The 144,179-nt window shown below is 41.1% G+C and overlaps 3 protein-coding genes across 9 annotated transcripts in view; 2 read left to right on the top strand and 1 right to left on the bottom strand.

The window, feature by feature from the left end:
* The window catches only part of ZDHHC17 (zinc finger DHHC-type palmitoyltransferase 17), a 63,155-nt gene extending 57,322 nt beyond the window's left edge, over window positions 1–5,833 (bottom strand). Inside the window, exon 1 of the mRNA XM_042890139.1 lies at window positions 5,745–5,833. Within this exon, the coding sequence (XP_042746073.1) occupies window positions 5,745–5,807 (63 nt within the window). The 5' untranslated portion in view covers window positions 5,808–5,833. The remainder of the gene's footprint in view (window positions 1–5,744) is intronic.
* A 47,782-nt stretch (window positions 5,834–53,615) lies between these two features.
* On the top strand, window positions 53,616–134,658 carry OSBPL8 (oxysterol binding protein like 8). 7 transcript variants are annotated; one of them, XM_042889853.1, is made up of 24 exons: window positions 53,616–53,698; window positions 81,722–81,825; window positions 86,204–86,240; window positions 89,875–90,009; window positions 106,639–106,709; window positions 110,184–110,264; window positions 111,148–111,249; window positions 112,418–112,621; window positions 117,117–117,201; window positions 118,195–118,366; window positions 120,264–120,498; window positions 121,663–121,847; window positions 122,648–122,729; window positions 123,291–123,389; window positions 123,877–123,973; window positions 124,326–124,424; window positions 125,693–125,790; window positions 127,090–127,179; window positions 127,690–127,826; window positions 128,094–128,279; window positions 129,541–129,628; window positions 130,031–130,133; window positions 130,547–130,652; window positions 130,916–134,658. In XM_042889853.1, the coding sequence occupies exons 2-24, from the start codon at window positions 81,784–81,786 to the stop codon at window positions 131,049–131,051; spliced, it is 2,670 nt and encodes an 889-aa protein (XP_042745787.1). In that variant the 5' UTR covers window positions 53,616–53,698; window positions 81,722–81,783; the 3' UTR covers window positions 131,052–134,658. The 7 variants fall into 7 exon arrangements, with proteins under 7 accessions (XP_042745787.1, XP_042745785.1, XP_042745786.1 ...); XM_042889851.1 differs by having other exon boundaries at window positions 89,872–90,009; XM_042889852.1 differs by lacking the exon at window positions 53,616–53,698 and adding an exon at window positions 74,292–74,347 and having other exon boundaries at window positions 89,872–90,009.
* A 138-nt stretch (window positions 134,659–134,796) lies between these two features.
* BBS10 (Bardet-Biedl syndrome 10) lies at window positions 134,797–137,579 on the top strand. Its single transcript, XM_042890138.1, has 2 exons — window positions 134,797–134,972; window positions 135,045–137,579. The coding sequence occupies exons 1-2, from the start codon at window positions 134,797–134,799 to the stop codon at window positions 136,906–136,908; spliced, it is 2,040 nt and encodes a 679-aa protein (XP_042746072.1). The 3' UTR covers window positions 136,909–137,579.
* Window positions 137,580–144,179: the final 6,600 nt, after the last annotated feature.

Genomic DNA, 144,179 nt, shown 5'->3' with positions numbered 1-144,179 from the left:
GATGCTTTACAGCTGCACCCGGCCCCATGCAAATGCCAGGAAAGTGCTCTGCTCTCAAACCCACTGCTGCTCCAGAGTCCACTACCACACTGTTCTAAGAACAGCACTATGAAAACTGTTAAAGGAGGAGGAAAAAACACTCAGATCTTAGCAAGACACTCCGGAGATTCAGTATGACTGCAGACCATAACTGCAATTCGGGATCTGATAATCATCCAAGTATTAACTACATACAGACAGATCTGTGTTTGGACAGATATAACTCAAGACCAAGTGATCTGAAATAAATTTAATTCATTCTAAAGGCAGGTTGAAGTATTTAACAGAATAATTAAATTTAGGGGCAATTTGCCCAGCTATACAGGAATAACTGTTACTGTAAAACTGTGTTTATTTTCTTCTTCACAGTAGCAGCAGTATCCTGGTTATAAAAAGAATTTTTTCCTTGAAGAAAACCTTTCAATGGCTGTGTTAGAAGGTCAGATTAGATTTTCAGTCCCCTCAGGCCTCACAGCCTATGAGCCAACTGTGATACATTAAATAAGACAAGATTACTTTCAATATTAAGCATGCTAACTTGCCTGAGACTTCATGGTTCCATTTTCTTTCCAAAAATAACACAATAAATAATAACTGGTCTGAATAAGATCACAAATAGATGTTGAGCTCCCAGAGAGTCCCTGACTAAATTAAGGAATAATTTCCACTCATTTACAGGACAAGCAAGAACAACGTGCACCCCAGCACAGCCTCAATGACATTAACCAAATCTCACTGCAAATAGACTCAGACTGTGAAAATCATCTATTTCCTAAGATGGGAAAAAGGAGAGCCAAAGTTAGCTGCAGTAGGTTTACCCACCTCCTTGCTTCTGACTTCCTACGTTGTTACGTACCACAGGGACAGAAACAAAAAAACAAAAACTAAACTAAACATAATATACTTCCAACTGGGATAATATCTATCAGAACACACAACTCTCACAATTTTCTTTCAACTTCGCAGGAAGATTTGCCTCTGACTTCAGTTTAAACAACAAATCTAAATTCACAGTCAACACTTTCCCAGTGCCAAAGGAATTTGGTAATACTTGACAGCTTCCACTTCTCTCACAGACATCCAGCACAAACAGAGCTGCAGAGCACCTGACATAGCAGTAACAAAGCAGAGCTTCCTCTCCATCAGCTGAAAACAGGTACAGCCCTGGACAGCTGAAATACCTTTGGCAGTTCAGGCAGTATCAGCTCGCACACTAAGAATATTTTGCAAACAAAGAGAAGGAATGGTAAAAACAAAAGCCAGTTCCTAAATATTCCCTCAGAGTTCCTTTATTTCAAGCCTACCATTACCTACTACAGAACCAATCAGGGTTCCAAGAACCATCAGAAGTTCCAAGGAATTTAAGGTCAGAAGGACTACTACAATTGTTCAGTACAAACAGCACAACCATTCCCATACTACAGCTACAGGCACAGCTGGAAGCTGAGCGGCTTGCTACTGTTACTGCCATATGTAAGGTGAACACTGAAAGGTGGAGGCAAACCAGCAGGGCCTGCTCCGACCATGTATGTGCTGTCCAGGGTGCTCTGCACATACATCCCATCTCTTAAAGAAGAGCTCTCACAGCCCAGGACAGCTGATGGCCTCTGCACCCCATCAGCACCACGCTGAAGGATGCATGGGTATGAAAGCAGTGACATGTCACTCAGAGAACCAGAGCCAGCCTATTGTGGTACAGCTCCTTTATAGCCACAGATCTGAAACACCAGTTATTCGTGTACCAAATTCAAAGACTGCATCTAGTCTCCAGAAAGACATGCAAACTTGATCTGAAAGCATCAAGAGATGGATAAGCCACCGTTTCCTTTCTTTCTTTGTCACTCACCCTCACTGTTTACTTCTTGTGCCTTTCAGTTTGATCCCATCTGTTTTCACTTTCCAGCCACTTGATCTTATTAAGTATACACTAAACACTGCATCTCACTAAGCGTGCTGCACAGGAGTCACTTCTCACTATTTCTAATAGCATGCACAGTTTTTCCAACACTTCCACCGTAACACAATATTAAAACCAAATCTTCAGTGCAGCACTTCATTGTATTATTACACACTTAGCCAAAAAACACCTTGTTCCTAATCAGTAAACCACCTTTAAAACTAACCACAGAACACACTGCACTGCTTGTTCATATCTACATCCACCTGGTTACAGCACCACCTGACAGCCCCGTGCCCACACCCCTCACCTTCAATGTGATTTAGAACACGGCTGCACAAAGATGGGCTTTGCTTGAACATGGGTTCTAGATGGGTCTGTGTCATTGTTTTGTCCCTCACTGCCTAAGTTGCATTAGTGATAATTTTGTAATTCCTCCCAAATTATTCATAAAAATGTCCTAAGTCTAGTAGATTTGCTCCCATAAGACTTTCAGGAACAGTTCCCTCTATTCAACCACTTCTGAGAAGCTACAGTTAGCCAGCCAACTCCATACATTTATTATTGCTATAGGATCGTGTAATGCTCATACAATGCAAAGTGGATATTAATTATCGTACTTTGTGAAAAAAAATGATGTTTAGATGCTTTACTGCATTATTAGTTTTATAACTATGTTAGCAGAAGAGTAGAATCTAGCAGGGTCTGTGATAATAGGACAAGAGGAACTGGGCAATTTTAGGTTGGATGTAAGGAAAAAGTCTTTTACAGTGAGGGTGGTAGGGCACTGGAACAGGTTGCCCAGAGAGGTGGCGGAAGCCCCATCCCTGGGGACACTCAAGGTCAGACTGGATGGGGCTCTGAGCAACCTGACCTAGCTGTAGGGATCCCTCTTCATTGCAAGGGAGTAGGATTAGACAGCCTTTAAAGGTCTCTTCCACCTAAAACAATTCCATGATTCTACACTGCAACACTGATCTGAACTTTGATTATTAAAAAAAAAAAAAAAAAAAAAAAAAAAAGAATGTCCCTTAAAACAAGTTTTCCTAATAAAAACCAGGCTGCCTTTCTAGTGAAGGAGGGAGACTCACAATGATAGTGTATAATCAACAAAAATGCAATGGTGTGGTTAGGCTGGTATCTTGAGATCACATAGCTAGAAACACCATCACGGTGGAAAGGGATAATCGAAAATAAATGAAAATGCTCACTGTGCCCTGGGCTCCCAAGAAAATTCCAAAGGGAGCGACCTCCAGGAAGGGATCCTTCCTCTGTGGCAGTCAGCCCTTAAATGGGGTCTAGGAGAGGGGCAGCCAGGCTCCACTCCTTCCAGTCACACAGCTGTATTGCCTTCACCTGCGCTCGGCAGCTGACTCAGTGCTCACCTCAGGTGATCAATCAGAGGTTCAGGCCATGATTCAACAGCTCCTATACACAGCCAACAAGATACCCTCCCCATTCCAACGCCCACATCACCTCCCCTAAAAGAACACCACATCCACGTAAAAACCGATCCCATCACCAAGTCCCACTTTCAGGGCGGTTTTTACCCCTTTTTAACAAAAAATTATTGGAGTCACTTTCTGCTGTTCCTTTCACAAATAAATACATCTTTCAGCACTTGAGTATATAAGTAATTTGTATTTCTAAGACCATCTTTCCTACATCATTCACAGACAGTGCTCAAAAACACCTCACAGGAAAATGCAAAACTATTTGCATAAAAACACTTTCCTCTTCAGAAAAGCCCCTTAAACTTAGAAAGTAGTACAAATTAAGCAAAACAAACAAATGAAAAAAAGAACAACAAAAAAGGGAAATTTAAAAGCACAAAAAGATATCTGAAAATGATGCATGACGCTGAGATTAACACTAGCATGAAATATGAGAATGTGGGAAAGGTTATGACAAGTCCTATAAAAAGCATCGTTTTCTGTGTATACAAACGTAAGAACAGATTATGTGCTCCAACGTCACCACTTACATAAGGATATGGTGCTATTTCCTTAAAAAGTGGAAGTCATTGAGTACAAAGGCATCTGAACTTCAGAAGAAAAAACACAGATGGCACTACATTGTTCACTGAACAGGTCTGCAAAACTACAGCCCTGTGATGATACAGAATCCTGAAGTTTCTAATAAAATAAAACAGAAACACACTTTAAACAGCCATCACCACCAACATTGAAAGCATCCTCCTCTTTGAGAGTTAATCTGCATAAAGGAATTTTAAGGCTAAGGGAACACCCACTGAAATCTATGTAAACACTCCCCTTCAGTGCTGTCAGATAGTCAGTCAGATATGCAGTCAGTATAGTCATATGCTCAGCATTTCCAGCCAGATCCATCTATAAAAACCTCTAGACTAGTGGTATTTATTGCATATTAACAAATCGGGGCTGGTGCTGTGGTATACAATATGTTAGATTAACTTCCTTCCTCATCTATCATAAACATATTCCTTCAGTGTATAAATATCACATTCTACCAGATCACCTCACACAGAATTTTCCATCAGTTTACATTAAGATACTTCTTCACTCTGCAGCCCTTACTCAAAGTTAATTTACTGAATACTAATTTTCAATCTTAAAAACAATGAGGCTTTCTAACACACTATGTGTTTGTTACTCCATTTTATAGCTTTCATCCTCCCCTCTAAGCTTTCAACAAGTTCAGAACATCTTCCAAATAAAGACATCGGTTTGGATGGTTACTGTCAACTTCTCTCACTTCTGAAAAACACGAAAAGAGAGTATTTCTCCTGCTACTCTACAGAAACACATAGCACCAGTCTTTGCACATCACTTAAAATAAATTTTAAGAAACCATCAAGCCACGTTAGGAGTGCATGAATCAATCTTCAAATAGACTGCTGCATTTCAAAGTCTTAAGTATGCACAGTTTGGAGAGGCAGAGAAGAGTGGGTAGAATATACAACCATATACAGATGCCTATGGAGCCCCTTCAGTCATCAAGGAAACTAGAAGTGCCTTTAAGATGTTGTTTACAAAAAAAAGAGTGCCATCTGTTTAGCAGAAAGTGGAGGCAAGCATATGCACTCCTCTTTTTTGTGGGCTGAAAAATTAGGCTGAGGATGGTAGGGACTATCGGGTAAGAAGCTCACATATAAGGCTTTAGAAACCGTTCAAAACACCCTTTGAAACAATCACAGCAGTCCTCAAGAAAGCACAGGTGACGCTGACAAAGGCGGGTGGCACAAAGGAGAAGAAAAACACGACACGAAACGACCTCTGCGCGTTACCTGTCAGCACTCCTCCCACCGCCCGGCCGACACACCGAGCACGGAACGCGGCCGGCTCCTATATAAACTCACGCACCAGCGGCTGGATGGGAGCAGAGCGGCGCGCAGGCAGAACCACGGAGCCAGAGGAAGCACCCGTTCCGCCCCCGGAGCGTTTCCCTCGGGCCGGCGGGGCCGGGCGGGCTGCGCGGGGCGGCGCCGCCGAGGAGAGGCGGCTCGGTCGCAGCGGGCCGGGGGCGGCCGGGCCTCGCCCCCCTCCTCGGCCCGGTTCCGCACAGGACCCGCCGCGCGCCTCGCTCTCCACCACACGCACAGGGACATCCGCGCCCTCCTCCACCCGGCCCGCCCCATCCCGCCCCGCCGCGCACACCCGGGCCGGGAACGGGGAGCGGGGAGCGGGGGGCGGCGGCGCACCTCGCGCACCTCGCGCACCTCTCGCGCCCCGCTCGGCCCGCCCGCCTCGCCTACCCGCGGCCCCGAGCGCCGCTCCCTCTGCGCCCCGAGCCCGCACCTCGCCGCCGCGTCCGGCGGGCCCGGCCTCACCTCGGGATGCAGGATGGGGACGCAGCCCGCTTCTTTCTCATACTCGTCCAGCGGCGCCGCCATCTTGGTGCGAGCCGCCTGCCCGCTGCATGCCGGGTACTGCGCGCGCGCGGCCCCTCGCGCCCCCGGCGGCGGCTGAGGGAAGGAGGCGGGGCCGCGCGAAGGCGGGATGCGCTGCGCTGCGCCGCGCTGCGGAGGCGTGCGGGGCCGGAGCGCGGCCTGAGCCCGCAGGCCTCGGCTGAGCCCTGTGGGCTTCTGCTCGGCGTCAGGCGTCGGGGCCAGCCTGTGGCGTTTTCTTTATGTGTTTAGTTTTGGGGTTTTTTTTTTTTCATATTTTGAAATAAATATTCTTCTGCTGTTTTAATGGCCATAGTGTGAGTGTGTGGTGCTCATGACAGCCATTCCCTGTGGTGCTTCTCACATCTCACTCCCACCAGGCCCCTGCTTTGCCACACAGCCTGCCCGGACGTGGCAGTGCTCGCTGCCTGCTCTGCCACTCTCTGTAGCAGCTTGGCCACATGTGCAAGTGACCACCGGGCACCAAAAGCTCCTCCAACGCAATCCTTAAAATCAGTCAGTGACCAAACAGGCTCAAAGCAGCCACTCCGTGGACCAAACCTGCCAGCAGGTTCAAAGCCTGCTTGGCAGTGAAGAACTCCAGTGTGCTGTCCCTTAGGCTGCCTGATTTAAGGCTTGTCCCAGTGGCTGCCAGCACACACCGACAGCCGGCTGCCCTTCATGCCTGAGGGGAGGCAAACGTCCTCATGCCGGTGCTTTTGAAAGGAATATTTACTGTAATTTAGGTTTGGGGAGAAATTTCAACTTAATTAAGTTCATTCTAGTTTGTAATGAAAGCAAAACGAGGACTCCTCTGTGGTTTATGTTAATTTGTTTCCAAACAAAGTAATGCTTGTCTGCTTCTCTTTGGAGGTTACGTTCATGGCTAGAAGTAGCCAAGAGAGCATAGGAAGAAATCAAGAGTGATTTCTAAGGTTACTGAAAACTCCTCACCTTTCTAAGAAAGTCTCCAAAGGATTCTTTCTGATTGCTGGTACTGAGATGAACTGATGGTTTCTTACATCCTGTCACATACATTATCCAGATGGACAAGCTGTCTGCTGCAGATTTGGAGGCCACGTTAGATCTTGCTAGGCAATAGGTTTTGTTTTATTTGCATTCTCTGTTCTTACTACCTGTGTAGTATGTGTACTGCCAATGCTGGAAGCTCTTTATTTAAAAATTATCTGCCTTTATACATTATGTTTTATAAAAAATGTTTTTCCAGTTACAGAATGTTAATGTTATTGCTGGTTTGCTGCTTTATGTTGTCATATCTATGGTGCTCTCACTTGCCTTCCTGAGAAAGGGACTTTATATAATACATTTTGTTATATCATAATACATTAAGCTTGTACGCCTAAAAACTCACAATGATATGTTCTTCATTACTCTCCTGTCTCATATAAAATCTGACAGAGAATCACTAATAAAATTTGACTACGGCGTTATTAAAATGTTAAGATGTAAATATCCTTTTGCTGTATAAATAAAGGTAAATTTGCAATTGTCAAGAAGAAGAATGACATGAGATTTAGAAACCAGAACTATGAAACGAGCATGAAAGCATAGTCTTTAAAGCTTGAGGTACTGAAGTGCTGAAATAGCAGAACACAACGCACAATATACAGAAGAGGATTTTTTTTAACTGTGTATATTATTAAATGTATGAGAGTTAGATATGATTTGCAATCTGATTTGTGTAAAGAAAAGGGTTTTCAACCTTCTGCAAACCTCAGAAACAGAAATCCTGTAAATCACTACTGTTCTTATGCATAATAAAGGAAAGGATCATAAAGCAACCAAAAATCTTGATAGCATTTTTACTATAAATGTCGTATTTCTCCAGAAGTCTAAAGAAGCTGTGCTTCACTCCATGGCACATTCAATTTCTGCTCTGAACTGGATTAAATGCAAGCCCTGACGTTTCCTTATTTATACTCCGTTCTTCACAGATCCACACTTTTTGTAACTGATTCTGCTCTCAAGGACATCTGCACAGAGAATGTTTGCCATTACAGTTAAAGCTCTATCTGTGTATATAGTTCATGTGCGGCCCATTATATCCTTCTTCAGAACTGAATCTCTCTTTTATTCCCAGTCATTTCCTACTCTGTAATACAGTTGCTCAGAAACACGGTTCCTTACTGTCTTATGTTGTCACTGCAGATACACTTAACAACTATGTAGAGTAACTGAGCAGCAGGTACAAACCTAATGACCTGCTTTGGTAACAAACTTGCACCTCCTTTGCACAAATGTAGAGGGCTAGAAGGTTATTGCAGAGCAATACAAGATTCTCAGATTAAAAATGTCTTGTAAATGCCAGGAATTACTGTTGACCAATAGCAGAAAATGCTATTCTGGTTGGTTTCATAGAATGACCAATTGCTGATATGTGAAATGTTTCCCATATTGACCAAAGATTTTATCCAATGCTACTTTCTAGAAGGAGGGACAAGTCTATAATATTGACCAAACATGGTGTGCACTGAAAAATGCTTCTAGATTTCAGTGTATTTGCAAAATAAGCATCCAGATACAGTTCCTGTCACTATAGATGATTGTACAGGTATTTTATAGTGTATCTTCTGCTAAACTTTGAAACATGAAATAAAACGCATATGTCTTAGTAGTATTTTTGTATGACTAAAATGACTAAAAGTGCAATTGAACAGTGTTTATATTTGTAGTTAAATACCACAGCTCAAGGCAAATGTTTGCACTCTTGGCAGGCAAAAACTTGTAGTGAAAATATTGGAAATGTATTACTGCAAAAATAAGTACTAAGTCAAGAATACCCTTCCTAACTCCACAAGAATGAATATCTTTAAAAGAACTGCATTTGTCCTTCACTTTTCACCTGTAATTTTCACCAATCCTACTCTAATTAAAACACCATGGATTGGATTTACCACCATACTGAGGCCTCTCTGAAATGTCCCTTTCCTCAGTCATCCAAAAAAATAGTTTCACTGACAATGGCTAAAATATCTGCGTAAGACTTATTGCATTCCTGTTCTCTGGGTATGTTTGCAGAGCAGCTGTGATCAGAATGAGTAATGTAATTAACACAGGAAAAATGAAATATTGCCAGAGTGACATCCTCAGCACTGCAGTGACCCTATGTTTTACATCTTTGTTATTAGCTCTCTGCAGTGCGTTTTCTAATCTTGTTAGTTTGTGTGCTCTGTGTTTTCTCAACTGATAATTGCATCCACCCATCTAAATGTGGATGAACACGTGAAACATGACATTCTGCTCGGGTTTCTCCAAGTCTGTGTTTACTCAGTGTTCACTTCCAGGTGGAAAGCACCCAGTTCTCAAGCAGTGCTGACCAGCTTGGGTCACCAACAGCCCATGAGTACAGCCACTCCCAGGTGCCTTCCTTTTTTCAGATGTTCAGGGCTCTAGTTCTCTGAAATCTCTGTGAAGGTACTTCTACAGGGCAAGCTACTGCAGCACACTATCACAGAATCATAGTATCATAGACTAGCTCAGGTTGGAAGGGACCTTGAAGACCATCAGGCTCCAACTCTCATGCGTGGGCAGGATGCTGGATCTTCACAGGAGAGGTGCTCCAGCCCTCCCACCCCCTGGACCTGCTCCAATGGCTCCACATCCATCTTGTTCTGAGTGCCCCAGGCCTGGAAGCAGGGGTCTCGTGAGGGCAGCGTAAAGGGAGACAATCCCCTCCCCCTGTTGCCACCTCTCTTTTGGTGCAGCCCAATGGTGGCCTTTTGTGCTGCAAGCATACACTGTTGGTTCATGTCCAGCTTTTTGTCCGCCAGAACCCCCAAATTCTTCTCAGCGGATCTGCTCTCATGCTTTAGATGTTATAGAACACTCATCCCAAGACAGAATCCTGGCAGACACCACTCATTGCTGGCCTCCACCTGGACACAGGGCCACTGACAACAACTCTCTGGTTCCAACCATCCAACCAATTCTTTACCCACCTTTATCCAGCACTACCATGTTACTGAGTGTTTAGGTACACGCTGGACTCAAAATCACACCATTCTTTAAAGACTGTATGGCTTTTCCTTCTCTGTGAGGATCAACATGTTTTCCTTTTTTTAGCATCTGTCTCTCTCCCTTGGCTATGACAAAACCTACATACTTACTTTCATGAATGTCTCCCATCTCAGTTTTTGCTACTGAAAAGCCAGCCTAGCACGAACAGTGAAACTTGCTTCAGTAATTTCATTTTGAATCCCATGCTGTAGGCCTTTCACATTTTTTAGAAACTCTAAAGTCACTAGATCTTACTTCAGTGTAACAGGAGATAAATGCAGGGAAATTTCAGATGAAATTAGTGAGCCCCTTTCAATAAAAGAGAGAGCAACAAAAAACTCCATTCATCTCTTCTCAGTGACCTCTTTCCGACCAATGTGGATGAAACTGGAGAAACTACTACATCTGGTATGACCATTTTTCTTTTTGAGGAGAAATGTCTTTAGTGATCAGTAGAAGCCATTTACATATGAATGTCACAGACAGGATCATGCTGGTATTACTGAATTTCCTTTCACACCTTCCTGAAGTTAAGATGGGCTGCGATATCATGAAATGCACAGTGTAATAAGTCAGAAAAAATATTTAAACTGACAACAAACAGTTCTTCCCCTGTACTGGGCAGGGAGTTATATCTGAATTCAAATTAGAACCAGTCACTGTAAGAACAATCCAAGTGAAATCCACAGTTGGTGGGAAAATTAAGATACTTTTTTAAGCCTCCTTCTGCCCAAACAGCTCCATGGAATTTGCCTTCAGAATTATAACCCAGATGAGGATGCTCTCAAAGCAAGAACATTAGGGGGGATATTAAGTATCCAGAACTCACTCACATCAGAAATCAAAGAGTTGGTGAGGATGACTGGGGACAGTAGCAACTCAGCTGTGTGACTGCAATGTGCCACCGTCCGTCAGTCAAAGTTCTGAGTGTGAGAGATCAGTGAGTGTTGTGCTTTGCCTTACTGCCATGCACTGTCAGGCTCCTCTTCTCTGCACGGCCAGCAAAGAGAAATAGTCACAGTGGCTGCACTAGGCACTTGTGGCAGACTGTTCGTTTCTGCAGATCACGTCAGAGAGCTTGACAGTTCTCTTACACCTGCTTTCTAGTGATGGGTTTCTGAATTTCAGTGCTGTTTGTTTTGATTTACAATGGTGCGAAGAGAGGAAAGTCAGACACAGTGTCTATACTACCTTCAGTAGCTCTCATACACTACCACGTTTCATACAGGGCAGTTTTAGATACCACGCAGTGATCCTCCCAGAACAGAGGGAAAATGGTAGAAAAATCTCAGCTTAACTATTATCTGATGTCAGTGCTCTTTTAACCACTGGAAATGTAATGGTAAATGGTAATTTGTGACATGGACAATGGTACTAACGGAGATGGCTGCTTTCTTTTCCACAGCCCCTGTGCAAATCTGCTGGAGGCAAACTTCTTTTGATGGGAAAGCAAGCCATGATTTGGCTATTGCTCTGCAGGTAACAGGTATTCTGCAAGACTGTAGGTTTGAAACAGGGAAAGTCTGCCCAAGGAAGTCTGCTTTTCTCCCGTGGAAACACTTGAGGAGAATGCAGTCTTAAAAGAAGCTGGAAATCGCATTTCAATGTTAAAGGATGTTACATGTTTCATTTGAAGGGAGCCTTTGCTGGTAGTGCTCCACATGCTGACAAATTCACCAGTGATTCATAGTGATTTAGAAGTATAGAAAAATGGGTAGCTTCATCTTATTTAGCATTCTTATGCGACTTTTTTCCCCTCTAAGACAGTGTTCATATCTTTCCCACTCATCTTAATTTGATCTTGATATCATATCATATTCATGGATGGCTTTGCTGCTATCAGAGCATAATCTATTTTTTCTTTATTCACTGTAGCCAAACTTACTGTTACTTAATGTTCTCACTGCTTAGACTGCCTAATTCTTAAATATGTCTGAAAGGAACACTAAAATATATTTTTTTAATGTACTTATTAGTCTGCTCTGAGCTTTACCCTGCAGCTCTTTTATTAACACATCCAGGAACACGCTGCAGATATCAGTTTGTTCTGCTAATGTCTGCCTGTGCTCATTCTCTGGGGCAAACCTACACCAGCCCTGTGCAACAGCTGATACTGGATTATGTTTAATATTTGTAAGGCAAGATGAACACATTTGGGGCTGAAGGCTGACTTACTCTTCACAAACATCCACGGCTGTTTTTCATTGTCCATTTCTTATCCCAGATCTCTTTTTGCACTTGTTAGGCATGCTGGGCACAATAATAAGACAATTTTATAAGTAGCATGATCATGGAATACTTTCTGTAATACACGTAATCAGGAACTGCAGTCATGAGCATCATGACAGTCATCTAGATAGACATCTGAAGACCATTGTGAGAGGCAGCATATTGCCAGAGATGAACCTGCTCATTGATTGAGCGTGGAAGGTTGTTTGCATTCATGTAAAAGAAAAAAAGGAATAGCATCAGGAACAAAATATAAAAGATCAATACTTTCATCGAAGTATTAGGAAAATGAAAAATTAAAACCAGAAACCTCCTGCTATTCCTATTGTCTATTTGCTTTTCGTGGGAGATACTTTATTTCTCTGTGTTTTAAATTCTGTTGGCTGTTTGAAGTATTTAAATCATGCCACGAAGGTATTTTAGATTTATTATATCACTAGAATTAAGAACAGTAAATAAGAAGCCAACACCACTCATGAAAAGCTTCAAAATTGTGATGGAAAGTGTTGCATGAGTTACCATCTTATTTAGATTTGTGATGAATAAATATTTATTAATGTCATTAATTGTTACAAGCAGGCAAGTACTCTGTTCAGGTTGCTGATGTGATCTAGGCTATGCTTCAGTCGGAAAGAGGGGTAGAACCCGTGGCTGTACTTGACTAAGCAAGGATATGCAGGGAGCAGCAATCTCCACTGTCTCCTTGATATAGCAGGGAGAAGAATGGACAAGGTTTTAGGGTTGAATTTCCTGTATTATATTCTTATAATATCTGCCAGACTACTGAAGCTACCAAATGAAGAATAAATCCCCACAGTTAGGCTTTAAAATAAAATGCAGAGCAACTACTGGATGAAAACGGCCAATCTGAACTCCAAACTCAATCTTTCATGTGCACGATTACCAAAAGAGTGGTGAGGTGCTGGCACAGGCTGCCCACAGAGGCTGTGGATGCCCCATCCCTGGAGGTGTTCAAGGTCAGGTTGGATGGAGCCCTGGGCAACCTGGTCTAGCACTAGATGTGGAGGTTGGTGGCCCTGCGTGTGGCAGGTGTTTGGAGCTTGATAATCCTTGAGGTCCATTCCAACCCAAGCCGTTCTATGATTTTATGATTCTATGATTGATATTCAGTATGGTATTCAGTGGTATATTATATTAGTATATTAAACTATATTACTATATTAAACTATTGCATGAAATTTCATTCTTAAAAATAAAAAATGCAGACTACTGAGTTGTACATTTAGACAGCATGCTTGGGACTCACTAGAGACACGTATAGGCAGTGTATAGCCAGTATAATCAAGCTTAGAAGCTGTAAGAAATGAACTGTTTTTAGAATAAATGCGAGAGAATGAAGCTGTCATACAAAGACTGAAGTGCTGTTGCACAGCTCTCTAATCTGCTGTACAAATATTGGGATTAGGAGAGGATGAAACCTACAGATGCACTATTCCAAGGCTGCCTTTCTGAAAGTACAGATGAAAATAAAAAATCATACGTGGTCAGAAACATTACAGAACGTTGGGAATGCAGATAATTCCAAAAAGGTGGGTGATTTAATCCTCTTCCCCATTTTTTTCTGAAAAAAAAAGGTCTCTAGTTGCTAAGATATTTTAAATGAAATGAGTGTGTTATTTCCTTTATATGCTGAGGTAACACAGACAAAATAGCATAGATGGCTCCTATGATGCATTAACACAGATTTCCCTTGAATTGCTGCAAAGTCCCTGTTCTCAAAAGTGCCAAAATGTCTCTTGAAAGAGAGAATTCCCAGCACTCTAACTGCACAGCTTGATGTTAATGGGAAGTGCAGTGCTCAGGAACTAGCAGGATCAAGACCTTGGTCACTTTGGACTTAATTTACTGCTGACTTTTTTATCAGCGTATAAAAAAAAGACATTTAATACAGCAGAACTAAAAGGTTTGGCAGGCAGAATGGTGTTTAATACATGGGTGTATAGCTGGGCTTTAAAACTGTTACAAATGGTCACATGTTATACAGCAACAGAAACTTAAGCAATTTATTGTAGTGTAGCCTGCCACTGCTAATTCATAAGCCTTTTAGTTTAGGTTTCAGCATTTGCTAGAAGCACATACATGCTTCCAGCATGCTTGGGAAAAAATGACAGAACACTTCTATCAGGAATGCTGCACTGTAACACTGAATTTTAATAGGGAAGGAGGGGGCTAACAGTAAAAATAATCAATTTCAGTTATAGAGCTGCAGATCAGCATTTGTAGGTGAGCCCATTCCATGCTGCATGAATGTGAGCTCCCCTGTATAACACTAATGGTTTCAGAGAGAAATGCAGCATTGTTCTCTAATGATGAAAAGAGAAACAAAGCAGACCACAGCACCATGTGCTCAATTTCTTAGAAATGTCTTCCTTTTCCTGACTGCTCATGTCTGGTGTTCTTAGTTTTCAACTAAGTAATGCTTTTTAGCACCACGCTTCAGAGCTTCTGCGTGCTGAGGCAAAGGAGCAGAGCTCCTTTCTGGGCAGGGCCGTGGGGAGCCCTGCTGTGGCCTTGTGGCTGACATATGGGCCTGGGGATTGCCCCTGGTACTTTGCAGGCGCAGGCTGCGTAGCATCCTAAGGCTTTGGGGTGAGCAGAATCAGTGCACACAACATGTGCATCCAGCCCCCTCCCAGCTGGGGATGGTAACATGCAGCACAGGCTGCCTGTGGTCAGAGATGTGTGCTAGAGCCAAGCTCTGAAGATTTTTACTATACTGGTTTTACACAACTGCTGTAGATAGAGACAACAAATCAAAACAGGTCTTTGATATAAAGGAGAAAATGAAGAGACTTCACAGACAGAAATCCAGAGTTGCCTCACACAATAATGACCAGGAGTCACCTGTACTGTATAAGCATAGTGCTGTTTAATTGGAATGTCACTCAGTGCTCATAGCTTGCCCTTTGCAAATGTTAATTTCCTGTTCTAAACTGTGGGTAAATCCACACAGAAGGCCAAGCAGAAGTGGAAAATACACTGAAAGGACCCAGCTGCTTCTGCTTTATTCTGGAAAGGTAGCAGTGCTGGGAGAAGCACAACACACCTGTAGTCATCTAAAGCTAAAGGTTGCCTCTCTGTGGGTTTTGTGCTTGTAAGAAATTTTTGTGGACATTATCTTTGATCTAGCCTAGAATTCGCTTTCCAAGGCATCTGAATTGCTTGGATATCTGAGATCCATTTTAAAAATTGTCTCGGCTCCTAAATAATACAGAATCTTTGGAAGTACTATATTTATACAAAAGGATGCTGGCTTGAATTCATGTGCATTTATTTAGTAGTGGTATTTCAAGTGCTTGTCAAATGCATGGGGAAGAAAGCATTCAGAATGGCTGAATCAACAAATAAATAAATAGATTCAGACTGTGAGAATTCTGTAGATCTCAGAATAATTTTTGCCAAAATAAGAGAAGTCGTCGTAGTGATTAGCATTTAGTGAAAATACTAGCTCTATCCTCTTATGTGCACGAGTCTGCCGAATTCAGGAACCACTGGTATTACACTGAGCAGGTCTGTTTTCAGCCTTGCAGCTGAACTGCTCATTCTTTTCCCAAAACTCCTTCTTCTTTGAGACCAAAGCACACCAGCAGCCTGTAATTTCAGTGAGCTGGTCACCCAAAGCTGCCAGCTGGCAAGATATCTCCCATAATACTGAGACCAATGAGTCTAGACTTATTCCTTCAATTGCTGCCTTGTAATTCATTAATGCGTGTATACCTTAAAATATCTGAGAATGTCCACTACACGCACAGAATGTCATATGCAATATTCCTGAGAACTCATGCATTTCTTTACACTGCTACTTCACTATGGAGTAAAGAAAATTTCTCCTACCACTTTTTGGCATCCTGATTTTCAAGGCCAGAAGAAAAGTAGGAAGCAAAGCCTGGAACTGAAGATTAATTAGAAAGCTAATAAACATACGTAACGGCCATATTTGTAAGGCTGAGAAATTGTTTGTATGTTTCTTCGCACCTAAGTGCAAAGCAGATGAAGTTTTTCAGGATACGAAGAGCATGAATTAATAGAGATAGGGGCAGAAAGAACAAAGTATGAAGATATGCAAAACTCTTTGCCATCCTGTAGCTTGTTATTCTGTAGTAAAGAGACCGTGTAAGAGATGAGCTTGGCCTCTGTGATGCATCACAACAGCAGAAAAATGAGAGGAGCATTCCATTATCTGTCATGAGTTAACAAGACAAAGGTCAGCAGGAACATGAAATGAATTTTTATGAGAATACTGGACATTTAAAACCACTCTATCTCTTGCCTGGATTATCTCTCTGGTTGTTCTTTCTGTATTTATGTTTTTGATTTCTAGTGGGAAAAATTAAGAAGAAACAGTAAGCCTCTGCTGTCCTGACATAAAATCTACAATAAAATTCAGCCTCTGGAAGAAAAGCTTAGAATCCATCAGGGGAAAAAAATACATCCCCTTGGTAATTGCTTAGCAGAGGCAGAACACTGAGGACGCTCTAAGGATATGAGGCATGAGATTATAGATCTAATAAAAACGTCTGTATAGTAGAAAGTAATTGAGATGTTTTAGAATACATTCAGCAACCATGAACTGACACAATAGGATGAAAATCTATCAGTCTGCTTGAAAGAATGGAACCAGCAACCTTCCAGTGTTCCCTTCAAGGACAATAGGGGGAGGGTATTTTTTCTGTTATACCTTGGAGGAGTTTCCAGTTTTTAAAGCACAACAATGCTGGAGCGAGTTCTGTCAAACATGAATAATTGAATTTGAGTGGAAATGCAGAGACTCTCAAAACACAATGGAAGACTTTCGAAGGCATTCAGAGGGAAATATACGGGCTAGGTTTACTACTCCTGATCTCATTTGTATTGCTAAGCTTGGCCTGTTTCCAATGAAAAGCAGCGAACTTACACTGGTGCAAAATTTCAGCAAAAATAGCTGTGAATCAGGTTCAGTATTTGCAGGGATCATTTCTTAAGAGAAAGGAGCAGTGAGTATTGTTGGTACCTTTGCAAGCACTGAAATAGAGAGTATGAGTTCACTAATAGCAATAGGATTATTGAAAATTTCCATCACTCCGTACACTGTGAACAGCCTTTTCTCCCATCTTCCTCTGTATTTGTTATCACTCTGTATTTATGCTTACTGCATTAGACACTAAGGAACTTCAACACTTTGTCTACAAGGACATAGTACAGATTTCTGAAGTCTACTGGCTTCCCAAACCGTTTGTTCTTTCAAGAGTTCATTCGTGGAGTGAAGCCAGGTCCTGCCCTTTGCTCAGAGCCTTGTCTTAAGTTGGCAGCAACCTTGATGTAGAGGTAGAGATGTAGAAATAGGAACAGAGTAAGCCAAGGTTCAAAATGAAGGAGTAGGATTGGGAACACGTGAAAAAAAAACAACTGAAAAAGAGCTCTGAGTAGAAAGGAAAGAGCATGAGTCAGTAAAGATTTAGGGAACAGAGAGAGAATGGCAGGCAGGGGGACAATTTACCGCCCAAAGCAGGCAGTAAAGATAAAGAAAGGAGGTTATTAAAGAAGCAAAAGGTAGGTGAAGGGAAAAAAAGGGGCATTTCTTACTCACTATCCCTTGAAAAATGTTTAATGTTAACAAGTGTTGGTTAATTGTAAAGTTGCTGTTATTTAATCTAATTTTTGAGTTGAGCTCTATCTTCTCACACACAATGCATACAGCTTATAGGCTGGGGCAAGGGAGCAAGGAAGCAACAGGGTCTCATTCTTTCATTGACTAAGCAGTATTTGAGCTTTTCTGACTTAGGAATGTCAAAAATGGCATTGAGGTTTTGGTCTGTTTCTAGGGTTCACAAATCCCAGGCTCTCAAAAAATAGAAAAGAATTGCCTTTCTTCCCCAGAGCTGCAGAAATAATGTTTCCAAAAACAGTGCAGGCAGAATTAGAAAATCAAGCAACAGATCCTCCTTTTTACCCACTCTTGATGCTATCAAAACTGAAGACTGTGTGCACAGTGTGTGGTTTGTACCATCTCCTGAGAAGTGAGTGATTAAGAAGAGCTTTATGCTCCACGTGTGAGCCTTTCAGAAGAAGGCCTCATGCAGACAGTTCCTTTTATGCGTCTATGTCTGCATTTTTTACTCTCCCACGCTAGGAGAACAAAACATATTTTCTTCAAATTCTATTTACTCCTGTGGGGTAGATTTATTTCACATGAATAATGTCAGGTAGGTGGTCTAAAGGTACATGAGATGCAGAAAATATTCTGCTCCAGCCAGAAAAAGGCCCGAAAGTTTTCCTAATTTGAAAAGTCATTGATTATTGATTTGGGATCAGTAGGAATGGAAGCCAATGCTTCATGTCACAAGAAGGCTAGTCATCTATCCCGTCCCTCCAAAGATGTATAGCAGTTTGTTTTCTAGGCCAAGTGCTTCATGAGATTTTGAAAATAAAAATCACATTACTTTTGTTAACATCCTCTCTGCTCACATTGATTCACTTCAATTCTGACCAGTTTTTAATGGCTACTGCCTATATATAATTAGGTTGTCTCATAAGCAGATAGAAGAAGATATATCCACATAAGAGAAAACTAAAGAGTAGCAGAGAGACAGGAGAATAAGACTGAAAAGGGTGACAAATCATCTGTCTGAGCTGACCTGGTGTGAGACAGAGTGTAGGGCTGGAGGGAAGAGGGAAGCTCCAGGGTCCCTGAATGCAGCTCGTCGCAGTTATGCTGTGATGGTGTTGACATTTGGCTCAGGTGGATCCTCTGAGTGTCTGCTGCTCCACCTGTATCACGTACCACAGAGTAGTCTCTGATAGCATGTAGAAACTGCAACACCATTAGTACAGCAGGCAGAAAGCCTCAACAATTCACTATTGCTCAGAAAGTGAACAGAAGACATGCACAGCACTGCCATTAGCTGAAATATCCCCGGAGAATTTCGAGCAGATGGACTCCGCATCATGCCCCAAAGGAAAGGAAAAGCTGTTCAGTCTCTGCCAATCTGACACCAAGGAAAAGATTAATCTTTACATTAACCCCAAATCTGTCAATTTGCTTAGCCCGAGGAATATGAACAAGATATGGCAACTGGCAACCTGAGAAGTCTGTCAGATTGTTGCCCTGACCTAGCTCTAATTGTGGCCAATCTATGACGTGTCTAAGAAAGCAGATCCACAGACTTTTCTCTCTGCCCATACCTGGCATCACAACTGCCTAATATGCCTAATAGAGGATATTAGCAATACGGAGCTCAAATTCTGTGACATATACAAGATAAAGTTTTTCTTTGTTTGCCTCCTTCTCTCCTGTTCAAGATCTGATGTGTGAGCTGCAGCGCTCTCATAAGGCTAGCAGGGGAGTGGAAGATTTGTGCTTTGGCCCCAAAATCTTGTCCTGGTGAAATGATCGATGATGCAGTGACTGCTGCACCAACACTACACCTGAGACAGTCTGTGTCCCTTTCCCCATCACCTAATTGGTCATTTGGGAGCAGGAAAGCTTCCTAACAGAGTTCTCTCGAGACTAAATTGTGGCAACACTTACCCAGGAGTCTTCTAATTCAGATATCGAAATCTACCTTGCACACCAATCCCAGCCAACCCAAGCAACCCAATAAAATAAAACCAGCCCATACTTCTTTTATGTACAGTCACAGCCTTTGGTTCTCAACATGCAAAACTGAAACCATAAACCCAACATCTGTCTTCACCTTAGGCCATCATTCCCCACCCATCACACCTGTCCAAGTAACATATTCCAGTGCTCGCCCTTTAATCCAGTCTGAAAACTGTCCAGCTTAAGGCTGCTCCCCTCTCTTACTGGCAACATCGTCCCTCCAGCTCCAAAGGCAAACACGCTCTTGATACATAACTTCTAAGAGTAGTGAAAAAAGCCAGAGTCCTTTCCAGATCTCCAGATTTGAAAATATGAAAGTTTGAGAATCAGACAGACCAGCCTGACACCAGCCTACATTTTTCTTCCCTAAATTGTGGTATCCAAACAAGGACAAGAAAGATGAGTTGTTGGTTACAAGTACAGATGAATAGAAAGAGAATCAGCATGCAATCACTTTTCTGACTGAAGTAAAAAGCCAACTCTCTTCAATGGAGCCAAGATTTCACTTGTATGGAATAGCTCAAGCAAGTCTATGTTAGATTCAAGCTATGATAACAGCCCAAGGTGAAGTATCACTTCAGTAATTGAGACACAGACAAGGATGATGCTGTACTAGAGTTTGGTTTTATTATAAGAACTTGAGAAATCCATTTTTTTATCACAAAAATATCAAAGAATGCCAAGATGTGATGTAATTTCATGTCACTCTTTACCATCACCATCCTATTTCCAAGCAGCTTGCTTGCCATTAAACACATTTATGTGGTTTCTCTAGATTTATTTTCTTCAGCAAATTCACTGCTCAAATTTACTGGGCACACCAAGCAAAGCAATAGGGGAGCTGGGCTCCCAACGGGGAGCAGTTAATAATGCTAGCAGACAATTAATGTCAGTTCTGCATCTGGTGAGTCCCGTAGCCCTACTTGGAGGTAGCCCATTTCTACCAGTTCTGTATTTTAAGGAGATATGTATTTTCACTTAAAGGAAGAGGACCAAGAGGAAATTGATAGGGTAGATGAAGAAACCAGTGTTACACTTCCTGAAGGACTTCTGTTATCTGCTTTCCCAGGCAATGACCTTTTCTACTCAGCACAGAAATAGATCTCCATTGGAACGCCTGCTAGATGCACTGCCCTGTCACTGAACGGAGAAGAAAATCTCAGAAATTAACAAGCATAAGAGTGGAGCTGGAAAGGAAAGGAGGAAGTTGTAGCCTGAAAGTGAAACTCTTTATTTTAATACACTCTGGAGAAGTAGAATAAGTGCTTCCTAATTAACTTGTATTTCAGTTGTCATATTTATGGCTGTCACTGCACAAGTAGACCAATATATGAAGCATTTTACTAAAGGGTCTCCAGAGAAAATCATCCAAACCTGCCAGCAACCATGTTTCAGATGTTTAACCTCTCCAGCCTTAATGGTTCAGTTAATGTTCTCTCTCCATGCATGCAGATTACATCATCCTACTGAGCAAAATGCATGCTTGACTTAGGTAAATACCTTCCCTATTTAATATACAATGTTTTCTATTTGTGGTCATGGTTTATTTGGTTTGCTCATAAAAGTTACCAAGTTAAATAAAGGTATGGTAACAGAAATGCTTAATGTAGCTGTTGAGTAGGGAAATTAGATGCAGCCAGCCACAGTGCTCCTGACCAGAAGACAACTGCATACCGAGGAGCTGGTGGTCCATGTAAGAGTTTGTCTGAACAGGCAGAGGCGTGTGCCACACTGCACTCATCTCTTGGCTGCAGGACAAGCTGAAGACAAATGACTTTACCAGAGGAGCCTGCAGACAGTTCCTCCACTGTACCCACAATTACACCACCTGCATGTCCTTCCCTTTATCTAAAACTGCAGCAACACGTTCCGATGTTTTGATGACAATATAGAAATGATGAATAGGGTTGTTTTCTTGTAAGAATATCATGTAACTGGACTGACTGGCTGAAAACGGCGTAACTCCATCCGTGGTTGGGGTCTTTATGGCAGATCAGAGTCCTGTTTGATGCTGCACAGTTTGGAGCTCCCAGCATCTGAAGGGACATGTGGTTAGCTATACTACCTTCTCTTTCTTTATATTGTTAACTCTAATAGGGAGACTTTCTTATTGGATTCATAACAAACTATCATCTTCTGGTGCAAAACAGCAACTAAGAAAGTAATAGCCATGTCTCTGTTCTTAACTATGTACAGGACTGTTGTCCTTGTGCCTGCACTTTTCCTATCAAAGGATAAATAATCAGACTGGGAGAGTTATATCTTGCTTGAAGTGCCTCTCCATCAGCAGGAAGACCATATACTGGAAGCACCACCCAGTACGACTTCCACACTGAATTTTTGGTAGGTTTTGGTTGCCTTATTTCCCCCAGTTTAGCAGTATTAAGACACAGTACAACCCTAGCAATCTCCCTCCTTCTCTCCCTCTCAGGTGTATTATTGTTTGCAATGACAATTTTTTGGATCACAGACCTCCATCATCTTGCTGCCCTCCTTGCCAAAAAGCATGGTGCTTTGCTAATGGCTCCTCCATTCTCCATGGATATTCTTGGTTGCACAAGAGCCTTTTGAGCACTGACAGGATGCTCTGTTTTACTCTGAGAGTGAACATTTTTCAGTCTGTTTCTCCTCTCATTCTCTACTAAACTGGAATATACAGACATTAGATATTTGTATCTGGCCCTAATTAGCAAGTACCACCCATCAGAGTCACTAAACATAACCTTGTTTCCAAAACCCTGTGGAGGGTTTCTGTATCACTCCATGTAAGCTCTGTGTTTTCCTTCCAGATTATTCCTGCATTTTCTCCTGTGGTGGAGCATCATCTCTTTTAGCGCTTGCTTTCAGCCAGAGATCCCCTTAGGGAGTCCCTCAGATGCTCCTTCAGAAGTCTCTTGGTGCTGAGCAGCCCAGTGGTGCATGTGTGCTGCTGTGGACTCAGATCCAGCTGCATAGAGCACATCCTGAGTTCTCACTGGCTAATTAGCTCTGCTGAGAAACCAGGTACATTAAATCTCAGCAAACAGCACCATACTGCGGATAAGTGCTTCTAACACCTAAGCATAGTGCATTTTTTCCCTAGGCAATAAAAGTTCCTACCCTTTGCTTGCACAGATTTTGGTGCAGTTTGAGCAACTACTTGTGAAAGCATGTTCTGAATATTGTCTCTGTGCTAATTATTCCCAAACCCACCGGTACGCATTGGACCTCTCCTCCAAACTGAAATGTTGCTTTTTGGGGGGGGTGGGGGAGGTTGATTTGTTTTGTTCTGTTTTAAGTTGTTGTTGTTGTTTTGTTTTTTACTATCTCCTCATGAAGTACCTGTAGCAAGAATGTGATCAAAGTAGCCTATGCATTTTCTCTCTCTCTTGCTGGTTGCCATTATGAACATCCCAAGTGATCTGACAAGAAAACTAAAAGATACCACTAGCTTTGTTTTTCCACTGCGTTAGCTCAAGAAAAGGGGAAAAGAAAATACTTACAAAGCGTTACTAAGCAATAATGGGAGCTCAGGTGCATGCAGTGCACCTCAGTGACCAGAAGGGGTGGAGTGAGGATCCACCCCATCCCAGGCCTTGTTTAAGAGTTGGCAGAGGAGGTGAGGTTATCTTGTTACAGATCCCTGTGTAGCTGAAGCATTTTCAGGCTAAGAAGAGGTTTTTCTTTGTTTCTGTGTCCACTGTTGTATTTAAGCATGTTGTCACTTGCTGTAGCTTAGAACTTTGCTGCTTTGCTGTTATTGCTGCACTGGCCATTATAGTGTTATAGTCAACAAAGAAGGCGTTAAAGATCTGAAATGTAAATAATAATAATAATAATAATCAAAACAAAACAGCACTTCTAAGCTGGGGAGAAATTAATGGAATCAAAATGAGCAAACTTCTTGGAACCCACATGTAATTAATATACCATTATTTGTACATGGTAAATGATGACATTTCATTGCAAGAACTGGGAAACATCCAAACTGCTTATTGCAAGCTGTAGTGGCTGCGTACAAACAAGAGATGAAAGATTTCTGCTTGTCATTCTGAAAACATACCATGAATCATCCTCAAGTAAGCCCCATGCTGACTAAAGCAAAAAGGGGAATGTAACCTGAATCTCCAGCAAAGAACATGAAAAATGTGCTTAGAACTTCTACCTCTGGCTTTGGCTTACTGCTTATACTGGTTTTAAGGACCTCAGATTAAGGATTGCTTCCTTGGAACAAGAGAAACCAGGGGTGCATGAAGATTTATTTTTGCTGAAAGGATGGGAAATATCATTTATTTCATAAACTGAAATAAGCCATGGAAATGTTGAGTAAACTTTAGACCTCAGTATCTAAAATGAAATGTGACTGCGTGCAGTTTGAGAAATGACCTGACAAAGTTTAATCACATGGGTGGCTCTGATAAAATTGGATGAGTGAGGTGGATCTGTGCTGTGCATGCACAGAGAAAGCAGAGGGCAGCCCCCATCCATAGCAAAGCTAGCAGTCTCTTACAATGATACCAAAGCACCTTTGTTAACAACTTTAACAACTAATTTACTTTTTTTCTTGTATTTTAATAAAAATGGACTTAGTGGAAATTGGGAAAAAAATAATAGAGGAGCACTATTCCAATAAAGTCATTATCTCAAATCTCAGAGTAACTCTTTTTGTTATAACTCAGAAGCAATCATCTAGTCATGTTATTATGTTAAATACTATTATGTTAAATGTCATTAACCATGGTACAAAATTGTATTTACTAATGAAGAACAATTCTATAAACAATGCAGATATTGCTCTTCAATACTGTGTACTTAATTGGGGTCTTGGTTTGAGAAGTTCTCCAGCCGATAGTGAAATAGGTCCAGCGTTACCCTAGGCGGAACTCCACTGCATTTTAACTCCTGTTAAAATGCCAAGGATTTCTTCAGAATCTCATCTGCTGCTTTATTTGTTGTATTAGATAGACTGGAACACAAGCACAAGCCTTGGTAATGGAGAAAACTAGAAGAGCCAGCACCACCTTACAGAGGATCTGCATACGGGGGTGAAATTAAACGATCTATTCTGATGCTGTATTTAGACAACTCTATAAGTGGGCCTAGATAAAATTCATCTGTTATTGAGAGAAATATTTGCAAGAAACCAAGGATACTTCCAACAAATAAGGGAATAAAAACATTGTTCTTTAATTTATCTGTAATTAAAATCAGTGTGCACGTTGAAGGGGATCCAGCAGTGAGGGACTTTCTGACAGGATGGAAAAATGGAAGTACATCTCAAGTCACAAGGGACCTCTGGAGGTCACTTGGTGCAATTGCTGGCTCAGGGAAGAGAGTAAGAGCAGGCTGTTTAGGGTACTATCAGGTCTTGGATATTTAGTCACAGAATCACAGGATGGAAGGGATCTCAAGGATCACGAATCTCCAATCCCCCCCCTACAGGCAGGGCCAACAACCTCCACATTTCATACCAGCCCACTCTGCCCAGGGCCCCATCCAATCTGGCCTTGAACACCTCCAGGGATGGGGCATCCACAGCCTCTCTGGGCAGCTGTTCCAGCACCTCACAACTCTCATAGTGAAGAACTTCCCCCTGACATCCAACCTAAATCTTCCCTCCTTCAACTTAAAACCATTTCCTCTTGTCCTGCTGTTATCTACCCTTTCAAAGAGTTGATTCCCCTCCTGGACATCTCCAAGGACAAAAGCCCATAACATTCAGAGAATCTGTTCCAGCGCCTGAGTACCCTCAGCCTCAGAGTGCAGCACTGTTGAGCCCAAAGCCTTGGGTGAATCCAAGGCTAAGTCCAAACCTTCTGTTGATTGCAGCCTTTCCGTGTTACTGTGATAGCATGAAGAACTTTGAGTGTTGCCTTACACTGTTCTCCCAGTTAGTTTTTGTTATTTGTATGGTGTTCGTCATTCTCAAGACTCCAACCTATGTCTTTTGCCTCAATACATATGGACAAGGAAAAGCTTAACTAAATGAACCAAACTCCTAATTGGTCATTTCTGCTAAGGATGGGAGTGTGTGGGCACTCATTTCCACTGAGGCATCACCGAAATCTTAGTAATTATCACATCCTTACAGCTGTGGGATCCTTTCCTTCTGGTATACATTTCACCAGGAGCAGAGGGGCAGCAGATCTGCATCAAGCTGTCTGGAGACACCGCTTCTGTGTCTGCAGCAAATCTGATGACTCCAAAACTGCTGTTCTGCAGCTGGTGAGTGTTGATAATCGCACTTAGCAGCCTTTCTCCCGCTGGGCCTAGATCCTGGCAAGATGATTCACTGACCCTGGGCATTAATTTACCCCTGGCAAAGGACCTGAATGTGGTCCCCTCTGCTCTCCGTTGGTTATCCCTTGCTGCTGAGCACTGTGGCCTTACAGCTGACACCAGCCTCCCCACCCCTTACAGCCTCCTGCTGACAAAACAGCCTGCCTTCTGACTGCTATCTGGAGAATGGCATTGGTGCAAACGCCACACTCTTCCCTGTGCATTAAGAACTCCACTCATCCCTCAGGACAGCCTGCACCCAGCACACACTTACCTGTCTCTGTCTCCACCTCAGAGGTTGGCAGCAGCCTGAAGCATGGATCCTATGCAGAGCCTGGTCCCCAGGCTTGTACTGCCTGGCCACAAGTCCATACTCCCTGGAGCAGTACAGGCACTCACTCACTGTGATGGGTAATGCCAACAGCCACTCTCACCTTTTCCTTACAGGATGCACTTCTTGGCTTTTATTCACCTCAGAAATTCTCCCATCGGTGTAATTCTACAGGTTACTGATGAAATGAAGCTGTATAATTCACCCCCTCTCCCCCCCACTTTGCAGTTCTCACACTGTGAGATGTAAAAAGCATTCTGCAGGTCATTTCACTGTTGATCTCTTGTTCCATTCCTTGGGGGATCATTGCAAAAATGTCCATCCCTTGTTCTCATCTCCCTTGGTCCAGATTTGTTCAAGAAATCACTAGTTGGGTTTGTCAGGCTCTCTGAGGCTTTCATGCATATTTTCTCAGAGAAGTCCAGGAGACAAGCACTGCTGAAGGAGGCAAGGCCACAGGTTTAAGCTTAGCATAGATATCTTCTGAACGTGAAAGTTTCCACACTCAGAGGAAGGAAGTGTTGCCATGTCCTGGGACTGCCTGTCAAGCGTACGCAGTGCTTCCTAGCCCCATGTGCCACCTCTCTTGCTCCTTATAGAAAGGAAGGAAAGAGAACAAGGGCTCACAGCAACTACAAAACAGGTCCAGCTCACCAAAACCCTTCCTGACACAAAGCCCCCACTGCTCCTCCCCCACCTCCATTCTTCACACCACTGCTCCTGCAGGAGGGTGTCTCTGCTCTATCTGCTGCTCCTCGGCACAAGGGAGCATCTGGTCACCATCATCTGATGAGTCACATGTTCCAGAAAATTAGAGCAACCTTTCTTGCACAGATCTAACAGCCAAAGGCATGGAGGGTGCAGCTGAAATGTGACACAGAGACATTCTCCAGTGAACAGAAGTGCCTTTTGGCACCATGCTTACAGCTGGCTTTTAGTTGTCTGAGTTATCAGACTGTGTTTAACAGCAACAGTGGTATTTGTAGTAGTCAGGCGGTTTCTGTAGCTGCTGCTGTAGAAGTTTGCGCTCGATACTGCTTGAATGAATACCAAGTTTAAATTCAACCCAAATTCAACTACAGCCGTGGGTGAAGACCTAAAGCCATCATTGCTGAAAACACAGTCTGCCATGTCTTTAGAAATATTCCAGCCGGAAACTCAGGAGTCACCTTAGGCAGTGTAATTTCAAAGTGCCAGAATGGCTGAGATTGGCAGAGTCTCTGTGTCCATCTGCTCCAACCCCTGCCCAGCAGGGACTCCCAGAGCAGGGTGCCCAGACCCATGTCCATGTGACATCTGAAGATCTCCAGGGAGGAGTCATTGCAGCCTCTCTGGGCAGCTTTTGCCAGTGCCCCAGTCCCTTGATCTTGGTGGCCTTCCACTGGTCTCTCTCCAGTATGTTCATGTCTCTCTTGTACTGGGGCCCAGACCTACACACAGTACACCATTTCTCTGCAAGGTTACCTAACATTTTTCTCCAATCTGTCTTCTTTTCCTCCTTGTTTAGCATTAATTCAACTCCTCCAATACTATTTACCTTTATCACAGCTTTACTCCTAGTGTAAAGGTGTGACAATGGGGTTCTTAACAGATACGATGGATGGGGACCTCAACAACCTGATTTAGTACTTGATCTACTGTCTGTCCACCCTGCCTGTGGCAGGGGAGCTGGAAGTTGATCCTTGCGGTCCCTCCAAGCCATTCCATGATTCTATGATTTGGAATTTTATTTAAGGTTAATATGGTTAGTTTTTTGAACCATTCTCCCCAGGATTTCTACCATTCTGCCAAAATGCTTACTCATAACAAAAGCCAAGATGAACCACAAATAACCCAAAGTAATTTATTAATCAGTGATTAAAAGCTTAGATGGCATAAGGCTAAATTGCCAAAAGTAGTATTTTGTACCCTTCCAGAAAGTCATGGTAACGCAAAAGTGAACATTTCAGAAAACCAAGAAATCAAAAATGAAGTGTCAAATCCTAAATTCAGTAACTCATCCAGATACCTACTTTAAGGTATCCTACATAAGAGGAGAATATGCAATCCATTAAAAATACAGAGGCCCCAGTTCTCTATGTGGTCACACCAATAAATTATAAAAGCTCCTGGCAGCATTCTGCTGCCATAAAACCAGCACAGCTTTGGTAGGCTTGAGAAATGTCTCTCATTAGCTGCATGTTTTCAACTAAGTTTGCCATTTGGCTCTTCTTTATACATCTCTGCTAGTTAAATACCGCTGTGCTTTACTCTGTTGAGCACACACATCAGCTCATTCCACCTGTTGAGCCACGCGTTGGCCCAGCAGAGGCCCAGGCAGCAGTGGCAGCAACCTGAGTGCCAGACTTCACTCAGAGGTATGGACTGCCATAGGAGATGCTGCCAAGCTCACACTATCTCTGCGTAATTACAGCTTTTAGTGCAGTGGGGTGTGATTAGCTCAAGCTGTAACTCATTTAGTGCACTGTAATTACAGTGCACTCAGCTTCATAGTCAGTTTTGACCTAGAAAGGATGCATTTCTGGGGTTATTTTTAACAAACTGTCAGCAGTGCTCATAGGTACTGCCAAGCCTCACAACAAAAACATTTGAATTTCGACAGGCACTTGACAGTCTTGTTAGCGGATGCCAACGTCAAATGTGTTTGGACATCCCTGAGTACTGGGAAGTACCCTTGTTGCTCTCATTTGTGTGCCTTTACCTGTCATTTCAAGACTGTGTCTTCTATCAGAAAGAGATTCCCAGTGAAACAAACCCAAGTACTCTGTTGAACACTCACTGCAAAGGGTTCGACTTTAAAAAATTGTGTATAAAAAAGTGATTTTGTTTAACTCCAGCATTGAAGTCGCTTGCCAATTTTTGATCAGAGTTGTCAAAAAGATGAACACGCAGTAAGTGCTGGAGTATGGAAAACAGAGCCATTATGGGAGCTGCACTTGGGAAAAGTCTCATCTCGTGGTGGGATGCAATTACTGCAATGAGAGCAACTGGTGCCTTCAAAAAACACAGCTTCCACCAAAAAAAAACATGTTACTTTCCTAGTATAGGTATGTATAAAAGAAATGGCAGTAAAGCCACCCTCAAAGGACTGTCCTCTTTTGTTTATTTATTTTATTGCATTTTTAATATTATTATTTATTACATATTTCAATGAATGTTACTGCACAAACATTACCAATGTGTAGGACAGCTGCCAGTTTACCACATTTACGCTGTAGTGGTTTGGTGATGCAGAACCCCACGTGCCAGTCACACGGAAGGATCTCTCCTTTATTTTTCTATGCTAAAAAGAGTCTTCTGGACAATCTCTCTCCTCTGTGTTGCTTTCACCAGGTATTTCTGGGCATGCGAGTGGTGCTAGAATTCTTCTGCAGGACCAGAACTGCTTTCCACCTGCTAGGAAGGAGGAATTGGTTACTTTACCTGGAGAAAAAAAAAAAAAAATCAGCTGGTATTTCTTTGATCAGTAGGAAATGAACATTCTATATTCAGACTAGTATGGAGAATTGGTCATTGCTTTTAAATCACACGTAACTGAAAACAGTGACCTGAAATACCATGAAAGCCTGGTGCACTTTCTCTTGTTGCTTTGTATGTCTTTGGGCTGCAGGCAGGGATGCAGATGGACCGACATGGATGGGGCTGAGTTTGTCTGCAGCAGAATGTGTAACAGATACGCCATGCTTCTGTTTCAGAAGACAAATACTGCATCTCTGCTGACATAAAAAATCTCCTCTCCATGAAAGAAGCGGTGCTGAAAATCTACTTTACTGGAGGTGACCTTACGGTAACTGGATGTTCTCGGCTGGTTGGGAAATGGGAGAGCTCAGATGCACGCCCACTTTTCTTGCAGAGTGATGCAAGGATAAGCAGCTTGCCCTGGAGGCAGCAAGCAAATCTTTCTGATCAGTAAGCAAACCATGCTCAGTTGTGTGCCCTCTAAGAGCACAGTCCAGAAGAGTGCAGAAACCTCTCTGCAGCACGGCAGAGGTGTCCAGCATGTTAGCAGAGCACTGCCTGCACCAGGCCATGTCTGCCTTAACCCAGGGTTGCAAAGCCAAGCTGCTGTGCTTTCCTGCACAAACAAGTCAAAAGAGCGCTGTCAGGCAGCCTGCCAGGCAACCTGAAATGTGAGCCAATGACCTCCAGAGCGCCTCTTCAAGCTATGTGTGCTTGTGCACGCTGAGCTGCCTCTCCAGCTAACCAACAGCATCAGTGCTGCTAACTGCAGTGGGAAACCAGTGTGAGCATGCTGCAGTGACACAGTGATAGATGGAGGCTATGGGAGAAGTACTCACCAGCCATCCACCAGCATAAACAGTGGCTACTGTCTGTACATCATTATGGCACTATTACATGTTCCAAAGAGTAGGAAAAGCTTCTAATCAAAGCTTGTCCTACTCTAGCCCAGCATCTGCTGTTTGAGACATCTCTCGAAGAAGAGGCCAAGTAAGTCTCCTGCAGTTCAATGTACGCATCATCATAAGCTCAAGTGTGCCTCTGTTTGTCATGCTGGGAAATGCTGTGAGCAGTCAGAACAAAGAAAAATTAGGCTTTGGAATCCTTATCACAGGATGGACTTGATTCAAAGTAAAAATAGATTAATTCCTCCTCTCTGTTGTTCCCTTTATTCTTCCATTGTCACTGCTCTATGCTACTACTTCACAAATTCAGTTTCTAAAGCCAGGACAGAAAACTGATTACAGCACTGTGAAACACTGCACATGGCTGATTTTATTGCTAGAGGTCCCAAGCTCCCACTAAAATGAATGAATAACTAAACAGAGAGAGTGTGGTTCTTCCCAAGAAGAGAATAGAACAAGGCTAGGTATTAAAACACCAGTGTGTGTTAATTCAGACAGTGTCACCCACTAGATGCCATTTCAATGACTTTCCATTGACTTTCAATGATGGATACTCTTAAGTATTTGTAGTATGAGCTGTATTCGGTACAAGGTGGTACACTGAAGTCAGCAGAAGTTTTGCTGGAGTGAAGTGGTCAGCTTCTCAAATATCTGCAGCACCTCTAGAAATGTGGTTTCTGCAGTTTCTGGGCCTTACGCAGATGCACTGAGGTCTCTCTTTTGAACAGGCTGCCCTGAGTAAATAACTCTTCTCTAGAAGCGTTCAGAAATCTGTGTGCTAGGACACTGACAGCAAAATAAAAACAGAAAAGACAATAAAAAGATTCTCTCAATTTTCTTATTAGAGCTGAACCAGCAAGCATGCAGCAAAGATGAAGAAACCCAAGGCAGGGAACCAGAAAACAAGAGAAAACATGAATCTGTTTGCATGAAAAGAGGACTTGATTAGAATGGTACAAAGACAGGAACTCACTTCCTACCACATCTTTCTCGTCTTTTCTCTATTTCCAGAGAAAAGGAGAATTTTCATCTATGTTGTGCTCCTCTTAATGAGTAAGAGGAGGGTACCCAAAAGTCAGGTTAGGTGCCTGTGAGAAAAGGGAACCTGTCCTGGCATTAGGAGAGAGCTGGGATTTCAGGAACACTCCCTGCAGTGTGTAAACTTGTGGTTCTCTTTTCTTCAGCCCATCTTCTTAGCACACAGCCTTCTTATTCCATTTCTGAATTTCCAGCTCCTCATTCTGAGGGCACATGTTCCTTACTTCAGGTATGGATTTGAAGATCTGCCTCTGAGTTTTGTGGATCCAAGGTCTTTGAAGTAAGAAGACATACATAAAAATGACAGACTACTTACTTAGGAGACTATCAGGAGCCGTATTAAAAGCAACTTTCATCCTCTTTGGCCATCCTGCCATACATAACACTGCACAAAGGCCCTCATAACGTGTAACTGATGAAAGCAACTCTTCCCCACGTGAGAATAGTGGATCATCTCAGACCACTGCAGACTGACTACTGTATTTCCTGCAATCCTTTTTCTTTGAGTGATAAGAATTTTCCCCTAATAAGGGAGGTTAGTGCCTAGTGCATCTGCACTCATGCAAATTGCCTTCTCTTTGTCACCTTTCTGGAATACATTCTAGCTACTCGCTCAGTTTCCACTGACTTGAGTAATGAGCAGTCTTATTCAGCATCTTGTCTGCTCTCTGCCTTGAGTTTTGCTTTTTAATGAGCTGAGAGGGTCAGATGATTAGCATGAAACTGCTCCAGTTGCTGCTGTGACTATCCATACCTTCTAACAACAGCACTTCACTGGTGCCAATTACAGATGTTCTCCTAATTTTCTCTTACTTGCCACAGATACAGACAGTATCCCACTACCTGCTGACTTCACAGAAAGCTCCTGTGCATATCTCTCTCCCCAGCAGTTCTGACCCAATCATGCATTCTTCCCCAGAAAGAGTCCAACACCTCCATCTTATGAGCTAATCACTCCCCAACTTCCTTCACCACATAATGAAGTCATCCTTGCTCCCTGTCACATGCAGGACTCAACCCAGGCACTTGCTTCCCTTGCTCTGCTCTGGAGAAGGGCAGGCACACATGGCGTGGATGCTGCCCTCTGTCTGCAGAGAAGGAAGCCTTTAGCCCTGGACTCAAAAAGTTGACACAACAAAGAGAGAATGGGAAATGAGAACCTCCTCCACACCCCCCAGATAAAGACTTAATTTCAAATATGAGGCAACAAAAAGACTAAAAAGCACAGGCCTTTGTTAGACTACAATTTGAAGTGTCTTCTAGCTTGACTTTCCTTTTTTAAGTCTTTCATCGTCTATCTACAGAAACACCCCCAAATTCAGAAGGGGTTAGAAGATAATTTGTAGACCACATTAAGTCATCCATTGATTTTCTGTACTTATACTATAATCTTCTGGGCATATTGGTTTTAGTCTTGTATCTGCACTTGAGCACATGATACCCTTCCTTACTCACGTCAGAGGTGTAACTGAGCTATCCATCAGTGTCACATTTGCTTATAGATCTGGCTATCACTCAGCCAAACGTGCTCCAAGGAGGCATCCTTTTGGCAGTTACAGCTTTTCTTTACTGACTGTGCCTTGGCAAAAACTTGCTGCTAATTTAGCAATAACTGTTCCTTTCAGGCATATGTGTCTCTAGTTTATCTTTCCACCGTATCGCATCTTTCTTAATCCTTGAAACCTATGTAGGCATATAACTGAATATGCACTTGTAGATTTGTTAACGTTCTCTCTTTAGAGAGTAGAATAACCACTGCATCCAGAAGATGCTGATGATTTAAGCTGGTTTCTGTGGTAGATGGAATATGGTAGATGCTTTGGGTGGATGCATAATGTTTAGTGACAAGTAAATTGTATGGTCATAACACAACCCAAACAAGCAAAAAACAAAATAAACCAAAACAAAACAAAAAACAAATTGAGATATTGATTAAGGTGTAGGTGGCTGGATGGGAGAGAACTGGCAATATTAAACAAACACAACTTCCTCTGACAGAGTAACGTAGTCTTCAGTTTCCAGACAAGGAGAAAACGTTAGTAGAAGATGGTGCTGCCAGACCTTAACAAATCTAGGTCTACTGTTTGTTTAAGCCTGGAGAGGTCACTCAGCGATCTGCCAAGAGCACCACGTTGCTCTTTATTAAATTGAAATGTACACAAATTCTTGTCCTGTCTGTACTGAACATCCAGAGATTAACATCAGATCGCAGCCTCATAGTTGTTACTGTAAAGCCTTTCCTCCAGAATTCAGAGAGCCTCAGAGTTACTCATGGGTGAGACCTGAGTGTATTCCTCTGGCAGGAGGAATGAAGGAAAAGTGAAGTGCAGAAGCAGCAGTGAGCAGGAGCACTGTGAGCTTCTGCTTTCACTGAAAGGTGTGGTGGATCTGCAGGTCCATTTGCTGTTTCTCACAGAGGCCTTTTAGCAGCAGCAAACAAAACAGCAGCTGCAGGAAAAGGTGCCATGCTCTGATATACTTTCACAACAGGAACACTGCTGCTCTTGAAACCCCACTTTTGATCTTGGGCTGTATTGCTCCATCCCTATTCTCTGCTGTACAGGACAATGTTGGATTCCCTATGTCCAAAAGCACAAATAGCTGAGCCTGCCACAAGGAAAAAAGACTGAGCAGAAGGCAATCTCACATATAAGTTAACCACAAAAACAGTACTGTTTTGGCAAGTCAGTAGCAGAACCTCATTTTTCTTCCACATATTCCACACAGGCACAATTAGCTCAGATGCCCACTGTGAAGAAAATATGTATTTGAGAATGCTGGGGCTCTATTCAGCTTGACTTTGTCTCCGGTTGAACCAGTGGGCTAGCAGCAAGGATGAATCTTCTTGTGGTCTCACACAGGGAACAACAGAGTGCCAAATCAGGTTGTTACATGCTAAAGTCCATTTTCACTTCTCTCTTTGTTCTTACCTTTTCATTCCCCACTTCCCCCTCCATCTGAGCAGTTAATTTTGTTTAGCCCTTCCGCAAAGAGCTCTACACAGAAAGAGTAATGAAACTACCAGTAGCCTGTTAATTAAACTCCCTTCCTTTGTTCACTGTGCCTGGAGCACTCTGAAGTAAAGGGAGAAATCTGGTGATTTTATTGATGACTGAACATTACCGGTTCCTCTACACTGTTAACACTATAAAAGAAATCACAGGCATAACTGTCCTACAACAACAATTAATGTGGGAAGCTGGAGGGCAAATTCTTCTAGAAAGAACAGTTGTACAAGAGAAGATACTTATGTAGTACACTCATGTAGGTGTGTAGGAGTTTGCTGTTTCTGGCTGTACAGCAGGTCCGTTAAGGGCTCATGAGAACACTTGTCATCTTTGTGTTTATTTTTACTAGCCCTGACTGGTCTTATATTTTAAATTACTTTCTTATTCCCTGTTCCCTGCTCTGCCTCTCAGTATCCGGATGCCTTGAGCAACATCTTTACAGCTCTAATTTCTTGTTATTCTGACTTCTGTTTCTCGTATCCCCTACTCTTTAATTTCCATTACTGTTCCATTAAAATTATTAGGAATTTTGCTTCCTTCCCTTTTTAAAAGTTTTAAAAGCTTTTTGGTCTTTCACTGTTACATAATTACAGTTACTTTTCCTTAGGAAAATGTGTTTTCTAGCGTTCCAGTCTCTTCTGAAAGCACCTGAAAGAGCCGAATTCGTTATCTTTTTCCATCATCTGAATGTGTTGGCCTTCTTCCCATAGCTCCAGTCTTCATTCTCAGTGCTGCCCTTTTTCACTCCTCTCTGCCATCTCCTCATAACTCCTGGCTGTTCTCCAGTTCTTGTCCTGCTTCTGTGATTGCTCCAGGAGAAGGAACACAGGTAATCCCTGTGGGATTGCTCGGCCCTTGTTGCTCTCAGCCCTGGTGTCAAGTACCACAGAGCCTTCATCAATCACAAGCAGCTGCTGCAGGGCTCTTAGTCTCTGTGCTGCAGCTTGGGCAACATATGTGCTTGCCGCAGATCGCATTTCCTGCGAGCATGGGTACCAAGCTCTGACAAGTCTTTATGGAGCACATATTAGCTGAGCTATCACAGAGATTTATAACCTTTTCAAAATGGGCTGTTGTCAGGAGACATGAAAATGGCACATTTTTGACATGAGGTCATCCTCCTGCCAAATATCAACTTCCATCTCTAAAGCAGGAAGGCACCAGAGAACTTTTTATTTTTAGTACGAACCAAAACACATTTTCCATTATTCTTGTTCTCAGAAATGCGCCTCGCTGATTTCTAAAGTACTGTTGAAATTGTTTACATATTCGTGCTGCTTTGACAACAGAGGTATATAACTGGCTACTTGACCTCCCCAGATCTTTAGGCAGCATAAAACTTGTCTCTGTGCTCCAATCTGGCCTCACTATGTGCTCTGCCAGCATTGCAGGTCCCTGGCTATCTTATACTAGTTTCTTGAGGCTTTGTCAACCCAACTAATGAAAGCTGCTACAAGCTGCTTGAGGACATGGAAACCGTGCTCAGGGAGATGGAAGTGACCGCTTTGGAGCTCTCAGTATGTTCAGTGCTTGCTGCACATTGCTGTAGATGGTATCTGTCACGTTTTGTGGTCACCAGGCTACACCAGGGTCAACGTCCCCAGTGATACCAGCAGTATCCAAGTTCTTCTTTCACTGAGGCCTAAAAAGGCAGAGAGACTCCAGTGAGGAAGTATCCCTGTGCACAACGGTAAGCTGTTCCAGTGAATATAAGCAGGCATGATGGAGACAAGGCCCAGGAGACAGCAGGCCTCAGCAGGACCTCTCTGAGAACCTCATCCTGCACACAGCAGGCACTCGTAGGACACACGCAAAAGGCACAGATGAAGACCATGTCTGAGTCCACCTTCCCAACAGGATGCTCTCCAGGCCTGCAGCACCTCCTTGCTATCTTCACCCTCAGCCTGTCTCTCACAGCATTGTGGGGACTGCTACTGCAGAGAGGCAGAAGAACAGCAGGTCCAGAGCAGCACTGGTACCAGCACTCAGCAAGGCTGCCAAGATGGGACAGAGCTTCTGTCTGCCTGGTGGGGGTGGCATGGAAGCCTCCAGGCCTCGCTGTTGTTGGTTGCTGCTATTCTAATTTCAGGGAGGTAGAGAACAAGCTAACCAGGGTGTTAGTGCTTGCCATGGGAGGCTCCTGAGATCACAGTGAAGGACTGGGTTATTTCTCCAAGCGACATGAAATCAAATGGTGGTGGCAGCAGTCACAGCTATGTCACCACAGCGCTAATTTCATCACACAGTTTCAATTCTGCTCTGTTATGTAAGGAACATTTTTGGTTCCTGAAACAGGGCAGAGGTATCTCCACCTCCATTTATCCCTCTTTTCTTTCTACCAGTAGACTTTATCATCTTCTCACTCAATTTATCTCCTTTTCAGAAACACACTCCCTGATGCCTTCCCATCTTCTCATCGCAGTCGCATAAAATCTCATTATTAGGATGTAATTGGTTGGTGGTTTAGTAATGTACCTCAATACCTAGGGAAAATAAAAGTGAGCACTCAAGTCATTCTTTCTGTGCATGGCTGAACCTCTGATTGATCACCTGAGGCAAGCCATGAGTCAGCCAGAGGAGCACAGCTGAAGGCAATTCACTGTGCTGCCGGAAGCGGTGGAGCCAGGCTGCCCCCCTCCTAGACCTATTTAAGAGCTGGCTACCAGTGGGGAGGGATCTTGTCTGGAGATCACCTCTAATGGTGTTTTGTGGTGAGCTCAGCATAAGGGGAAGCCTTCAGTTTGTTCTCTTTTGTTATCATAGTCTGCTTTGCCTAACTCTCTTGTTTATATTGTGATTGTAACTTCTTGATATCCATTGATTATACAATGGCCAACAACTTTTCTATGAAACTTGGATCTGTGAATCCAGCTGTGGCAGAGAAGACCTGAGAGGAATGGCAGCTTCCTCCAGCACCCCACCACATGTCTGGCATAGGTCTTGGGAGGTGAAGCACTGAGGGAAGGAGTGCCTGGATGGAAACTATGCATCCATGGCTAAGAGAAATCAATTCAGTACATCAGGCCAGAGCAAAGGTCACAGAATCAATAAATACTATTTATTTTTAGAGATATTCTTCCCAAGTCACTTCCTCTGATAGCTCTGGGAGCTCCTTCCTTCTCCCTGCCTCCAGCTGTATCCCCAGGCACAAGAAGACACACCTCCAGTTCCTCATTCCCCCTCTTCTTGTAGAGAGCATGGTTGTGCTCACAGCTGTTGGGCCCAGCAGCAGAGGGGTCAGTGAGTTATCTCAGCAGTGGGTTATGCCCAGAGGACACAGCAAATCCACTTTCACCCTTCCTCCTCCTGGTGAGGAGCAGTAGATTGGTTTTTATTTGTTGGGTTAGCTGCTCTGGCCAGACAGGAGATCCAAGCGGAGCCTATGCTCTTCCCTTTGCAGAGATGGAGGCAATTGCATTAACAGCTCTGGGCATGCATTAGGTCACAGCAGTGTCCTTCAGATCATACATGAGCTTCACACTTCCCAGCGCAGTCAGTATATGGCTTCAGTCATAGACCAGCTCTGCATCTAACCCTATCTGCAGGGCTCTGAAGATGTTATCTCCTGCTGTCTGCCAGCTCCCATCAACACCAGCACACAACAGAAGGATCCAAATGTTGCTCTTGCTGTTGGGAAAAGCAGCAAAATCTTCTGGGGCACATAATTGCTGCTGTAGGTGCAAAGGCAACAGATGGAAAATAGGTTTAGAAGCTCTGAGGATGTCTGTGATGCTCGAGGGATTGCAGATAGCTGCAAATGTTTACAGTAAAGGCAGCTGGAAAATTACTCAGGGCCTCTTTACCTTCCTAGAGCTGACAGAGTGACTTGGCCACCTCCTATACATTACCCTTGGCAGATGGTTGAATATCTATCCACTCAGAAGTTGTTAATATAGGGAAGAGTATAGCAAACCCTAATTTGCAAATTTTAAGCATGAACAAAAGATAGAGAGTAAAGCTCACCCAGAAACAAAAGAGCATGAGCAACCTCCACATCCATAGAGATGAATTAGTTCTTCCTTACCCTCACCACATACGGCTCAGTAGAAAAATGAGAAAAATGAGGGAGCCAACTTTCAGTGAGTTGATCTCTGCTCCACTGACCTTGGTTTTGAAAAGAATGCATGTGCTCATGCAGAAACCGCACTGCCTTGTTCAGTCCTCTCTGACTGCCTTCTTGAAAAGTGGGAAAACGTTCTTGAATTTCCATCTATTTTAAATTCTGCTTGCATTGAGAGAGCACAGACAGAAGCTTTGCCTTTCATTGAAGTTTCAGCAAAGCTCAGACTCAAAAGCTGAAATTGCCTTCTATCAGGCACATTTTCTTATCTGATATCCCTAAACTGCATGTTAAAGCTGGGTGGGAAGACGCTGTCTATGAGCTTTCGCTTATATTCTGGAAAAGATAAGACATGTAGCTTAAACCTCAGCTGCACAGACTAGTTCTAGCAGACATGCCAAGTACGCTGCACATTTCTTCCAGCAGCTTAATTTTATTATCCTAATTCCCCTAGAATTGCAGGAATCTACAAGTCAAAAAAGGCCGGAGATAGCTTTTCAGAAATAAGGATTTGGGTGATTTTTCTTGCTGTTGCCTGACTGTAGCTGAGAAAATCCTACCATCTGCTGGAGAAAAGAAAATCTGCTCCAGTTTCCATAACTAATTTCATCTTCCTGAGTCTCATGTGCCCTTGTCTCATTTTTGCTTTGGTTCTCCTTTTCTTTGTTTCATTATCATATGTGCACAGCAATTCGGTTGTGTCATTCTGTGTCAGTGTCTCAGTTATTCACTCTACACTTTAACTCCTGCTGCTGTTTCACAGTGAGGCAGACAGCCTCATCTCATTCGTACTAACTAGAAGTTTTGTGTGGGGAGAAAAAGCTGACTTCATCATTTTTTTTATTCTTGAAATATAAGGTGACTTGATCCAGTGTGTTTCTGACAAGCAGGCTTTTTGTGCTGGCTGGAACAGGTGATGGTCGTGCTAAGCCAGGCCTGCCAGCCTGGTGCCTCAACATAGTTCATATGATGAGAAGAAAGAGCACATAATGGCAATCCCACCTTAGGACATCAGATTTCATAAACTGATTATAAAAAGCAGAAGGCCAGCATATTAACCTGGTTTAGTGCACAGTGGTCACATCCTACATTAGACATAGGGCATGATTCTCACATGCAAGTATACACCCATGCCTCCAAGCTTGTATGTGCATCATGGCTCCTGACAGGGCTTTGATGGATGCACTGGTAGGAGCCAAATCAACGATTCTGACCCTCCCTTCTCCAGGAGTATCATCCTCACTTCTGCACCAAGACCAACAGCAAGGGCACAACAGGGGTGGGGTGGGGCTGCTGGAGTCTAACTGAGATGTGCAGTATTGCAGACATTTAGTACAGCTCCATCTGGTTTTTATGCATGTAAACCTCCTTGGTGTTTCCCCTTACATAGAGCTAACTTTGGCCTTTGTGCTACAGTAACAAACCCATCACTGACATTCCAGAGAGAAGCTTTCCTCTGTTCCCCCTCAGTTTCACTACTCAGTGAGATAATATGTAATATAACATAGAATCACAGAATCAAGGAATCATAGAACTGTAGAATGGTTTGGGTTGGAAGTGACCGTTAAGATCATCTAGTTCAACCCCCTGCTTACAGGCAGGGACCCCTCCCTCTAGACCAGGTTGCTCACAGCCCCATCCAGCCTTGAATGCTTCCAGGGAGGGGCACCCACAGCCTCACTGGGCAACCTGTTCCAGTGTCTCACCACCCTCACAGTAAATAATTTCTTCCTAACATCTAGTCTAAATCTACCCCATTCCAGTTCAAAATATATATAATCCTGAAGTCTGACACGTATCTATTCAGACTCACAGTTTTCAAATGCTATTTATAATCAATACACTGTATAAAAGCCCAACTCTTCCAGAATTCTGTAAGTCACAGGTTTAAAAACCAAACCAAAACATTATTTATTCTACCGTGTGTAAGTAAAGAAAACAAAAGAAAAGTGACCTGTATTTTGAATACTGTTATTCTGCTTTCAGTATAGGCTGCAACACCATCAAAAGAAACAGAATGATGTAAAGCCCAACAAGTAGCTGTCTGCATAATGAAACAGTAAAACAAAAAGCCAGGAAGGTAGCAAAAATATCTTTGATCTTATATATTATTTACCTCTTTGAGTACATAAAATAGGAGGCTTTGCTCTGAATTCTGCGCATTTTATAACTGCAAAGGGACTAACAACCCCAAATCCTTATTACAAAAAGGTGAAAATCATCATCAGCTTGTTCCTTCCTGGACAGGCAGGGAAATATCAAGGACAAGATCAGCTCTACAGTGTATCCAAAGGCTGCATAATTTGACAGATTGCTGAGTTCACAGGGTATTTTCTAAATAAAGGAAGTAGGAGCTGCCAGAAAGTGAGGCCTGTGAGAGGTTTTATATGAGGCCGTAGCCTGCAGCAGTGTTTGTGGGGCACACCTGATACATGGTAGCAGCCACCCAGCAGTTACCGCAGACTTCAGACTGACTGAAATGTATTGGGCATGAGGCAGAACCTTCTTGCTACCAGTTTGTTCCTGCTGCTGTAGATTATAATTTTTTTGCTTCATACATCCAATAAGGATTATAATGCTGGAATCCTGCGATGCTTAACGTTCTAGTGGAAATGGGCTTTTCTGATGTGAAGCCATACACAGGGATGAAAAAAGTGCTAGTAAAATATTTGTTTGCACCAGAATTAGTCCCTCAGTATGCGCAAGGTAGGCTAAACAAGAGCATCACACATTTTCTCAGAGACTGTCAGAAAGCATCAATGCGGTAAATAATTTAAATGGCATATGCCTAGTTATGAGATGCTGTTGTATACGCAGGAGGGTGTGAGAGAGATGCAGGAAAAACAAAACAAAAAAGCCTGCAAGAATTATAACACATAATTCCCATGATGTTTGAGAATAGAAAATTCACACTTGAATCTTGCCTGCTGAAACACCCCTATTAATTCAGCTAAATTGGGATGTAAAATGTAAAATGATTAATCCAGTGTAACACTCCTCTACAGACACCCACATTATTTAATCAGTTGTCCTTTATCAATTATTTTCTGATTTTTTTTTTTTTTTTTTCCAAAGAAACAACTGAAGGATTTCTGCATAATGGCCTGCACTGATCTTCTCAAACTGCATCTAAAAATGTCATCAAATTCTGTGCATGGTTAAGATTTAAAATATCTTACTTGAATGTAAGTGATCAGAATAGGAAAAATACTTCTGATGAGTGCACCTGTATCAGTTCCATCTTTCTGGAAACGAGTTAGAGAAAAATGGATTTTGTTGCCAGTGCTCACATACCTCTGAGTGAAACAACTGTAAGCACACTGATGTTTCACTGCTAATACAAGACTTGCCATGTAGAAGTGAGAGAGGGAATGGGCTGCATTCATTTCAAAAATCATGGAATCACAGAATATCCCAAGTTGGAAGAGACTCACAAGGATCACCAAGTCCAGCTCCCAGCTGCACACAGGACCCAAAATTCTACATCTGAGAGTGCTGTCCAAATGTTCCTTGAACTCCTGCAGGCCCGGGGCTGAGATCTCTTCAGAGAGCAATGTGGTGAGCTGTGAGAATGTATCTCCCATGGCCACTTTGTCCAAAAGGTACAAAGAAGCCAGAAAGCTTAATGCAAGATGAGAAGCAAGAAAAAGCCACAAAGAAACCTGTGTTGGGCTAAGCACATGTGATGTGCTTCACCTCAGCCTGGGTTAAACCTGTCTGCACACTGAGTGAGGGCGCAGCAAACTGCTGACAAGGAACAAGTTCTTATGGCACTTCTTCAGTGAGAAAAACTCTACCATCAGAACACAGGTCTCTGAAGGACCAGGAGTTTAAAAAACAAACAAACAAACAGATTTTTAATGAATAACAGTGATCTGATCTCAGAAAACAACTGTGAGAGGCCAGAGCAACTCGATCTTGTCCTTCATGGAGAGATTTTTTCTTGCCATGGGTCACTCCATCAAACAAAGGAGACCAGACTGATGTGACAGCTGGCAAGCCAAGGGCCATATAGATGTATTCCTCTTCCCCTGCCCTCACCATGTTGCTCCTTGACATACCTGGAATCACACTTATGCACACAGGGCCAAACACTGCAAACACTTGTGTCAGAACACACGTGCATGGCAGGACATGGCCTCTACACAGTGTAATTTCAGATCAGACTTGTGTCTGACGCAGCAAAGAGGACATACCTGCTCAGGTATAAACTAGCAGTGAGCAACAGCAAGTAAACTTTCAAGGGTCAAAACAAGGATATCTTAATAAGCTGCATATTGTAGTAGTGGCATTCTGGCACTGGAAACCTTCATTCAGCTTCCAAATCGAGTTCAAAAGATTAATGTCATTAAAAAACGTGTAAAGCTTTTTAATTAGGAAATACACCCATAAGCAGAAATGAGAATTCTCACCCGAGAACATGCTCACCACTTCCCTGCGGTCACCACTGTCCACAGCACTGTGCTTGGCTGTGCTCCATCAAGAAATGTCTTCCTCTCACTCGCAAGCTCTTTTCCTTTCCGGTTAACTCTCACTTTTTTTCCTGTAGCCTTTTCTCTCTCAGACTGCATCAGCCTGTGTTGCTCTCTTTCTGCAGCTGAGCCTGTTTGAGTGCTTCCTTCGCCTGATGTCTTGCAAAGCCCACAGCCAATCTGTATTTATTATAGTCATTATTATAGAAATCTAAAGCAGAGCCTTGAATGCTTGACAAACAGCATGAAAATACCTACTTATTGCCAGCAACTAAGAAGCTGCAAATGCTTTTCTTTCTTTTCTTTCTTTTTTTTTTTTCTTTTTTTTTTTTTTTTTTTTTCTTTTTTTTTTTTTTTCTTTTTTTCTGACAGGACGTTATTTATAGTAAGCAGGAAACTGGGGACTGTAAGTGACTCTGGGCCAAGCAGAACGATGGTGAAATCTGTCAGGATTTCTGTGCTTGCCATCATTCTCTCTCACTGTGAAGTGCAGAAAAATAGGGAGTGAGGATTTCTTGTCTGATACTCCAGGCTCTCAAATAGCCTGTTCTCTACCTTGACAGGAGTTTAAAATAAAACAGGCATTTCTTTCTGCAAGAGAATCATCAGCAAAATGCTGACGCGTGTGTTTTCCTGAAGGTTGAGTTCAGTGCCTCGTGCTATTTGGCAAAAACCATTGCAGCTTGGGATGAGCTTCTCTGCTACCTCCTAATGAGTTATAATGCCCAAGACGCAGAAAGAAACAGCAGACAGATGGAACTAGTGATTTATGCATAGTCAGGAACAGAAGATAAGTGAGAGTGTTTATTGGAGCCATCTGCAAGCTTTATGCGCTGATCTTACAGTCTATTCATTATATCTTGACTTCACACCAGCAAGAGGATTCTTAATACACAAGTGGCAGTGAGCAGAAATGTAATAAGGTCAGTAGTAATGAAGATTTTAAGTTCCCTGAGAAGCGTAGCACACCTCAGTTTTCTGCTGAAAGAGGAAAGTCCTGCAGAAGATGCCCCAGTGTATGACTCAGACATGCTTAGTGGGGCACTGTTTTCCTATGCTTCTGAAGGCAGGGCATTTTGGCAGCCAGTGACCAGCCTCAGACAGTGCCAGGGCTCCCTCGTCAGTGGAAGGGAGATGTCCTTGGCTTTGGGATCAACAAGAAGGATGTCTCTGGGACCGTGTGGCACCAAGGAGGATGAAGGGTGACTACAGAGGAGGGCAGAGAGCAGCCACCACACTTAGACCCCTGCCTACCATCTAGGATGACTGAGTGTAACATGAAGAACAACAAGAGGCTGTACGGGGCAGGGAGTGGTGAGCAAAGGAAAGATGTTTCCCAAAGTGTTTGTAATGACTTTTTTTCTCCCTGTACCCAAATCACTGAGCAGAAGTTAGTGTTAAAATCCCCTGAGTGGAGTGCTGTACCTGCAATGAAACCCAAATAAGAATCTTCAAACCTAACTCCCTCACCTGCTCCCTGCAGTTCCTGGAAGTTCAAAGTTGCTCTGTGCCCTGCCTTCAGTTAATCCCAGCAATGGATTAACCGAGATTCACAAGAGTGGTCCCTTTCCATCACAGAATCATAGAACTGCTCAGGTTGGAAAAGATCTTAAAGATTATCCATCCATTCCACTTGTGCAGTCCTACCCTTCTCTGACCCTCTGTCAGACAGGCTTTCTCTTCTCCTTGCATTTGCTTTCAGGTCTCCTTTCTGCAGATTTTGTCTTGTGCCTATTCGTATGCCTCCCTCTGCTGTTGCTTTTCATTTTGTGCTTCACAGCCATATCATTTGTATGAAGTATTGCAGAGCTGCCAGAGCAGAGCACATTCTCTCAGCAAAGGAGCATGGAAAGTGCTGGGGAAGGGGTGGTCTTTTTTTATTCCACTCACAGTTACATTTCAGTGAATGCACGGGTTGCTGGAAATAATCAGCTAGACTCAGAATCAGCGTTTTTTAGTGATGAATTTCATTATTCAATTGAGCTATTTGCTAAGTTAAAGCCTTCATGAAAAATATCAGACCATGAAATTCTGGTTTTCAGCATTTTCTGAAGGCAGTAAGCTAGAATTTGGATGCACTTGCAACTCACTTGTTCAATTTCTGTGATACTGGAGGATACAGAGAGGAATCAGGTTAGAAACACACACTGGAGAATATGTAATGAAGTGTCCCGCTGCAGAGGAAGAAGGTCTTTTTAGCACTTGTTGAAATGAATGTTTTGGACACTTTTACTGAACATGGTCAAGTTTGTTCAAAACTTGAACTGTAGGAATAGTATGCCTATGTTGTGTGCAATTTCACAGTTCCACCTACCCAGCAGATATTCCCAGTCTTCCTTTGCATTCTTTCCATTGATTTTCCTCTGCAACTGTTATTATTAGAAATTGGCTTCTGTTATAATAGCAAAAGATCATAATGCAACGAAATATGTAAGTAGATTTCAGCCTTCTTCCATCCTAGTTTCACAGAGCTAAATAAATCTGGTAGATTTCTGTATGGCTTTCTGTTTCTGGTTGGGCTTTGTTCAGGAGAAACTATTAAACACTCTGAACTGTTATAAAAGCTTAATAATGTTTATTCATTTGCATTAGGGTCATGTAATTCTCTCTCTAATTTTATATTAAGCATTTGTGAGATCATTGTACCACATAAGAGAACTGAAAAAGAAAAGTATTACTCTCTAATCCCAACCAGAGTAAAAATAACTAGATTCTAGCTTTCACGTTTTTGAAAAGAAGAACTACGCGTTTAGGCAAATCGGGTACCAAAAGCTCCTCCTGATTAATGTAGGGATTAACAATAACAGCTAGAAAAAGTCATTTTGGAACCAGAAATGAGGCATAAAACACCCATCATATTCCTGAATGCCTGATTTCCAGATACAGCCTGTTTATCTTCAGTCAAGTATGTACTGCAATATTCCTGAAGTAGGAGTATCTTTTAGAGAGGAACAGAATATTTTGCCCTGTCCAAAAGTCCGTTCCTGGACCACTTGAGCATCTAGAACATTTACAAGCTTCACTAGAGTTTTTTATGCTACTTGAAACTTCCAGAAGTGTTTTCTGATGATTTTTTTTTCTTTTTCTTTTTTTTAATTACAGTTCTTGGAAAGACTCTTTGTTTGAGATGAACAATCACTTCAGTTCTACTCCTGTCTATTCCTGGACTCTGCCTTGTTCAAAAGTGTCTTTCACAGCGACACCTGCCCAGTGGAAAACTGATTTAATATCAATTTGAGTTGTTATTTTCCATAATTTAAATGTAATGATGGAGGAAAATTAAAGCCAGAATAACTGATATTGCCAGAGAATTTACAGATTTGCTTCAAAAGAAAATATGCAGTCAATGGCATTGTCACGTCTCCTTTCCTTGATCCCACAGGAACTACTAATATTTTTTCTAGGTTTAGAGGTAGTATTATATCTATCCCTTCCTTAGGAAGCTTTATTCAGACTGTATTTTCATACTTTCTAAGGTATTACTAAATTTAAGATCTTCACATTGCTTTCCCATTCAGAATGTTCCTTGCACAGAGGAAATTAATTAGATGTGATTTGTTCTGATGTATTAATGTCAGCTATTGCTCATTACTCTATTGCCTTTTGGTGCTCACAAGTAGATAATTTATTCTTCCCTATCTCTAGAAACAGAAAGGGCACAAAACGTAATTCCTTTGGTCAATTCTTCTCACACTCCTTTCAAAAATGGGAACTGTGCCTTCCATTTTCCAAGCCTCCAGAATTTCCTTTATCCTTGATGATGCAATAAATACTCGCTCCAGCAATGCTGTTATAGCTCTGCACACACTGCTGTCGATAGGAAGGCTGGTTTATTCTCTCCCTCACAAAAATCTTTATAGGGAAGATATGCCACAACTTTCGGATGTTTGGGATGATTTGAGTTACTGTTACTTTATGTTCTTCTGAAAAAAAAAAGGGATCAAGTCTTCTGGAATGTGCTTCATTGTCAAGGTTCATGACAACTGTAACATATACAATGACTACAAGGAAATGACAGTTCAGATATTCAGATATTTTGTGAGATGGAAATCCAGCTAAATTCATAGATTACAGGGTTTCATCAGAGAGGAATGACAAGAAGTTTCCAGTAGCTGGGCCAGTGATGAGCTTCACACATTGTATTTCATTTGTTTATAACTATAAAATACATGCCAAAATGGAGGGTATAACTCTCAGCTTACCAGAGTCAGCCTGTCAAGGTCCAGATGTGAAACACTGGCCTTTAATATACAAGAAAGTAATAAAAGTATAGTTAACAATGAAAAGTAGTATTGTATAACATGGAAAGGACCTAGAAACGGATGGGATCATTGGCTTCGGCGTAGATTTCTATATATCAGGCTTTCTTAAGATAGAAATAAAGTGTCAGATAATGGAGGAGCTGTGTGGTATAAGAACTAAAAAAGAGAAACATTGCTTGACTTGCTTTTCCCTCATTAGAAAATGTTTCTGACAGCCTGGAAACCACATAATCACAACACACATTTGCAGAGGTGGATGGAGTCTTTATTCAATTGCCCTGCTAAATAACAATCTCAACAAGACTGTGAGAGAGAATAGAATCATAGAATGGATCATCACAGATACCGGTGTTTTGCTCTGGATTAATGAATACTTGACTGTGAAAAAAAAATCAAATGTGACAGTAGGCCTTTTTTTGACCAAATCCCCCAAGCACTGACTAGATAACTACCCTGAACGGCTGAGATACTCTCAGTTCAGAGAATATGTTTTTAGTAATGATGTGCTAGAGGCCAAGCATTTACAAGACAAGTGAACTTAGCTATCTACCAAGAAGATGAAGGAGCTGAGATGTGCCAGCAATCCATAAGATTAGGATGAGGCCTGGAAATAGAATATGCTTTGAGGATTATGTATTAAGGAAATAAGGATAAAGACATAAATAGTACACACATTATGGGTGTGAATTCAATTAGCAATCAAAGTTTAGGAGGGAGCCTTGTAGCAAGATAGAAGGTTTCGTATGCAATATGCTAAGGATCAATTGAAGTTGCCACATCACCTAAAGCATCAATCTCAGCAATCAGTCACAAAGGGATTGTATTTGTAGCTGTCATGAGGTAGCTGAATGACATTGCTTATTGCCAACAAGTTTAAAAGCAAGGAGGACCTTGACTCACTCCAAGTTACAAGCACTCCATTCTGTCCTGAACAGGCCACAGATGGTATTCCATCCAGTATAATAGACAGCTGGTGGAAAAACAGGGGAAAGGAGACAACCCAGGAAAAAAAAAATCACAAAAGAACACCAAAAACCTTGGTAAAAACCCTGTTATTGAGAGAAAAGCAGATACTGCCTACTGACTCAGTGACAGACCAGAAAATTCCCACAGATCTGGAGGTCTCTCACTTTCCCTACAAGCAGATAATCTCCTTTTGGAAGACAGATTCTTGACTTTGAGTATGTCTTCTCAATATCCTGCACAAACTTTTACACTGAAGAAGAAAACAAAAGGGAGAAGTTCTTGATAAAAAGGCACACTTATTAAAATGTGTGCACATCTTTCTTCTTTCCTGCAAAACTGGCATGAGATGGAGGAATTATGTGAATGCAACTCCTGTAACCCTACTGATCTGTGTAGGAATTGCTGCTACATACCACTGACAAAACATGCAAGTATGCAGTGAGTACTGGATTTACATTCCTCCCAATCTAACATTCCAAAGATTTAGACTCAGGATGTGGTGAGTAAGTGAGGGTCTATGTGATAAGCTTGGAAAGAACAAATATTACGACTTCTTGCCAGGAGTAACCACCTGAGATGGATGGAACACGTGGATGACAGGGATACCCTGTGCAGAAGATTAAGACTGCAGAGCCACCCAGGTCTGGTTCTGACTCCCAGCTTTATTGCCTGGGAGGATTATATTAATCATGTAGCTACTTTTAGGCAGAGGAAGAATTCCACCTACGTACAACTGACAATGATATGTGATGGTGCAGAACAAGCCCTATACTCTCCAACTGCAAAGTTCTGAACTGGATTTATTAATCACTTCATTAACAACTGCGTACCTTTGGCCAGAACAGGTCAGTAGAGCCAACAGCCAAATACAGCTGTACTGTAATTGGTAATTGCATTGGTTCTTTTCACCTTCTCCCTCTTTCTTCTTCTCTTCTCCAAGAATGTCCTCAATATGGAGTTTCCAAAACAAACAGTTTCAAACCTGGGGAGCAGCTAGCCTGACAGTGCCACTTCGGTCTGATGCATCTGATGTTTGCAGAGAGCCTTGTAGAAGACTTGGGAAGGTCATTACTGGAAAGAATTATTTCAAACTCAGGAAAGAGCTGACTTTCTGCATGAAAAGTACCTTTACATCTTGCATCCTTTAACATTTTTTTTCACAGTAACAGACATTAACACAAAGGGTTTTGAGGAGGCATGCAAATTACATAGGAGGTAAAATGTGCTTTAGGTCTCCTTGCTGACAAAAACTTCTCAGCAGGATTACTGTATTTGAATCCTACTCATACAGATAAATATAATCTTATCAAGCTCAGCTCAGTGTGCGTGAGAAATGAGAGGTTCTCAACACAGAAGTTGGAAGCTAAAAAGATAACAGCACTCAGAAAGAAAATGGAAGCCACAGAGATGTGTGGAGAGAAGGAGCTCTCCCAAGATAGCAGAGGAGCTGATACAGCAGATGTTTAAAGAGGACTTGTCAGACAAGAGCATACTGAAAACTGAAAAAAAAAAGAAAAAAAAAAGATAAAGCAGACCAGGATTAAGAATACTTGAACACTGGGGATGCAAAAGAATAAAAATAAATATTCTGCTACTTGACAAAGTGCCTGAATTGAATTTAAAAAAAAATAATGCTATAACATCATGTCCTAAATAACTAAATATAACACAGAAGAGCAGGACTGACATATTTCACAGAGACAAGCTTAGATCAAAAGGAAGGAAGAACATATGCAATGGCATTACGGAGTGCCAATGCCTGTGACAGAATGAGCAGTTCTAGAAGCTTACAAAAGGAAAAAGTGATCCAACAGTGGAAAAATAGAAAAACGGACTGTCATATTGTGAATAAGTGGGGAAATTTATTTAGTAATCTAAATAATTTTAAAATTTCAAAGTATTTATTCAGAAATGCCCAAGTATTACCAAACAGTGTGATGAAAATGATACTATTAATGCTGTCTTCCATCACAGTCTTCCCGGAAACATACAAAAACTCTTTCAAATTTTTAATTCAAATGCTGATGATGCCACAATGCTTTTAAGTTCTCCAAAAGAGCACAAAGGGAAACGCGGTGAGTGGGGCGAGAAGTGTTGAGAGGCAGCAGAACTGAGCTCTACGAGCGATGCCGAGGCTCTCCCCTAGAGGGCAACGGAGGCTGTCTGAGAGTCCTCGTAACCCGGAGGCTAAAAACGTTTTCGGTGAACGTCAAGTTACAAGTCTTTTGCTATTCTGCCCCCGTCCAACCCCAGCTGCTTTTTAGTTATAGCCAAGCTTTTTTGTACTTATAATCAGTTATATCAACCTTCGCTGTAAAAACCTTTTCAAGCTGAGAAAAACACATCTATTCTCTTTGAAAGTGTTGGGAAGGTGGAATTTCTAGAAGAGCAAGGAAGAAATAGCTTCCCTGAAAACAGAAAACCATTCTTTCCTTCATATCAATGGTTCTTAATGCAAGATTTTTAGTTCATTTGTCAGTGGGATTTTTTTCCTTCTAATTTTGAAGATGTCCACCCCTGTGGATGTGTCAGGAAGCTGTCGTGTGTTCCTGAGAAAGCGAAAAGAAGTCAGGGTGCCACAAGCTCCCTTGTTAAGACTGCAAAAATCTTGCTTTACTTCAAACTCCACTGCTGCTTTTAGACTTCCTCTGTTTTACTTTACCAGTGAAGCCCCATGCGGTACGTGTTACCACTAGATGATATGATGACCCTTAAAAGGATTACAATGAATTATCCTCTGGTGACTCTGCGAGTATGCTATCGGAGAATAATGCAAATTTCCTTAGCTTCTTTTCTTTACAAAACCTGTTTGTGCTCCTGTGCCATCTACCATTCCTAATCATAGCCCAACCACAAAACAAAGCACTCTGCCCTCCTACTGTTCCCCTTACACTGTAAAGTACTTTATCTTATTTTCTGAGCAACAGCAGAAGATACACAAACCTAGGAAGGAGCTATGTGGTGGCAGCATTGTCCTAAGCTTCCACCCTCAGGTGGGGGCTGCTCCTGCCCCCAGATTTTATTCTATGAAACTGAGCCCTGGCTGGCAAAGCTCCTACCCTGCCAACTGTGTTATCCCCTTGGGCACCCAACTCACATTTTCTTGGGGAGCAACCTACTTGTACTGTTCTCTGACTATTTCAAACACTAGGCCCACCCTTAAATTCTCTGTATCCTTGCAATTTCAAAGGAAAACATGCCCTAATCAAAGCCTGGTATCAAAGATGGAACAGAGCTTGTCCAATTTTACACAGCAGTTTCCATCTCTTCTTTCCTCTGCCTCCAGCTAAGAGGGTTGGTAGCTGTGGCCTTCCTACAGGAAAATTGGTTCTTTTTTTTCCTACTGCCATTCGTGATTCCCAGGGACATGCAATGCGGGCAAATGCTTTCACCACTCAACATATCAGTGGTGCCAGTCATGTATTTCTTCCACTTGAAGCCCTAATGACTGAGATACAAACTCCTATTATCCATCAGCATTCTAGGTCCTCAAACATGAATATACAATAGTGCACAGTCATTATCCCCTTGCTATAAGAGGCCAATTACCACAATTTCTGTGATGTAACCTAGGTTTGCACAACCTAATGAAACCTATGTCAGCATTTATTCAGTTCAGTTGACATCATGTGATCAGAGAACTGGGCTTCTCCATAAAAGATTGCTGTTTTGGCATGCTGGCAGCCTCCCCTCCTATTGCAGACTGAAATACAAGAACTGTAATGCTAAGAAAGCACTCTAGGAGATGAGTAAGAGGAGTTTACTGGTGACCTCCAGGAGAGGCAAAGAGTGCGGCATGGATTCAGCTGGTATGCACAGACCAGTTCCTAGCTGCCCGAGTGCCTGGTGTCATATTCCTCACACATCCGACACCGTGACCTGCCCATGGTTGTCCTGTGGGACTTCAGGCGCCCTGTTTCCTTTCTGCAGCTCTCTTAACATGACTGGGCAATCACGATGATTCTGAAAGCAGCATTATAAGAACTGCCCTCTGCCACAAGGCCAGAGGTGATTGAGTCACAAATTGCACACAACCGCCTCCCGCTGCCAGAGTCAGCCCGTTAGCTAGGCCACAGCCTTGTGAGTTAAAGCTGAACGGAGAGAGCCTGTGTATGTACCTCCCATCAGTGAGAATTATCCCATCCTGGTGCCTCCTTCAGCAAAAAGTGGTGTTGAATCATAGAAAGCTTTGTGCAGAAAAACTCCAACTTATTTCTGAGAATGAAAACAATTGCTTGCTGCGTTCTTCAGCATTCTGTACCTAACAGCGGAGGGGAAAAGCAGTGTTCTGCAGCTGGAGATCCATGCGTGTATTTCTACAGACCTACGTGAAAGAAAAAGAAATGCTGCTGAAAGAATACTCAGCCTTTAATTAACTCTGCCTATTTGAGGAACAGAACAAAAAGACTGTGAGTGGAACATTGGCCGGAGATAATGGACTCCCAGTGACACTGACATAATGAGATAACACTGAAAAACAGATGGAGCTGAAGTTGTACTTTCAGGGTTGGAAGCATTCATCCTTTGGCAATTGCTGTGCCACTAGTTAGCTGGGCAGCACTGGAGGCACCAAATGTCTTCTGTCTGTACTGACAGCAATTTCTCTTGACATAAGTGGAAAGAGGATGCTCAGCATTTCCAAAGTTACTCAGCAGTTCGCAGCTGCTCCCAGTTATAGCAATTGGCAGGCGATGAAAACCCAAGGTACAAATTTGTTTTATTTTAAATATGGCAACATGTGCTGTGGGTTTATATTACCAACACATACACGGCTAAAACTGCTATGAGAACACACTGAACTCAGTTCCATACAAACATGAAGAGCTCCTTCGCTGTGGGGGTGACGGAGCACAGGAGCAGGCTACCCAAAGAGGCTGTTAAGTTTCCTTCTGTGGAGATACTAAGGCCTCGCCTAGACGCCTATCGGTGCGACTGCGGGGAGCGCACTTCAGCAAGGGTAGGACTCGATGATCTCCCGCTCCCCGTTACCAGCCATTCCCCCCGTGTCCCCATGGCGCGGGCAGCTCCCAACGCCTACCGTCGCCCCCCCACCCCAGCGACCAACGGCACTCGCACGACAGGCCGGCGCGCGCGTGCGCTCGGGCTATGGCGGCGGCGGCGGATGAGCGGATCAACCGGCGACCGGGCGCGTGCGCGCGGCGGGCGGGGCTGCAGCTGAACGAGAGGGGCGGGGCGGCGCGGGGGCGGTGAGGGGTCCCGGTGCCGCTCCCGCTCCGGCCGCACTGGTTGGGCCGAGCCGCGTCTCCCGCCCGGACCCGGCCGTGGGGACAGGTGAGCCGGCGCCCCGCCGGGGTCGCAGGGCGGAGGGGTCGTCTGCGTGGCCCCGCGGTGCCTCCCGCTTGGCCGGGGGTGGCGGCTGCCGGGCTGCGGGGCGGGCCGGCCGTTGGGGCGGTGCGGGGGTCCCGCGGGGGTCGGCCGCGCCGGGAGTGCCGCCTGCTGGGCGGGCGGAACCGCAGCCCCGCGGTGTGCGGTCTGCGTGGGTCTCTGCGCCCGGCGGGCCGCTGGCAGCTCGGCGGTGACCGACACCCGGCGACAACCAACTCCTGACGCGGGCTGTGCCGCTCTCGGAGCGCGGTCCGAGCGAAGCGAGCTCTCGGGGCGGAGGGCGGGAGGCCTCTGCTCGCATCTGGAAGTTTTCCTAACTTCAGTCATTTAAACTGAAGTACAGAAAATATAGATCTGTTTGGTCGCCGTTACGCAGTTGAGTCGCTGCTGGTGCTTGTTCGATATTAACCTAACGTTCAGAATTTTGGGGACACAGCCGCGGGTATTGAATTGAAGCTCTCAGCCAACGTCAGTGTAAGAGAACTGGGCACAGTGCAGCTCCCATCACGTCTGCCCTACAGTGAGTCCGGCGCTGCTGCAGCGCTGCTCTGAGTGCAGGAGGAGAATGGCTCGGTGCGGCTGACACCTGGTACCTTCCAAAGGCACTGAAGCAATTCTGCGTGCTGCTCCACTTCAGAGTTCCCTGACAGCTACTGTGAGAGTGTTTGCTTCTTTGGTCTCATAGTGGTTTTGCGTTGCTACTCCTGAGCTTTGAAGCAGTTTGTTTCCTGAGCAAACAGCTTTCTAGAGCTCCTTTCTGAGCTCTGACTTAACGCAGTCTGTTTCAAAACTGAAGCACTGATCTGCTCACTTGTGGGTGCTGGCTTAATTTTTGTCTTGTTGGGGAGTTGCTTAGGTGCTGTAAGTAGAGTGAGTTGCTGAGACAGATATAACTTAGAATACAACGAGCAATGTATGTTTTTCTTTTCCTTGGTCAAATGTGGTTAAAGGACAGGGCTCTATTTAAACATGCTTTCATGTCAAATTACTGTAAAATGAACTTCTCAGAAAATAACCGTGCAGCTCTCGTGTCCACACACAGCAGTGAACTTCTGGGGGTACTTCATGTTCTGTGCTTGAATTGTCATCAATGTTTGTTTAAACTTGTTAACTTTTACTATGGAAGGAAGAATTTCCCGAGGCTGCAGGGAAAACTGTTGGGCTTGTGTGCTTCTTACTGGGAACTGAACCAGGGTGAAAGGCAGGCTGATTTACTAATGGTTTTTCTTTAGATCTTACCGTATTGCTTCAGGGTTTTACAGCTGGGGGAGCTGAAGTGCTAGAATTAGTAGAAAATGGAAGTTTAGGATTGCTGTGCTTTGGGGACGATAAATATTCTGTTGAACTGGTCAAGAAGGGCCAGGGAATTACACGTACTGCATTCCACTTTTTTTTGTCTGTTGTCATGCTTTCAAGGAAATGCTCATGCAGCCACCCAGTACAAGAACCTGTGCATGCTTGTGCCCTATGGATTTGTGCTCCAGCTGCCTCTCCCTCTGGTAGATCTTTGTGTGGAGCGCTTTGCCAGCATTTAATCAACCGTGCTGCTGATTTGGCTCTCCTCTGTTCCCTGGTGGCTGTTCCACCACCTGCCTCCCTATTGCATTTCACACAACTGTTCTCTGACACCTCTTGGGTAATTTTCAGTGGGGGTTTCTCCCTTATCCCCCATGTGTATCCCCCATGTGCTACAAAATCTCTGTCATGTTAGGCTATCCTCCAAGCAATTTCTCATGTTTGTCTCTTGGGCTTTTGTTTTGGAACAGAAAATAAATTTGATACAGAAAACACATGACATCATATAGATAACTATTCCAAATGAGCCAACTGGCTTTTCTTTTTGAGCCTATATCAAGCCCTGAGGTACTCAGATTTCTGATTAAAAGCAGAACAACTTCTAATGCACAGCGGACAAGATATTAATAAAAGAGAACAGAAGAAGTCCATCAGTGAAGAAACAGAGCTGTTTTCTAGGAATCAAAGTAGTTAAGACTAGGCGGTAAGTTACCTAAAAGTGGGGATTTTTCTGATGTAGCATTCAATGTAATGAAGGCAGTGCAGAGGGTATGGTTGTGTTCCCAAAATGGTACAGTGTAAATCTTGGTCAGATCTTGCTACCATGGCAGGTGTGCTTCTAAGGAGATGGGAAGCAGCTGAAAGCTTTTTGAGATGGGTCCTTATGCAGCCCCTGCTGTTGCATGAAACCAAGCAGTGCAGCTCTTCAACTACGGAGATTCAGTGAATTGGTGAGGAAGTAAGAAGTCCTGCTGCTAAATGTCAAATGGTGCTGTACTGAGTGACACATTGTTTCCTCCCCACTCCCCTTTCTTATTCTGTGCTCATACTGATATTGAGACTGCCTTTCTAGTTAACTTCTATTACAAGGCATGTAGCAATAGTAGTAGTAATAGTTAACAACACATAATTGATAATTATATGTTTCAGCAGTCTGTCTTTGAGAGATGCACAGTCTTAGGGGTCAGAAAGATTTTTCCTGAAGGCTTTGTTTCCTTTTAGAGGGCTGCTTCTGGATTTTGCTTGAGTGATTTATTTTGCTGTTATGCTGTGGATAAAGTTGATAACCTCTCTGTTTACTGCCAGTAGTTTGCTTCCTTCCCTCTGCTGCTACAGCTCTTCCACTAATGCAGAGTGAAGGGCTTACAGCTGGAGCCGCTTGAATGGCCTCTTGCTTTCCTTTAAAAGGTATGAGCAGATATTGAGGCTAGTGTGGCTTTTGCAAGTTTTTCAGATGTCAGAAGGTCTAATTGTAACCAGAGAGTATATTTAAAAAAAAAAGTTATTTCCTCTGAAAAAAATAGTATTCGCTTTCACGATCTTTGGAATTAAATGGAAAATACGTTGTTACTTTGTGCACTTCCTTTGAGCCCAGACTTAAACAATCTGCATCATTTTGGAGATGTTTTTTATAAATCAATTTCTGATCAAGGAAATGGTTTCTCTACCTAAAAGGTTGATCAATTTGAACTCAGTAGAAGCTGCTGCTTGTGGCTTTATCTGCAGAAAACACTTGGCCAATAGCAAGTTGCATACTTTTCCAGTAGTTTGTCTCAGTTAATTCACTTTTTTGTCATTTTGTACTGTAGACTTGAAGGAGCTTGGTGTTTCGAGGACTGACCTTCACCTCTAAGAGGAAGGTATAAATGCAGCACTGAACATTATAAACTGAGGGATGTTTAGGAAACAGTTCTTGTAATAAGGTGCTGTTTAACAGCAGATATGTTAGTATGAAGTGTTCTGTTCAGAGTAGCTGGTTCTGGATTGTACACAGTTTGAATTCTGCACAGTATTTTGGTATGTTTGTTATAAAACAATGTTTTATTCCATCTGGACTCTGCAACAGGAAAATCTGTTGCAGATGTAACGTATATGGTAGCATAAAAAAAACCTCTTGAGAGCAACTAGAAGTGTCTGACAGATGGTAAGAGGCATTTGAAAAGTGAGATTTTCATTTTGAGGAAGTAACGTGGACTTCTGATACAAGATGAAGAAATAAGCCTCATTTTCTTCACGCTGTTAGCAGTAGATGCGAGTTTGAGCTTAGTTTGCCTTTTCCCTCAATGTGCAGTGTTGATAGTCCAGTGAAACCGTTACATCTGTGTCTTTGCAAGCTCCTGAGTTTGCAGTGACTTTGACACAGAACTGAAGTGTGCGTATCTGACCTTCCTCCTTTTTTTTTTTTTTTTAATTCAACCATTTCCCTGCACCGTATCTCATTTCATGTTCTCATAGCATCTAGGCTTGAATAAATTCGTGCACTATCTGTATGTTCGTGTATTTTCCAGTGCTGTAATCCTGTCAGCCAGCATTTGTATTGAAGTAATGCAGAAGATGTTGATATAGCTGTTCAGTTGAGGCAAGGGAAAGCAGCTTGTTTCTTTTTGTTATCTTTACCTTGCCTGCAAGCAGAAGCTGTGCTATTCTGAAGACCAGCTGATTGGTTTTTTGTTTTTTTTTTAAAGGCTTGGAATTCACAGGGCGGCATGTTACTCCTAATTTAAACACATCATTTATTTTTTTAAATGAAAGTATTGTTACACAACTTAAGGAAGTGTGTTTGTTGAAGGAACTGTGCATCAGAAGATAAGTTGGTTTTGGTGCTCGTTGGTTTGAAGCTGATAGCAAGCTGGTGCCCAGTATACTGAAGAGGATACTTGACTGGGGTTGGTCTTTGTCTTTCCTTAGGAATAGCTGCAGTAAGCTCTGTAACGTTTTCCCCTCTTCCCCCCACAAAGGTAACAGTACTTATAGATGATTTACTTGACTCCTCAAATGACAAATGGCAGAACCGTCATTCCAACACTGGGATTTTCCAAAGTACAGGAGGCTTTTTTATGAATACCTGTGGAGTGCCTCATCTCAGCAGCTGGCTTAATTTCCTCAGAAAATGTTCTTTACATATGTGTTTATAGATGATTTGGAGAGCTAAGGCAAACAACGTGTTACTTAAAATAGATATATTAAGTAACATGGGCATCATTCTTAATATGAGATTTGGGCCGTGAATGCTGGTTCAGTTGCTATCTAATTTGTGAATTACTGACGGTTCTTGGCAGCATCCTGTAGGAGAAATACGATTCATTTTAAGAGACATGGACACTTTTTGACAGGTACACACCAGGTTCCTTCGCATGAGATTTTCTGTAGAATTTTTTTTTCTAATTACTGTTTCAACATGTAGTAATAAGGATAGTTCTGCAGGCCACGTGAGCACTCTCCTAGGCAAAGCACAGGCAGCGTTTGTTCAGGCAGTGCACTGAGGGTTCTTTCTTGCTCTTTTTGGTTAACGTGCTCAGATTGTACGTTCTTGCAGTCTTTGCAAGTTTACAGAAGTATGTGATGATGCCATAAATGTGTGATTAGATACTCGTCAAGTGGTGCTGAATTAAGAAACATACGTTTACTTCAGAGCTTAGCTTCCCTCTTCCAGCGGTGAAGTAATGAGGAAGATCACTCAGTATGGGGATTCAGTGATAGAAGACATTTGCAGTGCTAAATAGCAATTTTTTTTCCCTTATTGCTGCGTGTTAAGCTGACCAATGGAAGTAGCTGCTTGCAGGTCACAAGCAGCAATTAGAGAGCTCTGCATGGTGCACGTCTGCAGGGACATCAGTGCTGTAGGACTGGTCTCCTTAGCTGAGCCAGGGCACTGACACATCACACTGCTGCAGCCCTAGGGGCTGTTGTGTGGCAGGTAGCCGGGCAGGAGGCCTGCTCTGTGTGAGGTGGGGCGTGCGCAGAGAGCAGAGCAATGCGGCTCTTCTTTCAGTGTGGCCTGCAAACCTTTACCCTTTGTAAAGCAAACACTGTTCTTGAGCATGGCAAGCATAGCTAGGATATTGTGTGGACATGGAAACATTTGGGCTAGATAAACTACAGGTCTTTGTTTTGTAGCTGTGGGGGTCAAAACTGCACTGCTGTGTTGTACCAGGGGAATGGGTTTACCATTGTTTGTTGTTGAAGGACTGCTCAGAGTGCGTGCGGCCTAAAGGCAAATATTTAATGTGGCCTGGAAGATCACCAGTCTTCCTCCTCACATGACATTACCTTTGTCCGATAAGAGCTGCACTGTAAGGCCTTCAATGTAAGTTCCTTTTTGCATTGTTAAGAGCTCTTGTGATGTTTCTCTCTGTATTTTTCCAGTGGGAAGCCATCATAAGAGTTAGTTTATCTGTTGCCTGCTGAGAGCTGAGATGGTTTAGATAAATGTTTGGAGTGGTGTAAGCAACTACTGAGAATGGGTACTAATAATATAGAGAAAATGCTAGTCATTTAACTTTTACTTTCCACTCATTCCCACTCTCAAATGTATCATGGAATAAAGGCAACTCCCATTTACTTACTGGGTTCACTTTGTGCTTTGGTCCTTTTTAGAGAGTGTAGCAATGTGCTTCCAGGCTTGTAGAAGGGACTCTCAGCAAAGGAGGATGGCAGTGCTGTCTGCTTCCTATCCACATTGTTGTCTACACTCTGTCCACTGGAAGGATGCAGCACTTATGCACAGGCTTTGCTCAGCACCCCTTGACCTGCTTTGCAAATGGTTGCTGAGAAAATGGTATCTCTGGTCCTGCAGATTGATGGGCAGGGGCAGCTCTGTTGTGTTGCAGTCCTGCCCAACAGAAGGGAGCCAATGGAGCCAGCTGGGCATGCTGGAAATGGACTTCTTCTCCCCTAAGAATTGTCTGTGTGCAGTTTCACTTTTTTTTGGAAGAAGTCACTTGCTCTGTGCTCTAAATTTTAAATCTTACTTTCACATGATGAAGTTCTTACAGAGCCACAGGACTTCTGTGCAAATAATGGCTGTGCCAGCATTGCTTCCACTCTGCCACGCACTTGCCCAGGGTTGTAAGGTCTGAAGAAGCTGTGCAAGATGTTGGGTGGAGATGTCAACTGCATGATATTTGCTGTTACTGTATGAACTTCTTAGAAAACAGCATGATGGTCATTATTGTGAGCAGTGGAGACAACTTTTGGAGATTTCGCAGAAAACTTCAGATTCAACTCTGTTATCTTTTTCCCAAGCATTCTGTATTTTGGCCAGGTGTACTGCATGTAACATGTGATCCAAATACAGGTTATATTCTGAATGCATTTCCAGTGCTGTTTTTTTACTGCTTGTGCATGTTCTTGTGCATGTTATACATTAGATGTAAAATCTGTCTTCTGAAGTGCTTAGAAAAAAGGGAAGGCTGTGACAAGGGAGAAGAAATTAGCTTGTGAGAGCACTCGTATACCTGTGTTGGTGTATTTACCAGTTTGTGAGTGCTGCTGCTTTGATGATTTTGGCATAATGCTCTTTGTCTTCAGTGCCAACTTTGCTGCTGTTGGAATTTGGTTACTCAATACTGACATGTTTTAGAAATCGTGTCACTATTGTTCTTTTTTCCCGACCCCACAGTATGCTTTATAAAATTGCCATGTGTTAATTAAAGAATCTCATAATAGTGAATGAACTAAAAATACAAATGCAAATAATTTCAGTGTAGTTTATTATCTAAAATGAATCCAATTAGTCATGGACATTCTTACAGATTCTAGTATCTCATCTACTCAGTTTTGTCAACTACACTTGATTACAGCCTGTGTAATTAAGACAACAGCAAAAAAAACCCCTCAAACCAACTAAAAAGACCACTCATGACAGAAAGCTGAGAACAGTGACTCACTGGAAGGCTGTGCTGCCATTCAGGAGACCTGGACAGGCTGGAGAGGAAGTTGGCCGAGGTTCAACAAAGGCAAAATGTGGAGTCCCACACCTGGGGAAAAGCAATTGCATGCATCAGTACGGATTAGGGGCTGAGCTGCTGGAAAAGAGCTTTGCAGAGAAGGAGCTGGGCGTCCTAGTGGACAACAGGTTGGCTGTGAGCCAGCACTGTGTGCCCTTGGAGCTAAGAAGAACAGTGGTATCGTGGGGTACGTTAAAAAGAGCATGATCTGTAGGTTAAGGGAAGTTATCTTCCCTTCTGCTCTGCCCTGGTGAGGCCACATCTGGAGTGCTGTGCCCAGTTGCCCAGTTCAAGAAAGACAGGGAACTGCTGGAGAGAGTCCAGTGGAGGGCATCAGAAATGATGAGGAGCCAGGAGTGTCTCCCTTATGAGGAGAGACTGAGGGAGGTGAGGGCTGTTCAACCTGCATAATAGAAGACTGGGGGTGGGGGTGAAGGGGGGTTATCAACAATTGCAAATACCCAGAGTGAGCAAGGCCAGGCTCTTTTCAGTGATGCTCAGCAACAGGAAAGGAGACAACAGGTGCTAATATCCTGGAACACAGAAGTTCCATCACAGCTTGAGAAAAATCTTTACTGTGAGCACTGAGCAAGCTGGCCAGAGAGGTTATGGTGCCGTCTTCTCTGGAGATGCTCAAAGCCTGCCTGGACATCTTGCTGTCTAACCTACTGTAGGGAGCCTGCCATTGCAGGGGGTTGGACTAGATGATCTCTAGAGATCCCTTCCAACCCCACAGTTCTGTGATTCTGTGGGGAAAAACAAGCCCCACCCAAGCAAATAAAACATAATTAAGTCCATTTTTGCAGTCTGGCCAAAACAGTTGTTGTAATTCGTTTTGTATAGGTTCCTTGATGAAAACAAAGTATCAGGAAGTCTTTCCAGTCAAGATGAATAAAATTTGTGAAGTATGAAGCCTTTGTCATCTTTTTAAATAAAAAATTAAAAAACCCCTTTGTATTAGGTTAGTATTAGCGCAGAACACAAGCAGATGACTGTGAACTTTATACTGTGGAGGCCTGTAGGGGTTACTGGTTTCAGTATATGGCATATGTAACTGTAGCAAAACTGGTGTAGCACAGTCCGCACTAAATAGTGCACAGAGACATCCAGGTGCTACCTCAGAAGAAAGGGTTTGTGCTTTATGTACTGCCTTACAATGGGATGGGCTGCTACCAGCCATCTTTTGCTGTGAGAAGGCTCGTGGCTTGTACAAAGAGTAGAGGTGCTTTGCCTCAGTTTTTCAAAAGATGAGGAAAAATAGATTAGCTTATAAGTGCCTTGTATTAGGAAAGGTAGGAATGCCATCTATACTTCCACATAAAACGTTTTTCAGAATCTGTTAGTTGAGCTGTTTGGGGATAGAAGACTAATGCCATTGTGGGCCTGCTTTTCTACAAACCTTAAAAGCTACGGTTCTACTCTTTGAGAGGTTATTGGGCACTGAAGATTTGTTATTATTGTAATACCATCTGGAAGACTTAAGAATACGTATGTACTTGGAAGACACTTGATTTTTTTAAATTAAGGTGTAGTCCAAGTGTAAATGAAGAATACAATTCCCAGAGATGTTATGTTTGTATGTGGAGTGTGGTAAGTAAGGGAAGTTTTATCTTTTCCTAGTATACTGGCCTAAAAAATACGGGAGTAGTCCCAAGATGAAATACTAGTGTGATGAAAACGTCAAGAACTGAAAAAAAAGGGACACAGCTGTTACTCCTTTTAGCATATAATTGTCACTAATCTTTGAGCACTTATTGTTTGGTTCAAGTCTAGGTGAAACAAAACTTGTGCATGAACTAAAGCAGAGTTAAAATAAAGCTTAAACCAAAAAAAGACCTTCTGAAGACTCAAATAAAGCTAGTAGGATTGGGAAGAAAAATTGCAAAGGAGAAGTTCTGTGGGTGCTGGTCAGGAACAGGCACGGACTGGGTGAGAATTCGGTATTTCTAACAGACTGATCTCTTTTCAGCTGACACTGACATAGTGGAGCACTGTTTATTGGCTGCCCTGCTAAAATCAGGGGCAAATACAGTGGTAATTTGACTTTGGCCAGTATGCCAGGGATTGTTACATGTGCTGTACAGCCAACATGCCGTTATTCTGAGTGTAGTAGACCAGGTTCTTTCCAAATTTTGAAAATAAGAATCACTAAGGTTGGAAAAGACCTTCAAGATCATCCGGTCCAACCATCCACCTATCACCAGTAGTACTCACTATACCATGTCCCTCAACACAAAAACGTGTTACATCTTGTTATTGTGGGTTGTATGATTGAGTAACAGCATGCATCATCAGAAGTTAATACAGAAGACCTTTGGGAAAGAGGGGGGTCTGTGTGTTAGAAGTCATACATGTCATGTGTGAGGTGTGCAAGAAGAAATTTCAGGATCAGTGCTGGTGTTCAGATTTATGTGTCTTCCAGTTCTCTAGATACCAGTCTCTAAGACGTGCTGTTTGCTTATGGTGAGAAATTACAGTGCTCTGTCCTCCTTTGTGGCACGTTACCTTTTTTGTCTTTTCTGTTTGGAGCTGTTATGAAAGGTGAGCGACAGAGGTGGGGGCAGGTGGAGGATAGAGCTGTAAAAGCCATACCTGAGGCAGTGTGTTTGTCAAGGCAGTGTGACTGCCCTCCTGACCATGCTGCTGGTGGCTGATATGTTTAATACTTGAGGTGGATCTAGCATATGTGTCACAAATGGAGGAATGCCATTTGTCAGTGCAGAGTTGCACTTGATACAGTGGCTGCATGCACACCTGGTGGACAGTTCTCTGCCTGAGTTGAGATGGCTGTTTTGCTTCTACTCTCCTGCTGCCTGAGCAGGATGCTGCGTGTCTTCTGCATGTTAGTTTGAGTTAGGAAAGGACATCTGGGATGGCTGCCCCTGTGGTGTATGTCCTGTCTACTTTCTCCTGTAGTTCCATCTAAACTGCCTGCTCTGATTTCCTTGATTACTTCTCATCTTTCTTCGGCCTTGGTCTCCTGCACAGATTGTGGTTAAATGGCTGCAGGGAGATTTCTGTCTTATTTCTTCCACCTCTGGGCACCATATGACTAACCGTGGCCTTAGCTATTTTCAGAAGGATATAGCTTTAGAAGAGGGAATAGTCATAACCTTGTATTCCCTCTGGACAGCTCAGACACTGTGGAGGGCTACTGGTTTGAGGTGAGGGTAGATTCAGTTGTGTTTTTGTTTTTTTTAAGGTGGTATGCTTGCAGGTGACATAGAGACAGTGGTATGTGCTATGTGCCTGTCAAACAGACAGTGCCTGTGAAGCATCTGCCTAACTGCAAGGACTTGCTACACCTGTAGAACATAGTCTGCATGTAGGGGTGCATCTATTTTCATGTGTAAGGGAGCAGTACTGGTAATATATCAGAAACAGATTCCTTTCTGTGAAATGACTGTCATCTGTTCAGAGCTGTTGCCTTCAAATAAGCACAACAGAACAGTAGGGGTAGGCTACACCTGAAGTCCTTCATATTCTTTGCAGCTTCCTTTGGAAAAATGAGGCTTTTGTGTGGGTAAGCAGAGCAAATTTATATAACCTCTCTGATGCAAATTGAAGACTTTGCAGATAACTCTTTGCTTTGATTCGTGTCTCTTTAAAAGTCTAAATTGAGTTTGCACAATATGCACGAAGTTGCAATTCTAAGCCAGTAATTCTGGATTCAAAATTTATGCTGCAGTGTTACTAGATTGACCATTTTGATCTGTTGGATCACAGTAGACTCACGTAGCATTACATTTCTCCTGTACAGGAATTACAATTTTTGTAATGTTTCTTTTGTGATCAAATGAATATCTCGTCAGGAATAAAAATGCAGTCTTTGTGCTTGTGGAGAGAAGCCAATATCACATGAAGCATGCTTTGTAAGTTTAATTAAAGGCTCCAAGTATACCTTCCTATGAGGATGTGCTGCTTGGCATTTGTCAAGATAGTACTGTGATTCAAGATTGGATTTATATGGAACTGCCCTGACTGTGCTGCTGTGACAAGAGTGGATAAATCTCAGTGCAAACAGCTACCTTACAATGCCTGTAGTAGAAACTCTTCAGGGGAATAAATGAGCTTCAGGCATATGATCTTTAAAAGAAAAGTGCAGGTTCTATTTATTTGAATAACTCACAGAGATACTTGTAAGAGCTTTAGCCTGATCTTTGAAATCAGCAACCAAAAATAATGTTTTTCTTTAGAAAAGATTCTCCTATCATTAAAAAGAGGAGCCTCACTGAGGTAAAGGAGCTCCACATAGCAAGCTTATGCTTGCCAAGCAAGGTTAAAACAAAAAACAAAAACCAGAATGAAAAGCAGTAAGCTGCCCTATGAAATTAGAGAAAAACTGATGGAAATAAATCTGAGTGCATGGACACACCTGTCATCAACTCCAACTGGTTCTCAGCTTGGAACAGGTACACATGCTTTTACTTTATGTAAAGAAGGAAGTGTAAGGCAGTGAGGCTAGTGGTGCGTGGGGGTGGTTGGTTTGTTCTTCGTTTGTAGAGGATCTCTCATTTGGGCACTGCCAGCCTTTCAGCTCACAGGTTACAAATTGTGTTGCTTTACATGTAAGAAGCATGTTTTTGATGAATTCTAGTTTAGTACTTTTTTTCAGGTTTTGGCATATCTTTTTAACTCTGTTTGTTAATTATTCTATATAATAAGTTATGGAATCTTCCTTTCTCTTTGTATGTGCACAGAATTCTTTAGATCTCTGAAATTCATACCATCTTGGCAATTTTCATGCTGTGAATACTTAATAAGTATATTGCAAGTTCTTCAGCAGAACTTGCAACAGTGATTTGTCCATCAGGTTACTGAAGATCCATCTCAAAAATTAAACTTCTCAATGGCTTATTCTGCTTTTTGAAAAAGACCAGTGACTTATCAGCAACATGATTGCAGGCTATTGCTGAGTAGGAATGGGAGCCTTAGGGTTCTTGAAACTTTGAGTCTTTCAATTTTGCTTTTAGTTATAAACTTCAGGAAGGCTTTGCTGCATCTTGGGTTAATAGTATAAAGGGTAACTCAATTGTTATTCTTGAGAACTATGGATTGCAGTCTGAGTTTTATTTTTTTTTACTTTTAAATCTGAATGTGGAATGTTGTCTGGCAGCTGACCTTTTGCAGAAACAGCATGTACAAAAGCATTGGTGCTGGTAGTCACGGCAGAGGAAAAGGAAGCTCGAGTGACAGAGAACTGATGTTACTGCCAATGTACTCCCAGTGTCCAGAAGTGATAGCTGAAACATCTGAGACATTGCACGAAATCCCAACTGTTATTCATTGTAAACATTTTTGAGGGTTTCAAAAGTAATGCTTATAATTCCAGCACTAACAGTCAACGTAATTTTATGAGATTAAAAAAAGAAACAAAAAAGTTAGATTCTTGTGGGTGAATGAAATGTAAACTGTTGCCTTAGAGGATATTTCTGTCTTAAATTCAGACTTGAGATACTTAGGTTGTCTCTCCAAGGATGAGTAGCGTCTGTTGTGATTCATAATATTTAAAGATGTTGGGGGATGTGTTGTAGAAGCAACCTCTTCCCTCATAACGTGAATTTCTGAATATAGTTCAGAGTCTTCATTGAGGTGACTGTTGAATTTCTCTCTTTATCTGTGAAGTCTTGGAGGGAGGGAAGGAAGTGTGACTTGTTTCTTTGTTTGCTTGTTTTTTCTTGTTATGTTGGGTTTTTGATTTGATTTTTGGACTGAACTGCTCTTTGCTTCCAGTGACAGTTTACTTTTTAAGGAGCTGGAGAGTTCATTGCAAAACATCCCAGAGTTTGCTGGGAAGGCCACTGCTTTCTGGGAAGTATGTGCCAGGATTCCAAGCACACTGGAGACCTAGAGGATTTAGATCATCATAATCTCTTTTTGGCTTTGGCCAGCTGAAGTTAGATGTCTGAGGATGCTCAGATCACGTACACAGGAACAGTCTGTGGGTCTTGTATGCAGAAGCTGCACCTTCTTTCACTCCAGGGTCAAACATTTTGAAGGATGTTACCTCAGCTGCAGTAACTTAAATTTCTATGATGGATCAGCACTGAGGTGCAGGTCCTTCCTTCCTCAAGGGACAAGGAACTAAGGTTTTGCTTTTCAAATTGATACATCTTGTATACTTATTATGGACAGTAAGTTCTGCAAGTGCTTAGATTGAATTTTCTTGCAACAACCTTGCAGTATATCCTTTATATTGCACTATTTAACTGAAGGTAAAGAGGTGAGTTGCATAAAATGCTGCTATCTGCAGCACAGCTATGTGCATTAGATATCAAGGATAACTTGGCAGCATTGAGGACTGCTTAGATACACACACAGATCAGGGGAAACAATATTCTGATGGTAGAACAGAGTAGTAACTTTTAAATGGTGATAAGCAGCTCAGGTTCATTGCAGAATTAGAAATCACCTTACCTACTTTTCCTTCTGTCAAGAGAGTTATGTCTCTACCTACTGTTTTAACTGCAAAAACAACAACAACCATGAATTTAATTAGTACCAGAGTGAATAACAGTGATGATTAATGAGAAGGAATAGATGTAATGTTCAACTATAAAGATACACAGATTTTACCTCTCTGATTGTAATGTGGCAGCTTCTATACAGAATAGCATGGAAAAAGTTGTGATGTTACTAAATGAGCAGAATCTCATGCCTGGTTTAAAATCTTATAATGTGAATTTTGAGCTCAGGTCACGAAGGGTGGAAAGCAGGAAATGATAGCAATTTGTTTTTTAAGCAAAGCTACAGAGTGCTTTTCTCCACCTGTGACAGTGTTTGTATTTTGACATGCAAAATAATATTTGGTCAGGTCTGTAGACTCTGAAATGCTTGTGTAAGCATATGGGCAGCAGTCTGTTATAAGCTTTTGTTTGCTTCAGTGCTTAGGGATATGACTATAATCTTTGATTCCCTTCATTATTTGGGGATGTGGTAATAGAATAACATACAGGTTGCTCCAACTTTGACAAAACTAAGGGACTGGAAAAAAAGCCTTAAGCTACAGCTGCAGATGCACAAGCATCTGAATTTCATGGCAAGACAACATGTTTGGTTTATGTTGTTAGAGGAAATATGACATCCACTGTAAAGATCCTAAAGATATTTTTGTCTCGATGAGATCTAAAAAATCCTACCGTTATTTAATAGAATATTTTAAAACTTCAGAACCATTTGTAATCAGCTTAGAGCACTGTCTAAACTGGAGTGCTGCCACATTCAGAAATATTCTTGAAAATGAATGACTGCGTGTGGTTTGGGATGTTTCTGTTATCTTAAAGCTAGATGGATTACAGAAGTAATCTCCAAGGAGACTCCACCATTCTGAAATGTTTTTTAATATATTTCTAAGAAGCTCTCAATATGTAGGCAGCTTTTAGCTGGCTGTGAGGTCTGCCTGAAGCCTTACCTTGCAGTTGAGCAGTGTAGCCCAACATTTTCTATGTTTTTCATTCAGGAAAGAGCATCAGAAAAATGAAAATTTCAGATCCATTTGTCTGCCATGCTGTTCTGCTCATTTAAAACTGTCAGCCCTAGAAAGGCCGTTTCAGCAACATAAATCTTAAGTATCTTTCCTTTTCCTTTTGATCTAGAGGGCAGAATGAGTAAGGGCACCCTACTGGGGAGAATGAAGTTAAAGGCTAAATGAAATGCAGAGCATGCTGTGTGAGCTGAGAATGAGCCCTTGGCCCTTATTGATACAGCTGATGTCTGTCGTTACAGATAAGCACAAAAAGACAGCATCAAACCTTGTGACTCACTGAACTCTTTCCTTTGTTTCTTTGCCTATATATTTTTTTTGTTAAACCTTCAGTTTTGTTAAGATGGGAGATCTGTATCCCTGCATGAATCTTAAATGTTTCAGGGTTCTAAAGGAGATCTGAAGAGTTGTTCAATTATTTAAAAGCATGATGTAGTTAAGACTTTTGCTTAAATAACCAACAAATCCTTGATGCTGAGGAGACAATTGTACTTTTCATATTTTTATTGAATGCATTATGCCATTTTCTAGTCCCAAAGTGTATAGACTACTTAGCATTTTAATTGGTTTTCAAGATGAATTCAGCTTCAGTGTTCAAGGCCAGAGACAGGGTTATGAAGGTTAATTACACTTATCAGCGTTTGCAAACAGTCAGTCTCATTATTTACGACGTATTGGCACAGAACTCATGGTGTGGGGGATGGTAAATGGCTTTTATTACTGAATACTCGAGTGTTTGTGTTGGTTAGGTGGTTTGGGTGGGTAAACATCTTGGTTATTTTACAGTCGGTGCTTTTAAACAGCAATTTCCAAACAGCCATTCACTTACAGTCTGGAATTTAGGAATTTAATAGCATTCCTGGAGTTACCAGATTGTAATTCCACATTGCATGTGGGTAGCAGATAATCTGGACATGAGAAATAAAAGCTTAATCTGTGAACATCAGAGAATTTGTGAAAGCTATTGTGGGAAAGCAGAACATGACATTGCATTAAGAGCTACTGATTTATCTTGGTTTATTTTTTTTCCCCAAGTTGTGATCAGTAGGAGGAGAGGGCAGTTCATCTCTTTCTGAGTTCTGCTGAGGGCTGCAAAATGGAGGAAGGAAATACTTTCTCATAGGAAAAGTTACACATGCCAAGGTGGTTTTGAGAATGAAGGGCTGTGTATGCTTGCTACTTTCATTAAAATGAATATTACAGGTACTTTTCCATGACTACTTGGGGGGAAAAAGAGAGCATGTTCATTATGAAACATCTTAGAGAGATCAGAGTACTGTGTATCTGCTGAACTCAACAGGTTTGTATTTCTGACCACTGATTTTGAATACTCAGTCTGGGCTCTCAGTAAATGAGTGAGAATGCAGGGTGCTACAATTTTCTGGTTGTCCCTTTTAGCGCAGCTCATGACTGGAAACGTGTGGTTCCAGATATATAGCTACCTCTGCAGGCAATCTAAACTGATACATTCAGTTTTCCTTCTTCTGACTTCTCAGTGCTGTGTTTGAAAATAAATGTCAGACATTGTATACGCCCAAAGAAATGGAAGCTCAGCTCTGCCTAATTCAGGCCACATGTTTCTTGTTGAGTTATGTTTCTGACACCTTAGCTGTTGCTACCTAGATTAATTTGCATCATGAAGAAAGGAAATTAGTGTTTTATTCTTCTCCTAGGTGCTAGACTTCAAAATACATGTGGAGTGCCCTTTGCGGGAATGTGAAGTGCAATGTGACACTTCCAGGTGCAGTTAACTGCTGTGGCACAGATACAGGTATCAAATTGCTTTAAGCTAATATTATCTTGGTAGTTAAGCAAATGTTATCTCAGTAGTGGGTGCAATTTTCTATATAAAACTAAACAATGACATGCTATTAGAAACTGATTAAGAACTGATGAAAACAGATCTGACTGGAGTCCACAGTCATTGCAGCCTTTTGTCTGGGTGTTGGTGTTTGCCTTCAGTCTGTCCCTGGCCTCCTAAACAGAAAGGTATCTTTCCAAAACCCACCCCACGCTGTTCTTATTTTACTTATCTAGCTAACTAATTAATGATCAATCCATTTTATGGCAGAACAAATTCCTACTATGTGAGTAGACTAGATGGAAGGGAAGAAGGATGTTCCTTGTCCATTCAAGATTCCTTGGGCCTTGAATTGAAGAAATGATTCCTTTTCTTTATTTGTTTTATTCTCTGGTGCATCTCAAAGAACTTCCAAGGAAGTCTCAAGGCTTCGTTTTCCCGACTGTGCAGTGCAAAGCAACCTTGCAACCATACTCAGGTTGTAAAGGCTCAGAACCCTGTTATCCCAACCATACTTTCTTTTCTGCTTGAATGTATTTAATATCTTCTGCATAAGCCCCTAAGGGAGAACATCAAGTGTGTTCTGATAATGCTGTGAAGTTGTTGCTACTTGTTGCTATTTTACTTCTGTGCTCGAGGATTGGCTTTGAGCTCTGAAAGACTCTGACAGTTCTATCTTCACCATTGGCAAAAGCTGTTTTTATATACTTATTTGTTGTAAACAATATGAGCAGTTGCCTCACTTGCATTAAAAAGGAATTCACCTCTCCTGTGAAGAAAGGTTGAGGGAACTGGGCTTGTTTAGCTTGCAGAAGAGAAGGCTCCAGGGAGACCTCATTGTGGCCTTCCAGTATTTGAAAGGAGCATATAAGCAAGAGAAGCAACGGCTGTTTATGAGGATGGATAGTGATAGGACAAGGGGGAATGGTCTTAAGCTGAGACGGGGGAGGTTTAGGTTAGATATTAGGAGGAAGTTTTCACACAGAGGGTGGTGACGCACTGGAACAGGTTGCCCAAGGAGGTTTGTGGATGCCCCATCCCTGGAGGCATTCAAGGCCAGGCTGGATGTGGCTCTGGGCAGCCTGGTCTGCTGGTTGGTGACCCTGAATGTAGCTTGGGGTTGAAACTGGGTGATCATTGTGGTCCTTTTCAACCCAGGCCATTCTGTGATGTTTCTATGACGATGATGAGAAATATCAAGATGATTTCTGAGGAGGACTGTAAATTGCAGGTACATTGTCACTTGATTATGCTTGTATCTCTTCCATTACTGCTTTCATGGAAGATTCAGTACTTCTCATCACCTAAAGAAATTCTATGGGGAACAGGCAATTTAGTGGATAGAAGTGAATAGGGAAACAGGAGGTCTGTCCAAGAAGCAAGAGCTGGGCAACTTGACAAGGTCTGGAATGCCACAGTGTGGTAAGCAGCTGCATCACTTATTTTGTATATACTATAATTGTTGTTAGCATTAGTTGCTTGCTCTTCCATTTTTGTCTTGTTGATCTGTCTTTATCCCAGCCCATGAGTTTTGCCTTTTTCTGACTCTATCCCCCATCCCACAGTGAACAGCAGTGTGGTGTGGAGATGCCTGCTGGCTTAAACCACAAAGCCAGCTTATATTGTTTAAGTGCCGTTAGTTGATGTTGTCCCTAAAGGATGCATGACATTCATGAAGCGCTTCTATATGAAAGTTGCTCAGTTGCTTCAGAAAGACAAACTTGAATTTTTGGCACTAAAAGCATTAGCTCTGCTAAACCTATGCATAGGCTATTTGAAATATTTGTTCATGACTTAAAAAATAGTAATAAAGAGAAACCCCACTACAGAAAATAAAACTGAAGAACTCTATGACAGATCCCAAACCGCAAGCAGGTAGAATTGCACTGACACATAAAGACCCAGAAGTTAGGTGCATCAACTTATTTTAATTAAGCAAAGAAAAAAAACTTGGCATAAACAATGGAAATCTAAATTAGACTTTCTAAATCTTTTTAATAAACCATGATGTGTAAGCAAGATGCTATCAGATGTGCAGCGAGATGCTATTGAACTGCTGCTACTTTAAGTTACAATTTCTAGGGTTTTTCCTTTTGCCATGCACTTCTCTGACCTTTTGCTCTTAAATTCTATTGTAGGAACTACCTTCTAGCACTGGCTTAAAAAAACCCAAAGGAAGGCCATCTCTTATGTCACTGACTCTATTTTAATATCAAGAAGAGACACTGCTGCTAAGATATGGAAAACTAAATTGTACCAGAGAACATGAGGTTCCCGTTTGAAATAATCACCATGTTTAATACTGCAGATCATCCATCTCATGAAAACCTCCTTCACACAATGTAACTGTATTGCAGCTATGCACAGCTCAGCTGAGATGTGTGTTGAGGCTAAAAGCATGAAAGAGGATTCACATCTTTCACTGATTTTCTCTCATGTGTGTCTCATTTTAGATCTGAAATTAGGATCGTAGCTGATGTTAATGGAATCCCTTGGAAGTTTATGGTTCTTAAAGCAACATCCAGAGACGTGGTTAAACTAAGTCCTTAGGTGTAGAAAGGTAATTCTGTACTGGTAGGTTGGGTAGCTCTGGGTAAGGAAAGATGGATGGTCTGTTTTATTCTCTTTATATTAAAGCTATTCCTTAACAGTGCTTACTAATAAGGGGAACAAAACAAAACAAAACAAAAAAAAAAAAAAGAAAAAGCGTTACCACTGTTGGACTTTTGGAAGCCTGTAGTCCAGTGGTATTTCTAAATGAATGCAGTGAAATGGCAGCACACTCCAAGTTACAGTCATCGTACTCTTGTTGCGCGTGTGTCAGTGAGTCAGCTAACGTCATTTTGAGAGTATTTTCACTACATAGAATCACCCACCCACCCCTTCACCTCCTTTTTGTAAAGCTTAGTTCCCTTTTAACAGGGACAGAAATCTGTTAGAAAAAGCGTTACAATGGATTTGTCATCCTTTTCTGTTCTGGGAAGTGGCAAAATACACAGTGCAGAGGAAAGATGAAAACTTTACACTGACTCAGTTTTGGAGGAATATTATTCATTTTATGAATTTCATTTTCTACTTTTTGCTGTAATGTGCATTAGGATGATTCTTCTCCCTTAACTTTCTTGTTAGTCAACAATTACTGTTTATATTGCTTTGAACTTGAGAAGCCTTGTTGCGTTTGGATCAAATTGAATTTAATAGCATACAGATAAAGAACAAAGAAATAGTTTATGCTCTAAGGAGCCTACAGTCAAACACTGACAACTATTAATTAAGAGATGTAGTAAGAAAAGTAAAGATTGTTATCTTTTTCTGTTAGTTACTCTAGTTACTGGGAAGGACCTCGTGTACAACTGAACATATGATACTGTAATTCATTTCTAGTTGATTCCTTCTACATTTATGCTCTTTGGAAAGGATGTGTGTATGTTCATTTTTTTTTTGGTTACTTTTTAAGTTGAGTATGTTTGGCATATTCAGAGTTTTGGCCTTTGCAGCAGGGTGATACTCCTGGCTGTGGTATTAATCTGAATTTGCTTTAATTGCACATTGTCCATTGTCAAGAGTGTACTGAGACAGATTTGATTGGCTTTGTTTTCTTTTGAGGAGAACTGCTGACCTGTATTTGAGTTATCTGAAACTCCTGCAAAGATGCATGAGAGGCTGTGGGTGAGAAAAGGGGATGATTCTCCTTTGGTAGAGGATTGTGTAACAACTTGGATGCAGACTTGGAAAGATGCTCTTGTCCATACTCCAGCAGTACAGATTTTTTTAAAACATAAATGTTATTGCAGTGTAAATAATACATGTTCTAATGTCTGAGATAGTTGCTTGGTGTTTGCATTAAAACCGTAAATTAACTCTTAGAAAGCAAAATAAGTTGTACAACTGTCTGACTAGTTATGCTTTCTGAAATTTTTACAACTGGAATCCTGCTTGTGTTTGCTTGAGTCAGGTCAGAGAGAAGTGACACTGGAATTCAGCTGTGATAGCTTTTGTTATGGTCCTGATGATAAGTATTTGTCCAAGCAAAATCACTTCCACTTCAGAAGGACTGAAACTTCAGTGTAAGTTGTCGTGTTTTACTTCATTTCTGCTAGGTAAACAGCCCTCACCTTGTCATTGTTCATTATGCAATTGGCAATTCTCTGTTCTGCAATGTGATTCCTTGCAATTAATTGCATGTAAGAATAGTTTTCTTTGAAGCTTTATTCCTTATGAAGTCGATGATACTGTTGACTTTCACATGACCCGTAAAATAGTTCTGTATCTATGATTGTATTGTAACTGAGATGCTTAGAGGGTTTCATCACTGAAAATGGTATTCTGCTTCTTTTGAAGTATTAAAATAGACTTACAGCATCCTCTCGTTGAGTCTTTTTCAAGTCTTATACTTAGTATGATAAAAGTAGTTTTCATAGGTTTGGAATAGTAGGTACCTGTCTTTTTAATTTTTGGCTCTGTACCTGACAGTTATGTCTGTCAAGGGAAAACAAAAAACAAAAAACAAAAATCCTTTTAGGAGAAACAAGGTTGGATTTTGTTTTGGAAAGTTCCATGCAAAGGAAACTCAGGTCTGTCTCAGTTTATCAGTATGGAGACTGATTCCACTTTGGCATCAGAAACGGAAGGAAATATTCAGTCCCCTATCCATCTTGTCAATGGAAACATCTCTGCTGACTTACCTTTCTTTTTCATTTCAGAAAAACCTTTCACAAAAACACTACTTCTTATTTTCCAGTGGCTTGACTCCTTTCGTTTCCTCATTGGTTTCCAGCCAGTGTTGGATGGGTCTATAGCTGTAAGCACAGCCCACGTCTTCACGAAGCAATGTGGCAGAGGCTGAAGCTCTGTGCTGCTGCCATGCTGGATGTACAAGCAGACAGGCATGTAAAAAGTCACTTGCCCTAGCCCTGCTGAAGTTATCTGCCTGTGTCTTTAAAGCAGTTTGTCATGATGTGGCTGGCTGGGCTGCGAGTATGTCCTGTGTATGCAGGCCACTCTTGAAGCAGCCACCAGAGCAGCCCAGTGTGGAGGGGGAGTTAGCTTGGAGACTTGTTCCACTGTGACCACAGGGGTTGTCCTGCTGCAGCCTCATGCAGGTGTCAAAATGAGAGATATGAAGACATAGAAAGTACCAGTCAGCATCAGCACAGTGCAGGATGTACTACTGGGAGTGTCTTGGCTTCTAAGGCAAGCCTCTAAGGAGATGAGCATAAGTTGGGTAGCTAACGTGTGTGTGGCACTAGGAGTAACTTTACAGTTGGGAATGAGAATTTCTAAGACTGTTAGAAGAAAGGCAGGATTCCCTAAAATTAAAATGATTGAACTTGTCACTCTCCTAAAACATTTTCTAACTTGTCATCTTTGGGCAGGAGAGATGCAAGGCCAATGTGCCCCAGGGTGGGGTTCTGAAAGGTAAACAGCTTGAAAGGTGTCTAACCGTTTTGTCAGAGTGCATCTTTTTTTCTTCAAAGGCTATCCTTGAGCAACATAATCTCTTCTAAACAATGATAGTAGTGATAGAACTGTGTCTGCTGTAAGGTCGGTGTGGTGTCCACTTGGTTATTTTGCTGGTTGGTATTGCAGCATCTTGGCATAAAAAATAAAGTAGTAGATTTGCCTGTGAAAGGTATGATTCAGCCTTCTTTCCCTACATCATCACAACAGAGCAGGACAGATCCTTTGGATATTTTATGAAGCTTCATAGATGGTCTCTGTTTCAGTTTTAGTAAATGCAAAGTACTAATAATATTGCCTCTCATGTTCAAAAACTAGATTTAGCCCTCGATAAAACTGCCTTGTGGAGGCAGTGGGACTAACGCTCTGATAACTGGGCATGCGTATGCAAAGAAATAGCCATTTTTACTACCGAGACCAACAATAACTTTGAATCTTGGGAGCAGTCATGCAAAATGTGCATCATGAAAACTGGGACAGGCTGGGGAGCTTTGAATAGCTGACATAATATCTGAGAGGATGTTAGCATTGTTTTACCAAAACAAGTTTGCCTGTGGGATGCCTGTTTAAGGTCGTAATTCATTAAAGTTGCAATGGCTGTTCAGAAGCTTGGTATCCTTTTCTTGGCATTCATTGCCATCTACCACTAACAAAGTATAGCTGAATTATCAGAACTGTGCATCTACTTTCCAAGTTTTTGCTAGATGAGAATTTTTTCAAGTCTTTCTTAACTGTTTCACCCTTCCTGTTTTCTTCCTTCTGAAAACAGCAATAGAGAAACAGAGGAAAGAGCTTTCTTTGCACATGAGTTGTTTATTCAGGAAATGAGAAGGCAGGTGATGAAATTGACAGTGGAAGGAAGCATTTCAAAAGAGTGTATTTGTTGACTTAAAACTTTACACGGCCACAATATATGTGGGAGAGCACATTTGTTGAATTTGGTGTTTAAACTTTATTTAAAGTTGTGGTTCACAGGTAACCATGCAGTTACTCATGTACAACTTCCCCTAGATTATCTCTAGTTTTGTCAAGCATTTGTACTTGACCTGGCTTTACAGTAAGAGACATGGAACTGCAAGGTTAAGTAATCTCTCAGATTTCTCTTTTACAGAATCGCAGAGTAAAACCTCTCTCTAGTTCTTACAAATTCTTGTTAGCATGCATAATGTGTTTACTTTGGTAGCTGAAGAAAATGTGATTTATTTTTTTTTAACAAGGTCTTCTACTCACTTTTGACCTTTCTGGACAGCTGCCATTTTTACTCAGCTTCAGTTTCTGCTTTCTCGGAACTGCTCTCAACAAACATGCGGTCCTTGGCATGTGGTGACATTGTGTTACGTGCAAGAAGCTGGCCTGATCTTAATAGTGCACGCTCAGTGTGCACTCATGAACTGAAAGAGCTGCTGTGTGGCCTTATGCTGCTTCCAGGGTGCTGTATTTCTTCTGCTGCACTGAATTCGGACATTCAGATGTATATCTTCTTCAGAGTTCAGTGTTCCTGCGTGTCTCCCACTGCATGGACAAGAGTGGAAATGCCTTCTCCCTGTCAGATGGCTGCTGAAAGATACTTGAATTATTTTTAAGAAACTTATCATTATTTTTTTTAAGCACCTATACTGTTCTCAAGGGTACTGTTTTAAGCTTTCATACAGGCTTTGCTGAACTGAACCCACTGATAACCACAGCTGAGAACTGCTTATGTGGGGCTACCTGGTGATCCTGGTGGACACCAAATTTACTGTGAAGGAGCAGTGTGCCCTTGTTGCAAAGGAGGACAGTGATGCTCTGGGCTGCAATAGAGCGCTGGTCAAGAGAGGTGATTATTCTCTACCACTCAGCACTGAGGCCATACTTGAAGTGCTGTGTCCAATTCTGGGCTCCCCGGTACAAAAGAGGCATAGACATACTGGAGATCAGCAAAGCTCCTCAGAGGAGGAAAAAGCTGGGAGAGCTGGAACTGTTCATCCAGAAAAAGACCTCTTGGTGATCCTGAAGGCAGGATTCAAAGAGAATGGAGCCAGGCTTTTTCCAGGGTGCCCAGTGTCAGAACAAGAGCCAGTGGGCACAAACTGGAGCACAGGAGGTTCCCTCTGAGCACCAAGAAGCAGAGCACTGGCAGAAGCTGCTCAGAGAAGCTGTGGAGTCTCCTCCTTGCAGATCTTTAGAATCCACATGGACATGGTTCTGGACACCCTGCTCTGAGTGTCCCTGCTGAGCAGAGGTTGGAGCAGATGGACTCAGGGACACTGCCAACCTAAATGATTCAGTGATTCCCCATGGAGTGTTTCTTAGGTGCTGTTGTGACTGCAAAAAGGACTTAGGTCAGTTCTTACCCTTCCTGATGCCAATGCAAACAGCTAGGTTTCATTTTTTCCAGTGTGCCTGTCTGTGTTTGTTGCCACAGTGATCTTTGAAGTCAAGTAATTACACCCGTGTCATCATAACAAAATTTAGAATATACTGTTAGCTGATAACCATCTTGAGCGTTAGAAGTGCAGTAACTTATTCTAGACCTTAAAGAAAGAAGGCAGGTGTCCAACAGATTAGCAGGTCTGTTTTGAGGTCAGAGCCCTGGAGAATACTTCCCCCTTGGGCAGGCCAGAGCAGTGCTGGGTATCCATTTCAGCAAGCACTCTCTGGGGCCCATTAGCGGGTCACAGTCGGGGCTGTGCACTTGTCTACGAGGTACTGTGTTGCAGTGTAAACCCTGATACTACAGCAGATGAGGAAGCAGCACAGTGCAAATGGGATATCTAATGACTGCAGGTGACAGTACTTAAGGACAAAGCTAAAACCTACCTAAATATGGTCTGCAAAGATTCAAATAACTTGGTCCATTGATGAAACAGCAATGGAAATGAAGTAAAGGTGTTAGCGTGACAGGTTGTTGGTTGTGTGCTAAGTTGGATCTCTCTTTTTACTTGAAATGTTTACTTGAAATGTATGCTTCTGAGCTAATCACCCTAGATTATTTTCACAGTTGGAGAGAAATAGCTTGTTTTATAGCATAATTTGTCCAACTGTTACAGCTGCTTTAAAATGAGCAATGCCTTTCTAAATGCCTGTTTGAATCTGTTGTTTATAAAAGAAACAGGATTAGCTGGGCTATCATAATATATTTATCTTGAAACAGTTTCAGTTTGTGAGCTCTTCTGAATGTTTAATCTCTTAAGAGGTGTGATTATAGAATGAGAACATCTGTAAATTAAAAAACCCAAGCCAACCAACTGGGCAGAGAGATTGTCAGTGTTGGTGTACATGATGAGAACAGCAAAAGCACATCATAAAGGCCTCCCAGAAGCTAAAAAGGTGGTGATTTAAAATTGGGGTTGTTTTTTCCTTTTTGGCAATATCCTTTTGCTAGGGATCCCTTTTCCTGCTTTGGTATTTACTTTGGCACATTCAGAACCAATGTTGTACGCTTTCAGCCTCTGTTTTGCTAAGAGAAGTAAGTGTAGCCCAATATTTGCTGATCTGTGAAACAACGTGGGAGAATGCAGTCCTCTAGCAGTTCTGCACCTGCTCTATTCTTGCAACTGTTCCAATGTGGGCAGGCAAAGCCTTCCCTCCCCGTAACTCCTCTGTGGTACACTGAGCTGTGCTGGATTGTCTGCTGCGTGGCCACCACAAAAGGCAGCAAATGCCAATAAGTGGATATGAGGGTGGGTGTCATGGGTACCACCTTTGGGACTGAAAGGAGAGAAGGTGAAGAAGGGGCTGCAGTTTTGTGGGCAGACAGAACCAGAATGCATCAGGAGTGTTACCAATAAAAATCGTAAGTCAAGGACATCTGGTAAAAATAGAGATCTGTTTAAAACAGCTTTAGGGTGAATGTTCCAGTGTCAGGAACGATCTGTTTATTTGGATAACTGTGCGTGGCAGCCAGTTCGTGCAACTCAGACAGCTGACTAACTGCTTTAGGTATCAGTGTGTACATCTGTTTGTAGTGTCACTCCTTTTTCATCCTGTTTGAGAGTGCTTAGCGTTTCCGTAAATTGAATGTGTGTGCAGCCATCCTGGTGCTGTTGAATGGCCTACTAATAATAGAGCCCCAAATGGGTGTGGGGTGAAGAGATGAAAAGGAGCGGCCTGCAGGAGCGTGAAGCGGTTGTGCCTCAGTGGCCTGCACCCCGGCTGCCCCTGGGGAGGCAGCACTGCTGTGCCTGCTGCTCCTGGAAGTAAAGCTGTGGGGATAAGTTCTGCCCATGGTAACATTATCTTTCACCTCAGTAATGGCGATTAATCCCTTATAATAATTTCCCTTCCAATGGATCGTGTTTTTAATTTAAATGTGAACATACAGGCGCACACTTCCCAATTACGTGTCATCTCAGTACTTGCTGAGGTCCATGAATAAGGTCTTCCTTGGTTCTTGAGCTGAGTCATGGAGAACAATAACCTTTGCAATTTCTTAAGCACAATGGCAGACTGTGACTTTGTTTAAAAAAGTTATCACTTTCTTTTGTGTTTCAGTGGCGTATGTTATGGTAATTTAGTATTTCAATTTGCTATAGTGTGTTAATTCTATTTGCTCTGCCTAAGGGAGTTCTAATTCTAATGTGCTTTATGTAATACAAGAACAAAAACTATGGTAATAATGGAACAGTTGAACAAACGCTTGTTCTTTCTAGCGAGATTTTCTTCCACGAGTGTGTATTTCCCAAGGCAGGCTTGGAGCTGCACAGCCAGGTTGATGTGCTCTCCCACTCCTCTTTTCCCATCTCTCTCCCTGTTCTCCTTGCAGCCTCCAGCTCTCAGAAGGCTGTGGGACCACCTTCCTTTCTGCTCAGTTACTCTTTCTGCTATTGCTTGAGCTAAAGCTACAGCTTCATAGGTACCCCAAACACAGTGCGCTAATACTGTAGCTTAAAAAAAATTCCACCGTCTTCATGCTCTTCTTGTTGCCCAAATGTTCAGCATCTGGCTTCTGACTCAGCTTCTTCCTGCCCAGCCCTTCTTAGAAAGGAGGAAGAAAGTGTCCTTGGGCTAATACTCTGCTGAGTATACTTGCTCTGGCAAGAGGGCAGGCAGTGTGAATGTGCTTTGAGGCTGCTTGGACAGCTGGTTGTTCTCCTGTGGGATGTTGCCTTCCTCTATTCTGTATGGGCTGGCTTGCAGCCCTCACTTCTGCTTCTGTCTCTTCTCTGAGGCCGTGGAAAGAGGGGCAGAGCCGTGGGTGGAGGTGGGCATCTCTGTGCTCATCCCATCTTCATCTGCTTCCCTCTTTGAACCCACTAAGCACATGATTAAGCCTTCCCACTGAGTTCTGTTTCCAAACCCTTTTCTTGTCTCACTGTTGACTTTAAATGTGATGTAGTACTGAGGTTGTTTTTTTTTTATAGCTTTTGTTCTCTATCAGAGAAGTAAATAGGAAATATCAAGAGAATGAGGCATTGTTTGGCAGATTCTAGGGCAGTGACCATGAGCTGAATGCCCAGGCGTGCCACAGAGGGGCTGGCTGGCTTGAATAATTTAATTTCTCTGTTGTGGTTCCATGAAGTCAAATGTGGCTGTTTCCAAAGTTAATCTGAGAAGCTCTTTGTCTCTGCTATTCCAGAACAGCTCCTATATATTCAAACTGCTTATATGTGCTTGTGTCTGCAGGGCAGGAGCGGTGTGCTGCTGCTGATGTCTGGAGTGAAGGAAAAATACAAGGGAAAAACGAAGGATTTCCCTCTATCTAGCTTTCCTTTTTTTTTTTTTTTTTTCTTATATTTTTGCAAGTGTGACTAAATGTCAAGACTTGCCTTTTTGAGTGTATGTGGAATAGCTTTTGTTTTGGCCATTTTTTCAGAAGCTGACCTCTCCTTTCACTCCTGAAAGGCTGAGTTTTACAGGTAGTGTGTGCATTTTGCAAGGAACCGTAATACAGAGGGCATACAGTAGAAGACTCTTTGTTCTTTTAAGAGAGAATGTGAGAGATTTTTAATGGATTTCAGACACTGGGCATTACTTTTTGTTTTGTTTTGTTTTCTCTCCAGGACATTGTGTGGCAGGATGGAAGAACTGTAGCTGAAGGAGAGACACAACACGCTCTTTCAGCATGGAGACTGTTCTGGCTGATGGGGAACTTGACAAAAATTCAGTGAGTAACTTAAATGTGGCTTCATGTATTCAAATGAAAACAAAGATGTTTTTCCTAGGAGAAGGGTCAAACAGCTTGAATTGTTTCTGTTGAGTCAATACTTTTCTGGTAAATGCACTTGGTGCATTATGTCCTATCAACCATAATTTGGTAGACTCTAATGGCAAGAGGGCTGGATGTCAAGAAATGTCTGGTTCTTGGATTTGATACTTCATGCATCTGAATCCCAAAAGAAAAATATGCCTGTCAGTCTCACTTGTTAACACTTTATCAGTTGCTTACTATGGACAAAAAAAAAATAAAATATTTCTCAGTGGGATGAGGGGCAGAAAAGAAAGGGAGAGAGGTAATTATGTATTTTCAGGCTCATTTCAGGTACAAAAGTTGGTAATCTGTGCAGATTATAAATTTTCTGAAGCAGTGAATATCCCAGCTCTCTTTCTAAGCACAAGTTAAAAACAGGAAAAGCACAGAGGGTGCTGTGACACTTAGTCATCATCAGGCTGTCAGAATTATTTAAGAACTTATTTTTTTCCACAAGCTACGTTCTGTGAAAGCACTCTAATAACTGAAGTAGGAAATGACTTTTTCCTTCCAAAGTTGTTATCTGATACAAAGCGCTGCCTCCAAAGGGCAAAATTGGATTCTCTAAATTGAGGTGAATATGAGGTTTTAACAATTAGGAACAAACTTTTTTTTGTGATGGTTCAACTACCACATGAAGTTATTCATTTGATAAGATAAAGGCAGTAATAAAATACTTTTGAGAAATCATTTTGAGATTGTATTACAATGCACTTAAAAAGTTGTGGTTTTTTTTTTCCTGTAGTTAAAATTTCCCTGAATTGTGCAGGACAAATATGTGTACATTCCATGCACGTAAATACAGCAGAGATGCACAACGCACTTCAAGTATTATCTACCAACTCTCTAATAGGATACTTTATTTAAAAAAAAACAACCATCAGTTCAATTGCTGTGCTCCTTAACCTAAAAAAAACTCACTGTAATGTTGAAGGTAATAGAAATTTCCTACTTCTGTTTTTATGACAGGCCTTCACAAAAGCATGTTTTTTTAAAAAGGTGTCCTGAAGTGAAGCTGTGTACATTTTACTACACAGAAACCTGAAGTTGGGCAGATCCAGTTCAAACTGGGATAAAAGTGATCATCTTATATCATACTTTCATTAAGCATTAAGCCTGACTTCGATCAGTAAGTACTTCAAATCAGTGGTAAATTTTTATTCTAGAGCATTTCAATAGGAAGTGCATGATTTGAAGCAAAACTGTTTGCTGCATTGGAAGCCAACAGGCTATATCTGAAATCAGGAATATGTACTTTTATTTAAATGCATCAGCAGATGGCAAAGTAACTTCCCCCCCACAAGTTTTAATTTATTGGTCCTTTTTACTGATCAGCTCTGCAGGCTGGGTTAGTGGTCCTGAATTTAATTGAAACATGACTGATATTAGTGATTTATATAAAGACAGCTTCTTGAAAATGTTTCTCTTCAGCAGGCTAAAAATTCTAATTTGGCTTTAAAATACGTGTTCAAATTCTATTAAGAATTTAGTTGTAGGTTTAGATTGTAAGTCTAGTAAAGATTTTTAACAAATTGATCTCTTACAGTGTTAGATTGGGACACGCTAGCATGACATTCACTTTTGCTTTTGGCTAATCTTCAGCAGGAGAAGGATTTCATTTTATAGAACAAGTTGGCAGATGTAATTTTAGGCTTAGTGGCAGTTATTATAAGCTTTATCCCAGAGAAATGAATGTCTAATAATAATGCTTTTTTGAAGCACAGAGCAGCTTTTGTATGAAAGTATTCTTGCTGCTATTGCATGAGATGGTCAGTGTCGCTGTTCTTCATTCCCTGGTATTGAATAGCTGAAATGTTACTGGGAGGAGTGCTGAGCTTTGTATGGTTTGGTAGAAACATTTTTAATTGAATATGCCTCAGCAGAAACTAAGTCATTTAATGTGGGGAACCTCCCTTGTCAGGTTTACTCTGTAACTGAAGCATGTCGGCAATTAAGTAAATGTGAAAATACAGTGGGCTGTGTCTCTGGAAATAAGTGCATATTGATTTCTCTTAATTCTTTGTATTTAAAATAAAAATCATGGGAGATGAGGAACAGGAATGCCCTGAGGGTGCATTCTTTTCAAAGCAGTCACCAAGGTAGTAAAATGATCATTTTTTGTTTCCTGAAGGGTTTGAATTGCTGATCTGCAGGGATAGGAATTACAAATCATTGAGGTTCCAATAGGCTATTGGAAAAAATAGAGGTCTTCTTGACTGAGATAGTCTCATTTCAGTATTTTAATGTCTCACATCGTGTTCAGAATATTCATTTGGTTTTAGGTAAATGCACAGGCCCAGTTTTTTCTAGCGAAGGGGACGCTGACCAGCAAGGAACGTGGTTTGATGTGTAAACAGAATGTTTATTGGGGAAGATCAGAGTTAGCCAGGCTTGTGTTTCAGTCCCTGGCATGGGAGCTGTTTGTACCGGTGCATAGGATTAACCAGGCAGTGCTAAAATATTTACGCAAAAGTCCCTGCATCATCTCGGGTGACCGGTTGCCCTGCTCTGTGGTGTCATGTTGTATCTTGGGCAAACTGCTTGAGAAGCAGGCACTGAGGCAGAACCCTCTGCTGTGCTTTTTCTCTGTGTTTCTTCAACACGTAAGTATGTGCTGTTAGCAACCGTGCATCAGAAACTTCTGATCTGTGTGCCTGTTAGTAATTTATTTTTCCAGTTCTATTCTCTTGTTTTCTGATCTGCAGTGTGAAATGAAGCAAACCAGCACTGAGCATTGGCTTTTCAAGTCCTTCCATCAGCTGCTGGATCTGTTACTGCAGGCTCTTTCCTTGCTCTCTTGTCAGTAATTCTCTTCAATCTGTAAACAGCGTAGGGTAGCACAGTTACAGTCCAAACAGAAGTTTGGTGTACATTGCTAAAAAGCTGTACCTTGAAAACTGTTGAGTTCTTGTATGCATTTCATATGCTGGTACTTAAACTTGTCTGGTAAGTTCATGGGTTCCTTTAGGAGTGCTTCCCTCTGACCTAAAGTGTCTGACAAGGGCCAGAAGGCTGTTTAGCAAGCACACTTTATTTCAGCTTCTCTCGTTCAATCACATCTACTTCCATGAAGTGCAACATTATTAAAGAAGCGTTCCCTCATCTTTCCAATGATTTGTCCTGCAGTTTCAGAATTCTTGTTGCAGTATTTTAGGTTTGCTTGTCACTGCATGTTGCAGTGATGATTTAATGCCCCTTTGCAGCTGTGAGGAATAAAAATCTGTGTTTTAAGATGAGGAGTGATGAGTCTCCTGCTTGCAAAGATTTTTACTTCTTTCAAATTTGCTGTTAATTAGTCCTGATAACAGAGAAGTAAAACTGAATGCTTTACAAAGCAGGACAAAGATTTCCTTTCTACATGGAAATGGAGCAGAAGGTTTTTGTCTGAAGTATAGTAGGTACAGCTTTTTTGGATTTATTTTGGTGTTAGAAAGGAAATGGCATTTCATGCTGGTGTGCTGGCTTTCACTCTTCTATGTTTTTTATGTGTGTCTCAAAAGTAAACCTTTTGAGACATGGGTGGAACTTATCTTGTCTCTATACTGCTAAGCACAGTGGGATCTTAAGCCCATTGTGGCTTTGAGTAGTTGTGACTTTTAAGTGATTCCAATTCCAATGTCAGAAAGGTGTCCAGACTGTTAGTATGTGATTGTTCTCCTGCAGTAGCCGCATTTCATGTATCTCAATGGAGGAAGATAATGTTTTAATGCAAGTTAGTTCTTTGGGTATATTTTGATACAAAATATGGCTTCTAGGTCAGTGTTTGCCAACTGAAGCCATTGGCGTGGATATGGCCTTAGTGCTTTTGCGCTTGTTTGCACACTAACGATCAATTAAGAGCTTTTTTATTTCTGAAACACCTGTCTGAAAGTGCTCCAGTTTTGGAAATAAATGTTATTTCAACTTTCTTTTGAGCTTTAGCCTTCTGAAAACGTTTCAGCTGGAAATTTCTTAGTGTACGTTATATAGAAGTCATAGGAGCAGTGGGAGATTCCGCTCAGAATTAGCAGCGTGGTCAGTTGCTCATCATTGCACTAACCATACACAGCAACGACTTCTAATGGCTGCTTTATTAGTATATGTGTCAGTTTTGTTGCTTTGACTTTTCTAAGCTGCTAATTCTCTTGAGGTCTCGCCTTTGGTATTGAGGTGCACGTTGTATTTTAGCCATGAACTAACTCTGTTTTCATTGTCCTTCTTCTTTCCCGCTGCTGCTGCTTTTGTGCACTTGCTTCTTCCTGGCCTGGATCTTTTTGTTTGCTGTTCTTCGTTCTTCAATTGTATGTGTACACAGCATCATGGTGATAACAGAGATTCTCATGGACCATCAAGTAAGTGAACACACCTTTACTATGGTATTTTGGACATATGTGCATAATAGGTAGTCTCTTTCTTTGTAAGTGAGCCCCTAGGCTAAATATTTTATTTTCTTCTGTCTTCAAATCCAGAAGCTGAGTTACAGTGGAAAATATACTGTTTTGAAAAAAAATCCTTCAGAAGCTACTGTAGTGTGGATAATAAAGGCAAGGAAATAGTGGTTCAGAGATAAATTCATTTTTACAGTTTTATGTTTATGGTGCTGTATGGTTTGTTTAATTTCACTAAGTTATTTCAGTAAGTCATCTGAAATCAACTGGTGCATGAACTGTAATACTCAAAGATTGACTCTGCTGTTTCAATAGAGAAAACTTCTGTGTGTTCATGAGCATGCAGTCAAGGATCGACCAGTGCCACTGCTTCATGTGCGTGATTGGCAGAGTAATTTTGCCTGGGATTTAGAGTCTGTGTATGTGAGGGAGGGACAGGTGCAGGCATGAACTTTGTCCTTTGGAAAAAATCTGTGCAGAAGCTATGATTTTAATCAGTTTTTGTGGGCGGTCCATGTACCCCATACAGGTAGGGGTTTTCCCTTTATGAAGAACACATTTTGATGAGGCACATTTTTAATATGAAAATGATATTTAATCATTGAAATATTTATCTTTTTGGCAATGGAAAGAGTTCTTTTGGCATCCGACTGTTCGTTTTTCAAATTAATACATGTTGCTACTTCCTGTGATATTAGATGTACAAAACAAACTTATTTGAGGTTTTTAACTCTGTCTTGCAGATTAATGTACAGGCTGCTGCTGGCCTCTTGTCTGAATTTACGATATATAGTTAATGGCATCCACAGCTTCTGTGTCTTGTGAGCTGTAGATAGCAGGTACAGTCTCCCAGACTTTGATTGCAAAAAAACCTCACAGTCTAATGTAAAAACGAGCAACTTTCTCTAAGTGTATCTGCTTGAGCGAGGAGATAGAACAGATGAGCTCCAGAGATCCCTTCCAACCTTGACTACTCTGTGATTCTTTGAAAAAAATATGAGACAGCTGTGCTATGTAAATGTTTGATCTGAAAAGCAGGCATTTACTAGAGTGTACTCATGTACATGCATAGAGTTCCCAAAGCCTCTTTATCCCACATTTGGAAGTTATTTTCTGATATTTTTTTTTTCAGTGAACGAAGTAGCCATGCTAGGTGCTAGAAAATTCCTGAACAGAGTATTTAAAATCTTACTGCTAAAATAACTACCTAAATAATACTTTTAATTTACCAATTAACAATCTTCTGGATTTTCTGTAAGTGGAGCTACTGTTGCTACTTAGTAAAAACTACTGCAGAACTGAATTTGTATAAACTTTTTCCTATATCTCATGTTCTTGTATTGTTTTTAAGTGTGTAGGCACTTTGATATGATATGCTCATTATGGAGCAGAAGAATTGGCAATCTACCACTTCAGTTATTTTTTTTTTCATAACTTGATCTGATGAACTGAACTGGCTGTAAAGACCTCAATTTGTATTTCTTCTGATACATAAATCTTACTGACAATCTATAATTAGTAATTTGATTGCTAGTAGTGAGAAATAGAATGAAGTTTAAATTATCATCCCTAACAGTTCTGTTGGTATTCAAATGTGCCCTCCAAAGATTCACAAAGAGACTTTGATGTTTTCTACTTGATGTTTCTTTTCTAAAATAGCATTCTGCTTAGCTTCAAGGAGATAGATTAGATGAGTTTAAACCCATTCGGGTAAAGGATCGGATGAACTAAGATCTCTCTTTTGAATGACTGCTCTGATGCCTGAGCTGAAGTCTACAAATACATAACCACTTCAAGGCCATTGAGTGGAAGAAATGGTTGGCAATGCTATTGTAGTGCATGCTGAGTATGTATCTACTAAATCTATTTCTCAAGTTGCAAAGATGACATGAAACCTAAGAATGAAGTGATATGTTCCCTGGGATCATTAGAAAAATCAGATTTTGGATGTTCTTGCCATAAAGACCTGATTAAGAAGCTAAAGCCGTACTCTCTAGAAAGTTTGAGTGCTTTGAAGATCAGTCAGCGTTTGAGTGTGGGTTTTGAGACTTACAGCTGTCATTAGTTTGCAAAGATTTTACTGCAGATACATGTGGACACCCAAGTTTAAAACTAAAGGCTTCAGTTTGGTATTTTGGGCAAATTAGAAATAACACGTTTGACTAGGAACATCATTCATTCATGGTAAACTTTCACAAGTGAGCAAGACACTAGAGTAAATGACCATTGCTCTTTTTCTGAGAGATAAACCTACTTTATTTTGTGAATTTACTGAAATTCCAGGATAAAATCATTTTTTGGAGGAGCATGAGTTTAAATGGGGAATCTGAAGCTTGCTATGGGTGTTGCTGAGATAATATCATGGAATTTAGTTCGTGCTTTTCTAGAACTTTACTGCAGAGCAAATATCATCTGAAAAATCACTGCATCTTGATAGTTAAAAAACCAACTGAACAAATCTGTGTAAAAACCTTTGCAAAAAGTTAAAAAGGGACACGTTTGAACCCTGAACTAGGAAAATGAGCTTTTTTGCTTCCTTTTCTATCTGCTGACTTTTCTTGAGCAGCAGTCATGTTATAATTTATCTGGAGAAGAGCTCTAGATGGTTTATCTTAGATGGATATCTTAGCATCCTTACATTCATCTTAATGCCTTGTGGTTTTTTTAGGCTTTGCTCGAGAGGCACATTTGAGCTACTATAATAATAGTAGTAACAACGCTAAGGAGACAGCCTCTATACCTGCAGGTTCTATCTAGAAAATTAAACTTATTTTGACTACATATTCTTCTGGACTTTTAAAACTATTTAGAGGAAAGCTGGGTAACTCTTTAAAGTGAGCAGCATTGTAAGTTAGAATTTTTTAGGCAGAATGTTGCTTAGCAAGCATCTTCTGTTTTTCTTTTTATCTCCTTTTGCCCATACATCTAGTTCCAAAGGAGAGATGTTACTGAGTCAGCCATTCTTCCCCTATCAAAAAACTTACAGTTCTGTTATGTGCAGCTTAAGGATAAGTACGAACAGCATAAACAGGATGGATGTCTAACTATGAATAGCTAGAAGAGATCAAACAAGTGCTTTTCCGACTGATAAGGTTCAAGGAGAGAAACTGTTCCACTTTGAACCTTTCTCTTGATATATTCTCTACATGATCTTTATTAATAAGATGCATTTCTTTGATGTTTATGTATATATTCATTCATCTTAGCTTTCTGGGATGCTACTATAACTTGACCTAGCAAGTTGTTTCCTGGGTCAACTCTCTTGTGACCAGTTAAACCAAGTATAAAAAGTAGCAAAGAAATCCTAATTTCAGAAGTTAAGTAACAGCTCAGTGCTGTGTCTGTATTCAGTAGTAGCCTGCAGCTTTCATACATCTACTAGTTTTTGTTTCCATCTTCTGACTCATATCTTAGACCAGTCTTTCTGGCTCCTTTCTGTCATCCCCTCCCAAGCAAATCTCTGGTTTGAAATCTTCATTTTATAGAAAGAAGTATTTCACAAGACAGCATTCAATCCCTGTTTCATGAGAAGCATTGAAGTTGATATAAACCTACACACAAGCACACAAGATTGAGCGTCCATTTTGTATTTCAGCAGTGGTAACAAACAGCGATGAATCGCAGCTTTTAACTCCAGGAAAAATGAGCCAGCGCCAGGGGAAAGAAGCTTATTTTACTCCAACCAAAGAGTTACTCCAGCCATCTCTCAGCCCAGCAACTGCTCACAGCCATGGTAAGACAAAGCTTTTTCTGTTTTAACAGAGATTTTGAAGAACCTAAATGCTGACTTACCTATTTCAAATATTAGTTCAAAAACACTGCCCTCCACAGTAAAGAAATAAGTAAGAAAGTGTATTGAAGTATTGCAGGTAATTTCTTTTGTCCTTACATGTTAATCTGAAACAGAAAAAAATTGCCACATGGTGCAGTACTTTAATGAAGTGTGCTGTGACCTGCGAGAGAACAGCCCACATGATGGAAAATCATTATCTGTGTATAACCCTGTAATTGATGGTCACATTAATATCTCTGGTATGCAGAAGTGTTACAATGCATCGCCTAAGCCTGGAGCCCTTGTTCATTAATTACTTCTCCAAGATCCTTCTCCATTTGAAAGGTAAAAGTCTCAGCTCTGCCTGCCTGTCTTCAGCCCATTCTCTGCTTTGCTAAACCTGTTAAAAACAAACTCTCAGTAAATCTGTGTGAACTGATTGGATCCACAGTGAAACATACCATTAGACCTGATGTGCTGATAGCTTGTTTAAAAGCAAAAATAAAAAACAGCTGCAGTTGCTCTCCTTGTACTTATTTGAATTTGAAATTGTTTGTCTTACAGGCTAGAATATAATTATAAACGTTTGTGGTGGTGTATACAATTATTTTTTTTTAATTGATACTCCTTTTTGATCTTGTCAGCTGTGTTAATCAGCTATGATTACTCCAATTATCAACATGAGTAGTGTTTCTGAGTCTACTTTGTACAAGCCTCCCAAACTCCTCTAATGTGATTTGTCCAAGTAATGATGTTAGTCATTGTAATAAAGCCTGATTCTGAGGCATCTTTGAATCGCTTTGCTGTTTTCCCATTCCATGTCATTGACATAGCAGGGGAAGTACTTTTACATCAAATATAGTTGTTACTATGTTGAATCTAGTAGGCTTTTGTTGTATTTTAAGAATTACAGCAGTATTTCCAGTGATACACATAGCTAGCTCTGATATATTTTCTAAAAGCTGCTCTTATCTCACTGGAGCAGCGCTTGATGTTTTCTGGCTTACACCGTGCTTAGTCTGGAAACATTTTCTGTAGCGTATGTATATGTAACTTCTTTGTAACATTTACTGTTCAAATAAATGTTGTGTTATTCTGTGTTCTGTGTCAGATCCTTTACTTGAAAAGTGATGCAGTTATTTTAAGTTTATTTAAGTATTATGGTAAGTGCTTTCTTTTACTGTAGAATACACCCATGGCACTGTGTGATGAGGACATGCAGAAATATAGGAAATGTTTAGATACAGTTTTTACGGGCATTTCTTACAAACTAAGTGGAGACACGTCTAGTCACTTGTACCTGAATGCACCCTTAGGAGAGGGTAATCTAAACAGTCTGAAAAGCTTACTAGGCACAGCACAAAAGAGAATCAGAAAATGTGTGATCTGGTTGAATATATGTAAAGGGAAGCTATGACATGAGTATTTTGGCTTCTGCTGCTGGATGGTTTATCTACCATTACCTAAATTATCATTCCTGCTGCCTGAATAAAGTCATTTTCATGGCAAATCCAGTTTTTTATAAAACTTGTGGCTAAAAATGAATGAGTTGAAGCAGCTGGTAGACATGCTGGTGTTAGTGGGCAAAGAGGAACTGGTTGACGAACACAATGTGTGTCAAATTCTTTGGCCAACCAGCAACGGTCCAGGGAGAGGGGTAACCTGGTGCCTGTCCTTGGCAGTCTACTGGAACTAACTTGATTTGTGTCTTCTGTTCATGTCTTAAGATCCTAATGGTAATGACTACAAGTGTAATTAAAATCGACGAGAAGTTGTATCTTGATATAAGGGAGCAGAGGTAAAGATTTTAAATGTTCAGTTATTTTTAGTCATTGGCCTCCTATTTGGAACAAAGAGTGAGCAATATCACATACCACTGTGAAGTTTTAAGTGGTGTATATTTCATAATTTCTAGTACTCTCCTGTATAAATACTGGGTCTTAACTTACATGAATGTTGTTCTTGATTTCAGAAAGTTTTTTTTTTCCTACACTTGGCTTCTTAGTGTGAAATACTTCGTCCTTCCTCATTCCTTTCCAGTGCAGATCTGTTTTGCTAAGGTGACTGTGGGAGTTATGCCTGCATGATCTCATCAGTTTAAACTTCAGAAACTTCTGAGTTTCAGTGCTGAAAGTTTAAGTCAGCTCTGTGTAGCCTTGGTCCTAAGGTTGACTTGTAATTTTAATTAATATGGATTCGATTTCTTTCTGCCATGCCCATCTTGCTATCTAGAGTGTCAGAATAAGCCAGTATTGATTGGCTGCAATTATATTTTGTTCTGGAAGTATTGCACCTCCAAATGTTGTGGCATTAAGTTACATAGTACACAAAAGCCAAGTGCTATCCAGTATAAAAAATGAGACACTCGTGCTGAGGTTCAAGTGACATGAAAACAAATACAGAAACTAGCCTGTTGCCTCTATAGCATGCAAGAGATGGTTTAATTCTGGAAAGTCAGCAATGCAACCTGTTGTGGGAGCTCTAAGCTCAGTTGCACAGATGAAGATATTCTGATAAGAGACATTCTCAGCACCGTGACTCAGGAACCACTTGTGACTCCATGTGGAGTTGATCTTGAAGATGTTTACTGATTTCCACCCTCCCCACCCCCCACTTTTTGTTGCATATGTTTAAATAGCCATTTCTAGATTCCTTCTATCAGCAGCTTGCTCAATAAGGCTACATTGCTTCTGAAGTCAAGGTGGGAAGTGATCAAAGAGAGAAAAGGATTTGGTAATTATACGCACGACAAATTTTTTAAAGCAGATCTTTTTTTCCTTATATGATCTTTAACAGTGACTTTTGAAGTCTGTGTCTGTACTCGTCCTTTCCTAATACTGCCACATTGGCCCTGTCTGTGACTTGTCAGTGTTGTATATGGAAACTTTGGGGTTTTTGCTTTCTTTCTTCTACTGAACTATCAGTGCAATAGAAAGGAATCTTTGACAAAACTATACTATTACAGTTAAAAAGGAGCATCAGAAATACTGAGTCTGGGACTGCATTTTCAAAAACTGTGAATCAGAAATGCGCTCGCTGATGTAAGCTGTTTATGTTGTTACACAAATTATCCCTGCTAAATTGGATTCTTGTAAATCTTGTTAACTCAGACTGACATCAGCATGCCCCTTTATTTCTGTTTGATAAAGGGGACTAGATAGAAATACAGATCTTTTAAAATATATGAAAAAATCAGAAGCCTCCTCAGGAAGGGGACACCTTCCAACCTGTAAATATGCAGCTAAAACATTTCAGACTTCTTTTGAAAATAAAATACATACAGCTTAACTGATAAGTTGTTCTTGTGATAAAGAGAGAAATTTAATTAAGGTAGCAACATTAAGCATTCCATAAGGTGTTTGAAAATGCCAGACTTTTAAAGGAATTATTGTTGTCTCTCTATGGCTTTATTTAATGAGAGCTGTGCTGTTGTTTTTTGTGTACCATTGAGCGTATGTTACAAAGCATATATGGTGAAAAGAAATGGGTTTTTTTGGTTTTGATCATGCTGATAGCATTCATGTGTGTTTATTTACTCAGGAAGTAATCTCTGTGTTTAACTTTTTTAAGAATGTGAGGAAGTGAAAATCCACAAAGAGGAATACAAAATTCACTTCTCCCATTTTTGGGAAAATTTACCGTTCTGGATTTTAGTGAATTTGAACTCTTGCAGGTTGAACAACTTGGAACAACTTGCAGGTTGCATGAATGGGAGCATCATCCCAACCTGAACAATAGCAAATACCAGTGGTGCTTGTGTTGACAGTGTTCTAAGTTATACTTTAAGGCTGTCAACTCAACAGATGATGCATTAGGATTTTGGAACTCTGATTTCTTTATTTCCTGTGGTGAACAGTGACCTGTGCAGACAGCCTTCCTGGCTCAATTTAATTGCATCAACACTCAGTATTTCTGTTTCTATAGGAGGCATCAATGAGTGAAAATGTGAGTAGTATCTAGGAAAAGTGTGTTACCATGATAAAGATTAAGGAGGAGATATTTTACAATAATGTAAATCTTTGCTCTCGATAAACAGCTTCCTGCTCTTTGTTTGAAGTCTGCTGCCTGCCACATTATTTCCTGGAGCATGTAGTTTACGAAGAAGTTGTTTCAGTTTGTTGATTAGGAGTGAGGGGAGAAAGAGAGAGATAGCATTTTGTGTTGGATTTTAAGGGCTTGGTTGTTTTAATGTGTTAAACTGACGTACTGTATGACTAAGTGAATGCTTGTCTCATAAGGATAAGCCCTGGACGAAGGTGTCCAGAAGGAGCTTGAACTGAGCTAAGAAGCAGGATCCGCTCTTCCTTTCTAGTAGAGTAGTAGTAGCTGTTAGTTCATTTTGCACAAGGATGAATGTGTATTGTCTGTAACTGAGAAACAGATTGGCTTAGGTGCAGGGAGATGGGTTGATGGTGGAAACAGAACGTTTGGGTTGTGAGTAATGATGATGATCGTAATGAATAAAAAGGAGACGTTGATGCTCCTTTCATGGGAGAGTAAGAACATTTTTGGCTGCGCAGAGCTTGTGCTAAAATACTGCTTGCTCTCTAGTAAATGTCTAAAGGACGTGGTAGGATTTTAATCTGTAGGAAGCTTTGGAGAAAAATTGGGAGAGAAAATACAAATTTCACTCTATTTTATATGAGAGAGAAGATGGTGAGTGAAAAATTAAACGTTTTCAAGCACTAGTTGCTGAACAACACTTGCTAACTCCTGGAGGGATGAGATGCCTTTGCAGCTATACTGACCAAGAGAATGTAAGACTTACACAAATTGCTGTCTACCTGAGCAGCTGACAAGTTAAAGGTGGTTCACTGTAAATCCATACAACTTGCAGCTTTTAAAACCATTTGTTTTCAGGTGGGTTGGCTCAGCTGACAGCTTGATTGCATGGCAAGAAATACATGGCACTCCAGACTTGGGATCCCACGGAGGCGACTGTTGTGACCCACCGGCAGGTAGTGTCAGGAGGCTCTTGAAATGTAGCATGTGGGTTACTGTGATTCAATGGAAGGAAAGGTTCAGTCCTGTGTTATCTGAGTTGAGCCTTTTTAATTCACTAGCAGCTATTTTTGAGGTGGATGCTTTGTTTTGGACCTTTGGGCAGGTTGGTGAGAGCTTGTTCATGGGCGTGCTCAGAGTTAAAGCAGCAGCAAAGGCGGTCTGTGCTGGAGTTGGAGAGAAAAGTCCTCTGTGCCCGTATCTCCAGGCATATCAGAATACAGGGATTGGGCCGGATAACCTCCAGAGGTCCCCTTCCAACCTCTGCCATTCCAGGACTCTAAATTCTGATCTCTGATTGAATGACAGCTTCTAGTTTTCTTTCAGCTAGCGCTTTCAAAGTGTTAATGCTGCTTTTTGAATATGATGCTTACAGACAATGGATCTTCCCCATCTGCCTGGTTCCAAATCAAATTGCTTTCTGGGCAGTGGGGTTATATTGAATGGTTGATAATGATTTCTGGTTTTCTTATGTTTCCTTTGATTTTTCTGCTGTATATCCAGACAGACTTAATCATGCAAATAACTTCATGCAGTCTCCTGTTTCACTCTACTGTATCTATCCTTTGAACAGAGAAACTGAAGAATGACTAAATAATTGATTACAGTATGAGCAACTTATTATCAAGCATGTCATGTGAGGTTTTTTGTTTGTTTTTAAACTTAGTTCATCCTCACTTAAAACTGACTCAGCACTAACAAGGAAACTGCTAGAGGTTTGGTGAGACTCGTTTTGTTTTGTTTTAATTTGTTTTAGCAATTCCATATTAACAGCAAATGGTACTTCTGATGCCAAGCACCTTCTCTTTTGTATAAGTATAGCTAACATCTTAGAAATGTGTTCTATAGCCACGTGATTATTTCTGCCTAAAATCTTTTAACCCTTAGTACTTTGTCTTGGTTTCTCTTGCTGCAGTTTGTCTTACTTTGTCCTTTGATGCTGAAGAAGTGTTTTGTAATCTGGAATGCATAGAAACCACATGGACTGGTGGTTCTTCAGGTAGTTCTGGATTCGTATCTGTATATTGCTGCAGGCAGGCACAGGTAACTGGCCTCAGTGACATGAGTGGTCATTCTTCAGCTTTGTGCATAGCATCACGCAGGTGAAGCCTCTGCAAAATTGCACCTCTTACTTGGAGTAGCTTCACTGATACTTTTGTCAAAGAGGATGTTAATATGGCTCTGTTCACAGTAAAGAGGGGGAGGGAGTTTGACCCTATGTAATTTGTTTTCAGTTTATGTTGCCAAACTGAAGGTGAATATGTTTGTGTGTGATTAGTCTTCTGAATGTATTATCTTGATGTCCTCCTTTCTTACTGTAATGCATGCTCTGGCACATTCCTCTGCAAGTCATTGTGTATTTAATAAAACTTGCCATTTCTGAAATGCTGCTCCACCCAGCATTTGTGGCTTGGGTAAATTATGTGTGCTCCTTTCTCTGTGACTTATAGCTTTGTGAAAGAATAGTGCTGGGTTTGAAGGGCACAGTAGGGCTTATTACTACGAAACTTCTCAGACGAGTTCTTTCTCTCCATGTAAATCTCAGGAAAGCTGGTGTACTTGAACCTGAACTGTGACCTTGAATTTTGTAAGTGCTGAGATGAAAAGTGCTGAAACCTGAGCAGCGAGTGAGCAAGGCTATTTGCTTTGAGTGGGAGGAGCTGAACAGGAGCCTTAGCAAGCGATGAGGTGGAGGCAAGTACAGTTGCCAGCAAGGCGCTAGGAGTCTTGGTGTTATTTCATAAACCATTCTTAGGCACGCCTCTGGAATTACTCCTCAGCTAGACTGCACTTGACCTGGAAACAGTAGAGAACAAAAGAAGATTTAGTGAAAGAAATTTGCCACTGAAAACTGCCATCACAACGTGTAGCCTCATGGTTCAGATGTCATTTTTATTAGTCAGATATTGGTATCTGAAGGCAAGTACATCTTTACTTCTTTTTTTTTCTTAAATAGAAGAAAAACACTTTTGCTTAAAATCCACGTGCAAAAATTGTATGTTGGATAAAAGTTATTTGTAGGTATGGTAGCCTAGCAGTTTGCTCTTACTGTTTTCTGCATACTGTACAGAATGTGCATATACTACATGTAGAAAATTGTTTACAGTGTTTTCATTTGCTGGACTGGGAGGAGAAGCCTGCTGGAAACATCACGTTGTTGAGCTGTCAGAGCAGATTATTGTCAGACTTGAAGAGTGAGTGTAAAAAGCTTCCAGCTTCTCTGCTGTGCTATCAGTTTTCCTTTCTCTTTCTTTTCCCTTCAGCTTTTACAGAGTTTGGTTTTAAGATTTTTGGGCTTCGCCTGCACAACTCTAAGAGAAAATATTTTTTACTTTGCATTAGTAGATGTACTCAGAGTTGTGTTATTACAGCAGTATGAATTTGTTTAAAATCTTCATCATTTTAAGTTACTAACATCTGTGTAAAAAATAATTGTTTACAGTTCCTCAGTAGGATAGTTTAGAATATGGTTTGAGCTTTAGAATTCAGCTTTCATGGTTGGCAATTCCTACCAATGCAACTCCAAGAAGTTTTTTTGTAAGTCTGTGTTTTATTTCAGCACTGAATATTTATTTTTTTAATAAATATTTTAAAACTATAACCGTGCTTTATCAAAAGTGCTCATGTGTTGTTGGAAGTGCATGCATTGCTTACTTGCTTTTTAGAGTTTGTGTGTTAAGATTTAAGGCAATATCCTGAAAGAATGCCTTAAGCACAGGACAACAGTGTTTTCAGCCAGCATTTACTAGTAAAGAAGCTCTGATTGAGTAGCTGCTATGAGAAATGTATTCTGTCCTTGAGAAAATATGAACAACGCATAAGTTTTCCTTCTCTGAAAAGATGTTCAATGGTTTATGATTAGGAATGGATTTTTTGTTTTGTTTTTCCCTTGAGATAGATCGATGAAGTATTCCAGTCATGGACTTTCTCTTCTTTCTGCTGATGTAGCTATTACATGAAACAGAAAACAGAAGATGTTTTCTCCCTTTAAGTCTGCTTTTATGAAGTGCTTAACTTTTGCACTGGCATGCACCTGAATACATTTAGACCAGAGTGTGGCTATTTTCCTGTTTACATAGACATTGATAGTTATCTACTGTCTGCCATTGGTCTTGACTGTAGTTCTATTTGGGAATATTTGGAAACTGTTAAACTTTCAAGCTGTGTATGTTAGTGCATTTTCTAAGTATACCATTTATTAAGGCACTATGCACTGAATATATCAAAAGAATAGAAGACTTCCTGGGATGTTAGTTTAATGAATGATGTGAATTCTGTTCATATCAATAGATTGGCTCATTCTGTATTAATTTATGTTTAGGTTGGAAACAGGGAAAAAAAGGATTTTGTTTAATATATGGTGGCTTATGAAGTGCACCTTGCTGTTGCTGTATACAGAATATGCAGATAAGAGTGCTTCCAAGCAACTTGAAACATCTTTGCAGGCTCTTCCAGGAATAAAATTTGTTGCGGAGAATGACGAGGGTTTCTGGAAACTTACAGTGCTGAGTGTCTGAGGAACAGAAACCTTTTTAATACTGCAGGCTGATTCCCAAGAATGATAATAAACTTTCATTTACAGTCACGCTACAGAGAAGAATGCTCATTTTTAATCAAAAGTTATAGATTTCTTTTGGTCTAACAGCCTTTTGTTATGTGTCAGTTATCTGCTTCTGCTTTAAAATAATTGGCCATACATGTATTAGAAGCCATAAGAAATCACAAGCTGTTCCAGAGGTGGAATTTTTATAGCCAAAGCCTGATATGAAGTGTCCTACTGCTGCATGAGGAAGTGAGATATGAGGATGAACTGGCGAGAGGGAGATGACCTACTTTTTCCCCTCTCCATTGTAGTGGTGAGATGGTCACCTTTTGACAAAAGGCTCAGAGCCTGCTGCTCCTGTGCTGCTGTTGGATTAAAGGAAGGGGTGCTCAGTTGCAGCCTCCTTGGCTGGGAGGAAACTTCAGAGAGGAGAGATGCAGCTGTAACATTATCACAATTGGAAGGCTAGCCAAAGATTTTAGTTTTCCTTCTAAATGGAGGAAAAGGTGTACGGAGAAAGGTTTTAAACTGTACTCTGATACAGCTTGGCAACATGAAACAGTGCCAAGGGACTGAGACAATGTGGCTGGAAATGAGGGATAAACCTTCAAGATTTTATTGTTTCCGCCTGGATATCTAGCCATTTCTCAGTAAAATGAACATAATGCCTAATTTCTCTGTTCATCATGCCCATAAGTTTTTCACTTCCCATACAAAATAAGTGAAGGTTACATATCATGTTTTGTTTTTCTTACATTGCTTGAAATATATTGGAACATTTTTCTGGTAAGAGGCGTAAGGAAATTCTAGCAGTTCATAGCATCCTGGAAGCTGCTGTGCTTCATAATCAAAAAGTTAATTTTCAGAGATTTCTGTATATATTTTAGTATATTCATATGTACAAATACACAAACATTCTGCACAATTTAAACCTGTCATGCAATTAAAGAATGTTTCTGTCTACTGTATTATCTTTAAGCCAGTGCAAACAGAAATTGCTTATCTGCAAATACTACATTTCTTTACACAAACAGCTGGATTACACAGGATTATTTAAGAATTAGTGAAATTCACATTACTGATTTGATTTAGGTATGCGTTTCACTTTGTGAGAAGAGAAGACCTCCTGTACCAAGTAAGGGAGCACACGAGACTTTATTTCAAGGCTATTTTTAGCGTTTTATTTTTCTCCTTTCCAACTAAGAAAGCAGGTTTCAAAATGTAGTTTGTCAGAAGTATGGTGTGAGTCTGTCAGATCCAGGTGATGGAAGAATGGAATTAGTGGAAGCATGTGGAGCAGGGCAGAGAAACAGCCAGTGAAAAGTGGGGTGCATGAAGGAGATTAGGGAGAGCTTATCTAGCTTCATTCTGCTACCAGCAGTGAACAGTTTGGATCATCTGATTCGTAGTCTTGAAGCATAATTTACTGGAATTATTTTTGTGTTTAAAATTTAGGATGATTAGTTTAAGTGTTGTATTCATTGCACAAAATACTTGGGCCAATGAAAATAATTGTGGAACTTATTTTGTGCAGCTCTTCCAGGAGTCAGACATTGCATAAATAAATGTGACAGTGTGTTAGAGAAGAATATGCTATCACCTCACCTTTTAAATAAAAGTAAGAGATGAAGATGTAGAAGCCGTAATAATCAGCTGATGAAAATTAGCTAGGTAAGTGCCTGAACAGGGGAGTTCAGCATGGCTGCATAAAGCAAACATTGGCTTCCTTGTTAGGTTCCCACTGTGTACTGAAATATCAAATAGGGAAGCCACATTAGCTCCTAAGTGCAATTTCAGTTTGGGACTTGGAAGACAAACATGAAGAAGATTTGATTTAATGAATCCTTAAAACCTAAGTAGTGGTTGTTTTAGTGCTCTTAGAAAGCAGAGATGAATAGGACCAAAGCTGAGATGTAAAAAAAAAATGTATATGTGGAGAAGAAAAGCTGAAATGCAGCTGTTCACCTTTAAATGTGGAGAAGAAAAGCTGAAACGCAGCTGTTCACCTTTAAATGTTCTAATGGATTTGATGAGAACAGTATAATATTGCTTGGCTTGCTGCTGATTTGGCAGCCTCTGTCTCTTCACTGCATTTTTCATGTATGCCCTTCGTTTGTTTTTTTCCTTTTGTATCTTACTCATCAGAATATGAGGTAGAAGGCTGTTACTGCAACACTCTTGTTCCAGCCAGCTAATGCTAACCAGCTTTCACAGAGAACATAATCCTTGTACAAACATCTTAACTCATGAAGGAAGAGGGTGCACTGCGACGTAGGTTTTCCTCATGTGCTGGGATTTCATCTGTGTTTTCTTCAAGAGCTGATGGCCGAAAACTTGTCCGGAATGCTTCCTTTGGAGGATATAATGAACTCTCACCTGCTTCACCAGGTTTGTTGTTCTTAAAATGTACAGAAGATAATATAATTTCCAATACAGATTTTTCATCTTGAATGAAAGTAGTCTACTGAGATATTGGTAGAAACTGTTAACAGAAATCAGAAAGAATATTGTTTGCGTGCATTGAAGTGACAGCTCTTTGTAGCAGCAAGAGCTGTTGTACATAGGCAAGCAAGGTAATTTATCCTACAGCAGATAATTGTTTAAAAGTAGTTTGTTTACTTGATACATCATGGAGTATTTTGGTTTGGTTGGTTGTACAGTGATTTATAAATCCCTTTCTTGTAGTATACGTAGTGACAAGATAGAGTGAGTTAAGTCTAAAACATAGCCTCACTGAAGGCTGTACTGCAAGACTTCTTTTAAGAAATTTAGCATCCGAAAGGGCTTGAATCTCTTTTTCCTCGGATTTGTTGTCTCCTAAAATCAGTAATGGGATACTGAAGTGAATTTCTAGAGGTTCGTTGTCTGTCATGTGTCCTGCTGATGTAGGTACTTGAATTTCAGTAGTTTACTTCATGAAACTTTGATCCTTGGAAATACAAGGTCACCTATTTCTGAAAAGCAATGCTGCGAAAATTGCACATTCTTACTGGAATTATTCTGCACGTGTGATTTGTCTTGAGCCTGTGCAAATGCACAGTTTGTTGTGGGGCTGGAATGTTGGGAGAAAAAAAAGCACTTTTCTCTTCTTACTGTGTGCCTTCTAAAGAACAACTCACTCAGCTGTTAAGCTCTGCCTCTGAAGCAATGAAAAAGAGTCAGGGTGCAGTGCATGCGGGAGGCTGTGGGCTGCTAATTTCTCAGCTCTCCGCACCACTGTCTCACAATGGCTTGCAGAATTGCTGGAGCGGCATGCTCAGCTGCTGGCAGCTGGGTGCTTCCTCAGAACACCATGTTCTGGTAGCCCTCCTGTTTTACCATAGAAAATGTCCTTTCTGTCTGCATCAGGAAGTGGCCAGTCTTCTACCGGGAGCCTTGTTAAAGCTGCTCAGGAAATGAAGATATCAAACCTGGAAAGCATGGAGTTGGCAGATAGGCAGAACTTCCCTATCTTCAAAATGAATTAGATAAAATGGAATAGTATTCTTACAAGTGTTTGTCAATAAGCTGCTGAAAATCACTCAGTCAGAAACGCTGTTGTCTCTGATGTTTGAATCTGAAACGACTCTTGCCTTTTTTTTCTGCCTTGTTTGTTAATGCTGGTACTTCTGTCTCCCACAGATTATAATTCACTTCGTCCTTTAGAAGCATATCCATTTTCAGCTCAGGAACTTTTTTTCAGAACTGTACATTCATGCCAGTAATCAAATCAGTCTGTTTCTTGCTTTTCATTTGCAAGTCAGTAATATTGTTACTTGGCTTGCTGTTCGTGATCTTTTTATGCATTCTGTTACTTCTTTTCACTTGTTCTTTGGCTGTTGGGAACAAAAATAAGCAACAAACAAACAACTCTTCAGTCACTAGTTATTTTTTTCTTAGGTTTTTAATAAAACAGTATTAAAAAGTAACATTTATTTTTTTTCTTTCTCACTAAAGTATCCTAATTGTAGATGATAATTGTTGAGAGACACAATACCAGTACTTGAAATGCAGATGTTGCATGGTTGTTCTGCTTTTTCTTTCTTTTGGTTGAGGGACAGACTGTAGGTATGACTTCAAACAGCCAATACATGCTGTGCTTCAAAACTGAAGTATCTTAAACACGTTGGTTTTAATTGTACCCTACTAAAGGCTTCATATTAAAGATTCTTGAACACTAATCTCGCATCATTCCTACTCATTATTTTTTGTCAAGGGTGATATTTTGGGAGATTTTTTTTTCTTTTAGTGTTGACAATGTGCTGTAGCTCCATCTCTGAAGAGTTACAGAATCATAGAATGGTTCAGATAAGCAGGAACCTTAAAGATCACCTAGTTCCAGCCTCCCTGCCAATTACTGATCAGTTTTGTTGTGAGGACAGCTTACATGTATGAATTTCTGGTTGTTCAAACTGTGTGCAGTTGTCAGCCTCCTCTCAGGTCTTTCTGAAAGTTCAGTGTGAGTTTTCATTTGGACTTGCCATGTGCCCTCAATAGGAATGTAGTCCTGCAAAGTTTCCCTTGGAGTCTAAGATCAGATCATGAACCGTAGCTTGCTTGGTTTTGGATCAACTTTCAGAGTACGGGGCTGTGATGTTAACAAAACAAAGCTTGCAGTGAGAGAAATTTGTTAAGATGGTGTTGCTCTGGATACAGTTTCTACTATCGAAAACTGCTTTAGAGGCTACAGCAGAGAAACTTAAGATTAAAAGAAATACAACTGCAGGTGCCTTGAAGAATATTGGGTGCTCAGTCTGCAGCTCTGAAGGCTGATTCAGACTGCATTTGCTTGCAGTTTTACCTGAAGATTGCTCTAATGGGTTTAAGTAGAAATCCGTAGAGAATCTTTAACTGCTATCAGGAGGGGGGGAGACTGCATCTTATTTCTGATTCTATGCATATGATTGTTTTGGTGGTGTTGACCAAATATTTCCATGGCAGAGTGTATATTGTCCTCAGTTAGGACTCATACATAGCTTTTGGTGATGTTTCAGTACAAATCTGACGCTAATTAGTCTCATGCTAATGGCAGAAGAATCAGGACTACTTGGGGCCTGAAACGCCTCTCCAGTCTGAGGCAGCTGGGCTTGTTCAGTCTGGAGAGGGCAAGGCTCTGGGGAGACCTTATTGCAGCCTTTCAGGACCTACATTAAAAAAGGGCCTACGGGAAAGCTGAGCTGGAACATTTGCAAGGTCATGTGGGAACGGGACAAGAGGTAATGGTTTTAAAACTAAAAGAGGGCAGATTGGGATTAGATATAGGAAAGAAATTCTTGGCTGTTAGGGTGGCACAGGCAGCCTGGAGAAACTGTGGATGTCCTATCCCTGGAGGCATTCAAGGCCAAGTGGGATGGGGCCCTGGGCAGGCTGATCCACTGGCTGGCAATGCTGCCCATGGCAAGGGCGTGGAACTGGATGGCCTTTAAGTTTCCTTCCAAGTCAAACCATTCCATGATGGTGACTGTACATGCGTTCCCTCATCTTAATGAAGATGCACTGAGGAAGGCTGCGTCTGGCTTAGCACCTGAATAATGCTGTTTATTTTTTTTTTTAAGTCATTCATGTTGTCTTACGGCAGAAGGGCCTTCCGTCTAGTCTGTGTTGGCTCATTCCTTCCACTGAGAGGGGAGCAACAAGGATAGCACAGGATGTGGATCCAACTGCTTGGCTTTTTGTCATAAACTAAGACAATGTACTGCAAAGTGACCTAGAGCCTGCAGTGCTGTGATTTCAGCAGCTGGATTCACTAGCAAGCCCTCCAGCCATCATTTTGCTGTTTATGTGACCAAGAGAGGGAGTGCAGTGACATATTGTAAAGCAGCAAACGTGTGCATCTCTCAGGCAGGAGGCTCTGGGAGCGAGAAGGTGCAATTAAGAGAGACAGCTTTGGTCTTTGTCTGACACTCTGACTATAGAGCACTCCTTGCTTTATTAGTGCTTGGTGATACCAATGCAAAACTTGTATATGAAAATAAAAATGTGCATGTTAGATAAGGATGTGCAAAGTCCTCAAAGTCCTTAAAGCTGTTGTACTGCAGAAAGTGAGCTGCTCTTCTGTAATCCCAACCCTGATGCAGCACTTCCGTGGTAATTCCCATCACTTTTGTGTCTGTGTTTAAACAGATAAATGAAACACGGAAAGTGATTAAAATATCCCTGCATTACCTTTTCAACAGAACTTAGTTCCTAACTGGTGATTGCTTTTGGCTGTGGGATGAGGAGAAGACATTGTTATTGTGATTGTAGTGCATGTTTGACTGTCTAAGACTGGTATCAAGTATAATAACTTCTCACTGAACTTAAGTCTGTCCTCTAAGACTTGAGGTCACCTTTGTTTTCTTCCAGCACTGTGGCTTCCAACTTCTGGATCCTGATGAATCTGTTTGTGGTGATTTTTTTATTACTATTTTTATTACTATTCTTTTTTTTTGCCGCATTGCCTAGAACTGCAAATCTTCTGCATGTCTAGGTGCTTCTTCTCTGAGATCAAACAGCCTGCTGGATTATGCCTTTTTTTTTTTCTTTCTTTTTTTTTTTTTTTAACTGAACAAATCCCTCACAGATGTGTTAGGAGAATTTCATAAGGAAGGGTTTAATGAACTGTCTGCAGAAAGGCTTCTGTAAAGATGTGTGAAGTTTTATTTGGGTTGACACAAAATGAATTGTATTGCAGTGCATTTTTTCTTTTAATCTGATCTTCAGACTGAATCTCTACAAAAGGTAATAAAGTAAAAACAAGAATAAAAAAATAGGGCTACTGAAGCAAAGCAGGAATCTTGGATTCCTCGCAGAGCCTGAAGATTGCCCTAATGTCTCTAATAACTCAGAGCAACTTGTGATAGATGAATCAGTGCTGTGTTAAACTTCTGGGTTTAGTGTGAACTGTGGAAAGGTGAAGATACTATTCATAAAAAGAAAAAATAAAGTCCCGCATTAAACAAAAAACACAGCTGCAGAGACTTGATGAAAGTTCTCTTAAACCTTGCAAAGTACCCATTTCTGTGGCAGAACACTGGGCTGAATTGTAGCAGGGGCTCAAAGTAGCATCTGTCCATCCGTCTGCCTCATCTGCCGTTTGTGCGTGGGTCTGGTGCCCTCTGGTGGGCCGGGCGGCAAGGCAATGTCATAGAACCATAGAATCCCCAAGGTCGGAAGAGACCTCCAGGATCATCCAGTCCAATCATCTACCCACCACCAATATTTGGCCACTAAACCGTGTCCCTCAGTACAGCATATGAACGTTTCCTGAACTCGCTTTTTGCCGTTGCTTTTTGCTGTTTTCTTTTTTCCTGATATTCACTTATGCCCTTATGTCTGAAGGGCATGTCAGCGGTGACATTATAATAAAATGCGTTGAGGTATTTGTTTTATTCCCATTTATAAGTGCCTATGCTAGAGCCAACTTCTTCAAAGAAAGCAAATCACTGAGATGTTGGCTCACTTTGCTCTTTGGATACTGTGAAAGTGTGGGGTTCACATTATGCATCATTCACAGAAGATAAATATAGAATTTTGGTGACTTAATATAAAGCCAAGTAGTTACATCTGTGCAATGTGAAGTCCAAAGTATAAATTCAAGGCAAATGTGGACCATCTTTTCATGTACTTGTGACAGATTGGCTGGCAATCTTAAGCCATGTTATCTATTTGCTTTCAATTGTATGGATTTTAACCATTATTTCTGGCTAAAGAAATGAGCAAACCAATCCCAGCTTTCCTTAGTGTTCTGCTGTGTTCATACCTGCATATGCAGACAGCGGAGGCTGAGGACATAAAAGGATGACAATTTGCTGATCATGTTTTCAGTTGGTTAGATCTCTGAATTGGGTGCAGCACCATCCAAATACAGTGGACTGTTCTCACTTCTTAGCAGGTATTAAATCAGACTGTGCTGTGATAACTGATTTTCAACTTACATGAAGAACTAATATATATGAGCTGTTTGAAAATCTGGTTTGCTTGCACTTTTCAATGGTAAATACTATTTGCAAGTTTATTTCAAAGGCTAGCTTGTGTTAAAGCTAGTGCATTCAAATAATGTGCAACAATGCTGTCTTTTCTTTAAGGTTTTGACAAAGGGAAGGATGATGCCTCACAAAGCAAAGAGGATACAGCACATTCTATGTCCAAAAGCAAGGTAAGGAAAGCTGCCTCTGCCTGGCTTAAAAATGTCAGCATGCAAAGGAGTTGAGTGCCTGCTTTAACAAATGTATTAGACTTTCACTCAAATTCATAATCGTATTATACTGATGGTAGAACCCTTTTTGTCTCTGAGAAAAAGGTTCACTGAGATGCAGTGAAAATTGAGAACACACCAAATTGGGAGACAGCAGTCACCAAAAATATAGCATATTGAGAGGGCTGAAGTTTAAAGAGGAAGAAAACTTGAACTGCTTCAGCAATCAAAAAAAGACTGTTGTTGTGTAGTGATCCCATTTTTTCTTCTTTGCAGAGTTTTGTTTTGTTCTAATCAAGTTTATCTACATGAACACTTTGCAATAGCATCAGCATTCAGAATAAAGTGTTCTTTTCTGCTGGTCCTGACGTAGAATGAACCATTTGTGTAAAAAGTCATAGTAATGCAGAGAAAAATCTTCCTTATTTATTTATTCCTTTCTTAAATCCTTTTAAATCTGTGCATAACAGTTAGAGAAGCTTTACATTTTAAGACATCGTATGGGCTGCTCCAATACTACTTTCTTTAAAAATTGTATTATTATAACTCTTAGAGTGCCTGGCTTGTCAAAGCACTACATTTTCATCTAGTGGTCTATATATATTTAGAATGTGGAATTCCAGAAAAATATTTTTAATTGAGTGTCTTACAAAACAGATGTCTTTTTCTCATCAAAAAGAAGAGACAGATGCCATTTTGTGGAGGAAAAAGTTTTGTATGGTTTGGTTGCTGAATTGAGTATCTATGTTAAATTGGTTTTCTTATGTAAGCATCACCACTGGCTAGATTTCAGATCTTTAAATGATCCCATTACATGGCTGTGTGGGGAGGGCAGCGGCCAGGAGCGCAGTGCTACCACAAACGGACAGGGTGAGCAGAATGAGGCTGGTAGTGTAGGCCAGGCTCAGCTGACAGCACCAATCTGTGGGGACAAGGTAGATCCAAAGCCAAGCTGGGGGCTGAAGTGGGTCGGCTGCTGGGTCTGTTAGCTGCACAACTAGGCACAGCTTAAGCTGGTTTGGGCTGGGACCAGGGGCTGGGAAGCAAGCTCCTGTACGTCCATCTCCTGGGTGAGGTGGGGAAGAGGACTGCCTCCCACTGAGCTCCCACACAGCTCTCCTCTCAGCATTCTGATCCAAGGTTCCCCGAGCTGCCCCAGGCACAGGCAACCTCAGCCAGAGGAGAGGGGGAGTGCCCTCCAGGCCTTCATAGAAGTTTTTCTGCAGTGTTTCCTATGTCTAAGTCTTCAAGAGAAACATCAAACAGGTGCTGAACAAAATCAAGCTGATGTAAAGATTATGGTAACATCCCCTACTTAAATGGTGTGTTCAGAATTGCATTCTGGAAGAGCAGGACTGTGATTGGTACAGTTCCATGATGTCACAGCTGAGCAACCCTTGGAGTCACTGTCATCCACCTAATCTGAAGTCACAGAAGTGTGTCTGTAGGCTTTAACGTATCCTGATCAAACAGATCAAGGAAGCATACTTAATCATCTGGCTTATGTCTGGTCAAAGTATTTTTTATTGGTCCAGAAACCTCTAAATCTTTTTCTGTCTTGGAAATAAGTCAGCATGGTCTGTTTTAACCCAGATGAATTTCAGACTCTATTAATAATTTATCTTTGACTAACCAATTTGTTTTTTCTCTTCCTTCTATTTTTTTTTTTTTCTTGGAGGGGTTCTTTTTATTTCCAGAATCATAATTCTTTTGATGCTTTACTGTTCCTTTTGTGATTTTCTGCTATTCAAGAGGAGACAGATACTCCTACTTCTCTTAATATATATAGTTGTTTATCCTTATTTTTGCAATGGAGCTTGTTAAGACCAGTAGTTCCTTTGTACCCCACCAATAAGCTTCAGGCTAGTAGAAGATGGTTACTGGCTGTCCCAGCTATGGAGGTGAAGTAGCACTCTTTGTTTCTAACTAAAGAGGTTTTTTCTTGTAGATTTTGATCCCACATGCAAATGAGAAGATCATTAAAAGCATCCTCTTCACTGATCTGTCCATAATCTGTTGGATAGGCAAATACAGACTTTCACTCAGTGTCATGTTAGTGAACTTTATAACTGAGAAAATGAGTCTTTGTAACCTGGGATATTTACTGGTTTGGGCTTTATATGTGTGGACTTTAGATTGCATTAGCTTTCTGCTAGTGAGCAACTGGAATATTTATGAATGTTTCACTTGCGTTACCCCATTATACCTTGCATAATGACTTCATTAGCTCTTATGTGACAGTGATAAGCATTTTTCCTTTCTCTTGTTATTATGTTTAAAGTACCATCTTTAACTTCTAGGCTGGAATTAAATTTCAAGGTGCATGCTTATCTTATATTTTCAGTGTTAAGGACATAGCTTTAATATAAAATGAAGAGATTACCTTCCTTCTTGCAAGATGTACATGGAAGCTAAGGAACATTTACTTACTGCTGAAATAATTTTGATTTAAAATTACTTTTTGCCAGTTGTTGCACGTGTGTTTTTGACAATCCAGTTTATATTTCCTTGCACAAAGTAATACAACTATGTAATTTATCTGATATTTTTGTACAGTGGGGTGCCCATACAGTGTTCTCTTGAGTTGGAATAGAAATGGTGTGTGATAACTCAGTGTGCTCTTCTTGTGTTACAAAAACAGCCCTGTAACCCAGGGTGAATCTTTGGTGGCTCTAGTTCCCCTACAATTAGTAGGCAATAGATGCCAAGAAGTAAACTTTGAACCTCACAGGAGGTGGGGGGGAGTGACAGAAATCACGTGGTGCTGAGGCAGCATATTGTCCTGCCATGAATGAGGACTTGGGTTTTATAAACAAACCTGAGTTGCCTTCTGCCTATTGCCATGGTGAGCTTCTCTGAGATTATTTGCAGAGTAACGAGAGCGTGGCATTAGGGAGGAAGCAGGAGAACAAGAGCCAGCAGTGGTCAGTAGTACTCTGGTAACTTGCAGAGCATTGAATTCTAGGTTGAAGAGGCTCTGTTTTCCTTCATGGGTCATGGGGTAAGTGCCTCTATAGCAATCTGTTTGGAGGAACTGTGAAGTTAGGAAGACGTTGAGATTCACATGTCAGACACAGGAATGACTTCTGAGTTTAAATACCAGGGTTCTCCTGAAACCTTCTTTCTCTGCTGAAGTAATGCATACCTAGTCAAGACTGTGACATGTGAAGCAACAGGATACATGGCCTAAATATTTACTGTATTTACTTCAACTTCTGGAGGAATCTCAGATTTGTTGCCCACAAAAACTTTATGAAGAAAAGACTCTGTAGGTGATGAATGTTATTGTTACAAGCCTTGTTTTACTAATTGGGATAAACAGCAGAAAAAAGGAATGGGGAGTTTGGAAACATAGCTGTACACTTCAAACACTGAAATAGTAATATGGCCTCATATCTATTATCATGTGTTTATTCTATGTTTTGTTAATTTCAGTCTGAATCCAAGCTTTTCAATGGCTCTGAGAAAGACATCTCATTATCTTCAAGCAAACTTACCAAAAAGGAATCTCTCAAGGTGAATTACTGTCTAAAATTTCTCATGGACTATAAACATGCACAAAGTTTTATCACATTCTTCTGATGAGAAGAGAAATGCCAATCAGTGAGGAGACTTCTGTGGAATATCCGTGTTGTGTGAGAATTAATGTTGCTGGTTCTCTTGGGTTTTCAAGTCTTACTGTGCTGTTACGAAGTATGGGCTTTCATAATGTAGTCTTTGAGAATACATAAGATTATAGGATAGCTGAGAAGCTTATAGGATAATTCAACTTTGCAAGGACCTCAGAACATACACGTGTGATGAAAAGACAAAGTGAAATAACAAAGCTATGGTTTGCATGCTTTACCAGTGTTACTTACTGATTTTTTACCTCTCTGTTGTAACAAGACTAAACTTCCTCTGTTTGTTAAATACCATGTCAGGGGAAACAAAACATTATTTGCCAGTAAAAGAAAAATATATATTACGTTGAATTTTTGCTGTGAGGGAAAGTGAGAGATGGATGAAAATTGATCACATAAAGTGCCAATAAAAATCTGAATCTAGCCCTAAATTTGTTTTTGTACCATACGTTTGTAAAGGAAGAGTATTTTTGTTTGTTTTGGTTCATTCCATCCCATCTCACTCCATGATTCTAAGAGGAGTTTCACAGTTCTCAGTATCATAAACAAATTGTAGAAGAGTGTGAAGTTTTTATCTTGGTAGCAGCTTTTGAAACAGTATGGAATGGTTGTTTAGATTTTGGATTCAAATACTGTTTTAAAACTGCTTATCTCCATCTTTCTTGCAAATTCAATTTAGCAGTTTTTACCTCAGTTTGTACTAGTAGGTGGCTTTTTGTGCTGTGATTACTTGCTTTTGCCTGTGGCATTATAAATATTTTTATTATTATTTACAGGTTCAAAAGAAAAATTACAGAGAAGAAAAGAAGAGAGCTACAAAAGAATTGCTCAGCACAATCACAGATCCATCAGTTATTGTTATGGCTGACTGGCTGAAGGTCAGAATCTAAATGTGAAATCTAAGTTGAAGATACAGCAGCTGCCCACTGATTTCTGACCAGAATAGAAAAGGCTCAGCAACTGAAGTTGCTGTTAATGTTTTTCTACAAACAGCAGACACTAATAGTGACTTTGCTCGCTTCCTAGGGGAATAATGGAGGAACCTTGCTCCCACTTACTGCACTCACCCTAGTCATGTGTGTCTTGTATGTGCAGCTTGTTAGCTTCACATGAGCTGGCTTTATTATTCCGATCTTGTCCTTTTTATTTTGCACTTTGAATTGAAGCTCTGTTGTGTTTGTTACTAACTGTGAAAGTAGTTTGGTCATATTAGGTATATATTTATCTATGTTTCTTTCTGGCAATTTTCCTTTCCTCTCCTAACAGTCCACTAATACTTGTAGGGAAAGTAAGAAATGAATTTATTAAAGATGGCAGTCAGCATCATAATGCCTAGTAACGTACTACTTGGAAATCCTGCTTTTATATTTAGCTGCAAACAATAGCTTATCTAGGAGAAGTTTCTCAGTGTTTTGCAAAATCAATGTAAACAGGTTGAAACGTTGCTTACAAGTTGTTTTGGCATTTAGTCCCACAGACAAAAGAACCTAAATCCAGAGTTGATTAAATGACGCAAGTAGTTTAATCAGACGTGCGGAATTCAGGGACGTGAAGGGGTCTTATATAGCACGTGTGGGTTGAAATTAACAGCTCCTTGTGAGAGGTTTTATCTAAGAAATTTAGATCTAATTTAAATAATTTATTTTGTGAACATATCCTATTTTTCTTATCAGATGTCTGTCCTGTTTTCAGAGCTGTGTTTCCAAAGATTATCCTCCCTACATACTAGAGATAATGTGTGTTTCAAATAAAGCAACTCATGAAGTCAGTTTCAGATGACTATCCACATTTCACAGATCTTGATGTGTAAAATAAGTACTTCTGTAAAATAAGTACTTGTCAAGACAGAGTAAAAGGATGAGCACTTAAATTATGCCTTTTTACTACATTTGATAAACATGGATGAACTTGAATAGACTTTTTGTTTTATTGGAATTTAAAAAAAATACACTAATAAACATTTCTAATTTTGATTTCTGTTTTGTTGAAGGAGATGGTTTTTGTACTGAGTTCACTGGAATGTAACTGTAACTGTTTGTCTTCTAGATTCGGGGTACCTTGAAAAGCTGGACCAAACTGTGGTGTGTCCTGAAACCAGGAGTGTTGCTTGTTTACAAAACACCCAAGAATGGACAGTGGGTGGGAACAGTGCTCCTGAATGCTTGTGAACTCATTGAGAGACCTTCTAAAAAAGATGGCTTTTGTTTCAAACTTTTTCACCCTTTGGAGCAGTCCATATGGGCCATAAAGGTTAGTGGTAGCACGTGTGGTTCTTAAGGATGACCAGTAGTAGCTAACTATGAGTTAAGACAGCTGTAACAGAAAGTTAAACGGTCTGTTATAACTTTCAATGGTTTGTTTATTCTGAATGTAAAATTTGAGCACGTAGTTTTCTTCACTGCAAAAAAAATATTTGCTTTTTTTCTGCTGTATATACTAAAATAACTTACAGTGTGCAGAAGTGTGCCACAAAGAGGATAATGCCATCATGGTAGTTATGTAAGTGGAAGGAATGAGTATATAATGTTGTATTCTACATCAGTCTAATCTAGGAAATTAAGGAGGAAATTGACTGAAAAAGATGAAAGTATTCAGATGCATTATGAAGATTTCTTGGCTTCCAGCTCTATATTCATGTAATATCAGCCTGGTTCAATTTGCTTGTGATAGTAGAAATTCAACTAGCTTCCTTATACAATAATAGCATATATTGCTAATTGTACTCTTTGGATTTGGCTGAAATTTTACAAAGGTAAATGTTTCTCTTCAGTTCTGATGACTACTTGCTTTGTCAAACGTGGCACAATATTGTTGGTGTTAATAATCATGGTGTGTTCTGCAGAGCAAAGGCTTATTTCAGGTTTCTGTAGTTTTTATTTTAACGTTCACTATTGCTCATTGTTTACTAAACTAACTGCTGTAGTCCTTGTTCTGTGTTTACACATGGAGAGCAGGCGTGGAAGCACAGCACAAGTGATCATGTTTACCTCCTGAATTACTTTAGATGAAATCGCGATACAGTGTCAGAATCCTTGTCATTAATTAATTGTGTTCTCTGCACCATCTCAGTACAAGTACTAATTGTGAGATTGTATTGTATGAGACGTTAATACCAGTGTGGTGCTGTCACATCTGGAGAATATGCTGCAGTGTTTCTTGTTTCTTCCTCATCTCAGAGTGGGAAGTAAGTCAGCTAGTATGATCCTTGATATTTGTGCTGTTCTTGCTGAAGAACTGTCATTATCGGTATTATCTGAATCTACCAAACTTAGATCAAATCATTTGTCGTACCTTTTGAATGATTTTATTTCAGTATTGATATTTATTTCGGTATTAGGAGGACTTTTCCCTAATTAATTGTGGTCTCACATTAGCAGAACACAAAAGTCATATTCTTTTTCAAAAACAACAGAGTTTGGTGTTAATGTGATTGAATTACTTACGAACTTGTATGTGTACATTGCAAAGTGGTGGCCTGTCTGCAGAAGATCACAAATCAATCTTATATTTCTTTATTGTTTGGCAATGAGAAATGGATTTGTTTGTTTTTTTAACTAGATATTTAGAATTTAGAGGACATGCCCCTCCAGATTTTTACTTTTTTAAGGTAGGTCATATTTTGAACCTGAACAAGTTGATATTGTCCATTTTAAATGTGCTGAGAGCTGGAGTGGCGTTTGTTCATTTTGGTATGGCTATTTGCAATTGAGAATTACTGGACTTAATTAGATGAGAGGCCTTGAAGTTTGAAACTATTTTCTGCCTTGTGTTCCTAGTCAATTATAACTTTCTAGTAATAAATTTATTACTGTAAGGTAAATTTTCATGAACATAAATGGCAATTGACTGAATTGCAGAGTAGATAATCCAGAACAAGGTTGAAGTCTAAGACAAAATGAGTTGTGTTTGCCGTCAGTGTAGGAAGATGACATTGCAAGAAATATTTACACAGAGATAAGTACTGCAGGACATTTTCTTGCTTAAGCACACCTTCTGTAGGGTGTCCTTCTGGCAGCTTGTAAATTCTCATCGACAGTAGTTTGCAGTCAGTCACTGTGCTCCCTTAAGCCTATTGTTGCGGTCTGTGATGTTTCTTCTGCACTTTAAGGTACTTGATGCACTGAACCTTCTTTCTTCCTCAGGTGCCCAATCCTAATGCCATTTCAGTTGTTTAAAATGTTAACTGGAGAAGTTAGCACAAACGACTTCTCATGAACAGATTTAGATTTTAGTGTGACTGCCTGATTTTGTTGTTTTCTATGAATATTTGTGGCACTTGAGTTTAGTTGGCATGAATATTCTGTTGAAAGTAAACTTCAAAGTTTTTTAATCTAGTGGAATTTTTAATTTGCCCATTACCTCATGTTCCAGTAGTTGTGCAATCAGTTTAAATGCAGTTATCTAACAAGTGAAAACTAACTAACATCTGTCTTGGACACTAATACTCTGAAAATTGATTTTGAAGTCACAATGGCTGATAACAATGAAAATGTCAAGTGCTTTTGAAACAATAGCCAATTAAAAATGCACAAGCAAATATTTCAAAATTAATCAACCTACTTAAATGGTCAGTCAAATAATTAACTCTGTGTTAGTCAGTACATTGTGCAGCTGCCCATGGGAGTATAGCTTTCTCATACGCACTAAAATGCAAACCATCATTTCTTTATTACATCTGTTTGGTACAAAGTGATACATCCTGTACGCCCACAGCATAACCTTAAAGTTCTCAAGGGAGGAGTGCTGCCCTTTGTATCCTGTAATCGGGCAATTTTGAGGACTTGGGATAGTGGAGGCACTTGCTCGGTACACATGTGCCCATGGAGCCACAGCGCAGTACCATCCCCCTTGTGCAGTGCCCAGTGATCTCTCCCAGCCCTTCTCTCCCCAGGGGTGCAGTGAACTCTCCCTTGCATCCCCCAGTGTGCCAGACCCTTAGTGACCCACCCTCAAAACCAGGAGCGCTCTGCATAATGTCTCCCACAGGTCTTGTTAGCTCCAATCCTCACGTGTCACCTCGCCAAACACCTTGCATAGATGAGCCTCTCCAGTCACTGGAGGAGGCTGTAACATAGAATCTTAATTTTAACACACAAGTGGCTTCTACTCTGTATGTATTCAGAAGTTTCTGAACATTGTTTACCAGCACCAGCTCGTGTGTACGGGTATCTAAGCACCACCAAGACTCCTTGTTACCTGCCTCTCACACTCAGAAATGTTCTGGCTGTTTCATATGCTTGCTTCTAAAATATCTGCCATTATTTGCTTTTGCTCAAAAATTCTGCTGGCTTTCAAATTCCCTCTTCCAAGCCTTATACTGGTTTTCATTAGGCTTCTATGGGGAAATCAGTCAAGGCCAAACTGTGATAACTCATGAATTAGGCAGGCTTAACCCAGCTTTCAACAAGCTTCAAGTGTGTTTAATACAGCCCTCTTTGCTCATCACTTACTTTAATGTTCCCATGGGTAAATGTTTTTGAAGAGACATTTAAATGATTGCTTAGTATTTTATTCCAAAGCAAAGCTTTGGATTTGCTTTAAATTCCAAATGTGAAAAAAACTTCATAATGAAAGTTAAACTTTGGTATTTAATGTCCTGTATGTTTCTTTTGGTTGAACTCAATTCTTGGTGTCCTGCTGATTCTCTTTGTAGAAGGACTTAAGCATCTGAATGTCTTTTATGGACTTAGCTATCATCCTTATCATTTTAATTTATTTTTTTTTTTTAAGCACCAAGTCTACAAGTAGGCATCTAAATACAGTTAGACACCAAAATTTTTTGAGGGGATTGACTGACTGTTGGGTGATAGAGAGGTTGAAGGGAGAAGGTGGGAGACAGGAAGAGTTGGTTCCTATTGCAAGACATAGTGTTCAAGTGGGAACAGTTAGCTCAATTTTGTGTAGATATTGATCGACTCATGTCTTCTGAAGACAGCAGATGCCATGCAGCTCTGGAGTGTAGGATGCAGTTGAGATAACAAACATGTTCTTGCGTAAAAGAGGCATGAAGTGGATCACTGAGGAGAGCCTCCTGCTGTCTCCAGTGGTTTAGCTTGCTCTTCTGTCTTTTGGGGATTTCTGAACCATACCATCTTCTTAGGAATTGAGAGGAATCTACTCACATCAAGAGAGGATGAGGACCAGAGGGGAAGGGTTAGTTGTTTACAGATGTGGAGTCTTCTGATAGACAGCTTTTGTTGTAAACCAACCCTCTTAAAATACCCCTTCCCCCCCAGTATTTTTTGTTTCATACTTACCTGTTTGTCTGAAACGCAGAGTTGAAGAGAAATAACTCATCCCTTCTGATCTCTCTATGCCCATCTGCAGTCCCTTAAAAAGTGAGGGTGACTCCCCTTGTAGCATTCATTTTGATGCTTTTGTCTTTTTGCTTTAAGTGGCATCAGCAGAGCATTTCTAAGCTACTACACCAAGTCTGATTTACCAAAAGCAAACAAGCAAAAAAAAAAAAAATCCCTCAAACGAAGACAAAATAAAAGCACCAAAAATTATTTAAATCCTAAAGACTGTTCTCTTTAAAAGAAAGAGGGTTGAATTGGGAGCTATACTTAAAATGATGTCTTTGAAGAAGAAATTCAGTAAAAGAGGGCTGTCCATTTTTCCATTCATATCTTCATTAGATGTTGCTGAGTGACAGTAAATAGCCAGCAGTGTGTCTGCTTGTTATGTGAATGGTAAACTCTAAACCGGAATTAAAATATATGATGCTTGTTTTGTGTATTTCAAGGGTCCAAAAGGTGAAGCAGTTGGTTCTATAACTCAGCCACTACCCAGCAGTTACCTGATCATCCGAGCCGCTTCAGAATCAGATGGTAAATAGGCACTTCAATATTTTTTCACCAAGACAGCAGTCAGTCATTAGAAGGACATTGCTTAAGTTGTCTTACTGTCTATTACAGCCCTGTGATTGCAGTTCCATGCTTGTAAAGGCTCTTCCTTAACTTGGTACATTGTTGTATTGGAACTAGCAATTTTTCATGTTTATTCAAGGAGAGTATTGAATTGAAGAAATTGTCATTGAGCTCCTTGCAACTGGTTCCTTTCTTAAATGCTACTGTAGATTCTTTCTAATGAAAGTGTTTGTGTATTATAAAATTCAGCAGTTTTACAGAGCTCTCGTAGTAGAAATTCCCTCAAAATACACATTTTTAATGCTATCACTTAGAGGAGATAGGGATTAATATTGATGCAACCATCTTGGAAGGTTAGAAAACAAAACCAAAATTTAAGACCACTGTTTAGACTTCTTAGTAGCTGCTTTCCTTCTACAGATTAATTAAGCATACCCTTGAAGTCCTTAAAGTTAAGACTCTTATTTTCCTTCAGATAATGATAGAGTTACTTTTAAATACAGTGCATAGAAGAGAAATAAAAGTCACATTTTTGTATTATTTAATCACCCTTAGATGTAAATTTGTACTATCTTCATTGTTATATTTTAAATGCTTTTTTTATTGCTTATGAAAAACTATTAGATTTGAAAATGAATTAAATGCAGGAAAATAAATAAGTGAGGAGTGAAAAGAGCACGTAATTTTAGAAAAACTGTATTGGAATGTCCAATATTGAATTGACTTTTATATTGTAATTTCCATATTGTAATTGTATCACATGAACAAATTCTGCCAAGTGATGCAATTACATAGTCTTCAAAAGTGGAGTATGTCTGCAAGCACCTTTAGAGGAGTTCAGTAGGTAGAGCCTTGGTGGAGCCATTAAGGAAGAAATGCTAGAATGTGCTTTAAGTGAATCATTCACCTTGGTCCCCTACCCAACAGCATCTCTAATATTAAATTTGTCTTCAGGCAGGTGTTGGATGGATGCTTTGGAGCTGGCTTTGAAATGTTCAAGTCTACTTAAACGTACAATGATTAGAGAGGGTAAAGAACACGACTTGAATTCTTCAAGTGACAGTGCTCATGTCTCTCTCTATGGCCTGCTTCGTGCTAACAACTTAAATAGTGGAGACAACTTACCGTGAGTAAATTAATTACTAAACCTGATTGCTTTTCTGGCAGAACCATATAGTAATAACTTCTCCAAAGTTATTGGAGTTCTTCGAAGAGAGGATCTCTCTTTGCAGTTCTATTCGCTTCCAGATTCTCTGTATAAGACTTAATTGCACTGTGTTTTTATACATGGATAAAATGAAAAACATGTATACTTTATTTTTTGAGCAAAGCAGATACAGCGGGCAGCTTGGCCCAAGGAACTCAAAGCTGAGTATTACACCAGTAAGTTAAAGCACTCAAACTGTTACAGTTTAATTTTTTTTTGTATTGTGAAGTTGGTCTCTCTTGTTTGTTTCACTTGAAAAAAGTTTAGTTCATGTTATGAAAGTAGGCAGGTGTGAATATAATACAATATACTTTGGTCAAAGTATAAATAACACCAAAACTATTTAAATGGTTGTCATTTGCCTCAGGTTTGAATTGTCAAATTAATCAATAATGCTTCCATCAGCCTATGAAATTAAATAGTACAAAAATTGAAATCACCTGTGTCAAATATTGGAGGGCCCTTGAGTCACTGTTCGTTTCAGTAAATGCTCTCATCCAAATTTTTGTGAGCATGGTCTTTCCTGAAAATACATCATTAAACAAGCACGGTGAATGTCTAGTATTAAATGTGGAGATTGGTGGCCCTGCATGTGGCAGGGGGGTTGGAGCTTCATGATCCTTGAGGTCCCTTCCAACCCTGGCCATTCTGTGATTCTGTGAATGAATGTGCTTTCCAACACTTCCAGTTATGGCATCAGAGTGCATTAGAAAGATATAAAAGATTTAGTCATTTGTTTGAAATAATTTGGTCTGAAGCTTGGGCTTTGCACCGTTTTTCTCTCTTATCTTCCACCAGTTGAGTATACTGATAGACTGACATAAATGTCGTTGAATAATCCTTCACACACATGAATACAGCTGCCCACATCTGTTCTGGGTGGGTGGGGCTTTTATACTGCTGTAGCTGAGATGAAAGTACAGGCCTGACTTTAGATAGTCTGAAACACTGAGAAAAAGCAGACTATTGCCTTATTGCCTCCAGTCCAAATTCAGGGCACTATCCTGATGACCAGGCAATATTTTGTCCAGGTACAGTTTTGCTCCTTCCACAATCTTAAGGAAACAGAGAAACTGCAGTGTACAGTTCAACTGCAGATCTGTAGTCATAATTTAATATAATCACCTGACCGAGATTACAGTCACAGCAATTAGCTACAATCGTTAAGTCTAATTAAGAGTAATAGTTTAATTAAGTAGATCTTTGGATGTGGTGTATTGTAAGAGTATTCAATGTGTTTATCTCAACTATAGACATAGTTTTAAAGGGGTTGGCAGGAGAGGGAGAAAACATGAAAGCAGTTTTAACTCCAGCTGAGAGCTAGCTTTTTATATTTCTCAGTGATGTCGCAGCACAGGATGCCTTGGTCCTTCTGGGAATGTGTACAGCTGTGTAACCTTGAGAAGGAAGCATGCTGGGGAGTTAATAAGGAGTTTAAAATCAGTATTTATTTACACTGCCTTAATGTGGGAAAGGAAATAGTGTTCTATACCTACAAATTACTGCCTTGTGTGAAGTATCATTTCAGTTATGGAATTCACTTTATCGTTCTTCATCCTCGGTATGTAGTCCCTTCCTCACCTCACTAGCCATAGCCAGAGAATATAATAAACATAAATGCAAAGTAAATCTGGTGCATTTTACAGTTCAGTGACAACACCGCATCCTGTATATTTCCACTGAAGCAAGTTCAACTTTGCTGCTAGACCGGGGTTCATGCTGGCACCTAATTCAAAGGATTATTGTGGGATTTTGGTTTGGAAACATGAAATCATGGGGTGAAACTGAAGATTTATTTAGCTTTTATCTTTTGTAGATTAAATGACAGTGAAATCGAAAGGCATCACTTTAAAGACCAAGATATGTACTCTGATAAATCTGATAAGGAAAACGATCATGAACATGATGAGTCTGATAATGATGGATTGGGGAAAAGTGAAGAAAGTGATAGCGACACATCAGAGCGACAAGATGACTCTTATGTTGATCCAGAGCCAATTGATATCAAAGAAACAACTTACTTAGAACAAAGTCATGAAGAACTTGGAGAGGTAAAAGTACTTTTCATGTAGTAGGCGGGTCACTTTGCTGAATGTAAAGCTGATATTTTAGAGGATGTGCTACATTTGACAGCTGCTTTACAGGATTGACTTTCATGTGGTCAGTAATCCTGAGGAAAAAAAAAATGTATCCATCCGTGTTCTGCTCTGCTACACTTCTGTGCTTCTGAGAGATACGTTTATTTAAAAAGAATGATCTCTTTGTTAAAGATCATTTGGGGTATTTCTCAGAGAGAAGGTGCTTACTTTAGAAGGACCACCTGCAGCAGAAGTTGGCCATGTCTGCCTTTCTTCTTGTTACTAACTCTGTTTTTTTTTTTATTAAATTGTTTTGTTTTTTTTTCTTTAAGTAAAAATTTTCAAGTTGAAGATTTTTATACAAACTGACACCTATTTTTCTACTGCGAGAGAGAAGTTAAGTAGTGCTGGGCTTTGCAGAATTCTGTGAAAGACTTGCTATGTTTTCAGTGTTCAGCTTGCATTCTATTATGATGCTCAGAGTTACTGCTCTGTTTCTGTGGGTTTTCTTTCACCCCTACACAGCCAAATGTGAGAGGAATATGTATGTATTACTTGCTATAATAATACCAAAAATCTTTTTAATGGAAATGGAGAGAAATAGAATAGTTGTGACTCTCCTCTTTTTCTCAAGTGCTAACTGTGAGGTTTGTTGTTTGCTTCATTTTTATATACCTACTGGACGTAAAAACTTTGTGCTTTGTTGCTTTCCAGGATTGGCTCTAGAATAAACAAAGGCTCAAGAAAAGTTGAGGGTTCAAGTTAGCAAAAATGCATTTTAGAATAGTTTTGGGAAGAGGCATGCTTTTCCTATAGACCTTGTTTTTCATTTCAGGAACTGTAAGAAAGAATATCTCCACTTTTCTTTGACCAAAAGGAGCACATTGGGGTGTTTTTCTGTTTTAGGGTTGATAAAAAGAAATGCAGTTTTTAATGCTGAACAGTAAATATGTAATCATACATATCATATATTAAATGTGTACTATAAGTATATTTTGAGAAATTTTCTATCTCTTCCTCGGAACGTTCCATTTCATGTGTACATTTTGTATTGTTATGGCATCATCAGAATGCGTTGAAACAGTTCAACTTCTGTGTTCTTTATCCTTTCTGTAAGCAGTTTTTTATTTATCTTAGGCAGGGGAGGCTGCTCAGACAGAAGTAGTGTCTGAAGAAAACAAAAGTTTGATCTGGACACTTCTGAAGCAAGTCCGTCCAGGAATGGACTTATCCAAGGTTGTACTGCCTACGTTTATCTTGGAACCTCGTTCTTTCCTTGACAAGCTATCTGATTACTACTACCATGCAGACTTCCTATCCGAGTGAGTCAATCCTATCACTGGTTTTCTTTCCCTTTAGCTTCCTTTTAAGCTAAAATAAGAAACCAGTAAGATACTGAAATCTTTGTTGTCTGGTCTGGTTCACTTGAACAGCATCATAGAATACGCAGTCTGAATATTTGTCTGACAATCTATCAGTTGTCAAATATTCTTGCTTTCTGAAAATTATCAGCCTAAGAGCTCGGCTGGTATGTCTCAATGTCTGTCCCCTCTTAATACTTTAATAGCAATTGTGTTGCAAACATTTCTGTTGTGGATTTTAGGAAATGGTTAAAAGACTTCTCAAGATTTAACAAAATTAGTTTGTTTTTTTCCTTTTTCTTCTTTTGGATGCATATTTATAACGGTAGAATAGCAAGAGTTAGCCTTTTTAAAGAAATTATTAAATACTGTTTTGATTTAGAATTTATTTACCTGCTCAAAGAAAGCTAATGAATTAAAACCTGTACACAGAGATATTATTCAACCGTGCGTGAGTATGCCAATTCTCTGAAGCATTCTCTTTCCTAAATAAAAGGAATTGGAGGGGGGTGTTTAGCAGGATGTAGTGTTTCAAAGTCCGGACTCAATTTTGGAGTAAGCATTTCTGATTTTTATTTTGTTTGATTTCCATGTTCAGAGGATTCTGAAAGCTTAATTTCAGGCTGAAAGTTTTACTACTGAGAATTACAAAACTTCTGTTTAAGTGAGCTTCTAGATAGAAGACATATAACAGCAATTGGTAGCGTCTCATAATTGAAGCAATACTGACATTCAGTCTGTGCTTTCTGTTTGTTTCACAGAGCTGCTCTGGAAGAGAATGCTTACAACCGCATGAAAAAAGTAGTGAAGTGGTATTTGTCTGGATTCTACAAAAAGCCAAAGGTGTCCTTTTACTCATTATTTTGTCTTTGTTTTGGAAGTTGTGTCTAGTTTGAGAGCTCAGGAATGTGCTGGAGTTCTTGTTTCATTATATTGTTATGCATTTTTTTCTAAAGAAGGTGAAGTTTTCGTTATTTAGATAAATTTATCATAGATCTTTCTGGTCCCCACCCATGCTTAAAGTAGATTGTGCACAACTGCTTTTTCCCCTTGAAGTAGAAATGTAATGAAACATTTTTACACAAAGTTGAGCAATATCTTGTTTACTGTTCTTCAGTGATAGCATTATGCATTTGGAGGAGTAAAATTTCCCCTACTTCATTTAGCTTTAAACTCAATATTCTTTATAAGCAGCTTGATGGGGAATAGTATTTAAAAATGACACTATTTACTGCTTCTTGAGCCTAATATTCAAATGATGAGATTGAGGCGATGTGCTCTAGCATATGCGTTATGCTTTCTTTTTTTTTTCCTTTCTCTATCTTTCAGTGGCTGACTGTTAAAAATATTCTGTGAGTTCTCTACATGCTCTGTGTGGTTACTGTCTGTTTTGGTTCTATTCAGGGACTAAAAAAGCCGTACAATCCTATACTTGGTGAGACTTTCCGCTGCATGTGGATCCATCCGAGGACGAACAGCAAGACTTTTTACATTGCAGAACAGGTAGCTGCCATAAGCAGCATGAATATTTTTAAGAAAAATAAATGTGCTAGGTTTTTTTGTGTGTGCTAGATAAGCAATATGGCAGCACTAGAAAATGTATTTGTATGTATGTGTAGTATCCTAAAAACTCTCCTCAGTATGTTCTTAGAAAGACAAAGATGTTTCAGTGTTTTTGTTCCGTCTTCCTCCAGTGAAAATCAGACACTAGTTTTCTTAACTCTTGTAATTCAGTGAAAATGTTTGCTTGATCTTTAAGTCTGAAGATTAAGGTTGTGTTTGGACAAGGCTGTCAGACATACAGTTTGAATTTTGGGTGGTCCTTCGTGGAGCCAGGAGCTGGACTAGATCTCTGTGGGTTCCTTCTAACATGGGATATTCTGTGATCCTATGATCTCATATATTAATTGTATTCTATTCTGTGTGACATGAATTTTGCATTGTCTTTATAAGATCAAGGTTTATACTACATTGCATGTTTTTTCAATAGGTGTCCCATCATCCCCCAATATCTGCCTTCTATGTTAGCAACCGCAAGGACGGTTTTTGCCTTAGTGGTAGCATTCTGGCCAAATCAAAATTCTATGGTAAGTAATGTTTTGGGAGCTAAGAGGGTTGGGGTTTTTTTTTTTGGCTGTGCTTTTATCGAGGAGTGTAAAATCAGTGCAGGTGTTTTGATGGTGAAAAAGGGCTTTTAGAAGAATGGTTGGGTTTGGATCATTGTATTATAATTGCCTGACAAAATTTTTATTACTGGTCTTAGCATTTTAATTTCTCTTTTACAGTACACTTTAATTTTTGTTTGGAGATGCTGTGATTATAGTGGCTTCACTTGGCAAGATAGATTTCAATGCCAAATATGATAATTTTAATTCTGTTTCTTGGTTATTAGGAAATGCTGACTGGTGTGAAATGTGCTTCTCTGTGTTTGAATTGCAGGGAATTCATTATCTGCAATACTAGATGGAGAAGGACGGCTGACGTTCCTAAATAGAGGAGAAGATTATGTAATGACTATGCCATATGCTCACTGTAAAGGTAGAGTTCATTATTCTAAATACACTGTTGTTGAATTTAATCTTGTCATCTGAGTAAATTTTTGTGAACACAGGCAACGTTGGTGGTTCTAGGCTCCCGTATACTTTACCAAGATAAGAAGTATTATTTAAGTAGTCATCTGGCTTTGGCACAGCAGAAGATTTTTTTTCATAAATATTAGAAGTGTTTAGATAGCTATCTGTCATTACATGACAGTAATTTATTGCTTAAGTTGCTTTCTTTTCTGGAGAGGACTCTGGAGCTTCTCCAGTATTTTCCAATTGGAAATATAATAGTGTAGTCTCTACACCTCATGTAGTTTGGGTGTAAATCATGACTTTTTTTCTTTAGTTTCACTACAGGGAAAATAGTCAGTAGTTCCTTTCTGAAGGGCTGGTAGTTGTACAGAATACATTGCAGCATTGCTGGGATTTTTGCCTTCATATTTTCTGCCAAAATTCTATTTCAGAGCTCTTGTAATCAGCAAGTGTAAGACTTTCATACAGATGCATGACAGATGAGTTAGCAGAATTATGTAACTTAACATGAGTTTGGTAGGCTCTTCTTTCCTTTTTTTTTTTTGGGAGGGGGGGGATATTTTTAATATTGTCGGATTTTATGTTACCTTTTATATGACTTTGGTGACAGAAATAATGCTTAACAAGTAATAAGTACCTTAGGTGTATACATACATACAAAACAGACAGGAAGAAGAACTAGAATGACTAGTGATACTGATACAGAGAGAGAAAGGTGGAAGAATATGTGGGGGGAGAGGGAGGGGGAAATGTGCATGCTGGAAAACATATTTCTGCAGGCATCCATTGTGTGTAAAACACACTCAGTGTTTCAAATGCTGGATTGCAATGGAAAGACTGTGATTGTGGGAAATATGCTGCGAGTTGTCAACCTTTTTGCTTCCAAAAATCTTTGGAGAGGTGGTCAGTGATGTCCTGTACTGGCTGTGCGATTTTCTTTACTGCGCCTGCTGTATCTGTTTGAGGAAAGTTGTTTTCCTATTGATAGATCGTATTTCCTGCTTAAGTAATTCATTTGGATGCTTTTCTTTCTGTTTGGGTTATCTTACTGGGCAGAAACATCACGCTCATGGTTAGGGAAAGTCACCTAAAGAGAAAATAAGCAGAACTGTTGCTTTCTTTTTGTTCTCTGGCACAGATGTGTTTACCCCAGGAATAGGGACAAAAGAGTTTAGGTTGTTTTTGTCTTGTCCAGTTACAAATTCTAATGTTGGCTCTTCCTTCTTGCAGGAATTCTTTATGGCACAATGACCTTAGAGCTTGGGGGAACGGTCAACATCACCTGTGAAAAAACTGGCTACAGTGCAACAATTGAATTCAAACTGAAGGTTAGTAAATGCTATGAGTGGACATGAGAATGAGCATTCTAATATTAAAATGTGTATATTATCAGATCATACCATAGATACAATCTAGCAACCGGTGGTTAGAGGAAAAAAAAAAAGGAAAGAAACATAGGACAATATAATTCCTTTTTTATTTAATGTTTTCTTCTGGGTCCAAAAGTCTTGACCAAAACTTACAGCTCTGTCTTAATCTCTGCTCATAAGGATGCTTCCATTGCAGTGCTTGCATATTGCCAGTTGTGTGAACCTTACAAACAACTTAGCTGGAGGGGTGACAGGAGGAAGCAGCGGTCTGTCTCATTGCCAGTAGTGGCATCTGCATGTGTCTGGAAGGTGTGCAAGAACAGGGATTAGTGATCTAATCAGCAACTCAAGTATTTTGTATCTTACTGAGTGTATATATATCCCATGGAGATTTTTCATTCTCTGAAAACTTTTGAGTGTCTTTTTAAACTTCTTGAGATCCCTTGAAGAAGAGCTCAAGCTCAGGCTCCCCTCTTCCATCCTGCATGAAAATTAAGTTGTTCCTGGCACATCAAACAAAGGTAACAGAAGGGTTTTAGCTAACATTCAGATCAGTTTAATGTCCAGCCTTATGAGCAATTATGTGTACTATTTTTTTGCAGCTGTCTTTGCTATAGAAGCACTCACCAGGTGCAAAGGCTAAGCAGAGGTTTCTCAATGATGTATAAATGGCTGGCTCTTCTGAAAATGTTCCTGCTGTTTTTGAGACAAACTGATTTAAAGCTAAACAGTCACTAGGGAAAAGTGCACGTGGAGAGAAACTGTACTCAACTGAGATTGTAGGGGAAAATTGAAAGTTAGGAGGCTATATCAATTGAAGTTTTGCCTCTTCAACGCGTGGGATATGTGTGTAGACTATCAAAAGGCTGAAGAAAATTTCTTGCTGCCATTTTTCTTGTTTTCAAAAGAGTTAATCTCTATTAACAGAGTCTTTGGCAAACTGGTGAAATCAGTAATAGCAAATGACAATTTCCTTCTAGATGCCATTCACATGACTTGCATATCATCATGTTTTTACATTTTTTGCCCTTTTCAGATTTCTTACCCAATCCTAATAATTTTGATCAGCAAAGCTTTTGAGAAAATAGAGAGAACAATTTAGTTGTGGTACTATTAGGCAGAAGTTGTAATGTTGAAAGCATTCAGGGCTGTTTACATCGGATTTCATAAATGCATTTTATTTCATAACACTCAACATACGTGCAAATATTTTTTGTTATTAAAACAAATATGAAAGCATTTCTTTTTATTTTGCAGCCATTTTTAGGTAACAATGACAGTGTTAATCAAATATCAGGGAAAATTAAGCTTGGCAAAGAAGTTCTGGCTATTTTGGAGGGCCACTGGGTAAGTAGTAAGTATTAAGTAAATTATGAGTTAAAAGAGGGGAAAATAGCATGTAGTTACAAAAAAGACTCATAAAAGAACAGGAGTTGAGTAAATGCCACTTTCAGTGAAGTGTCCTTTTGTAGTTAAACAGTCCTCAAGGGTGACTTTAGAGTCAAGGTACTGTTACTGTTGAGTATGCTTGAGTAGTTCCTGGTGAGAATACTTTGTATACATATTAATACTTGGAGGAATTGTTGCGGCGCCAGGATGAAGTACTGAAATTTGTTTCAGTTCTGATGACACTGGCGCCATTGTTTGACAGCGATGGTCCCACTTCCTCTCTATTCTGTGTTAGAACCAGTGCAGAATGCAGAAATTGGATTTTGAAATTAGCATATGTAATTATTCTTGTCTGCGAATCTGAAATATTTTTGTTTACAATAGTAGTAATTATTCCTTCAGTTTGCATTATTTTTTGCTCTCTGTGTGATTATTACAGTTAGGATCACTAAATTATCTATGTTACAGGACAGTGAAGTTACTATTAGGGACAAGAAGACCGATGTTTCGGAGACGTTCTGGAACCCAACTTCTGATATCAAGCAGCGTAGATTACCTAGATACACTGTGAAGTTTGAAGAGCAAGATGACTTTGAGTCAGAGAAGTAAGTGCTCTTTAGAAGCACAAATAATTATTCTGACAAAATAGAACTCATTATCTTCTTCAAATTACGACATTAGCTGGCCAGTAGCTGATGGCTTTGTTACTTCCTGTGTTTGCTGATATTGACCTGTACAGCAAGAAAGCAGCACTGTTAAATACAGGCTCACTACTTAGAAGCCTTACGACCTCTACTAAGCCTGTAATTAGAGAAATGTTTTCAATTATTTTTATAACCAGATTGTTACTCTTGATATTGCTTGTTTGTCAGGCTTTGGCAACAGGTGACTAAAGCAATAAATAATAAAGACCAAACAGAAGCTACTCAAGAGAAATACGTTTTGGAGGAAGCTCAGAGAAAGAGTGCCAAAGAGAGGAAGCTGAAGGGCGAAGAGTGGACGTGCAAGCTGTTCGATCAGGATTCAGTCACGGGAGAATGGCACTACAGATACGCTGAGTGAGTGCTGGAATGCTTGTAACAAAACTGCCAGTTGAATGCTCGCAAGTATCTCTGAGCCTCTTGCTGTGCTTTCAAGAGCAAAAGCTGAAAGCATGGAAGCATGAAATTTGCAATGCTACTTGATTACTCCAATTCATGTGTTTTAACCAAAATGTGTAACTTTGTAGCTGAACTAGTTATCCTTTTAGCAGGGACTGTATGTAATTTTGAAAAGGCAGGGATTACTGCAGCAGGAAACTATGTTTCAAGCACTTATTTCAATGGACTTTTTCTGTGTTTTGTTTTGTTTTCCTTTTTTTGGAAAATTCACTTTTCTGTGTTTTGTTTTCCTATTTCTGGTTGTGTGCCTCCACAGATTGGAAAGCACTGTGTGTATTTTCTGTGTCCATGAAGTTTTATGATTCAAGTGTGTGCCACAGAAGTGTTACTGTATGTTAGAAAGCAGTCTGTGGTGTCAGTTGTCATTGGAAGGAATTACTGATTCTTTTTATGAATGTGAGGCCAGCTCACCACGTGGTCTGCATGAAGAGCAGAATATTTTAATTTTATAATATTTTACTGTGAAAAATGCATTCAGTGAACTGCAGCATTTGTTAAGGTATCTAAATTAGATACCTGGATTGTAGTTGTGAGAGACCTTTGGGAGAAGAATGCCTTGTTCTTGTCCAGTTACCTTAGACAACATTTAACTCAAGCCACGTTAATCTAAGATGTGAATGCAGGTCTGTGTTCACAGTATCCAAACAGCTGCAAATGTTTTAAAAAAGACACAAGAAGAAATGAAAGAAAAACAGTGCTTAATCTGCACTCATTAAAGCTGTGCATGATAATGATCTTCAAGCAGCTGACTTGAGGTTTTTGTCATGGAAAACCTGTGCTTCATGGGAATGTGTGTCTTTACCTTTGGCAATTTGTGTTCTCTAATGAGCTATGTCTTTTACTTGTTATTTTTCATTTTATGTCAGTTTGTATTTGGAAAAGCACTCTTAAAAATCTGCACAAGCAAATTGTATGTTGCTCATTACTGCCTCTTGAAACTATTGCAGGTTACCCTTAGCCACTTTGGAATGAAAGTAGTTCTGAGGCAACTGGATCTTGTGGCTTTTCAGGCTACACATGGACATTTGGATCATGTTTTCAGTGTCTGACTTCTACACAGGGAGAAAGATTGTTATTTCATTACATACGACATAGTTTCTGAGCAATAAAATATAATTTAATCTCTGTGATATTAATCATTTGTATTCATTTTGTCTAGTACCAGGCCGTGGGACCCTTTGAATGATATGATTCAGTTTGAAAAAGATGGCACAATCCAAACCAAAGTTCGGCATCGGACACCAATGGTATGTTCTAGTTTTGTTAGTAGGTGCAGCAAGCTCCAGGGACTCACGTTTATTGTGTTGTATGTATGAAGGTCCTCAAAGCATGGGGAGGGTTAAAGAATACCATTGGTACCCTGCGAAAATGTAGATTAGCCAGTCCATAGTCATTCACTTCTGTGATGCATCCTGAGTGGTAGAGATGATTTAATTGACTAAGAATGTGAAGTAATGCCAAGTTGAGTTCAGCAGTTTAACACAGTTCTCCCTTAATGGAAAGATGCACAAACCTTGGGTTGCTTTTATGTCAAAAATCTTGATTTGGAAGTCTGTGAGATATTATGCTTTTTGCTGTTACTGACAGAATGTGCTGCTTTGCTGCAGTTCTGGTTCTGTGGAAGTAATTTCTATGTTTTACAATTGTAGGTTAGTGTTCCGAAAATCAAGCGAAAACCAACCAGCCAGAAAAAAGGGGAGTGTGGTTTCTCATCCCCTGAGCCTGATAATCAGGATTCCTCTGGAAGTGAAGGTAGGAGAAGATATGTTTACATTCCAACATAAGAAATTTACTTAAGCAGAGTTCTTTAGTCACACATACTATTATTATTTCAGAATGTTTTCATTACAAAGCAAGACACGTTTTAGATAGTACTTCAGTGTGACGCAAGTTCTGGTGTCTCTATTGAGTATGTGGAAACAGATTTTTGTTGTTGAGACTGTCTGCAAAAATTAAACTATACCTGGAGAGTTTTAAGATATTCCTAAAACTTAACTTGCTTTCCTTCTGAGCTACAGTAAATTTGTAATAAAACTTCAGTTTTCAATAGAAACTCACTTAGAAAACTTCCTCCTTGGTTTTGCAATCTTGTCATTCCTGCTTTGTTCCATTTTGGATTAAGGACTTCCTTCTGGGAATTACACCCATCTTTTATATTTTTGTAGCACAACTTATGAAGCATAATACAAGAATAAGGAAAAAAGGGGCAGACCTTGGTGAACTGCAGAGTGCCATTGAATCTATAAAGGAAACACAAGAAGACATTAAGAGGTAGTACTAAATCTAAAATGGTTTAAAATGACAAAGAATACTGATTGCCCAGCTGTTTTGGAGGCTTATCTTTCTCCTTTTAATGCCATGATGTCTTTGAAGAACTGGGAAAATTAGTTCAACTACCCTTCTTCTACATGTTAATTACTTATCAATATTACATAATTTTCCTCAAAGTTTGTATTCTGTGGGGAGCCCCAACAAACTAGGAATGTCAGATTGTCTGGGTGGTGATTTACGAGATATTATTCTGTGTCTTACAGGGACATAATGGCTCTACGAAATCGAGTCACTTCTAATTCCCCACCTGTGGACAACCAGTTTTTGCAGCTGAAGCACTATATCTTCATTTTACTCCTGGTTCTGCTACAGCTTATCATCAATTTCTTGTTCAAATAGGAAGTGTGAACAGGAGCCTTTCTGAACTGGAATGATCAAACTCTTACTGGGGACCATGTTTTAAGTTGGACTTTAAATGATGCAATATTATCTAAAAGAGCCTTGTAGCAACAACTTGCAGAACTTTTTTGCCTCAGAGTCCGTGGTTCAGAATCATCCTCCCATCTACCCAGTTGAAGTAAGACTCGTGTAAGTGCCAGTACACTCTTGCTCCTGGTGTGTGCCTCTGTTTCAGACATACAGCATCAGCCTTGTGTTGTTTATTATGTCACATGCTGTACTGATGAATCTTCACCACAGAATAGATAAATTCAAAATTCAGAGGGCAGGCTCTGTAGGTTGGACCTGATTCCTGTTTTGGTAGTGTAATAAACAGCAGACTTTGTTACATTTAAACTTTCAACTTTTGTAACAAAGTAACTTTTAAAGTAGCGAGGCTTACCAACTTTTTTTTTTTTTTTTTAATGGTGTTGGGTGTTTGGATGTGAACTTTTATTTGAGGTCAAATGAATACATTCTTATACAAAGGTCATGACTGTTAGGAACTGGCGAGTACAAAGCTGAAGTCTCTGGGAATTCTGCAATTTTATGTCCTTGATTTGTTTTGGAGGTGTGACAGTTTTTGTCCTGAATTACTACACTGGCTTATAAGCCAATTTTGTGTTTTTTTTTTTTTAATATATATAATTTTAAAACTTCAGGTTCTTCACAAAAACATTCCTGTATCTACTGTACAGAGCACGTTTTTAATAGCACAGCACCTGGGCAGGTACTGTGTTTGTACATTCACACTCATGAACTGCAAATACTGAGGTTTTAGGGTTTGCTTTTTAAGTCTTGATAAATCTGTAAGTGCTGAATTTATACTGGAGTATGGCTGCGTCTCAGTAAGAAGGCAGACTGCCAATGCCAGGACTCTTTCTTATTTCAGAAACAAAATGTGAAGATGAAAAATTACATTTAGTATATAGCATGAGTTGAGCTTTCCAAAGGAGGGACTGTGTGGAACAGGATTTGGCCACTGTCAGCAGGTCATCTGCAAATGAGAATGTGTGTTTACAAGGGAAATGGCTTCAGAAATGGTGGGACGGCTAACAAAACAAATAAGAACAAATGATAGTGAAACGCTGTTTGTTACATTCACGGTGTATATATGCTACCTAACTGAATACTCAGTGCACCTGTTCATTATCTGCAGCCATACCAATTGATGTGAACTTTAAATTTCAAATTAAAACCAGAGCTTGTAGCATCTTGTTGGAAGAACAACGCGCATGTACAGCACTTACAGCTAAAAAAGTGGTACCAGTGTTTATCTGGTGAATTCCTTCTGGCAGTCAAGCCTTTCCATGTACATGTATCAAGTCAAAAAGTAGCCGTAGTGTTGTAAAGGTACTTTCAGCAACCCAGATAAGAAAGCAGGAAGACGGGAGACACAGAGTATAGCCAAGTTTGTTTTCAGTGGGTCCTCTCAGAAATCAAATGGAAAGTTTGGAGCTGCCATGGCCTTGGGCAGCCTCAGTAACTCTTCAAGTGATCTCACATTCTGTTCTGCATCAGCCTTGTCCAGCATTTGGTGAAAATTCTATTTACTTAGTCAAGCTCATTTGTTCCCATGGCTGACATCTTCGCAGCACTTCACTTTCTATTTCATTTTACTCCTTCTTTGGACCTCAGCTGTGTGAAAGTTCGTTGCTTAAGCAGTCACTTCAGCTTATTTCTTACAGCTTCGTACTAGCATAGCTTGTTCTGGAATCAGAACATTTTGGAATGTGGACTCTATTGTCTGCAATTGATGAGGTGGAATTTGTGAATATAGGAAGTTTCTTACTGTTAAGTTTTGTGTCCCTAAATTAAGTCTCCAACAGAAATTGAAATTGTTTGCCATATATAAAATGACATAAAAAAAGCAGAATACTATAGTATTAATTTAATCTACTCAGCATGGAATTGGGCCATTTGTTACAGTGCTCAAATGTCAAAGCTTCATCTGTCATAACTATCCATTACAGGTTCCTAAGCATGCTCCATGTGTGGGAGTAATATAAAAGGAAATGAGTGAGGTAAAAATAAAATCAGAATTTGAGCAATAACTTTAATCCCCTAAAATAGCTCTGCTAAATTTGGGGTGCTGAAAACTCTTGACTGACAGTTACAAGCTTTTTATCTGCCTTGTAAATGGAAATGTCCTTCTGCTCTTTTATTTTGATTTTAATCCTTCTATTTAAGATCAGTCACTAACACAGACTGGATGTATTTTTACATTCACTGTTCATGGATTTGACCCAGCTAGCTGGCTGGCAGCACAGTGTCGGGCAGCATCAGACTAAACAAATGTTCCATATGTGAAATTGAGCTTCAGCTCAAGGCAAGTCAGAGTTGAACGGAGTGAGACAAAATGCCTATGCTTATGTTCCTTTTCAGTTTATTTTTAGAGGTTACTTCTGTCATAAAGGTGGTTTTAGTCGTGGTCCAGGAAAGTAAAGGATACATGATGAAACTTTTAAAAAGTAAAACTGCAGACTTCTGCTTGACAGAACGATTGGATTTCTTAAATTCTAGAAAGTACATTGGAGTCCAGCGTTTTGCTGGATGATGTTCCCCCGTGTGAACAGGATGGCATCATTTCCTGCCTGATGCTTGCAGTACAGCTGCTTGTGGGCCTGGTGTGTGAGGGCTTTTCCGTGGCACATCACGATTGTCTGCTTGCCCACAATGTGTGGGTGATCTTGAATATGAAATATCTGATGCTGAGATCTGTGTGAGTTACAGAACGGGCTGTACAGCCTGCAGATAGATGTGTGAGGGCTGTAGCTTCCCAGTTTGTATGATTAAACAGCACTAGTTTGTTTTCACATTTGATTTAAAGATCTCAAGGGGGTGGTTGTTTTTTCTTGTACAGGAAATACCATCAGAAATTGTTGCCACGTGGTTTTGTTGTTTTGTTTTCAAATGCACTCTAAGCCTTTAATTTGCCATTAGGTACAGATTGCCTAGCTAGGTGCCCGTGACCTAGGCTAAAAGAGCAAATATGAGATGTCACAGGGCACCATTTCAGCAGCAGGAGATGTCGTACATTTCACGTTGGATGTCTTTTAAAGATGAAGCATCGCTTACTGAGGGCAAAGCCTGCTCTCCACCCCCCAGTTTAATTTTGTCAAGAAATTGTCTTATAGGTCTTCCTCCCAAATGGTGGTTTCTCTTTCTTTCCTCTTTGTTTGCCACCCTCCTGTGCCTTTGGGATTTCCTTTTTTTTTTTTTTTTTTTTTTTTTTTTTTTTTTTGCCAGATGTGTTTATGGAGCACTCTGGGTTCAATGTGTAGCGTGTTAAGAGGCTGTTACTTCACCACTCTATCTGTAAATAACGGATAACAGGGGTTCTCTGTACATCTGTAAGTTGTGTTGGTTCTTAAGGGTACCCTCCAATCGCTGAAAACTGAGCGGATCGAAGCTTTGTAAACAGTGCCTTCCCGAGGGGTTTCTTGTTCCCAGACACGGTTTGTCGAGTTTGTGCCATATGTAACACCCGACCTTTCGTGAAGGCTTGCGTGTTTGAAACTAGTTCCCCTGCTAGACCCTCCGGTTACAAATAAAAATGTGAACTACAGCCCCCGGTCCCGCCTTGACAGCATTTCTCGGGGATGGGGCTGTGAGGGGCGGGCAGGGAGGCGGGCTCTCGCCACAGGGCCTCGCCTCACGCCGCGGCCGCGCGCATGCGCCGCGCTCCCCTCAGCGGACGGTTGCCATGGCGGCGCGGCCCGGGCTGCGGCAGGAGGCGGCGGCGCTGGCGGGCGCGGTGCGCGGCGCGTTGGGGCCGCGGGGCGGGCGGGCGCTGCTGGTGCGGGCCGACGGCCGGGCGCTGCTGACGCGGGACGGGCGGCGCCTGCTGGAGGCGCTCAGCCTGCAGCCGCCCACGGCCAGGTACGGCGGCGGGAGGGCCGGGCCGAGTGGGGAAGAGAAGGGGGCCGGGCCTAACGCCCCGTGTGCCCGCAGGGCGATGGCGGCCTGCGCCTGCCGCCACCAAAGCGCGACGGGGGACGGCGCCAAGACCTTCGTGCTGCTGCTGGCCGCCGTGTTGGGCGCGATGCGGGAGGGCTCCCCGCGGCGGGCGGCGCGGGCGCTGCCGGCGTTCGAGAGGCGGGTGCTGGAGCGCGCCGTGGCGAGGGGCCTGCGGCCGCACCTCCGCAGCGCCTTCCCCGCGGGCGGGCCGGAGGCGGAGCTGGAGGCGGCGGCGCTGGAGGCGCTGCTGGAGGCTTTTCTGCGGGGCCGGCTGGGGCCGGGCGAGCGGCGCGCCGTGGCGCTGCTGGGCTGCGAGCTGTGCTCCCGCTGCGGGGCGCGCCGCCCGCCCGCGCTGCGCCTCCTCTGCCGCCGCTTCGCGCAGCTGCACGCCGCCGCCGCCGGGCTGCCCCTCGCCCGCTCCAGGATCCTGCCCGGCGTCCTGCTCCGCAGGGACTTCGCCGTCTACTGCCCGGCCGGCGACCGGCTGCGCGCAGTGCTGGTCACCCGCTGCCTGCGGCCCGTGCTCGCGGCACCCGGCGTGGAGTGCGCGGTGCGATCCGAGCGGCAGCACCGGGCCGCGCTGCGCTGGTGCGGCGGGAGGACGGAGGCCGTGATGGAGCGCCTGCGGAGCAGCGGCGTGAGGCTGCTGCTGTCCGGCGTGAAGCAGCACGAGGAAGTTATCTACTACGCGAAATTACACGGTGTGTCCGTGGTGGAGTGTTTGTCATCGGAAGAAGTGGCCCTTATCTCTGAAATCACAGGAATCTCGCCCTATGACCCTGCCGGTGATAGCGTGCAGAGGGAGATCACAGAGGCTGCAGTGGTAACCTTCTGCCAGCCCCTGCTGCTGGGCTCCCAGCGGTACGCGCACATTGGCTTCAGCAGCGCGGGCGCCTTCCAGCCCCACTGCCTGGTTCTGTGCGCTCCTGTCGATGCGGTTAACGAGCAGCATGCTGCCGCTCTGCACGGGGCCTTCACCATGCTGCTGCAGCTCTTCAGAGAGGTGGGTCAGGAGTGCGGAGATGAGAGCCGGAATGGTGCCTCAGGTGTTGGGAGCGGGTATTGTTCAGCTACTGAAACGCAGGTGGTGATAGAAAGTATTGCTTGTGGCAGCAGTCAGGTTTCTGAGCATCAGCTGGGAGGCTGCAGGGGTGAAACAACAGCACAAAGTTCAGATTTTGCTTCGCATGAAAGCGAACATCCTGATTGTACGCCACCAGCCTCAGCTCCTGGCCCACACAGCAAGGAGCTGAATGTCTGCACCGGTGGGACTGACTCAGCAGGGACACACAAACTGTGTGAGTGTGCAGATGGGATGAACGAGAGCCACCGAAGGCACCCAGTGGTGTGCAGTCACAGGAATCACAGCACTGCTGTAGTCAGCACTGCTACCCTGTGTGAGCACCTAGGCGTCGATAAAGGCTTAGAGAAGGCTGGCAGTGGTGTTACACAGAGTTGTCCCTGCTCCGTCCTAGAAGCAGGATCAGTTCTGCCAGTAGGAGGTTACTTTGAAATCCTGTTACATTATTATATTCGGCATTATGCAAAGCAGGTTCAGCAGTCAGCAGTTATTGTCATATCTAATGTAGTTGCTGATGCTTTGTTAAGTATTCCAAAGGCCTTATATGGAACAGAACGGAACGGCTTTACCAAGTTTTATCTTGAAACCACAGAAGCACTCAGGAAGAATCAGCCCCTGCCTGTGAATGAGAAAGGCTTGGAATCAGTTTATTGCAAATACCAGCTGGTAACTTCAGTTCTTCATTGTGCTATAGAGCTTCTCAATATTGATTTAATCATTGGTGTTAAGCGGCCACCACAGAAAATTGAGGATAATGATTCGGATGACGATTTCTGAAATTGTAAATAAAAATGTTTTTGATAGCGCGTTTCCCTGCATCTTCTTTTCAAGTGATCTCAAATTTCAGTGCTGGAGACTAAAAGATCTCTTTTTAGATCCACAGACCTAACGTACTTCGTGGAAGTAGAGGCTGACAGTTGGGATCTGTGTAGATCTATCTCCCTGCAGCCCGTGGGCACTGCACAGGGCAGATCTCCACTTGCGCCATGGAGGGGCCTGCAGTGCACCAGGATGAGGCCTGAAGGAGGCACGGCCCGTGGATATGCCTCTGCAGGAGCACCCTGTGCTGGAGCTGCAGCCTGTGGAGAAGGGCCCATGGTGAGGCAGGAGGGCTGGGTGAGCTGTCGCTCATGGGGACGTGTGCTGGAACAGTGCACTTCTGAAGGTGGGCCCTGTGTTAGGGGCTCTGTTGGAACAGAGCTTGGGGAGCTGCGGCCTGTGGGAAGGACACCTGGAGGCAGGCAGGGAGCGGCCAGGCCTGACTGGACTGACTGCAGCCCCGCTTCCCTGCACTGCTTGCAAGGAGGAAACAGTAGAACGAAGGCTGAAGCTGAGTGAAAATGGAAAGGGCTGAAGCTGTCATCAGTTTGTTGGTTTTTTTTGTTGTTATCGTTTTCACTGTCCTGCTTTGTTATTAATTGGCAATAAATTAAATTAATCTTCCTCAAGCCAAGTCTGTTTTGTACGTGACAGTAATTAGCGAGCAGGCTCCCTCCCTATCGTCCCATGGTGTTCCCAATTTCTACTCCATCCTGCTGAGGGAGCACCTCCATGTTCATTGAAGAGATTTATTTAAGGAAGAACAAGGGACAGTAATTTTTTCTTCTAGTAGAATCATTTCTGATATGTGCAGAAGAGTGGGTGTGGAATTAAACACAGAGGAGAGAAAATTACACTCCTGACAGTTCAGTAATGCAACAACTGGCCCAAGCTGAGTCCACAGAGCTCCCTGCTCAGACAGGCCCAGAGCTGGGAGCTGCTTGCTGGCATTATTTTATACCATTATTACATCTGCACAATTACATAAAACTTTTTTTTTTCTTTTTTTTTTTTTTTTCTAACAATTCTTTCATCTGGCACCTGTCCCATCTCTGGTAAAAGCTCTCGAGTCTGAAGGCTCTTTGAGTTGAGTGCTGTATTTCATTGACTTCCCTGCTATTTTCTATTTGAGAATGATCCATTCTTTTTTTTATTTTATTATTTATTTAAATTGATAAATTTTCTATCAGTGCTTAGGTTAATGTGTCTCCTCGTGTCTCTTTTCTCTTCAGCTTTATATCTCAAGCTAGAAACTATTTTGGTATTAAAGCAAGGAGCTGTTTGCAATTTAATTTCTTTACATCTAAGGAATAGGTAAATATTTCAGCCACCATTAAGAACGGGTATCAAGCATGAACTTTGCTTACTATGTCATTTATCTCACTATTACTATTAAGACCGAACAAAACGAGCACTAATGTCAAAATTTGTAAACAGCAGCTTTGGAAATGTGTTGGCTGCAATTAACACAATTAAATTTTTGCGGTAGCGTTTTGTGAGGCAGCATTTGTATCTTGTGAATGAAGCTAGAAATAGCTGCTTGGATTGGAGATGAGACAGATTGCTTCCCTGTGGGAACGTCAAACTAATAATTGCTTTCAGGAATAATTGTAATGTTAGCATTCCAAAACCAAAAATGATAAACGTGAGTATGTAATACAGTTAATAATAACAACTTCCTCTTATGATGTGATTCAGTGGAGGAAGAGACTTCAGAATCAGTTCTGCCTGCAGTAGATAGGAAGGCAGGAGGTAAGCGCTGCCCTCTGTTTGAAAACACTTCTGGCAAAAAGAGCAGCAAATAGTTTTCCTACAGAAACCGCTGGTTCAGCAAACTGTTTATCATGAGCAGATGAAAGCACCGTTATGCTGAAGCTTTGATTCAGTGCGGGATTAAGGGCACATCAGAAATACTGCTTCCTGTGCGGCTGCGTTCTAAGCCACCAACAGCAGAACTCACTGTAAGGGATAATATTTCCACTTAGAGTATTTGCAGAATGTGTTGTTTTACAGAACAGAATTTCTAACCTGGTTGTGTTTTGGATTTCCAGTGAAACAATTCAGCACTGTGATCTTCCTTTTCGGAACTATCATGACCTACTTTCAGTGGGTGTCTCCATTTTCCAGATCAAGCATCTGATCAAATCCTACCCTGAAATGTAAATGCAGAACGAACACATGGCAGGGATTTCTCTGGGTATGCAGGAAAAGGCAGCTCCAAATGAGAGTTATGTCTGCTGAGATTTCGCCTTCGAAATTGATACATGCCTGGCAGTGTGTGTGAGGATTAAATTTAGGCTTTTGAAGCAATGAAAGCCATAGTAGAAACAGCTGGATTGTGTTTGTGAGGCAAATAAACCACACAGAGCCATTTCCTAAAACTAGGAATACTCTGAGACTCCTTTTACCAGTGTAGTACAGGAAAAAGCGTACAGAATAGATACATAGTGCTGCAGAAAATACAGTGTGTTATCACCGTTGGCCCTTGTTGCCAAATATAATTAGTTTTCAATTATTGGGGCAGCTGTAGGCCCCTGCTGCGGGATGCCTCTGCCTTCCCTGGTGTGCTGGAGCAGCTCTGCGTGGCTGTGGCCTCAATGAGACACTTTTCTGGTGCAGCTGGCTCCACAAAGCCTGTAGCTGCCCTGTGACCAGCGCATTTATAGCTCCCAGAACACAGTGGAGGGCAGCCTATTCAGTTTCTTGATTGATGACTTTGTGCATGTGAAACCTTTCTTCATAACTTACACATCTCAAAAGAACAGTTTAGAACTGTGATGCTTTAAGGTCAATTCTTGGTAAGAAGTACTGGTACTTGCCATAATGAAAGTCGATTTTCAGCATTTGCAATTCAGCCTGAATAACCTTTTTGGCTGAAATTTCCCCACACTGTACAAGGAGTGACTGCTTCCTGCTGACACATGGAGAATTTTGGCCGAGCACTTCAATTCTTTTGGAAAAGGAGTTAGAAAAGTACTTTGCTTTGCCTTCATTTTGTCTGGTCTTTTATTTGAGCTTCTCTTCAGTCCCCTTGCTGGGAAGACAGTTCTCCTGTTTCTTCTCTGCTGAGAGCTGGAAAGAGATACGAGCCAGGTAGCAAAAACATTCTGAACCCAAATCCTTCTGTCCTAGGTCTGATATCAGGTGCTGCTGGGCTGTTTCCTCTCATGATTCATTTGGGGCTGAAAAATATAAAAGCTGCTCAGTCGTATCCAGGAAGGGTCCTGCTGTGCCAAAGTCACATGCAGCATCGTGCAGTTTGCTGTAGTGCTTATCTCTATGGATGAGTTTGGCCATCTTGCATGCTGCCAGGTGGATAAGTGGGGAGGTTTGGAAATTACTGGTGCTTGTAGTAATACAGAAAGTGTTAGAAATCAGAATTTGTGGTGCATTCCCTGTAATCTGAGGCATTTATATCACCCTGTAAAATTAGAGGCACTTTCTAACCCTTGATGGTTAATAGGAAGTGCTGTCAGCATCTCTATATCGTAGGACTCCCTTCTATTTCAGAAGTTTGCCACTTTGGCTGCAGTCCTAAGTGCTGCAGAAGATATCTGGCTTGGATGTATGAAAAAGAGCCAGTCAGTAAACAAGCAGGAAGGGGAAACTTTTCACCTCCTGTATCGCTGGGTCGTTGCTTCTACTCTCTGACTATAGAAGTGATGAGTAATGCAATGGTAATTGCATGGATGTGTGGGTGGGGAGAGGGAGGAACCAGAATGAGAGAAGGCAGAAGATAGTAACACCCAGTTCAAAGGGAAGAGAGAGGGAAAGACAAAAAGAGAGTGATGAATGAATTGTCATTTGGAAGGAAGAATATAGAGTCTGGTGTACATAAACACGAGAAAGCAGCCACAGCTTCCGTATCGCCTTCCCTGGGTATGCAGTAGGAAGGGGAATACACTATGTTCTCGGAAGAGTGGCAAATGGGAAAAAAAAAATCCCTGAAATAAATTTTCTCCTGTGCTGGAATATACAAATAGCTGCCTTGGAAAGCCTTGGGAGGAGCCCTGCAGACAGCCTGTCCACACATACCCTGCCAATCTGGGCCATAAACTTGCAACAGCCTGTGAGAACAATTCAGAGGTCTGATACTGAAGCTCAAGGAGTCAAGGGATGGGTGCTGAAAGGACTGGGTGTGTGTTAGATTTGTTAAGATAGAACGGCCTGTCCTCACTGGAGTGGTTTTTGATCCTTAGGCACACAGACACACACTGAGGCCATCAGCAGCCGTGGTTCCGCTCCCTGGCCTCAGTGGCAGGAGTTCCTGGCCTGAGCTCATGTGTCTGTGCTTGGCTGGGGGCACTGGGTAGGTTCATGTTGTGGGAAGTGCAGCAAGTAGCACAGGGATGCCATGGGAAGGCGTGGAAGCTGCTAGATTTATTGCTTTGGAAATAATTTTACAAACTCTTATTGTAGTCATAAATCATCTGATAAATTTGGCACTAGCTACGCCTCAGATAATTAATCTAAATTTATTTGTGTTAAGCATAGAAAGCACACCCAGGACCTTTCAGATTATTGCACATAGCGAAATATAACAGGAGCTCGGTGCTTTTAGTCTCCTTATAGAATTATAGGACATAAATCAGCTTTCTTACAACTTTCTGAGTTCTCATTTGTGTGAAACGTTTTGAGAAAAAAAAAAAAATTATTGTGAAAATCATCGTTTTCTGGGAACTCATATACCAATCCCTCTTATTGCCAGTGTTATTTAATAACTGGCACTCAGAATCATGAAAAGAGGTCCAATGGTTCATCCCCACTGAGAATAGCAGTTCTACCTCTGCGTATTCAGACCCAAACCTCCAATCCAAATGTATTCAAGTGACTTCAAGCCAAATATACCAAACTTACAGAGAGCACACCAGTGTACTTTTTTATTATCTATGTTATTATTATCATAGAATCATAGAATTACAGAATGGCTTGGGTTAGAAGGGACCTCAAAGATCATCTGCTTTGGGCTGGGATGCTGCTGCCATGGGCAGGGATGCCAACCACTAGATCAGGATGCCCAGTATTGTTATTATGTTACATAATTGTACAATCTGTTTCTGATTAGTAATTGACATTGTTTTTTCACATTAAAATGAAAAGTGGTAAAAAAAAATTATTAACAGGATCATAACATGTTACCTTGTTTTATATTAAACTTATCTGTGTTCTAACCTCTCTCTCTGTGGCAACTGCGGGGTATTACAAACATGACTAATATCTCACATTTAACACTGTGTTTTGACTCAGAACTGCTGACTTTGACTGTATCATTTCAGCTGCAAAGATCAAATTGCAATAAAGATGTGGGAAACACCTCTGAATATCTTGGAAATCTTTTACCAGGAACCACTGGGGAAAACAGTGAATTTGTATTCTGGAGTCCTATAGCAATGTATGCCCAAGGTCAGAATTGAGTTGCAGAGCAGCAGCATCTGCATGCTGTGTTCAGTAACTTGGCAGCCGTGAAGCTTTTCAATTTTACCTTTACATTTTGGTACTGCTCTGTACCAAAGCCTGAATCTGTGTGGAAATGCAGAGAAATACATTTCTCATCGCCGTGCCCTCTGGATTGCTGTGGTCAGAACGAGTGGGTGTTACCATGAGAAGATAGAATAAATGTTGCCGCTTTGAAATGCTGCCTCTACAGCTCCCAGTGTTACCGCACTTGTCATCATGAGCTTTCTAAATGCTCTTCTTTTCAGCTTCCAGTAAATTCGTTCCACTCACAGAAACACCCACATCTGTAGCAAGACATGTATGTATGTATTTGCCTTTCCTTATTTTCCATATTGTGACAGTCATGTTTTCCCTACCCGGCTCTCCTTCCTTGCACTGTTCTGTCGTGCCACGTGACCCCACTCCGTGGTTATGTCCATCTTTTTCCCCAAGGTTGAGTGTTGTCATGTTTTGTTAAACTCTTCAATGCCAGAATATCTCTTGACTTACTGCTGATCAGTTCACGTGTATTTTAATTTCCCTATTCAAAAATTATTTTAATACAGGACTCATTGAATAGAGAAGAGCAGGTTTGAATATTTCATTTAAAGGCGGCAAGTGCTGAGGAGTTTTCAAACTTTTCACCATAACGAGCTGCACAGAATTAATAGCTTTGGCTTAATAATAGCTGAATTTTATTTAGCAGAAATTTCCAGAATGGCTGTCTGGAGCAGGATCAGAGAGACGTTATATCTCGTTCTGATTTTTACTTCTGACTACTGTGGTAAAATTTAGATGCTAGTGAGGAAGCAGACAATGTCTTCTGTGCCTTTCCCTTCTAATACAGGAGAAACTGGCTCACAGAGGAAGGGTTTCGGCACACAGCCTGGAGATGCGTTTACAATGCCATGGTTTTGACAAGCCTGGCCCTTCCACTTGCTGCAGCCCTGAGCCATCCAGTGTGGCTGGAACCGCAAGCAACTGGGAACACACTGTGACTGCAGTATCTGGCACAAACACGCCTTGGGGAGGAACGCTCCCATCTGCTGCATTCAGTGAGGAAATGCAAACAGAGTGACACTGGACTCTCGACTCATCTCCTTGTTCTCTGTTTCAGGTCCCAGCCTGATAGGATCATGGGGCAGGCGCCAGGCACAGCCCTGGGCAGGGATGCTGGCACCCTCCTGGCATTGCATGGTCACCCCTGTGCCACAGCACCAGGCCCAGCTCCCATCGGGCCCAGCAAGCGCCTCAGAGCCAGACAGAGGGGCTTCAGCACCCAGAGCTCAGCCTTGGCACCCACACCTCACTGCAGTGCCTGGGACTGTCAGGAAGCATATCTGTACATCTATTTTTATGGCTCCAGATGTGGTTTGTGGGTTCCCGTCTCCGCTGAATTATTTGTCTTTTGCTTCTCATCAGCTGGGCCCACAAAAGGGTGCTCCTGCCAGCTGCAGAGAGGGCCTGAGCCACTCAGCACATTCCTATCACACTGCTCCGGGAGCCCGTCTGATGGCTGGTAACTGGCACTGCGCTATGTCTGCAGGGAGAGCCAGCCTGGCCCAGCCTGCCATACTGAGCAGGTTCAGCTGTCACTGTGTGTGTGTCTCTGGGCCTGTCAGAGAGCACTGCGTGTTCAGCTGTGTCTGTGCACCATGGCTGTGGGAACTGAGCACTGAAAATCAGGAACCTTCTATTGGATTGTACGTGTCATTCAGATCTAGATTCCTAGATCTGCTCGTGTTAATCATCGACAAATGTAAAAACGCTTTGAGACTTTGATAATCCTCGTG

The sequence above is a fragment of the Lagopus leucura genome, unplaced genomic scaffold (assembly GCF_019238085.1).
Source record: "Lagopus leucura isolate 7727_CA_CO unplaced genomic scaffold, USGS_WTPT01 Super-Scaffold_100159, whole genome shotgun sequence".
Classification (NCBI taxonomy): Eukaryota; Metazoa; Chordata; class Aves; order Galliformes; family Phasianidae; genus Lagopus; species Lagopus leucura.
Note: the sequence above shows the minus strand (reverse complement) of the source record. Positions and strands in the feature narration are given on the sequence as shown.

Coding starts and splice junctions, on each gene's coding strand:
- OSBPL8 (XM_042889851.1), top strand. CDS start 81,784: ATGGAGACTGTTCTGGCTGATGGGGAACTTGACAAAAATTCA. Junction 117,202..118,194: donor AGCCGCTTCAGAATCAGATG/GTAAATAGGCAC, acceptor ATTTGTCTTCAG/GCAGGTGTTGGATGGATGCT. Junction 127,180..127,689: donor CTATTTTGGAGGGCCACTGG/GTAAGTAGTAAG, acceptor TCTATGTTACAG/GACAGTGAAGTTACTATTAG.
- BBS10 (XM_042890138.1), top strand. CDS start 134,797: ATGGCGGCGCGGCCCGGGCTGCGGCAGGAGGCGGCGGCGCTGGCGGGC. Junction 134,973..135,044: donor CTGCAGCCGCCCACGGCCAG/GTACGGCGGCGG, acceptor GTGTGCCCGCAG/GGCGATGGCGGCCTGCGCCT.